The sequence below is a fragment of the Phoxinus phoxinus genome (assembly GCF_949152265.1).
Source record: "Phoxinus phoxinus genome assembly, chromosome: 16".
NCBI classification, from domain to species: Eukaryota; Metazoa; Chordata; class Actinopteri; order Cypriniformes; family Leuciscidae; genus Phoxinus; species Phoxinus phoxinus.
The window spans coordinates 12,356,837-12,501,015 of NC_136891.1; the positions used below are offsets into that span (position 1 = coordinate 12,356,837).

At 42.7% G+C, this 144,179-nt stretch overlaps 5 protein-coding genes across 12 annotated transcripts; 3 read left to right on the forward strand and 2 right to left on the reverse strand.

The window, feature by feature from the left end:
• Positions 1–44,800: 44,800 nt before the first annotated feature.
• LOC307012377 (uncharacterized protein) lies at positions 44,801–57,740 on the forward strand. Its single transcript, XM_079638941.1, has 5 exons — positions 44,801–45,065; positions 45,142–45,387; positions 45,579–45,706; positions 55,405–55,511; positions 55,628–57,740. Exons 1-5 carry the CDS (start codon positions 44,918–44,920, stop codon positions 55,797–55,799), a joined length of 801 nt encoding a protein of 266 aa, XP_079495067.1. The 5' UTR covers positions 44,801–44,917; the 3' UTR covers positions 55,800–57,740.
• A 4,321-nt stretch (positions 57,741–62,061) lies between these two features.
• Positions 62,062–74,180, forward strand: slc35a1 (solute carrier family 35 member A1). The gene is made up of 8 exons (XM_079638942.1): positions 62,062–62,233; positions 62,473–62,650; positions 62,728–62,887; positions 70,839–70,991; positions 71,926–71,992; positions 72,067–72,243; positions 72,415–72,549; positions 73,454–74,180. The coding sequence occupies exons 1-8, from the start codon at positions 62,224–62,226 to the stop codon at positions 73,585–73,587; spliced, it is 1,014 nt and encodes a 337-aa protein (XP_079495068.1). The 5' UTR covers positions 62,062–62,223; the 3' UTR covers positions 73,588–74,180.
• Positions 74,080–106,324, reverse strand: rars2 (arginyl-tRNA synthetase 2, mitochondrial). Of its 3 annotated transcripts, XM_079638937.1 has the most exons (21): positions 106,035–106,210; positions 105,877–105,950; positions 105,126–105,237; positions 104,729–104,831; positions 104,472–104,555; positions 103,439–103,536; positions 103,296–103,351; positions 103,044–103,127; positions 95,875–95,951; positions 95,634–95,792; positions 93,503–93,609; positions 92,607–92,702; positions 92,471–92,531; positions 92,315–92,391; positions 87,149–87,273; positions 81,103–81,170; positions 80,799–80,908; positions 78,701–78,796; positions 77,197–77,271; positions 76,067–76,130; positions 75,062–75,957 (listed from the first exon to the last, which is right to left on the reverse strand). In XM_079638937.1, the coding sequence occupies exons 3-21, from the start codon at positions 105,176–105,178 to the stop codon at positions 75,871–75,873; spliced, it is 1,680 nt and encodes a 559-aa protein (XP_079495063.1). In that variant the 5' UTR covers positions 105,179–105,237; positions 105,877–105,950; positions 106,035–106,210; the 3' UTR covers positions 75,062–75,870. The 3 variants fall into 3 exon arrangements, with proteins under 3 accessions (XP_079495062.1, XP_079495063.1, XP_079495064.1); XM_079638936.1 differs by lacking the exon at positions 105,126–105,237 and having other exon boundaries at positions 74,080–75,957; positions 106,035–106,324; XM_079638938.1 differs by lacking the exons at positions 75,062–75,957; positions 76,067–76,130; positions 77,197–77,271; positions 78,701–78,796; positions 105,126–105,237 and adding an exon at positions 79,586–79,790 and having other exon boundaries at positions 106,035–106,242.
• A 3,259-nt stretch (positions 106,325–109,583) lies between these two features.
• akirin2 (akirin 2) lies at positions 109,584–125,300 on the reverse strand. The gene is made up of 5 exons (XM_079638943.1): positions 124,777–125,300; positions 116,734–116,874; positions 110,834–110,983; positions 110,312–110,383; positions 109,584–110,236 (listed from the first exon to the last, which is right to left on the reverse strand). Exons 1-5 carry the CDS (start codon positions 124,952–124,954, stop codon positions 110,226–110,228), a joined length of 552 nt encoding a protein of 183 aa, XP_079495069.1. The 5' UTR covers positions 124,955–125,300; the 3' UTR covers positions 109,584–110,225.
• A 3,343-nt stretch (positions 125,301–128,643) lies between these two features.
• Positions 128,644–143,667, forward strand: syncrip (synaptotagmin binding, cytoplasmic RNA interacting protein). 6 transcript variants are annotated; one of them, XM_079638931.1, is made up of 12 exons: positions 128,644–129,008; positions 130,042–130,201; positions 133,169–133,287; positions 133,580–133,687; positions 133,763–133,876; positions 134,600–134,776; positions 135,025–135,160; positions 135,280–135,485; positions 136,366–136,515; positions 136,613–136,734; positions 140,182–140,563; positions 142,120–143,667. In XM_079638931.1, exons 2-12 carry the CDS (start codon positions 130,054–130,056, stop codon positions 142,159–142,161), a joined length of 1,704 nt encoding a protein of 567 aa, XP_079495057.1. In that variant the 5' UTR covers positions 128,644–129,008; positions 130,042–130,053; the 3' UTR covers positions 142,162–143,667. The 6 variants fall into 6 exon arrangements, with proteins under 6 accessions (XP_079495057.1, XP_079495058.1, XP_079495055.1 ...); XM_079638932.1 differs by having other exon boundaries at positions 142,123–143,667; XM_079638929.1 differs by having other exon boundaries at positions 140,182–140,720; positions 142,120–143,666.
• The last annotated feature ends 512 nt before the right edge of the window (positions 143,668–144,179 follow it).

Below are 144,179 nucleotides of genomic sequence, written 5' to 3' on the forward strand. Positions count from 1 at the left end.
GGGGTTAGGTGTCTTGCTTAAGGACACCTCGACACTTGGTCAGGTGGAACCGGGGATTGAACCACCAACCTTCCAGTTTGTAGACAATCTACATGAACCACTGAGCCACTGCCGCCCTAAATTCTCTGGCACCCATACAAGCCAAACAACACAAGTTAAAATGCGAGCGCTAGCTCAATGACAATACTCGTGCTCTTCGCCAGGCTTGCAGAAGGGCCGAAAGAAGATGGAAAAAAGAAAAGCTCCAAATCTCATATGAAATACTAAGGGACAATCTGAAACAATATTAGAATGGGGTGAGAATGGAAAAGTCTAAGTATTTCTCTGATCTGATTGAAAAATATCATCATAACTCAAGAGTACTTTTTTCCACTATTAATGCTGCTGTTAACCCTTCTGTTGGTTTTTATCCTACAGAATCTCAAAACATTTCGTGGATAAGATAAGTGATATTAGGCTGAATATCTCCACAGCATTTCATGACTCTTTTCTCCCTCCACTCTGCACTAATATTTTAAGTCACTTTGAGCCAGTTTCTTTGCTTGTTTTAAAAGATATTGTAGATGGGCTGAAACCCTCAGGATCCCCCCATGACGCTCAGTTCATTTAGATCAGTGCAGGAACTATAGAACACGTCCCAGTCTGTGCATTCAAAGCATGCTTGTAAGCTGGCAATGCTATTTTCAGTCCAGCATTTCACCGTCTTAACAATCTTCTCCTGTCGCTTGCAGTAGGTATCAGGAGAACACTATTATGGTAGGATGCACCGAAGGCAGGCCTGGGCACGGATTTAAAAGCACCGGGCACTGAGCCGAGGCACAGGTCAATGGTAGTGTTATTCTTAGTTGTTGCACAGGTGATATACTGCTCATATGTTTTCAATGTCCTGTGTATCTGGCAGTGGTTAAAATCTCCCATAACCAATTTTGGAGCATCAGGTGACAGAGCATTAAGTCTGTTGGACACTTCCGCGATTAAATGAGCAGCTGAGGAAGCGTTTGCACGCGGGTGTATGTATACCAGAGTGAAGAAATGCTGGGGAAACTCCCTTGGAAGATAAAAAGGGCGAAGAGAGATAGATAGCAGCTCGAGGTCAGGAGTACAAATTTCCTCCCGAACAGTGACGGTGTTACAGTACCTCTCATTGATGTAGAAGCAGACTCCTCCCCCGGTGGATTTGTTTGTTATTACAGGAGGTGACCTGTCCATACGCACTGGACACCCGAAGCCGCTAATGCGTAGATCCTCATTCCTGTCTGCCTCTCCCAGCCATGTCTCAGTGAAAGCCAGCAGGCATGTGTCTCTAAAATCACGCTTACACCTAGCGTAAGCCTCCAGTTCATCAATTTTGTTCCGAATGGACTGTACATTGGAGAGAAGAATAGTGGGGCGCGGAGGGAACTGCTGTCTATCAGCTAGCCCACATCTCCTTAATCGGTGTTGAACACCCCCTCTCCTTCCTCTCTTCCTCTGGTGATTTTTGGGAACTTTATATATATATATTCTCTGTTGCCGCGCCATCTTTGCTGCGAACCAGATATGGACTATTGTCACTAGCCGCAGGTGCAAGTGGACAGAGTTCGAGCAGTTGCTCTCAAGAGTAGATAATCCTGATAGCCCTGCCGCCATCGTCGCTTCCCCAGGTAAAACGATTAAGAATCGTAATCAAAAAAGTCAGATAGACACAGTTCATGGTTCTGAGATGGATAGGTCAAAAAGTTCAAAAAGTGCACGCCGACGTAGAGACACACATAGAACAACAACAATCAAGTGTCCAGCATTCACAGCATTCAGCATACAGCATTTCTGTGCTCACGGGTCGCACAGAAACTTGAGCGCCCCCTACCCCAGTCAATGGATATCAAACACTTGTCTTTCAAGACAGTGTTTCTTCTGGCTCTCGCTTCGGTAAAGCGTATAGGGGACTTGCAAGCGCTCTCAGTGAGCGTGACGTGTATGGAATTTGGGCCGGATGACTCGAAAGTCATACTCAAACCAAGGCACGGGTACGTTCCTAAATCCCTCAACACACCATTTAGGGCACAGGTGATTTCCCTGTCAGCCTTGCCGGTCTCTAATGAGGAAAAGGACGCAAGCTTCCTTTGCCCGGTCAGGGTCTCGCTTGACTGTCTTCAGACAGACAGAGCAGCTCTTTGTTTCATTCAGCGGAAGTACTAAGGGACTAGCTGTGTCGAAGCAGAGTCTATCCAGATGGATAGTTGATGCTATTGCGCTGGCTTACACCTCTAAGGGCCTGCAGTGCCCGTTAGGTGTCAGAGCGCACTCCACAAGAGGCATGGCCTCGTCGTGGGCTTGGTCTAGTGGGATTGCCTTGCAGGATATCTGTATGGCGGCAGGTAGGGATGGGAACCGAGAACCGATTCTTCTTCAGAACCGGTGCCCAGTGAATCGATTCCTTGGAACCGTTAGCATGCCTGCGTATCGATTCCGCGTATCGGTTCCGCTCGTTGCAGATGTGTCATCACTCTCTCGCGCTCACACACGCACTCTCTCGCGCTCACTCACTCACACACACACAAACGCACACATGCTCACTCACACACTATCTCGCGCTCACTCACACACACACGCGCACGCACACACTCTCGCTCACTCACTCTCGCTCACTCACTCACTAGCGCACACACTCTCGCTCACTCACTAGCGCACACACGTTTTGTTTCAGGTTGAATCCAAATGAGCACTGTTAATATTCCAAAAGGCACAAGCTCTTCCTTGACTGTTTTCAGTCTGTGTTTTTCGTTTTTATGGCACATAAATGGCAGTTGTTTTTGTTTTTGTCTGGACCAATGAATGTGAAGGCACTAAGGCACTCTTCTTGATAATCTTTCAAGGCACACACTAGCGTGCCATGGCATACTGGTTGAGAAACACTGCGGTTATAGGTCCCTGGACTTTCCTTTGAGAAGTAGCTTACCTACTTTTAGGTTTGTTCTGAGGTTGCTACACATAATTTGTGTACATGTGCTCTGTGCTGTGTCTTCTGATCAGATATTAAAGCGAGTTAATACAAACAAACAAATTTGTTCTTATTCCCTCACCCAATGAGAATCGATAAGAGAATCGATAAGGAATCGGATCGATAAGCAATATCGATAATGGAATCGGAATCGTTAAATCCTTATCAATTCCCATCCCTAGCGGCAGGCCATACAGAGGGCATGGGCCTCCCCGTCTACATTTATAAGGTTTTATAATCTAGAGGTTCCCGCCTTGCAGGCTAAGCTGCTTTCGGTCTAATAAATCAGTACTGTCTGCCTCGATTTTTCCCCTAGCGTAAGATATTACGCAGTACTCGTTCCCCCTCTAGAGAGAACCGAGGTTACGTTAGTAACCGAGTACGTTTTCTATTATATCATTTAAATTATTGGCAAATTGACGCAAATATTGGCAAATATTGGCAAATTGACCCTGCTTGCTGAGGAGGTGCCGTGCAGAGGAGCTATGTCAAGGGGGTCTCCAACACGTCGCTCGCGAGCTACCAGTAGCTCGTGGCCTGATTGGAGGTAGCTCGGCAAGGGGCCGTTCACATATCGCGTCTATTGCACGCTCGAGTTCGTTATTTCAAAGTAGGCGCACAGGAAGCGTGCTCATAACTGAAGCGAGGCGCTAATTTTTTTCCAGGGGCAGCGAGATGAAAATTTTTTAACTTTTCAGTATGGGGGTGCACCCAAACACGTGGGTGTTTTTCTCTTCTCCGTAAATACATTTTGTAGCAGAGCTCGAAGGGGGTCTCGCCCAGGGTGAAATTCAATGTAGAACCGCCACTGTCAATAAGAGCTTGTCTATGTAGATTCATGATGTCTAAAACATCCAAATGTTCAAACAAACTCTTTATTAAACATCACTGGACTACATTTACATTTTGTCATTTAGCAGACGCTTTTATCCAAAGCGACTTACAACTGAGGACTACAGCAAGCGAGTCATCGTGAAGAGGCAAAAATAACGCAAGAAGTGCTAAAAATACAAAGTTCTCTTACGAAAGTTATCTCGTACTGCGTCGAAGACGCTACGGGAAAGTTTCTTTCTCGAGATATTGAAGCCTAAAAAATTCATCCTTAATTTTGTATTAATGTAAAACGCATTTCTGCAGCATACAGCCTATTGGCTGCTCTGCCAGAAAAGCAGCAGCCTATGCGAGGCCTCAAGTGACACTTGACCCAATGAGGGCGCTTCGCGCCCTCTGCGTCACGTCCCGCCGAAACGGGCGTGGCCTAGGCTATAAATACTCGAGCGTAGCTACTCCACACTGATTTTCTTTTACTTCACGAAGCTCTCGCATTGTTGGATCTGGATAGCAAGCCACCACCGCCGTCTGAGAAAGCAACTCTGCAGGACGCGCTCTTTCCCTGAAGCAGCTGATCATCGCCGCCTTCAGTAGCCGTTCCCTGCAGCGCTATCCGGCGTGGATTATATCCTTTTCACTTTGTGTGTGTTTTGTGTGTGTGTTCGCCGCTGCGTCACACATTTTTTTTACCTCACAAAAGAGCAACGAGTGTCTTTTTAAAGATGCATCGTACATCCTGCGGATCGTGCAGAGCCCCACTCACTGACGGGGACCACCACGTGCTGTGTGCTTCCTGCTTGGGTGAGGAACACGCAGCTATCGCTCTCGGTGATGGCGGCTGCCATCATTGCGACATGATGCCTATGGCGACTCTGCGGACTCGCCTAGCATCGTTCACCGAAGCTGCTCCTCCGCCTGCTGCAGTGCCGCGCCGTAAAAAGCGTCGTGCTCAGCGGGTCCCGGAACCTCCCTCCACTGCGAGAAGCTCGCCGCCGCCGCCACTAGCTTCTCCGTGCGCTTCGTTGGAGTCGCTCACTGACGGACAACAGCCGCTGCCCGCCGCCTTGTCTGTCATGGATGACGATCAACGAGCCGCGTCTGAGGGGGAAGACGACTGCTGTTCTCTCCTCGCTTCGGGAAGCGAGGGATGGGCGAGCTCTGTGGACCTCCCCTCCCCCGCCGTTCCGGAACGTCGAGGAGGGAAAGTTAGCATCGAGGCAGAGCTGATGCTTCTGCTCTCACAGGCCGTGTCGAGCCTCGGCCTCGATTGGTCGACGCCCGAAGAGCCTGCATTCAACCGGCTGGATGGCTGCTTCCTCTCCGGATACCGCGCTTCACCGCCCTCCAGACACGCCCCATTTCTTCCTGAGCTTCACGAAGAAGTGGCGAAGTCCTGGAAAGCACCATTCTCAGTCCTACCGTCGAAAGCCTGCCGAACTTCGTCAGCTTTGAACGGCCGCGTTTACTCCGCTGCTGGACAAGCTGCATCGGCGTTGCATACCATGGCGGTGCTTCAGATCCACCAGGCTAACCTCCTCCGCAAGCTGGACGAGGAAGGCCCGGGCGCGATCAACGTGCCGGACTTACGTAGCGCCACACAGACGCGCTACAAAGTCCGCCACACACCCGCTCCTACAGCCCCAGCATTCGCGTTTGTACAAGTGTATACTGCAGCCAACAAACCGGCAGTAAAGCCCGTTTGCCTGCACACAAACGCCGTTTTCACGGCGACCCAGATAAATCCAAAAAAGAGTTTTATTTCTGGTGTTCCGGCCAAGGCTGATGGTGTAATGTGTGTAACTGTAATGCCCACCCAGTGCCCATTCGTACACACAAGCACAGCCCCGTACAACACAGGGTCTGCACACATAAAATCGATTCATGTCAATTGTGCATCACATGTAGTAAGCGTGCCCACTATCCAGTGCCCACAACCACTACACACTGCACGTCCCGCGGTTTCTGTAAAAACTAAACCAACGCACGGTCAGTCAGTTCTAATACACAGTATTCCCAGTGTTATAAATGTGCCCGCTATCACGCGCCCACATTTATTCACAAACATAACGAGCCCTACGGGGCTCGCCCCGCGCGCTCTCTCTCAACCAAGAGAGTTGAGCGCGCGCAGGATGCCCGCTCGATTAAGCGCGACCCCTAGTTACTCGTGCAGATGCATGGGGAAAACTCCCCGGGGTTTCAGAATGGGTGCTAAAAACTATAACAAGAGGCTATTCGCTACAGTTCTCTCGACGCCCTCCCCGTTACACGACGAGGGTCGAGACCACGGTAAAAACAGAAGTAGCACATCTACTTCGAGCCGAAATAGCGAAGCTTTTGGGCAAAGGGGCCATAGAGCCTTTATCTCAAGCTCAAAGCGAAGGGGGTTTGTACAGCAGATATTTCCTGGTGCCAAAGAAAGACGGGGGTCTCAGACCAATTTTAGATCTGAGGTATCTGAACAGAGCGCTTATGAAGCGAAAGGTCAGAATGCTCACGACCAGAAAAATCCTCGCGCAGATTCGCAGAGGAGACTGGTTTATGGCAATAGATCTGAAAGACGCGTATTTTCATTCTTGAGATTCGCCTTCGAGGGCCAGGCATATCAGTACACAGTCCTGCCATTCGGCCTGTCTCTAGCACCTCGTACATTTACAGTGTGCATGGACGCGGCACTGGCACCCCTGAGACTCCGTGGCGTTCGAATTCTGAATTATTTGGATGATTGGCTGATTCTAGCTCAATCATGTTCAGAACTCACTCGCCACAGAACCCTAATACTCGATCACCTCGAGTGTTTAGGTCTCAGAGTCAACTGGGAGAAGAGTTCACTAATTCCCAGTCAAAAGATCTCTTTTCTGGGAACGGAACTGAACTCGCTGTCCATGACGGCACAGCTGTCATCACAGCGCAGACTGAACATCCTGCATATGCTGAAATCCTTCCGCAGCGGTCGCATAGTCCCGCTCAGGAAGTTTCAGAGGACGCTAGGCCTTATGGCCTCAGCCTCTTCAGTACTACAGCTGGGTCTGCTGCGCATGCGCCCACTGCAGTTCTGGCTGAAAGCGCGAGTGCCGCGCCGAGCATGGGTCCACGGTCGGTATCGCCTCAAGGTCGATCAGGTGTGCATGGCAGCCCTGACACCATGAAGTGCGTCAGACTGGTACCGGTCAGGTGTAAGCCTGGGGACTTCCTCGAGCGTGAAGGTGGTGTCCACGGACGCGTCCACCTCGGGCTGGGGAGCATTGCTCGAGGGCAGACCGCTCTTTGGCCAGTGGCCAGAACGGGTCAGGTCACTACACATAAACTGCATGGAAATGTTGGCAGTGGACCCAGCGCTGAGGCGTTTTTGTCCTCGGATAAAGGGACACCACGTCCTGGTCCGTTCGTACAACATGTCGGTAGTGGCCTACATAAACCGCCAGGGGGGTGTAAAATCCCGAAACCTCTAAAGGTTGACGGAACGCCTCTTTGTCTGGGCCCGGCACAACCTGCGCTCACTGAGAGCAGTGGTCTCTACACCCACAGGCAGTACAGCTGCTGTGGAAGAGGTTCGGCAGAGCAGATATAGACCTGTTTGCGTCTCAAGAGAATGCTCACTGCCCGAAATTCTTTTCAAAGAGCACGAACGCGCTGGCCAGTGTCTGGCCCCGCTGTCCGCTCTATGCTTTTCCCCCTGTCTCACTCCTGCCTCAGGTGTTGGAGCGAATCAGAGAAAGCGGATGCTCAGTGCTACTCGTTGCCCCATACTGGACGAGCCAAGCATAGTTTCCAGTATTGATGCAGCTGACGAGCACTGCTCCATGGCCGATACCAGTGAGGAGGGACCTCCTCTCTCAGGCCAAGGGCGCGATTTTGCATCCTCGCCCAGAACTATGGTCCCTACATGTGTGGGCCATAAACGGTTACCCGCTAACCTCCCGAGGGGAGTATTAGACACGATCGAGCAGGCTAGAGCCCCATCCACTAGGCGGCTCTATACCTCTAAATGGTCTGTGTTCTCTGGTTGGTGTTCAGACCAGGGTCTGTCACCCCTGCACTGCGGGGAAACGGAGATTCTCTCTTTCTTACAAGAGCTGTTGGATAAGGGTAGGACCCCATCCACGCTTAAAGTATACGTGGTGGCCATATCAGCGTTCGTTAATCCGACGCTTGGCCGTTCACTGGGCAGAAACGACCTGGTGGTTCGTTTCCTCAAAGGAGCCAGGAGGCTGAATCCTCCCAGACCTCCTTCAGTCCCCGTCTGGGACCTTTCTACGGTACTGAATGCCATGAAGGGTGCCCCATTTGAGCCTGTACACTCAGTTGACATGAAACACTTGTCTTTCAAGACCGTGTTTCTTTTGGCTCTTGCTTCAGTGAAGCGTGTGGGGGATTTGCAGGCACTCTCAGTGAGAGCGTCATGTATGGAGTTCGGGCCTAACGACTCTAAAGTCGTATTAAAACCGAAACATGGGTACGTGCCTAAGTCCCTCAACATACCGTTCAGGGCTCATCTCTCTGTCGGCTCTGCCGGCCTCCAAGGACGGAAATAGCTCCCTTTGTCCGGTCAGGGCATTAAGAGCTTATGTGTCCCGCTCCGCTGTTTTTCGACAGACGGAGCAGCTCTTCGTTTTGTTCGGTGGGCGTTCTAAAGGGCGAGCCGCAACGAAACAAAGCCTGTCTAGATGGGTGGTGGATGCCATAGCGCTGGCCTACGCATCAGAAGGTTTAACATGCCCACTGGGCATCAGAGCACACTCTACGAGGGGCATGGCCTCTTCGTGGGCCTGGTATAGTGGAATCTTGTTGCAAGATATTTGTACGGCGGCAGGCTGGGCCTCCCCGTCTACATTTATAAGGTTCTATAACCTAGAGGTTCCCGCGTTGCAGGCTAAACTGCTCTCGGTCTAGGAGACTCAAACGGTGTCCCTGCCCCGCATCGCGGCCCAGATCACCTTATGTTTAAGCATCACTCACTGACAACTATGTCCCATGAGCATGCTATGACCCGCCATATATATCTATTTTGTTACATATATATGCTATTTTAAAGGGATGATGCTATTCTAGCCGCTCTCCTTATAAAACTCTCTGTGAGTTGTTGTGTGTAGGCACTTGCATGCCCTGGGCGCGCGCGCCCTTGGGTGTCTGTGCTGGATCCGAGCACGCACAGCGTTTTACATGGGGTTCCCGTAGCGTCTTCGACGCAGTACGAGATAACATCCGTAAGAGAACGTACTCGGTTACTAACGTAACCTCGGTTCTCTCTAGAAGAAGAACGAGTACTGCGTCTCAGTGCCGTGCATGCCTACTCTGCGTCGCTTCAGTGGCGAAAATCAGTGTGGAGCAGCTACGCTCGAGTATTTATAGCCTTGGCCACGCCCGTTTCGGCGGGATGTGACGCAGAGGGCGGGAAGCGCCCTCATTGGGTCAAGTGTCACTTGAGGCCTCGCATAGGCTGTTGCTTTTCTGGCAGAGCTGCCAATAGGCGCGCAAGCTGTCCGCCTAAGGCTGTATGCTGCAGAAATGCGTTTTACATTAATACAAAATAAAGGATGAATTTTTTAGGCTTCAATATCTCGAGAAAGAATCTTTCCCGTAGCGTCTTCGACGCAGTACTCGTTCCTCTTCTAGAGAGAACCGCGGTTACGTTAGTAACCGAGTACGTTCAGGCATTGCTCAGAGTAGCATAAGCCAAACAAGGGAGGATTAAAGGACGAGGTGTTTTTTTATTTTATTTTTTTATTTTTTTATGTCAAGTGCTCACGGAAGAGATGAGTTTTCAGTTGTCTTTTGAATGTAGTTAGGGAATCTGCATTCCGGACGAGGGTAGGGAGATCATTCCACCAGCATGGAACCGTGAATGAGAACAAGTTAACAACTACATAAAACAAGTTAGCAATACGTTTCAGTGTTCATCCAAACACTCAGTTGTAAAAACACAGGAAGTAAACTGGCAAATACACACCGATACAGTCACATATGTCACATATCTGACACGTGTAACTATAACACATTAGTGTATAAAAGGTTTCAACACTGTTTAAGAGGAATAACACATTAGCTGTGTTAAAGGTAACACAACATCCTTATAAACAAAGAGATGTGTTAAGAATCGATACAGGTTGTGTGTTAAATTTGACACAACATGTGTTGTCCCTGAGCACACACGTGTTAAAATCTACAAAACTTGTTCAAATCTACACAATATGTGTTGTCCCTGAGCACACACACTACATGTGTTAAAATCTACAAAACATGTGTTAAAATCTACACAACGTGTCATTTTTAACATCTATTTTTACAGGTTGTGTTGTTTTCACCTCATCATTTTATAAGAGATGATGCTGACGACACTCACCATCAATGTGAATGGTATGCAGTGTTTGCTATGTTCTCAAACAAACAGGCCAATGTAAATAAAAGTTATTTATATACAATATTTAGTCAGTTGCTGCATTTTAATTAAATTCAAAGTAGCCTACAAACTCGGTTAGCTGTTATCTTCATGAACTTTTGTCAAAAGCAGCATTAACAATTAGGGGTTGAAGCGTGAATAACTAATGTACAATACAGTGAGTCTGTCCAGTCATTGAGCTTGAAACATTGTCTTGTAGGCTACTTTGTGTGCACATGCATTCTGTACTCGACTATTGATTAAACAGTTAATATTTTTCATCTGCCCCTTTCGCTTTATTTTTAAAATGACACAATTTGTGTGTTAAAATGATTTATACATTTATTGTGTTAAATTTGACACAATGTGTTGTCCCTGAGCACACTCACTACATGTGTTAAAACTGACACAACGTGTTATTTTTAACACATCTCTTTTTAGAGTGTGAGCAGCAATGAGCTCCACAAGTCTGTGCACTCACTGATGGTGGTATTGCTGTAGATCGTGTGAGTTTCAGACTGTCGTAGGTCGCTAACTCATTTAGCTGGATTACTCATTTTGATTGTTGGCGATTTGGCATGATCTTGGATTGTTTGGTTCTTCGAAGCTCATCCTGGACTTGCTGTCATAGCAACAGGTCCGTAAGCTTATGTAGCACTCCTGTAAGGGAGCACGTTTATCAATTAACAGTCAGACGAGATGCTTCATATACAGAGTTTTTTACTTAGAATCAATTGTGGCAATAAATGAACAATTATTACACAACAATGCATGAGCTCTATTATTTATATAATGTTATACACAAGTGCATGAGCTCGTATGTACTTCCCCTTTAAATCAACGCATCCCAAGGTCACCGTGAATAAATGAGTGCACGAAGTAGTGCGCATCCTAAAACAGCGACACTCTCTATATTCACAAGCCTCAATCTCACATAAAACACACGTACCAACACAGATCATACATCGACCTTTAACTAAACAGGGCACGTTATATACATTCAACCGTATACATTTAATCACCCTACCGATACACACATGAACGATTTGCGCGCGAACCGCGTGCTCCCCAGCTGATAACTCTAGCGTTTTACATTGGATTCGCCCCGTATCGCACTTAACCCAACAATACAACACAATACCTAGCAAAAATAGATTTAGTAACACTAATATTCACATAGTGCAAATGTACGCTTCATATACCTGTAAGGGAGCATGTTTATCAATAAACAGTCAGACGAGATGCTTCATATACAGAGTTTTTTACTTAGAATGAAGCGTCTCGCGAGAACTCCCCAACTATTAGTAAACGCACGCGCACACACGACCAATCAGATACACTCATATCAAATTAAATTTTTAACCTCATACGAAATCACTGAAAATATGAATTAATGCAAAACATAACATTTCAACGTCCTTAACAACATTAATATTTTATAATTATTTAAAGTGATTACTGGATTAAACCTCAGGTGAACACATACAGTCAATCTTGTTCACATTTTACTCAGCATATTACACTCTCCCCCTGTTATTAAGATGTTGTCCCGACATGTAAACACTTATGAGACAATAAACACATTCAACAATCCCTTTATAGTTCCATAGATACTTATTTTGCAGTACTAAATAGTAGTGTTAATAAGTAAATACTTGGTATTCTGAATACATTGTCATTTTTTTTTCTTTTTTTTTCACATTCTCTCTCTTTTTTTTTTCTCAGTCCATATCAATGGGATGGAAAATGGCATATATAGACAAGAGTCTCAGTTACGCAACAATAGTCCATTTGAAGAGTAGGGCGGCTTAACGTGGCTGTGTTCAGAGCCCTAAAACAGTCCATGTTATTTGCTCTCGCACTAAAAAAATAGCAAAGAGACCTTAAAGGAAGAAAAAGATTCAAAAAAGTGTCAAAAAGAAAGTCTCAAAGTGATTCCAAGTGTCCACATTTTCAAGACAGCACAATATGGCAAGCCGTTTTAGCTTAAATTGTACCCAGCATTACTCGTCGTAATTGCATTTTTACTAGTAAGAATTCAATTGTAGAGCTCTCCAATTCAATTCTTACTAGTAACAATTAAAATTAGAGATCTCTCAAATTCAATTATTACTAGTAAAAATTACAATTAGAGAGCTCTACAATTAAATTCTTACTAGTAACAATTAAAATTAGAGAGCTCTCTAATTCAATTATTACTAGTAACCATTCCAATTAGAGAGCTCTACAATTAATTTATTACTAGTAACAATTCCAATTAGAGAGCTCTACAAATTATTTTTTACGAGTCATATGTCTCCATTGACTTCCATTCATTTTTAATTATGGAGCTCTACAATTGAATTGTTACTAGTAAGAATTCCAATTACAGAGCTCTACAATTGAATTATTACTAGTAACAATTACAATTAAAGAGCTCTACAATTCAATTCTTACTAGTAACAATTCAATTAGAGAGCTCTACATTTCAATTATTACTAGTAACAATTACAATTAAAGAGCTCTACAATTCAATTATTACTAGTAACAATTACAATTAGAGAGCTCTACAATTCAATTATTACTAGTAAGAATGCAATTACAGAGCTCTCTAATTGAATTTTTACTAGTAAAAAAACGAATTAAAGATATGTATAATTGCAGAGCTCTGTAATTGAATTAAAGAGCTCTGCAATTGCATTTTTACTAGTAAGAATTTAATTAGAGAGCTCTCTAATTGTAATTGTTACTAGTAATAATTGAATTGTAGAGCTCTTTAATTGTAATTGTTACTAGTAAGAATTGAATTAAAGAGCTCTGCAATTGCATTCTTACTAGTAACAATTCAATTAGAGAGCTCTCTAATTTAATTGAAGACCTCTACAATTGCATTCTTACTAGTAATAATTGAATTGTAGAGCTCTTTAATTGTAATTGATACTAGTAAGAATTGAATTCAAGAGCTCTGCAATTGCATTCTTACTAGAAACAACTCAATTGCAGAGGTCTTTAATTCAATTAGAGAGCTCTCTATTTCAATTGTTACTAGTAAGAATTACAATTAGAGAGCTCTCCAATTAAATTCTTACTAGTAACCACTCAATTGCAGAGCTTTTAAATTCAATTATTACTAGTAACAACTCAATTGCAGAGATCTTTAATTAAATTGTTACTAATTGTAAATTGTAATAATTACAATTAGAGAGCTCTCGAAATAAATTCTTACTAGTAACAATTCAGTTAGAGAGCTCTACAATAGCTATTCCTACTAGTAACAGTTGAATTAGAGAGCTCACTATTCAGTGCCATCTCATTATGATAATAGTGCCTCATGTTTATTCATCTGGCAGGTATAAATAGGCAGGCGGGAAAAATTGGCGCACAGACATTATCAAAATGGACGAAGTACAAGGTGGCGACGGAACACAGCAGGCTGCATTATCTGCATTTGATCGCGTTTTAAGCGCAGTTTCGCGTGTTCGACAAGAGTTGCAGCAGTCAGGAGGTGATGGCTGTCCGTAATAGGCTGTCAAGGAGATCACTGTATTTCTCCAAATCATCATGGCTTATTCTCTGCAACGAGTCGATCACCCTTAAATCATAAAGCGTGCAGTTCCCACGAATAAAATTTCTTTTAATAGATTAAATCTTTCTTCTGACTGCATTAATCACGGATAACGCTTCCATTTGTTCTCTGTTTAATGAAAGGGGCGCGGCACCGGATAAATGCGCGCCCTGAAACAAAAAAACAACATCAAAAGTGACCGCGCATGACTGCGTTTAACTCCAGCTTTGGATCATTTTGTTACGGATTATGAACAACCTAAGGTTGTACATGATTTGTTATATTCTGGGATTACCATGTTTGTAAAGTTGAAGCATTAAAAAAAACTACTAAGATAACTTTTTTAAACAGTTATTTCATTGTGTACACGTTTTCATTTGTGTAATTATTATTATTATTATCATTATTTTATCCAACAGCTCAACCATTTATACAGGCCTATCGAATGGTGCGTAAAACAAATACAATGAAAAAAACGAAATAACAAATCTCCATAGCGAATTCCAAGTGATTAAGTGCTGAGGCCATTACATTTCCAACCCATTCCAAGGTATCAGCCAGTAGTGGGCACTCGTGCAACACAAGCAATGACACATCCGAGAGAACAAAATGGAAGGAAGTTAAGTCATTAAAATAACCTTTATACGGTCTATGGAAAGAACACAGGTTATACCAGAAATATATGTTTTTCAATTAAAAACATGGTTGAAGATGTTGGCTCCTATCCCTCAGTCGTCGTCATAACAGTAGCCTATATGAATGCAATTTGTTATATCTAACCACGCCTAACAGGGCTTTTATTTTGAAAAGTATGAAATGGGTGCAATCTGTTTTGCATCTAATGAATACAAGTTTTTACTAGTAATAATTGCATTAAAGAGCTCTCCAATTGTAATTGTTACTAGTAAGAATTGAATTGTAGAGCTCTCTAATTCAGTTTTTACTAGTAATAATTACAATCTAATTAAATTACAGAGCTCTGCAATTGCATTATTACTAGTAACAATTCAATTAGAGAGCTCTCTAATGCAGTTATTACTAGTAAAAACTGATTTAGAGAGCTCTCTAATTAAATTCTTACTAGTAATAATGCAATTGCAGAGCTCTGTAATTTAATTAAAGAGCTCTCTAATGCAATTATTACCAGTAATAATTTAATTGTAGAGCTCTGAATTGTAATTTTTACTAGTAATAATTGAATTATAGAGCTCTCTAATTGTAATTGCTACTAGTAAGAATTGAATTGTAGAGCTCTCTAATTGAATTCTTACTAGTAAGTATGCAATTGCAGAGCTCTATAATTCAATTACAGAGCTCTGCAATTACATTATTATTAGTAGGAATTGAATTGTAGAGCTCTCTAATTGTAATTTTTACTAGTAATAATTGAATTTGAGAGATCTCTAATTTTAATTGTTACTAGTAAGAATTGAATTGGAGAGCTCTACAATTGAATTCTTACTAGTAAAAATGCAATTACGACGAGTAATGCTGGGTACAATTTAAGCTAAAACGGCTTGCCATAGCACAACAGTCCATGTCCTAAATACAGGGTAACACTCCATTGTTCATATATGTTTTCCAGGCTCTTTAGTGCATATATCAACAGTCCATATCAATTGCACTCCAAAGGCACTTGGGTAGTATAAACAGAACAGTAGATTAACTTTAATATATGGTAGTTCACAGTTAGTAGCAAAAAGGCAGGGCTTGGTGATAATAAAAGCGTATTGTTGTCCAAGTGTTTGGGACTCTGGAATCCTGACAATAGTCACCACTCATGCTTTGCACGTTGCGACATACTGGTGTCCCAAAGGTGTCGTAAGTTAACTTTTTTGGAGGTCGTCGCATTCTCGTTGTTAACTTGTTTTGTTCCCCTGAGTGCATGTTTCTCTGTTCTTGTGTCGCAGGTGCTCCTTTCTCAACTAACTCGATTTCCTCAGACTCAGCAGTTGATCCAATCTCCTGAGCTTCCTGCCTGTCTATTGCGTCGTTGACTTGTCTCTCTTCTCCAGGCTCAGTTTCCAATTCAGCTTGGGTAGACTGTGGATGTTGTTCATGAGCTAGTTCATGGATACCTACTGATGATTCAGGTAAGTCTGACTCCCTTGATAACACATCTCTATTTGTCTCATGTTGTCCATCTGTCCTTTTGTCTCTTTGTTGGCATTCCACCCTGAAGCTGTACTCATCTTCATCACTTTCACTGTTGGCCTCTGGCACATACTCTTTGTTCCTCCCAAGCTGACCCCTTTTTTTTCTCTGTTGGTTAGGTGTGGAGTCCGTTTTCTCTGCAATGGATGACGGTAAGTAATCGCATGGTAGAAGTAGATTTCTGTGTAAAACTCTTGACCTTCCTTTCCCCTGCTCAGGTTTCACCTCGTAAATCGGAACATCCTCCATGGCTTGACGGATTACAACATGAACTTCGTCCTCCCAGTAGTTCCTTAGCTTACCAGGACCCCCTCGCGGAGTAAGATTTTTCACAAGAACTCGGCTTCCAGGGTACAGGTCAGCACATCTTACTTTGTGATCGTAGTTTCGCTTGTTCCTGTCAGCAGACTTTTTTTCGTGGTCCCGTGCAATCTCGTAAGCCTCTTGCATCCCCTTTGTCCAGTGTTCTACATACTCTCGCTGATTAGTGGTGCCACGATCCTGGTCAAGTCCGAACAGCGCATCAACAGGGAGTCTTGAGGAGCGACCAAACAACAGGTAAAATGGCGAGAAGCCGGTAACCTCACATTTAGTGCAGTTGTATGCGAAGACTAGTTTGTTAAGTGCCTCCTTCCAATTGGATTTCTCTTTCTCTGTCAGAGTCTTGAGCATCTGTAGTATTGTTCGATTGAACCTTTCCACCTGGCCATTTCCTTGTGGATGGTAAGGGGTTGTCCTTGATGCTGTAATACCACTATACTTCCTTAGTTGGTCAAACAACTGGTTCTCAAATTCTCCACCTTGGTCATGGTGGATTCTTGAAGGGAATCCGAACTTAAGGGCAAAATCATTGAACAGTCTGTCAGCCACCGTTTTGCCTGATTTTGATGTGGTAGCATAGGCTTGAACAAATCGTGTAAAGTGATCGATGACGACGAGAATGTACTCATATCCTCCTTTGCACCTATCTAGATGGAGAAAATCAATCGAGACCAGCTCAAACGGGTAAGTTGTCTTGATGCTCTTTAACGGTGCTCGTATCTCCCGGCATGGTTTTTTCTGCTTAATGCACGGACATGCCCTTAGGACATAATGCTCAATATCCTTCTGCATCTGTGGCCAGAAAAAACGGTCTCTAATAAGGCTTGTTGTCCGATCCAGCCCTTGGTGGCCCATCTCATTGTGTAGTTCCCTCAGGACGATATGCTTGAACTTGGCCGGTAACACAAGCTGAGTCCGCTGTGACGTTTTACGGTACAGTATACCATGTTCATTTAGCTGTAACTTGACCCATTCTCGGATTAAACCCCTGGGTTGACTGCTCGCCACTGCTTTGAGCCTGGCCGGGACCCAGACTGTAAGTGTTCGACGATCACTTTGATGTCCTTATCGTCACTCTGTGCCTGTCGAATCTCCTCTTTTGACATTGACTTTGGTGGTCCTTCATCTGTGTCTCTCCATGCCATTACATCCTCGCATCTGATAGTCATGTTAGGACCCAGCTCGTCCTGGATTTCAACTGCTTGTATCATTGCTCCGATGCAATCTGATGGAAGCTCCTCAGTGTACGCTTTCATCACAGTCTCTACGTCCAACGGCATTCTAGACAACGTGTCTGCATCCACATTCTCTCTTCCTGGCCGGTAGCGGATTGTGAAGTGGAAGTCCGCTAACTCACCGACCCATCGACACCCGGTTGCATTGAGCTTTGCAGACGAGAGTACATAGGTCAACGGATTATTATCGCTGTACACAGTGAAAGTTGGGGCGTAGTACAAATAGTCCCTGAATTTTTCAGTCACAGCCCACTTTAGGGCGAGGAATTCCAGCTTCCCGCTGTGGAGGTGGTAGTTCTTCTCAGCCGCTGTCAATGTTCTGGACCCATAAGCAATCACCCTCAACTTTCCACCTTGCCGTTGATATAGAACAGCCCCCAGACCTTGATTTGATGCATCTGTATGCAGGATGAATGGTTCAGAGAAATCTGGAAACCCTAACACGGGTGGTCGGACCAAGCACTCAATCAGTTTCTCCAAGACTTCTTGGTGATCCGCTGTCCATTCAATCCGCTGATTTGATGGCACCCCAGAACCCTTCTTGTTCCTTTCCGTCCTTTTCTTGGCCCTTGCTGGACTTTCCCCATCATTGGCTTTGCCCTTCAAAAGGTTATACAGCGGACTGGCGATTCTTGAAAAATCCTTTATGTACCGACGATAGTAGCTGAGCAGGCCCAAAATCTTACGTAGCTCGCCTACAGTGCCTGGTCGCTTCTCCTTCAGAGCTGTTACAGCAGCCGTATCCGCTGGGTCCAGGCGACTACCCTCTGCAGACACAATTCTGCCCAGGTATCTCACTTCGTTCTTGAACATGTCACATTTCCGTGGTTTTAGTTTAATCCCATGGGCACATAGTTGCCTCAGTACTCTCCTCACTGCCTCCACTTGGTCATCAAATGACTTTGTGAAGACCAAGATGTCGTCCAGATATGGCACGCAGATCTCGTCTCTCATTCCCTCCAAACATTTCTCCATGAACCGCTGGAACGCTGCTGGAGCATTCATAAGGCCAAAGGGGATGCGAATCCATTCATATAAACCCCAGGGGGTTGTGAATGCTGTTAGTGGTCTGCTCTCTGGGGTCATGAAGCCTTGGTGATACGCCTTCCCTTGGTCGAGCAGAGAGAACCAAGAATTGCCCCCCAGGCCATCTAAGATGTCCTGTACTCGAGGAATCGGCTGTCTGTCAGGTACTGTCTTCCGATTCAGGTCCCTGTAATCAATACACAGTCTGAGGCTGCCATCCTTTTTCCGGACACACACAATTGGCGAAGAATAAGAGGAGTTGGACTTTTCTACCCACCCTTGAGCCATTAAGTCCTGTAGGTAGTCTTTCATCTCCTGATACAAGGGCTTTGGAACTGAATTGTATGTCCGAGCTACAGGTGTATTGTCGTTCAAGGAAAGACTCATTTGAAGTCCCTTTGCGCAACCAATGTCGTCGTCGGATTTTGAGAAAGCTTGGCATTCCTCCCTTAACATCTGCTTCACTTGTTGTTGTTGCCGTGCAGTTAGATGGCTCAAGTCGACCGGTGGGTCCCACAGGCTGTCTTCCTCTGTTCCCCTTGGCATTTCCTCAACCGTAACCTGAGTCACAGATCCTGTTCCCCTTGGAGAGATCATAGTCGCAGGTAAGACTGATTTAACTGGTTGCACTATGCCCAGCTCCACTCTACCTCCTAGGATAATATCGTGGTCGGTCTCATTCTGCACGCTCAGAGTGACTGACGGGCGGGCACCTTTTTTCACCTCCAGCAGAGTGTCAAACAGTTCTAGGCCCTCGGGGTGTTGAGGGTTGACGCATGGCTCAAACAGCAACACACTGTCTTGTCTCACATGTGGCATTTTAACTTTGCACTGTATTTGCATGATTGTGCGCTTTGGTATGTTCACAGATCCCTGGGCAGTACTCACTGTATACTCGCCGAGATCATCAGCTGTCACCAGATTGATGAAGGTATGGACTTTGTCTCTTTTCAGGTTGGGAAATGCGCTTACAACGGTTTGGTACAGCTGCCTGTTAGTCACTTTGTCTGAATTGTCTGTATCTTTTTGTTTCATCACTTGCTCGATTACATTAAATCCAATGATAGGTTTAGGAAGTTGCTGACCCTTTAGAACAAGCACAGGAATGACTAATTCTTTCACTCTTTCAGCAGGGGAGGCCAACTTAAACGTCACCTCAACCCATCCTCCATACGGCATGTCAGTACCATTGGCTGCCACAAGGTGTAGACGTTCAGGTGTTTCTGTGGCTTCGGAAATATCTCTCAGTCTGACTTCTGGTATGTAGCTGTCTTTCCACTGCTCATCAATAATACACACCTGGGAGCCTGTGTCCCATAAAGCCTCTGTCTCATGTCCTTGCAAATAGCAGGTCACAAGACATTGTTTGCCCACTAAAGACGTGACTGCGGAATGCTTGTTAACTTGGCAAGGGGCTGTTAAAATACTATCAAGGGACTGAAAATCTAGCTGACTATGATGGTTAATGCTACGTTTCTCATGTTTTTGGGACTTCTCTACCGCTCGGATCACACCCTGTCCCTTGGGGGCAACCCGCTCCGGTTTAACGGAGCTCCTGGCTGAGGCCTGGTGCCTTTACTCCTACAGCCAGCTGAGAAGTGCTCATTGCTGCCACAGTGGTAACAATGGGTGCAAGGTTCCTCTGCTTTACGCTGCTGGAAGTGGAAACGTTGTCTGGCTCGTGAAGGACGGGGCTGGCGGAACTGATAAGGGTGCTGTTGTGGTGACACCATATACTGCTGGGGATAATACTGTGATGCTACAAAACTCGAAGGGTGAGTTGCATAATTGATGGACATGGGATGCTGCTGAGGAGAAGGATACACATATGGCTGTCCCTGGTGAGTCTCTGGTACTGTATAACGCTGACTCGACTGGAGATAATGTTCTGGTGGAACAGAAGAGCACTGAGCTGGCTTTGCAGGTGTAAGAGGTATGTTCTGTTCCCTCACCTGTCTTTGACTTTGTGAGAACTGGTGTGGCAGCGTGTATGGACCTGCCTGTTGTGGACATGTAGCTGTATCTGGTTTCCAGTTCTGATGCTCTTGGACTGGGGTCCATCCTGATGTCTGTTTGGACATTGCTGCTGTTGGTTCTTGGTTATAGGCTGCAAAACACTGCTGAGGAACAGATACGGGTTGTTGCATTGTCTCTTTAATTTGCATGATATCATCACTCAGGCTTTTCAGTTGTGACATTAAATCGAACTTAACTGGTTTGGGCTGGAATTTTTGTTCAGGGACAGGTTCGTTTAGCTGTACAGCATGAACAGTACCACTCTTTTCATATTTTCGCTTGTTTTGTCTTTCAGATTCATTGGAACAAGCGACATTGAGTTTTTCCAGCAGCACTTCATCTGGAACAGTGGGATCTGACAAGCATTGTTGAAGGTCGCTCTGGATGCGATCATTTTGCAATCCGGTCAAGACTGTGTGCAGAAACATATTCTGGACTAAAGCAGGATCGTATTTTAAACCTGAGTCATCTTCCTGAGAAGCAAACAGAATTTTCTGTCTAAGATCAAGGGCTCGTATTAGGAAGCTTTGTGGCGGCTCTCTATTTCGGTGTGCTTCAGTGGTGAGCTGCTTATATAGTTCAGTAGCATTTTTCTCCTGATAATGAGAGCGAAGTATCCGTCTCAGCATTGGGAGTGTCAGCCCTGCCTTCCCCTCAAGATAGCTCCGCAGCTGAAGCCCTGGTGTGATAGCTCTGATGACAGAATCTATTATTTCCTGTTCTGGATAGCCCTTATTGAGTCCACTTTCTATCTGTCGGGCCAGACTGGAAAATGAGAGACGATCCTTCTGTCCTGGGTCTCCTATTAGACCAGAAATTTTAAAGTCTTTCTGCCACGCTGAGTTCACTGGTCTATGTAATGCGGGTGGAGAATAAACTGGGCCATGGTCTACATATGTCTGTCTGTTTCCTGTATTCTGTGGTACGATGGGGCTAATGTGCATGGCAGAAAACAACTCAGCTGCACTTTTTCCATTTTCTGGCATATTTCTCTGTACTGTGTTAACCTCTGCAGGTTTATCTTCCTCTCTCTGTGACCCTGGTTCAGACGCATTGACTGTAATTCCCATGAGCTGACTCAAATTGTCATTAATTGTCAAAAAGTTCGGCCATACCGCCATCTTCTAACTCATCTAGCTCAGTTCTCAGAAGATAGTTACTGAGGCAGTTCAACAGGGACAACCGAGTCACAGTTGGCTCATCCTCTCGTGTTAGGTGAAGAGAGACACTGAGTTTTGCCAGTTTTTCACATGAAAGCGCACATAACTTCTCACCAATTTCATCCTGAAGACGTTTAAGCTCCTCCATTTTGGGCTGCAGTGAAGACAGGCTGTTGAGAATGGGGTTTACCTTACTGACTTGACCTTGTGACTACTGGCAACAATTCCACGTGTGCACACTGCTCAATCAGTCTTTTCCACCACTCGTCCTGCACGCCTCACACTGCTGCTCATCCGGATTTACTAAGAAGGGGACGATGTTGCTTAATGGGCTCTACCAGTCAAGGAGTCACTCCATCGAACATCTATCCCAGCGGGGCCTCCAAATTTGTAGCACTCCTGTAAGGGAGCACGTTTATCAATAAACAGTCAGACGAGATGCTTCATATACAGAGTTTTTTACTTAGAATCAATTGTGGCAATAAATGAACAATTATTACACAACAATGCATGAGCTCTATTATTTATATAATGTTATACACAAGTGCATGAGCTCGTATGTACTTCCCCTTTAAATCAACGCATCCCAAGGTCACCGTGAATAAATGAGTGCACTAAGTAGTGCGCATCCTAAAACAGCGACACTCTCTATATTCACAAGCCTCAATCTCACATAAAACACACGTACCAACACAGATCATACATCGACCTTTAACTAAACAGGGCACGTTATATACATTCAACCGTATACATTTAATCACCCTACCGATACACACATGAACGATTTGCGCGCGAACCGCGTGCTCCCCAGCTGATAACTCTAGCGTTCTCTTACGTAGAGTTCTCTCGTACTGCGTCGAAGAACGCTACGGGAAAGATATTTCTTTGTCGAGATTGAAGCCTAAAATTAATCCTTAATTTTGTAATATTGTAAAACGCTTTTCTGAAGCATACAACCTAGGCGGAGCAATACAGCTCACCCATTGGCTGCTCTGCCAGAAAAGCACAGCCTATGCGAGGCCAGAGACGCTGACCAATGAGGACGCTTCGCGCCCTTCTGCGTCACCTCCCGCCCAAACAGGCGTGGCCTAGGCCTATAAATACGAGCATAGCTGTCTAACACGCCGATTTTCTTAAATTCAACGAAGCTGCACGCATCGCTGGATTGATTCGAGCCGCCACAGCCGTTTGGAACAAGCACCTCAGCAGGACGAGCCCTTACCTGAAGCCGCTGGTCATCGCTGCCTTCAGCCGCCGTTCCCTGCTGCGCTTCTCCGGCGTGGAATATCCTTTCAGTTTTGTGTGTGTTTTGTGTGTGTGTTCGCCTACCGCGGCACACATTTTTTCCTCACAAAAGAGCAACGAGTGTCTTTTTAAAGATGTCTCGCGTTTCCTGCGGCTCCTGCCGAGCCGCGCTCATCGACGGGGACCACCACGAACTATGTGTTTCCTGCTTGGGCGAGGAACATGCAGCTCTCGCTCTCGGTGATGGCGGCTGCCATCACTGCGACATGATGCCAATCGCGACTCTGCGGACTCGCCTTGCATCTTTCGCCGAAGCTGCTCAACCGCCCCCTGTAGCGCCGCGCCGTAAGAAGCGCCGCGCTCAGCGGGTCCCGGAACCTCCCTCCACGAGGAGCTCGCCGCCGCCACCGCCGCTAGCTCCTCTCAACGTGTCGCTTGAGTCGCTCACCGACGGACAACAGCCGCAGCACGCCGCTTTGTCCGTTATGGAGGACGACCAGCAAGCCGTATCAGAGGGGGATGACGACTGCTGTTCGCTTCTCGCTTCGGAGAGCGAGGGATGGGCGAGCTCTGTGGACCTCCCCTCCCCCGCCGTTCCGGAACGTCGAGGAGGGAAGATCAGCATCGAAGCAGAGCTGATGCGTCTGCTCACACAGGCCGTATCGAGCCTCGGCCTCGAGTGGTCGACGCCCGAACAACCTGCACTCAACCGGCTGGATGGCCGCTTCCTCTCTGGAGACCGCGCTGCGCCCCCCTCCAGACACGCACCCTTTCTTCCTGAGCTTCACGAAGAGGTAGCGAAATCGTGGAAGGCGCCTTTTTCAGCCAGAGTACGTACTTCTGCCTCGCCAGCATTCTCCGTAGTGGACGGTGCTCGAGACAGAGGCTACCACGCTCTCCCTCCGGTCGAGGAGGCTGTAGCGACTCACCTTTGCCCACCCTCTGCTGGACGGCGGGCTAAGGGAGTCCTACCATCTAAAGCTTGCCGCACATCGTCAGCTCTGAACGGCCGCGTGTATTCCGCCGCCGGACAAGCTGCATCGGCGCTGCACACCATGGCGGTGCTCCAAATCCACCAGGCTAACCTCCTCTGCAAGCTAGACGAGGAAGGCCCGGGCGCGATCAGTGTTCCGGACTTACGTAGCGCCACAGACCTAGCTCTTCGCGCTACAAAGTCCGCCGCACACGCCATCGGCAGGATTATGGCCTCAGCTACTGTTTCCGAGAGACATTTATGGCTGACTCTCTCCGAAATGGCGGAGTCGGAGCGCTCTGCGTTCCTCGACGCTCCCATTTCACCGACTGGCCTCTTCGGATCCTCCGTGAAGGACTTCGCGGACCGATTCGCCGAGGTACAGAAGACTTCGCAGGCCATGAGACATTTCCTGCCAAAGCGCTCCAGTTCCGCAACAGGCCGCCCTAAACAGCCGCCTGCCCGAACTCAGCAGCGCCCCGCGCCCGCCGCACCGGCCCAGCAGCAACAGGCCCGAGAGAGACCACGGTCTCGCTCCGCCGGACGCCGCCCGCCACCGCGTGGTCCTCGGCCCAAGATTTCACTCAAGCCCGAGGCCTCGGCGCCATCCTAGCCCTGCTAGGAAAAAGACGGTGTTCGGGTCCCGCTGCGGCCGGACTTCCACCAAAGATTTTCGCTTGTACAGCCCTAAGTTCCGTGTTTGTACCAGTGTATTTAGCAGCCAACAAACCGGCCGTAAAGCCCGTTTGCCTGCACACAAACGCCGTTTTCACGGCGACCCAGATAAATCTAAAAAAGAGTTTAATTTCTGGTGCTCCGGCCAAGGCCGATGGTGTAATGTGTGTAACTGCAATGCCCACCCAGTGCCCATTCATTCACACAAGCACAGCCCCGTTCAACACAGGGTTTGCACACATAAAATCGGCTCATGCCGGTTGTGCTTTACATGTAGTGAGCGTGCCCACTATCCAGTGCCCACAACCACTACACACTGCACGTTCCGCGGTTTCTGTAAAAACGAAACTAACGAACGGTCAGTCAGTTCACAAACACAGTGTCCCCGGTGTTATAAATGTGCCCGCTACCAAGCGCCCACGTTTATTCACAAACATAACGAGCCCCGTAGGGCTCGCCCCGCGTGCTCTCTCTCAACTCAGAGAGTCGAGCGCGCGCGGGACGCATACTGTGTTAAACATGTCCCCCGCCTCAGACGCCACGGCGTCCATGTTACAGCACACGGTTGCTCTCGTGTCGCCGCCATTTCGCGACCAGGGCCCAGATTACATTCAACCCCTAGTCACACGTGCACATGCATGGGAAAGACTTCCCGGGGTCTCAGAATGGGTGCTAGAGACTATAAAAAGAGGCTATTCGCTACAGTTTCATCGACGCCCTCCCCGTTTCACGGGAAAAGTCGAAATCACGGTAAAAACAGAAGTAGCACATCTACTTCGAGCCGAAATAGCGAAGCTATTGAGCAAAGGGGCCATAGAGCCTTTATCTCAAGCTCAGAGCGAAGGGGGTCTGTACAGCAGATATTTCCTGGTACCGAAGAAAGACGGGGGTCTCAGACCCATTTTAGATCTAAGGCGTCTGAACAAAACGCTAACAAAGCGGAAGTTCAGAATGCTCACGACCAGAAAAATCCTCGCGCAAATTCGCCGAGGAGACTGGTTTATGGCGATAGATCTGAAAGACGCGTATTTTCACATACAAATTGCGTCACGTCACAGGCGATTTTTGAGATTCGCCTTCGAGGGCCGGGCATATCAGTACACAGTCCTGCCATTCGGCCTGTCTCTAGCACCTCGTACATTTACAGTGTGCATGGACGCGGCGCTGGCACCCCTGAGACTCCGAGGCGTTCGAATTCTGAACTATTTGGACGATTGGCTGATTCTAGCTCAATCGCCGTCAGAACTCGCTCACCACAAGACACTAATACTCGATCACCTCGAGTGCTTAGGTCTGAGAGTCAATTGGGAGAAAAGTTCACTGTTTCCCAGTCAAAGGATCTCCTTTTTAGGACTGGATCTGAACTCACTGTCTATGACAGCACGCCTGTCATCACAGCGCAGGCGAAATACCCTGCAAATGGCGAAATCCTTCCGCAGCGGCCACATAGTGCCGCTCAGGAGATTTCAGAAAATGCTGGGCCTCATGGCCTCAGCCTCTACAGTGCTGCAGTTGGGCCTGCTGCGCATGCGCCCACTACAGTTCTGGTTGAGAACGCGCGTACCGCGCCGAGCATGGTTACACGGTCGTTATCGCCTCAAGGTCACTCAGGAATGCATTTCAGCCCTGACACCATGGAGAGCGTCAGACTGGTACCGGTCAGGTGTAAGCCTGGGGACTTCCTCGAGCCTGAAGGTGGTGTCCACGGACGCGTCCACCTCAGGCTGGGGAGCACTGCTCGACGGCAGACCGCTCTTTGGCCAATGGGCAGAGCGAGCCAAACAACCGCACATAAACTGCCTGGAAATGATGGCGGTGGACTTTGCGCTGAGGCGCTTCTGTCCCCGGATAAAAGGACACCACGTCCTGGTCCGCTCGGACAACATGTCGGTAGTAGCCTACATAAACCGCCAGGGTGGCCTGAGGTCCCGAAACCTATTCAGGTTAGCGGAACGCATACTGGTGTGGGCCCAGCACAACCTGCGCTCGTTAAGAGCAATACACGTGCCAGGCCATTTGAACGTAGGCCCGGACAGACTCTCACGGAACAATGTTCCTACGGGAGAGTGGTCCCTACACACACAGACAGTGCGTCTGCTGTGGAAAACGTTCGGCAGAGCGGAAATAGACCTGTTTGCAAACCAGGAAAACGCTCACTGCCCAGAATTCTTTTCGAAGAGCACGAACGCGCTGGCCAGAGTCTGGCCCCGCCGTCCGCTCTATGCTTTTCCTCCTGTCTCGCTCCTGCCTCAAGTGCTGGAGCGTATCAAGGAGAGCGGATGCTCAGTACTACTAGTTGCTCCATACTGGACGAATCATACCTGGTTCCCAGCTTTGATGCGACTGAAAAGTACTGCCCCGTGGCCGATTCCAGTGAGGAGAGACCTCCTCTCACAGGCCAAGGGCGCGATTCTGCATCCTCACCCCGAGCTTTGGTCCCTACACGTATGGGCCATAAACGGGTACCCGCTAACCTCCCAAGAGGAGTGTTAGACACGATCGAGCAAGCTAGGGCTCCGTCTACTAGACGGCTCTACGCTTCCAAATGGTCGGTGTTCTCTGGATGGTGTTCAGATCAAGGTCTGTCACCACTTCAGTGTGGAGAACCGGAGATTCTCTCCTTCTTGCAAGAGCTATTGGATAAGGGAAGAACCCCATCCACGCTCAAAGTCTATGTGGCTGCCATATCAGCGTTCGTTAATCCAACGCTTGGCCGTTCACTAGGCAGGAACGACCTGGTGGTCCGCTTCCTTAGAGGCGCCAGGAGGTTAAACCCTCCAAGGCCCCCCTCAGTCCCCGTTTGGGACCTTTCTACAGTGTTGAACGCTATGAAAGGGGCCCCTTTCGAGCCTATTCACTCAGTTGACATGAAACACCTGTCTTTCAAGACCGTGTTTCTTTTGGCTCTCGCTTCAGTGAAGCGTGTGGGAGACTTGCAAGCGCTCTCAGTGAGAGCTTCTTGTATGGAGTTCGGGCCAAACGACTCTGTAGTCGTATTGAAACCGAAGCATGGGTACGTGCCTAAGTCCCTCAACACACCGTTCAGGGCTCAGGTCATCTCCCTGTCGGCCCTGCCGGCCTCAGAGGACGGAAATAGCTCCCTTTGCCCGGTCAGGGCATTAAGAGCTTACGTGTCCCGCTCCGCTGTTTTTCGACAGACGGAGCAGCTCTTTGTTTCGTTCAGCGGACGCTCCAAGGGGCGAGCCGCGACGAAACAGAGTCTGTCTCGATGGGTAGTGGACGCCATTGCGCTAGCCTACGCATCTAGAGGTTTGGAATGCCCTTTGGGCATCAGAGCACATTCCACGAGAGGCATGGCCTCTTCATGGGCTTGGTATAGCGGAATCTCGTTACAAGATATCTGTATGGCGGCAGGCTGGGCCTCCCCGTCTACATTTATTAGGTTCTATAACCTAGAGGTTCCTGCGTTGCAGGCTAAACTGCTCTCGGTCTAGAAGACTATGTATTAGTGTCCTGCCCCGCGCTGCGGCCCAGGTCACTTCAATGTTAATATGTATAAGTGTTCCTGCCCCGCGATGCGGCCCAGGTCACTTCAATGTTTAATGTGTATAAGTGTTCCTGCCCCGCGCTGCGGCCCAGGTCACTTCAATGTTTAAGCATCACTCACTGACAATGTGTCCCATGAGCATTCTATTACCCCTCATATATATCTATATTTACATATATATGCTATTATGCCTTAAGAGGCACTACTATAAAGGGATGATGCTAATTTAGCCGCTCTCCCTATACTTCTTGGGGTAGGCACTTGTATACCAGGGCGCGCGCGCCCTTAGGTGTCTGTGTCGGTCCAAGAGCACGCACGGCGTTTTACATGGGGTTCCCGTAGCGTTCTTCGACGCAGTACGAGATAACTCTACGTAAGAGAACGTACTCGGTTACTAACGTAACCTCGGTTCTCTCTAGAAGAGGGAACGAGTACTGCGTCTCATGGCCGTGCGTGTCCGCGCTGCGTCGCTTCATTGACGAAAATCGGCGTGTTAGACAGCTATGCTCGTATTTATAGGCCTAGGCCACGCCTGTTTGGGCGGGAGGTGACGCAGAAGGGCGCGAAGCGTCCTCATTGGTCAGCGTCTCTGGCCTCGCATAGGCTGTGCTTTTCTGGCAGAGCAGCCAATGGGTGAGCTGTATTGCTCCGCCTAGGTTGTATGCTTCAGAAAAGCGTTTTACAATATTACAAAATTAAGGATTAATTTTAGGCTTCAATCTCGACAAAGAAATATCTTTCCCGTAGCGTTCTTCGACGCAGTACTCGTTCCCTCTTCTAGAGAGAACCGAGGTTACGTTAGTAACCGAGTACGTTTTACATTGGATTCGCCCCGTATCGCACTTAACCCAACAATACAACACAATACCTAGCAAAAATAGATTTAGTAACACTAATATTCACATGTGTGCAAATGTACGCTTCATATACCTGTAAGGGAGCACGTTTATCAATAAACAGTCAGACGAGATGCTTCATATACAGAGTTTTTTACTTAGAATGAAGCGTCTCGCGAGAACTCCCCAACTATTAGTAAACGCACGCGCACACACGACCAATCAGATACACTCATATCAAATTACATTTTTAACCTCATACGAAATCACTGAAAATATGAATTAATGCAAAACATAACATTTCAACGTCCTTAACAACATTAATATTTTATAATTATTTAAAGTGATTACTGGATTAAACCTCAGGTGAACACATACAGTCATCTTGTTCACATTTTACTCAGCATATTACACTTAAACCTGCTCGCGAGCAGGCTTACATGTAACAAGATTAGACATTGCGGCTTTATATGATACAGGAAGTCCTTTAGCGCAGCGCGATTTTTAAGAGATAAGGTTTTTCTCATGGCTGGTGAGAGTTTCATTTACATCCTTCATTTGTTGTAATCACATATTTAATATTTGACTCGTCGGAGTCTGGCTTTAACAACAGCACAAACTGTGTGCATTGCCCTGAGGTTCTTTGCAAGTCCCTTACGGAACAAAAATATATGGGAATATACTGCAAAATAATGCAATAAATTACATAATCCATTAAATGGGAAACTAGTGCTTATATTTTTCAATATACTGCAATATATGCATTGACCATGTATGGCTATATTAATAAAATATGTATAGGCTAAATGAATAAAAAAAATAGCATTGTAGCCTAATATTCAAAACGTGTTATCCTTTTTTGTGTAACCTACATATATTGCACATGCATGTTCCCAGATGAATGTATGTTCACACAAAGAGTTACAACGACTGTTAAAAGAGAGCAAATGTTAAAATTAAGAGTTATTTAATGCGTTTAGCTCAATATTAATATATGGGGGAGATCTTTTAGTGTTTAATATTATATTATTTTTGGAAATTAAAATGTTTTCTGGTGTGTCTGAGTTTTTGGGGTCATTGTGCAGAAGAGTAGAGCCTGTGGTTTGGTTGATGATAGGCCAAACACAATTAAGACTATAATTACTAATGGCTGAGCACTCCTCAGAACAGTGATAGTCTCTTGGCTAATACTTTAGTACATGCCGGTGTGCTTGTGCTTTTGTTAACTAGCTTGACAATATGAAACATTGATAATGTAACTAATCTAAAACTATAAAAATGTATCTCTATATTATGTGTGTTTATGCTGCATGAGTAAATATATTTGCAATATATTACACATACAGTAGGCTACTATATCTGATCACACATATATTATGAAGTGTATTACTGAATATAAAATTACATACATTATGATATATTCTCACATATTTATTTGTGTTAGAGTTTTATTTCAATTAATCTTTGTGTTTAACCCAGTGATCAAGTCATCTTTTTCCTGCAATAAGAGATATTGTTATAAGGTCAGCAACTCTGTGTGAAATTGTGTATTACTCTGAAGTTCCTTTTGAAGCAAATCTATCTCTAGTGCCAATTTTGTCTTTAAGTTGTCAAGTTCTATTTCTCCCCTTAATTAAACTATCAACACATGCCTCATGTAACAAATAAAAAGGAAAAGCACTACACTGCCCCGTTAGTTACTGCACGTTTCACCACTTTCTTGGTAACTGTCACGCCCGGCTATGCAGTGCTGGGTGTGTCTCTCCCTGGTTTGGCCAGGTGTAGGTAATCAAGCCTGTATTGCCTACTGCTGATGTTTTGTCACTTTTAGGTGGAGCTGTTGCGGTGGGTCGTGTGATGCTAATTGGTGGACTGATGAGGGAGTTGTTAAAATCACTGCCTTCCAGTTGGCTTGGTCTCGCTTCCTGCTATTTCGGCCCGACAATGAGAGGCTGGCTTCGGTCGGCGCTCCTTGCCAGTTCTTTTTTGTTTTGCTTTCCACTTACTGTGTTGTTTAAATCATTCATTAATAAACCAGCGTTTTAATTAAATATTAAGTTCAGTGTGGTCTCCCCTATGTCAACCCTACCTTGAGCCAAATGGTCTTGACATATGGGGGCTCGTCCAATAAGTTTTGATCCCGAATATTGGTACGTATTGACTACTTTGATGATCATTGTCGTCTATGGCAGCGTAGTGCGGTGTGTAGCTACGTCATCGGTGTGATTTATTTATTTATTTTTTCCGCCGAATGTTTGTTTTGGGGAGATCTACACTGATCTGTTTGGTTTTGAATTTGGATTTGAGGTAAATTGGGAAGCATTATGTTGTAGATTGGAGCATTTAGTGCAGCCACTTTGTTTGTAGTGTGTGATCGCTTTTCACGTAGTAGGGCGACTAATCTGCTGGAGCTATCGTAATCCCCGTGCTAGAGCGCTTCCGCGCTGGGATTTAGGTTGTGTTGTCACTGGAGTCTGGATCGGGGCACCGCCGTAGAGAACCGGCTGAATTGGCTTCGGTCGGGGCAGTACGTCTCTGTCGGTATTGGTGAGTAAATTATCCTGATTCTTGGACTCAGTGTGAAGATAGATTAGTATAGTGGGGGGTAAATGTTTAGGGGGAGAGCTCTGTGATTGGTTTGCTCTGCTGCTTGAACTGCTTTTCCATTTTGCAAAATTGTTTGTTTATGGTTGTTTAAGAATAATTGGAAAACCTATACTTTAGTTTGGTTGATAGGGTACGATATTATTGAATAGTCTGTAAAATGGGTGTGTTGGAGGATTTTTTTGCTGCTCTTTCGGAGAGTTTGTTAGTGGCGCTAACAAAAGAGCAATTGGTGAATGTTGCAGATTTTTATGAGATTGAACTGACACTGCAAAAAAACAGCAAAGAAAGATAAATTGATAGATTTTATTCGTGATCGTTTGAAAGAAAATCAAGTGTTGCCCGAGGGTACTCTGACAGAGCCTACCCCAGCAGCGGCATTTCCAACAGACCCGTCTGTTTTAAATCCCCCAGCTAAAAGTAACGAATTAACCTATGAACAACAAAAAATACTTTTGCAGATGCAATTGGATCAAAAGAGATTGGAATTTGAGCAAAAGAAACTTGAAATAGAACAAGATTTAGAACGCAAGAAAATGGAGTCTGTTGAAAGAGAAAAAGATCGTGTGTTTGAAAGGGAAAAACTGAAGCATTTGGAGTATGAACAGGAGCGGGCTTATGAACTTGAACGCACCCGGCTTAAGCTGATGGCTGAAGGTAAAGTCGGTGGACATTCCACTCAGAAATTGGGTGTAGCAAATATGATAAAGTTTCTTCCAAAGTTCAACGAACAGGATCCGGATATATTTTTCTCTTTGTTTGAAAATGTTGCGGCCGACCAGAATTGGAGTGATGAGGATAAGACTTTGCTTTTACAAACGGTATTACTGGGGCGTGCACAAGAGGCATTTGTGGCACTGCCTTTTGTAGAAAGAAAGAGTTACCAATTAGTAAAAGAGGCTGTGTTAAAAAGTTACGAATTGATTCCGGAGGCTTATAGACAACGTTTTCGCAATTGGAGAAAGTCAGAAAAACAAACTCATGCTGATGTGGCCAGAGAGCTTAGTAGTTTTTTTAATCGCTGGCGCACAGCGGAGGGGATTGATTCGTTTAATGATTTGTGCGATTTGGTTATTTTGGAACAGTTTAAGAACATTTTGCCCGAACAGATTGCTACATATTTAAACGAACATAAGGTGAAGACAGCTGCCGAGGCTGCTGTCCTCGCGGATGGATATGTGTTGACGCATAGAATTCATATGCGGGATTTTTCTCCGCGTTACGATAATCGTAGGGAAAATCGCCCTGTCCGCGTTAATGCAGGTTCTCCTGGAAGGTTTTACCCTGCGTCTCGTAATAAAACATGGGAAAGTGATGCCGACAGTAAGTGCCATTATTGTTTTGAATTAGGTCATTGGAAAAAGGAATGTCCAGTCTTGAGTGCCCGTAATAAGAGTAAAGTAAGCAATATCAAAGATGTTGCCTGTGCCTCGTTGATTCCTGCTGCACAGTTGAGGAATGTTAAGTTAAATGGAACTCAAACTGACCCTGAGTATTCTAAAATGTTGTGGGAGGAACCTAAAACCACAGTGTCTGATTACGCTCCTTTTATCACCGAAGGGTTTGTTTCACTAGTGGGAGATGCTCATAGAGTACCAGTTAAAATATTGCGTGACACTGGAGCTTCGGAGAGTTTCATTTGCCAATCGGTCCTGCCTTTCTCCTATTTGTCTGATATTGGGAGTTGTGTGTTAATTCGAGGAATTGGGCTTCAACCGTTTCCAGTGCCATTGCATAGAATTCAGTTGCAGTCTGGGTTTGTGAATGGAGAGGTGACTATAGCTGTACGTCCGACTCTACCAGTTGAAAATATTGACCTGATTATCGGAAATAATTTGGGAGGGGGTTGTGTGTGGCCGGAGAGGTCATGTCCGCCCCCTGTGGTTAAAACAGTGGCTACGCTATCAGTTGAGCCGGACAAATGTCTTAAAGATTTTCCAGAGGTGTTCACTGCCTGCGCGGTGACGCGAGCAATGGCTCGTGCTCAGACAAGTGAAACCATCTGATGTATCTAAGGCTAGTGCAGTTAAAGTGTTTGTACCAGATTTACCAGCACCGTTATCTCCTAGTGAGGTAATTGAGGCGCAAAAGAATGATCGTAATCTCGAGAAGTATTTTGCTTTGGCCTCGGGCGATGATAATGTTGATCATGGTTATCTGATCCAAAATGGTTTGTTGCTGCGCAGGTGGTCACCTCGGGCGGACAATGATGTGGCAGATCAGGTGTTGCAGGTGGTGGTGCCTGTGAAATACCGGGAGTTGGTGTTAAAAGCAGCGCACGGAGAAGCGTCTGGTCATTTTGGGGTGAGGAAAACCTACAATCATGTATTGCAACATTTCTATTGGCCCCGGATAAAAAGGGACATAGCGAGTTTCGTAAAAGGTTGCCATGCGTGTCAAATTGCAGGTAAACCAAATGTTTCGATTAAACCTGCACCACTACAACCCATTCGGTCCGTGGGCATTCCGTTTGAACATCTAGTTATTGATTGTGTGGGTCCTTTGCCACAGTCAAAGTCTGGCAGTGTTTATCTTTTCACTGTGATGTGCCAAGCGACACGTTATCCTGCGGCGTATGCTTTAAGGACTATAACCACAAGGTCAATTGTGAAGGCTTTGTCTCAGTTTATATCTATTTTTGGTCTACCAAAAGTAATACAAAGCGGTCGTGGGTCAAATTTTACGTCCAAGACATTTGCGGCGGCGTTAAAAGAACTGCGAGTAAAACATAATTTAAGTAGTGCATATCATGCCCAGAGCCAGGGGGTTCTGGAACGTTTTCATGCCACATTGAAATCGTTGTTACGTGCTTATTGTGTAGAACTTAAGAGAGATTGGGAAGAGGGCTTACCGTGGCTACTACTGGCGGCCCGTGCGGTAGTACAGGAGAGCACGGGGTTTAGCCCTAATGATTTAGTTTTTGGGCACAAAGTCCGTACCGTTTTATCGGTGTTGAGTGGTGATTTAGATGGTGGTGTGGAGATACCTGGGAATTTGGCCGATTATGTTCATGGCTTTCGCCGAAGGTTGTTCTTAGCTGGGAAGGTGGCTAATGAAAATCTATGTGAAGCGCAAACTAAAATGAAGCGACGATACGATCTTAAAGCAGAGGTAAGAGTATTTAGCCCTGGTGATCAAGTTGTTGCATTGTTGCCAATTCTGGGTTCGGCATTAGAGGCTAAATACACTGGTCCATATACTGTTGTGCGGAAAATATCAGATAACAACTATGTGGTGTCCACCCCTGAGCGGAGGAGGAAAACACAACGGGTTCATGTTAATTTACTTAAACCATATTATTCCTCACCATTGCAGGTGGTGGGTGATAAGACTGCTTATAGACCTGTTGGACTGGCTATTGGGGAGGGTGCATCCGACGCTTCTGAAGTGGCAGTTGGGGATGGGGTGCGGGATCCGGATGATGCGGTCCTGCAGGCTAGGCTAAACAATTCAGACAAGTTGGTTAGCTTGGACAGCCTCTTAGGGCATTTAGTTGGGGAACAACGTGATCAGTTAAAATCTTTACTTTTTGAGTTTTTGTCTTTATTTTCCGACACACCAACCTGCACCAGTCTTATTGAACATGACATTGACGTAGGGGATGCAAAACCCATTCGACAGAGATTTTACCGTGTTGCTCCGGACAAACGAAAAAGCTTGGATGCCAGTGTGAAATATCTGCTTGATAATGGTCTAGCAAAACCATCATATTCGAGCTGGGCATCACCATGCTTACTTGTTAAAAAACCTGACAGCACATTTAGGTTTTGTACAGACTATAGAAAGGTGAATGCGGTGACAAAGGCTGACTCCTTTCCTTTGCCACGTATCGAGGATTGTGTGGATCAGGTTGGTAGTGCTCGATATGTAAGTAAATTTGACTTATTAAAGGGGTATTATCAGGTACCGCTTACGCCTAGGGCGCAGGAAATTGCTACATTTATTACACCTTCGGGGTTGTATTCTTACACCCGTATGAGTTTTGGACTCCGGAACGCCCCCTGCACATTCCAACGTCTTATGAATCGTGTCATTGCGGGGTTGGATGGGTGTGCAGTTTACATAGACGATGTGGTGTGTTACGCAGACACCTGGGAAATACACCTGGCGCGTATACGTTCGCTGTTTGAGAGGTTGGTGGCAGCAACGCTCACGGTGAATCTTGCGAAATGCGAGTTTGCCCAGGCCACTGTGGTATTTTTGGGTAAGGTGGTGGGGCAGGGGCAAGTGCGGCCAATTAGGGCTAAAGTATTGGCCATTGACCGGTTTCCTTCGCCGACTACCAAAAAGGAAGTGATGCGTTTTCTAGGGATGATTGGGTTTTATCGAAATTTTTGTTGTAATTTTTCAACCGTTGTGGCCCCACTTACCGATTTGTTAAAACAATCAGTCAGGTTTGTGTGGTCCGATGATTGTAAGCGGGCATTTGAAAATGCAAAGCTTTTGTTGAGTTCTGCGCCTGTCCTGGCGGCACCAAAGTTAGATGACCCTTTTCAACTTCAAGTGGATGCAAGTCAGGTGGGGGCTGGCGCAGTGCTCATACAAAAAGATGAGCAAGAAATTGAGCGACCAGTAGGTTATTTTTCACGCAAATTTAATCGCCACCAGCTTAATTATTCGACGATTGAAAAGGAGGCTCTAGCGTTGATCTGGGCGCTCCAGCATTTCGAGGTATATGTGGGGGGTGGTTTACATCCCGTTGTGGTTTATTCAGACCACAATCCACTCACATTCCTACAGTCTTTACAAAATGCTAATCAGCGTCTCATGCGGTGGGCGCTGTTTTTGCAGCCCTACCGATTGTCTATTAGACACATTCGTGGCGCTGACAATGTGGTAGCAGATGCGCTTTCTCGGGGCCCGGATGAGTCAATGTGATGTTTTTTTTCTACCCTGTCTTTGTCTCGTCTCTCCTCCCTTAATTAGCTATCCAAGGTGCCAGGATCTTGCTGGGTGGTAAGATACAGTGGAGATTTGGGGTGAGGATGGTCAGTGTTGGTTATGGGGTGTAACAGACTTGTTCAGACAAATAAATGAGTGAATGTGCACGATTGAATGTGGGTATGGGATTCCAGTGTGATTGAGTTTGGTTTAATGTTTGTTTAGTATTTATTTGTTACTTTGGAGATTGGGAGTGTTTATCCAGAGTCCCCTTAAGGTGGGCCTCTTTTTTTTCGGGGGGAGTGATGTCACGCCCGGCTATGCAGTGCTGGGTGTGTCTCTCCCTGGTTTGGCCAGGTGTAGGTAATCAAGCCTGTATTGCCTACTGCTGATGTTTTGTCACTTTTAGGTGGAGCTGTTGCGGTGGGTCGTGTGATGCTAATTGGTGGACTGATGAGGGAGTTGTTAAAATCACTGCCTTCCAGTTGGCTTGGTCTCGCTTCCTGCTATTTCGGCCCGACAATGAGAGGCTGGCTTCGGTCGGCGCTCCTTGCCAGTTCTTTTTTGTTTTGCTTTCCACTTACTGTGTTGTTTAAATCATTCATTAATAAACCAGCGTTTTAATTAAATATTAAGTTCAGTGTGGTCTCCCCTATGTCAACCCTACCTTGAGCCAAGTGGTCTTGACAGGAACAGATAAAAGTTTGGGTGTATTATGTAAAACTGCACAAAAGAATGTCATTAATGAACTACACTGGGAAAAAATGTGATCAATAACTCATGGCAAAATATTTTTAATTGACATAAGTACAAGTCAAAGCAATTCATCACTACTCAAGATTTAACAGTTTAAACGACTGTACTAGCCATTTGGATTATAGGTCTACTTAATTTAATGCAGCCACAAATTATTTGACAGTTCAGTAAGGACATTTAAATGTGTTGCTGCTGCTGGTCCCTGGCTGCGGGTCTAAGGAAGAGCTAAACCCGGGGATGCCCTTCACAATGGGCCGGTTCACATTCAACCCAAGGTGTTTTTTTTTTTGCTCAGCCTTTTTCTTGGTCGCTGTTATAAACAGACAAACACATAATTTAACAGTGTTTTTTTTAAAGAGACAAGTACCTAGTAAAGATTACTATTTTGTAAAATACTCTTGTACTTCACTTTTATTTGTTACCATGTTCTATTGGACGGTGGCTCTGGCATTAAAAATGAACAAAATAATTAATAAATTTTTAAAATACAAAAGTATATACTGTAACTAACAAGTGTAGCTCTTGCTCTGCTGCAGAGAAAAACTGAGCGCTCTTCGACCACGCCGAGCAGCCAATAGCAGCTGTTAGGGGGTAACAGTTACAGTTTTTTTTTCAATCGCTAACAAGCGCTTACCCATACTTCAGATACTTTTTCTAAACTCTTAACACAGACTCACACCTACAAAACACAATTGGCCAAATGGATAATTTTCTTCTCAAAAACACATTTTTTTAAATATATACTAACTCTTCATTTCAAAATCGAACACATCTTTCTCTGCACACACTAACTTTACCAAAACACTGGAAATCTGACTCAATGAAATTATTCTGTCAAAGAATAACACTTGTTTTCACTTCACAAGGTACATGCAGTCAATCAAAGTACACCAGGTTTCAAAATACTGGCTATTCTTGACATTACAAAAAACTGCATAGACTTTTATGTTTCTTGGTTGGGAACTGTATGTCCACAGTAGTAATGTTCACATTCAAAAGCAAATCCTTTACTGTTTACTACAGGAGGTACAGTAGAAACACGGTATTATAGAACAGAAAAAGTTTTACAGTATTGCTTACAGTGAACAAAATATCCATGAAACACACAAGAGCATTCTGAACCAAAAAAAATAAATAAATACATTTTTAGTACTTTTTTTTTTGTAATAAAAAAGCACAAAATTACTGTATCTAATCTCTGCGATCTTCAGGGTTAGGCCACATGTTTTCATCAACATCACATCTGATATTATCCAAGGCGATGCAATCAAGAACTGTGATGTCCCTGCACCAGCATCCATGGCTTCAAGGAGGGACGTCTGGTCATGTGGCTGACCGTCCACCTCCATGCAGAAAATAACTCCATATGGGGTTGAGGAAAGGTGAATAGGGTGGAAGGAAGAGACTTACCAGTCTTGGGTGGACTTCAAACCATGTTGTTATTGCTTGAGAATGATGGAAAGCCACATTGTCCCAGGTAATTACAAAGGTCCTCATGTTTTCATGAGAAACAGGCGCTGCTCTGGAACCAGGCGCTGGTGGAGATCATTGAGAAAGGCAAGGATGCGCTCAGTATTATAGGGTCCACTGGCTCACTGCATCTCTCACTGGGCCTGCTCTTCTCCCTTCTCCTCCTTTAACTGAATAAGTGTCAATGTCATAGAAAAAAATAACCCCTGTCACTCTAAGCCAGACTGGAATCAGCTGTGGTTGGCCCAATTTACCCAACATAAATCAGCTCTGTGTCAATTATTCAATTGCTTGTTTATTATCAGCTGAGATATATTGTTGTTGAACTGATCATTGCAGAAGCAGAGGTTTTTATACTGTATCTAAGGTTTGGAATATTGTTTTTGCTATTGTGGGATGTTGTGTGTTAACATTCGTAAATACTACAAAAACAATCCATCAATTTGTTGGGAGGTATAGCTTGTCTGTTAAGAAAATGTAAGCATTATGGAAATGTGTTCACTGACTGCATATTGTTTGAAAACGACATGAAATGTGTGAATGGTATGGCCACAAAAGACCGATGCTGTGCTAATTGTGTTTAGAAAATGTGACAACTGGCTGGACAAACGCTTGTTAGTGACTGAAAAAAACTGTAAAAGACCCGAGACCAGATATGATGAAAGAAGACCAGGAGTCGTGAAGTTCAATCAAAAAGATAAAAATTTACTGAAGAATAGTTTGCAGTTTCATCGGTAGAGCGAGCGTCAAAATCTCACGAGGGAGGTCGCAAGCCAACTCTCCCTTACACAAAATCATACACCAATTATACCATTTTGCAAGGGCAAGCATAGCATCATCATACATCTGATTGGCTAAGAGAACATAAAACCCTAAACAATTGTACACATGTGAGCAGATATAGGTGCCTACCGCCATTAGTCAAGATAGTTGTCGCGGATCCTTAGATTTAGGTCTTGTGGTGACCTCGCAGGTTAGAGGAGGCGCCCTCCTATGCGTCTGTGTGTTGTTGTCCCAAATGGTCAGGACCTACGTAGAAAGTCAAACACACACACACACAGAACACCACCAAATAACATCACATCAAGGCTGAAGAGAGCTTGAGCTCCCTATTATCAATCCAGTTAGTCAAAACATAGCGATAAAACATTTACTCCTCAGGAAGAAAGGCAGAGAAATGGCATTGCTCTCTAGAGAAAATATACATGAAAGAATACATTTAATATAACATGTAAAGCACTGTATAGCTTGATCATCTGTCCAGCGAAGACAGATGATCACCCTGTCACCCTTGACCCCCAAGGCGTCGTGGTTTCCGTGAACTACGTGCAGTATGTGTTCTGCGTGCATGGTCTTAGGCCAGGATTGGAATGCAGGTATTCAGAAGAAAAATATATTTTCACAAGCACAAAACAACATAATATAGAAATGATTATGTGATAATGCATATATTTGATTATTTGATTTGTATAAAATAGGGCTGTCAAACGATTAAAATATTTAATCGCGATTAATCGCAGTAATGTCATAGTTAACTCGCGATTAATCGCACATTTTTATCTATTCTAAATGTCTCTTGATTTCTTTTTGTCCCATTATTTTTTCTCATTTTAATGCTCTTATCAACATGGAAAAGTGGATCGGCTTGCTTTGTGCAAATGTTTTTTATTGAAAACAAGATTGGCATATACTGTGTTTAATTCCACACTGACATTCTCACTTGGAGCAAATAATCTCTCACACAATGTAACAGTGTCCATCAATAAAAGTGTGAAAGAAATACTGACGAGGAAAAGTTACTGATAGTGACGAGTGTGCTGAGCTCGCATCAGCTGTGTGTGTGTGCTTGGCCATCAAGTGGTATTTCAGACTGGACGTGCTGCGATGATAGCTCAGTTCACAACGACAAAACACACAGATCACTTTGGTCTTGTCAACTAACCCATTTGGCAACTTTTTAAAAGTAAACTTTCCATTCAGAATCGTATTGGCATCCATTTCGGCGTCTCGCGCTCATCATTCATCCACTCAAAACGTAACGTTAAAGAGGGTCGCAGTCGCACACCGGACGAGAAGCGCAGCGCCGCGTATTTAAAATCTGAACACATTATTCTCTATGAGTGCACACACACCGGCGGCGCCATTCTGCGTTTTTATTGCTGGCCATAAACGGAGAAAGTGCGCGTCCGATATGCTAGACGCGCTCAGTTGTCCTAGACGCGGCTCGGCGCTGCGCTTCTCGTCCACTCTTTGGCGGCTCGCAAGCCCAAACAAGTGTGTGCGGCGTGCTGTTGTTTTGTTTTGCTTCTGGTCTAGCTAGATCCGGTGTGGCGTTGTAGTTTTAATAACGTTAGTTGCTGCAAAAGCATGTGACAAAAACAACAAAGTTTGCTAGGCGTTAATCTCGCGATAAAAAAATTGACGCCGTTAACATGGGTTTGCGTTAACGCCGTTAATAACGCGTTTAACGCACAGCCCTAGTATAAAAGTAATGTAGGCATTCAAAAGGATATATATATATATATATATATATATATATATATATATATATATATATATATATATATATGTATAACTGAAGAGACAAGGGATTTTGACCAACCCTTCAGTCCCCCGTTTTAGACCTATGTGGGGTCCAATACCGCCACGTCTGGTCTAACAAGTGAGGTCGCTACGGAAGGTGGAGTGGTGACGCATGCTCCCCTGACGGGTCACACTTGTCTCTTCGCCTCATCACGGACATGCTGGAAACTAAAAATTCCAGTCCCCATTCAAAGGCTCTCCCACCTTCCACTCACAACAGGGCATCAATGTTGTTCTTCCTCAGTTTATCGCTCAGGCGGTTCGTCAGCTTTATCAGTCTGCTTTCCTCCTCGACAGGATTCAACTTACTGCAAGAAGACCTGCAAATATATGAGAAGAAAAAACTAACACACATCCACACACAAAAACATAGAAGAGCCAACCCTTTTGCGGTTGTGTCTGTGGTGCAGTTTCTCAGTGGAAATGCCTCCACCCATCTGGAGAAAAGATCAACAATCATTAGAATGTATGTGAAACCTCCACTAGGGGGCAATGGACCTATGAAATCAATTTGGAGGTGTGTCCCTGGACCCTGAGGTCGAGGGGCATGAATTTTCAGCTTTTTCAGGGGTTATTGGTATTCCACCCATCTTACAAATCCATGAATAGGCAAACACGGATAAAAATTTGACTTTATCAGTTTCTTTTTTCTAACTGCTGTGTGATTTTCCAATCAGAATCAAAACCCTGACTGACCATTTTCTTAATGAGCTGTGCGTATTTCTTTGATTTGAGCTCATCAGAGCAGAGCTGTTTACAGCGTTCGCTCTCTTCCATTTGGTCAGGACTATTTTCTTTATCAGTCATTCTTATTGGTCACAGATGAAAAACCACCACAGAAAAAGATTTAGCAGCAAATAAATTTGGCGGAAAAATATGTTTAGCAACAATAGTGAGACTTCTACACAATGAAACCACAAAGTATGTTTCACTTCCCAAGTCACATATACTTGTCTATGCCAATTTGGGTCACATTATATATATTTATTTGTTTGGGACCGTTCCTGATGCATCCCTGGCAAACAACCCTATATTTTACTATTTTATTTTATTGATCTAACTAACATCTTGTTCCCTACCTGCCTGAATTACTAACTTTGGGGTACCACTATCTGAGATGGAAGAGATTGAGCAGGTTTTGCGGTGCCACTGGACCTAATCCAGGGACGTCCTCTGCTGGGGTGGTGTCTCACACCAGTATTGCCCAGTGGGGCCCCACAGAGTACGTTTCACTTTTGCTGTTTTAAACAAACAGTGAACCTTTATACTCTCCGTAGTATAAATAATCTTCACTCGCCTCGTCGGAGTGAAGCTCTCCCGTTCAAAATCTCTTCCAATCAGACAGCCCTAATAATTAATCAAATCTTCCTACCTTGTTTGCTGATTTGCCAGAGATGTCACCACAGAATGGTTGCCCGCCAATCCTCCACCAAAACTGTTAGGGGGTAACAGTTAAAAGACCCGAGACCAGATATGATGAAAGAAGACTAGGGGCCCTATTTTAACGATCTGAAACGCAAGTTGTCAAAGCGCAAAGCGCAAGTAACTTTGTGGGCAGATCCCGGCGCTGTTGCTATTTTCCCGGCGGGATAAACGACTCTTGCGCCTGGCGCAAATCTAAAAGGGGTTGGTATGAAGTAGGTTCATTATTCATAGGTGTGGTTTGGGTGTAACGTGAAATAAACAATCAGAGCGTCCTCTCACATTCCCTTTAAGAGCCGGCGCGCTTGTTCCACAGCGGATTGCTATTATAACGGCGGATTTGCCAGCGCACGCCAGGAGCAGTTCACAGCCGAGGAGACCGACATTCTCGTCAGGGCCGTAAAACACAGAGAAGTGACATTGGGGATGATGGGAGAAACCCACCCAAATTAGCTTCGGTTAAACAGGCGTATAATTTGGGTAGATGTGTAACCTAATCTATATATATATATTTTTTTTTTTATCTAGATAGATCTTTTTCACATCTTCACGGGCACAACAATGATTTCCCTCGTGTGTTAATATTTTTCCTTGTAATAATGTATGATTTGCAAAAATGAAAACTGCTGCTTGTGTTTATAATTATTAGAGAATCAAAGAGGATGCGCGTTAACACGCTACATTATGGCCAAGCACGCGCGCTTAAAATACCATATCACTAACGCGCAACGCGCCACTGTCTTTAGACTGTTTTTTTCCTGGTCAGTGGCGCAATTGCTTTCTAAAACTGGAAAATAGCACCAGGGGAGTTTTGCGCCGGAACACGCCTCCTCTTTGCGCTGAACCGTCCCCGGGAGCGCAAGTTCATTTCCTAATTTACCGACGTGCGTCTGTGGAGGGAAAAGTCCGCTGTGCGCAGGTGCAAAATAGGAATGATACATAAGTCGGTGTTAAAAGTCAATTGCGCTGGGTGCAAGATAGAGCCCTAGGAGTCGTGGAGTTCAATAAAAAAGATACAAATTTACTGAAGAATAGTTTGCAGTTTCATCGGTAGAGCGAGGGTCAAAATTTTTACTGGCTTATTAAGAAATATTTTTAAAATTAAATATGGGGTATTATTAGACGAATAAGAGTATTAAAGCACAGTCCATGAAAAAGTAAACAATTTAGACATTTACTGTACTGTTTAAATTTATTCTAAACAGCAAATGCTTACACAAATGCTTAGTACATTTACTACATTTGGTTGTGTGAATGTGATTTTTTTAAATCTTATTGATAGTATATCTTTTTTAACCTCCACATGGCACAGTTGACTGCCACTCGCGAAAACGAGCTGTGACGCGTCCACCTCCATAACATTTGAAAATCTATGCTGTGACCTAGTTTTCAGTTCTTTGCTATGGTTTCTCATTGATTTGGTTATGTTACACCTGTTGTTAATTTGGTTTCATTCACCTGTGTATTTAAGCCCTGTGTTTCTTTCAGTTCTACCAGAAAGACTCGGGAGAGTAAATACGGTGACAATTATCCATTTATTAACAACCCAGCAAGCAATAAAGTTCTTTGGCGTAGGCCCCGTCCGTAGCTCGCAATCTGAGGGTCCGGACTTTGCATATCCCGCCTGAAGATCAAGGCAGGGGCGCAGCCGACCCCCTGTGAGGTATGGAAGGGACCATCCTGGTGGTGGTGGGGAGGATGGAAGGGACCATCCTGGTGGTGGTGGGGAGGATGGAGGGGAGGATTCGACTTGGAGGTGGAGGGGAGGATTCGACTTGGAGGTGGTGGGGAGGATGGTGGTGAATTGGAGCGTCAGCATCTGCGAACTCAGACATGAGTAAGTGACCAATCTTTTATACCACACGTATTGGAATGTGATTGGACAGATAAAGGTACAGCGACGTAACAATTAAGTCTTCCCGGCAGAACTTATGCTAAAGCATCCATTTCGTGATTACACCGGTTGTTCGGTTTCCTTTCCATAATGTTCTGAAAATCATAAAAAATGTTACATAATAAATGCAACTATTTCTCAACTAATGTTTTCGTTATACAAAGATTATAACTGTATTGAAGGAGTACATTTATAGAAGAGCAACTATTCATAATGATCTGCAGGAAATGACTTCATGGAGAGCTATTTGCCAGCACTTTTTTTTTTTTGCAACGATTTCGATTTTACAGGATATCACATGTTCTTGACCACAGTGGTCTAAAAGAAAAAGCTCAAAAGCAGAAGTTCAGAATAGTAATGTCTACTTGAAGAAACAACTAATAATAATCTCTTAACACCAGCAGACTGAAAGTCTTATTACGGCAATATGAAAACACCCGGGAAACATGGAATGGACAGAGAAGATGAAGAAGAGATGAATATCTATGTTAATACTGATCCTATAATTAGATTTGGTGTCGGGACAGAAACAGAGAACTCGGACATCATGAGACACCAAACGCCTCAACACACAGGTACTGAGATTCATATTATCTTATCACGCACATTTGAGTAATACAAGTAATTAATATCTTCATATGTGGTGTTCAGGAAGTGTTTGTGTGAGGATCAGAAGCTCCAGAACAGTGTGTCTGGTGCTGCTGTGTGTTCTTCTGCTGACTGCAGTCCTAGTGCTGTGTGTCCACATCCATACAAAGAGCACAAACTACACAGAAGAGAGAGATGGGCTACTAAACCACATTACCAATCTCACAGAAGAGAGAGATGGGCTAATAATAAAGAACAAAAACCTGACCAATGAGAGAGACCAGCTAAGAAATCATATTCAGAGTCATGGTAAAGTTTCTTTAATCTGTGTAGTTATTTTCTAAACAGCAGACATTTTTAACGCATGATGGAGTTGGGTTGTGCTCTCAGTAACTTTCAGTAACAGTGTTATATTCTATAAGTTTACTATCTGATATAAGTTACTGACAGGTGAGTGTAAATGGGAATAAAAAGCTAACAGCTAAACTGCTTATTTACAGATGGATGGACTTACTATAAGTCCAGTTTTTACTACATGTCAACTGAGACGAAGAGCTGGACTGAGAGCAGAAGATACTGTAGAGAGAGAGGAGCAGATCTGATCATCATAAACAATACAGAGAAACAAGTTAGTTTGAGTGAGTGAGTGTGTGTGTGTGTGTGTGTGTGTGTGTGTGTGTGTGTGTGTGTGTGTGTGTGTGTGTGTGTGTGTGTGTGTGTGTGTGTGTGTGTGTGTGTGTGTGTGTGTGTGTGTCTGTGTGTCTGTGTGTGTGTGTCTGTGTGTCTGTGTGATGGGTAGGTTTAGGGGTAGGGTTAAGTCAAGTCATCTTCATTTATATAGCGCTTTTAACAATGTAGATTGTTTCAAAGCGGCTTTACAGTAATAAACTGATAAGAAACAGAGATTGTTTTGTCTTTACAGCGGTTCTTGAATAAAGATATTTTCCAGCTAAAAGTTAGTTTTGATTGATTCACTCCGTCGCAAGGATCAATACAGGGTTCTTGCAGGTTTCAGTAAGTCAAATTTAAGACCTTTTTAAGACATTTTAAGACCATAAAGATTTCAATTTAAGACCTACATGACGCATTAACCAGCAAATAACAAATACAATTAGCATCGATATGCACTTTTTGTTTACATAAACATTAAAATAATAACGTAAAAAATGATGGCTAGATTTTAAAAGAGTGTCTTGCAACATGTTATCTACTAATATGTACAAGTTCAAATAAAGTTTTGACAAAAAAGGTTTTATAAAAAGATAAACCTCACGTATTTCAACCTTTAAATAATCTTTTATAGAATGTGTCAAAAAAAAGATAAATGACTGACATGTACAATGCATATTAGCTTATCTTTTATTATTAATAGTAAGATTTGGTCCGATTTTCCCGTTGCGTCTGTCGTTGCTATGCAACCATGCACTACGCTCTCCACAACGACAAAGAAGTTTTAGTAGCTAGCTAATGGATTTCCACCACTGATAAACGCTTGCTGTAGGCAGCCATTATTTATTTACGGAGAAGAGAAAAACACCTGTAGTGTTTGGGTGCACGGTGCACCCCCATCCTTCATGTTGACTGAGCTTTCAATGTTGTTACGGAAAGGGTGAAGCGGATTGGGTGGTTCTTGTCACATGACCTAAAAGTTGAGCTTTTTTTTGTTTTTGTTTTATCCGTTTATATACTGTCTATGGTTTTATCTCGCTCCGCCTGGAAAAAACGGCCGCATTGCTTCTAATATGAGTGCGCTTGGCGCGCGCCTAAATTTGAAGTAACGAACTTGAGCGCGCAAAAGACGCAATATGTGAACGGCCTCTTGGCGAGCTACCGCCAATCAGGGCACGAGCTACTGGTAGCCCGCGAGCGACGTGTTGGAGACCCCTGCTACAGCTCCGCTTTGTAGGCTACGACTCGATACTTTTTTGCTACTTTGTAATAACTTTCTGTGGCCAGCATTTCAGGAAATGAACGAGGGTAAAACCTTTTTAAGACCTGACTAAATTAAATTTAAGACCTCGGCTGAAAATCTGGCCATTTTTAAGACGTTTTAAGGCCTTAAATTTAAAGTTCAGAATTTTAGACTTTTTAAGACTTTTTAAGAACCCACGGGAACCCTGTCAATAGTTATTAAATTAGAGGCCGCTAAGACAACACCGTTCTCTCTACAGACTTTAAACGCGAACCTGTGAGAAACGCTGATGGCGCTTACTTGCCCATTAAGAATTAATTCTATAGTTATGCGCATTTGAATATATGTGCGCAGGTTTGTAATTCCCTACAAACCAAGCCTTAAACGACTTGTCTGGCCTTAAAACTTGTCTGGCACTTCAGCACTGCGTTGTCATCGGGTCCAGACGAAGGTCCTTTGTCAGATCTGGATACGGCCTGGATCCGGCAGGCTGCGGGAAAACCTCGGATAAACAAAGACACTAAAATTAGCATAGATACCATTCTTATTATGATGTAACGAGTACATCAGGATTTATGGGAAGTGTTCCCAGTTCCTGCTGACCTAATCTATGCAGCCTAACATTGAATTATAGAAGTCTATAATGTATAATGTGAATGCTAGGTCAAAGAGATGTGTCTTTAATCTAGCTTTGAACTGACAGAGTGTGTCTGCTTCCCGACAATGGTAGGAAGACTGTTCCAAAGTTTTGGTGCTACAGAGGAAAATGATCTACCGCCAGCAGTCGATTTTGATATTCTAGGTATTATTAACTGGCCGGAAATTTGAGATCACAATAGACGTGAAGGACTATAATGCGTTAAGAGCTCGCTCAAGTACTGCGGAAGTAATCAGCAATATTTAAAAATCTATACAATGTTTAATAGGGAGCCAATGCAGTGTTGACAGAACGTTGACAGAATGGTCATACTTACTGGTTGCTGCATTTTGAACTAGCTGTAGTTTGTTTATTAAGCGTGCAGGGCAACCACCCAGTAGAGCATTACAATAATCTAGCCTTGAGGTCATGAACGCATTAACTAATTGTTCCGCATTTGTCAATGAGAGCATATGGCGTAATAGGGCCAGCGCTCCGCACACGCACATCACGCACCAAGTGATTGGGGGGGCACCAAAAAATCTGGGTCGTGAAAAATAATCACAATAGGTTACTAGTATAAATAACAAATAAAATATGTCTAAAGCATATTAATATACAAAAGAAATACAAAAGTAGTCCAAAGAGACCAAATTAGTCGAGAAAAGGGTGAATCTCCTTTGCCAGTCTCCCTCTGGTGCCCCCCCCCCCTTACCCACCTCCCAGTGGTCTGTTCGATTACGCCTCAATTAATATCAAATTTGGCAGACACCGACCTCAGACATGGCCTCGAAAAGGCACCAAGAGTCGGGGCGGAATAAAGAAAAGACAGCGGGATGATGCTCGCGCGTCGCTTGCAGGTAAGACAATGTTTTAAATAAAAATGTTAGTTTTGTAGCGCCCTTGTGTCGTGTATGCATGTCCAGGGGCGTCGCTGGTAGTGCAAAAGATCCGGGGCTTTAGCCCTGCATGTCGAGTCTTTTATTTTAACGGGGGTTTCTTCCCCGGGAAATTTTGAAACTTGGGCTGTTAAAGATGCAGTTAGTTTGTTTGAGAAGGAAAGGAAGGCCAATCGTTGGGGTCCTCATCGTCATATTTGAATGACAAATAAAGCTAATTTTCCCCCTGGGTAGGCTATTACGTTACAGATGTGTGCATTAGTGCATTAGTGCAGAACGTTCTCTATTGTAATTTCTTCGCTTCAATAAAATGTCTATCTGCCTCTCGGTAAGGTGAACTTTAGAAAAACCCTGCAACTGAACGTCATGTGATTTTGCCAAGCATTTGTGCTTAGGGCACCCAAATGGCTAGCGCCGGCCCTGCGTAATTTAGATATATTTTTAAGATGAAAAAATGCGGTTTTACAGATACTAGACACGTGACTTTCAAATGAAAGATTGGTATCAAAGAGCACACCCAGGTTCCTAACCGACGACAAAGACTTAACAGAGCGGCTGCTGTCTGTCTAACCGCATCAAGTGTTAGACAGTATTCTAGGTTATTACGTGTGGAAGTTTTTTGTCCAATAATTAGAATCTTTGTTTTTTCAGAATTGAGTAGTAGGAAATTTCTAGTCATCCAGTTTTTTATATCAGCTATGCATTTGGTTAATTTTGTGAATTGGCAGGTTTTGTTAGGTTTTGAAGAAATATACAGCTGAGTATCGTCGGCATAACAGTGAAAGCTAATTCCATGTTTCCTAATGATATCTCCTAATGGTAGCATGTACAGAGTGAACAGCAACGGTCCTAGTACTGAGCCTTGTGGTACTCCATACTGAACTTGTTATCGATAAGACATCTCTTCATTTACTGCTACAAACTGATAACGGTCAGATGAGTATGATTTAAACCATGCTAGTGCAATTCCACTAATGCCAACATAATGTTCGAGTCTATTTAAAAGAATGTTGTGGTCGATAGTGTCAAATGCAGCACGAAGATCAAGTAACACCAGATCAAGAGCTACAACCATGATCGGATGATAAGAGCTAATCATTTGTGACTCTAACGAGAGCTGTCTCGGTACTATGGTACGGTCTAAATCCGGACTGAAAATCCTCGCAGATATCATTTCTTTCTAGAAAGGAACACAGTTGTGAGGATACTGCTTTTTCTAATATCTTTGACAGAAAAGGCAGATTCGAGATTGGCCTGTAATTGACAAATTTTGTATGATCAAGTTGCGTTTTTTTAACAAGTGGTTTAATCATAGCCAGCTTGAAGGTTTTTGGTACGTATCCTAGAGACAAAGACAAATTAATGATATTAAGAAGAGATTCTGTGACATCAGGAAACATCTCTTTCAGTAGTTTAGTCGTTATAGGGTCTGATGAAGCCTGTGCTGTAGGATAACATTTAAGGCTGTGAGTCTACTTAACCAGTGTCCCCCAAAGGAAAGCTGAGACAGTCACTTTCCTTTTGTTCTATTAAAAAAAAAAAGTATTTCATCTTTGTTGTAAGTTACTGGGGAAATTAAGCACTCACAGCCCAAATGGTTAACACCTCAACAAGCTGCCCCACGAGTTTAATGACGAGGGGAGGGGCTGCTTCAGAGTAGCAAGCAGACTGAGTAGAAGCTGAGTAATATTGTTAACTTGGCTAAAGTTCTTTTTGTTTTTCCTACACTCTTTTATCTAATGTCCATGCTTACCACAGTAATAACAACTCTCTTAGGACATTTTCGTTTCTGTTGATTCTCTGTGTTGACCTTAAAGGATGGTGCTGCAATTCAGAACATCAGAGTCTCTTTCCCAAGTGGCTAACCTCTCCAAGTTGTTTTGCAGGGTTCTAGTGGACCATTTTAAGTCTAAGAAAGGCAATCCCTTTCTATGTTCTGACAAAAGACCATCAAACCATGTGCGAACTAAAGGGGCCAGTATCATCTAGCACCTTCTCTGAAGTGTCAGCTATCCCACTGTATGCTGCAGCTGACTGACAAAATCTTTCAGTGTACTCACTAACAGTTTCATCCTTCTTCTGTACACAACTAGTGATCTTTGACCAGTCCATGTGTGGTCCAACAATGTTCTTTAGAATTTTCAAAACACGTTCTCTCAAATCACCTTTACTGGCATGTAGTAGTTCAGAAGTAACAGCAGACTCAAAACGGTTGAATTCAGATTCAGTTAGAATTTGTGACATCAGCTGTGTGACTTCTGCCAACGACATGTCGTAGAGATGCATTTTGCTAATAAATGCTCTTCTAAATTCAGAAAAATGTGTGCGTGCTGAGGGTAAGCTCTGTGATAGTATCTCTATAACTTTAGGACCTAAAGTTGAATTGACTGCTTGTAACTGCAGTACGGAGGTTGCAGATGGAACTGTATCAACCCCTTTTCCCCCTACTCTGAGCCTTTTGTCTTGCTCCACACACTTCAACTGCATTCACATCTTTATTAATCAATTCAGCATCGACATTGTCCTTTATTCTATAAAAAGATTGTAAATCAGGATTGCTTTCATCTGACTGTTGGTCTTCAGAGTCACATTTGGTTAAGGCCTTGTTATGGCCCACCTTTTCTGAGACAGGACATTCGAGTGTGCAATTGTCTGTTCATTTAACTTAGCAATACACAGAGCTTGTTCTTGGGCAATGGATAAGCTAAATTCTCTGTGGCAGCAGATAATGCCTTTTATGTTTTTCTTCCTGATACATGCACCTAACACCGTCTTGCATTCTTCAATAGACCATACTTGTTCTGGGTGAACACCAAATTTCTTTGTCAAATCCAATCTGACTGACTCAGTCACTATGGAGTCCATGTGCTTTCCTAACAATGACTTGAACTCACTGTCTGACCATAAAGGGGTAGCAGCCTACGTCATTTGGGAGTCATTTGTGCAAAGCCAATCTAAGTGAAATATTCTTCTCTTGAGCTTAGGACATCTGTGGTCAGATCATTTAGGCTGCGTTTACACTTGGCATTAACATGCGATCACCATGATCCGATCAAGCAGATCGGATCATTAGCCAATCAGGACACTGTGCGTTTACATTTGTTCATATTAAGTAGCCTCTGTATCTGGATCACCGATCGGATTTCTGTTTCCTGCATAATATTTAAATTAGGTCTGTAGCACGACACCAATAAGAGTAAAGAATATACAAATTAAGGAATGTCCCAATTGCTTTCACTCACTCACTTTTCTTTCCTGTGCAATCTCCATCCTTAAATCAAATTACGTTTTTTGAATGAAGCAATATTTCCAGAGTTGATCATACAAAAATAACCATGGTTAAGTCACATCATCGATCATCGGGGTTTACGGTTATAGCATGCAATGACTATATTAACAGAAATGGGAGTTTAATAAACATGCTAAAAACAATAAAAACATTCAACATTTAAAACATAAATCAATAAAAAGTTTATTCCTATTATTCCTCTGGCAAAGCAGGGCACGCTCTTCATTAAGATCTCATGCCTCACAGTTGTCAGGCGATCGCCTCTTCAGATCATGTTGCACAATTTAAATGAAAAATGATACACACAGTATCATGTAAGTCTAAATAAACTGGTTTAAATATTGACGTTTATTGTAAGGTTCAAATAAATGTACTTTATTGACTAAACTGCGTCTGGCCATTATTTTCTGACAGCCACGTGGAAAGACTGGGCGGGGATTTATATGACGTCCACCTGTGAATGCAGACACGATGGCTGGATTGCGTTTACATTACACTGAGATCCTATCACAATGCGTCCTCGACTACCTCCGAAACTGGACACGCTGATCGGATAACATTCCGATCAGAAGCGCGTTTACACTCGTCTCTTCAATGTGTATGTGGACAACATCCAGATACAGGTCGCATGTTAATGCCAAGTGTACACGCAGCCTTAGTCAGGATCTCATCTGTGACACTTCGACTTCCATCAAAAGGCAGATCTTCCTTACAGGCCATTCCAGCTGACCCGTTTTTGTTTTCAGCAGCACTGAGCGGACGAAACCTTTCTTGTCAGGGTACGTCTGCGTAATTTTTCCCATCAGCCAGGACCCTCGTGGAGCGACAGGATCCATTATGACTACAATGTCTCCAACGTAAAAACTTCTTTTTGGTCTCATCCACTTCTGTCTCTCCTGGAGTAGCGGTAAGTATTCCCTCACCCAGTGCTACCAAAAGAGATCAGATAGAAACTGCACCTGCCTCCATCTTCTCTTCAGATACAGGTCATCCTTACAAAAGAGCCCAGGAGGCAGGTGTAGCTTTGACTTTAAGAGCGGGATGTGGTTGGATGTAAGAGCTTCGAGGTCATTCGCATCATCAGAGGCCTTTGTGATGGGATGACTATTGAGAATGGTTTCGACTTTGCAAAGAATGGTATGAAAACCTTCATCATCCAGTGTTTGGAGTCTGAGCGTGGAAGAGAGGACCTTTTCGCAAGATGAATAAGATGCTCCCAAACCCATCCTTGATGTGAAATGTGAAATGTATTCTCAGTGGAAATACAAATAATGCAAGCTTATGGCTTCCTGAAACCTAAACTGTGTTTACGTCAAGCTTCACGTTGCACTTCACAATGTGCTTACGTTTACATCAAACGTGAACTCGACTCTCATGCCCGTGCTGGTGACAGTTGGCCGGAAGCGCAAAGATGAGTAAAGTACGAGAACATTTCTTTAATTAATACATAGGGTAATACAGAATAGCAAGAAACATGGGATTCCTGATTCATTCATTAGAAATAATGAAAAAGAAGAAGAGGAACAAGAGGAGGAAGAAACCAAGCAAGATAAATAGAAAATGGGACAAAACATGCTACTTGTAATGTATAGTTTTGTTTTGGGTCTAGGCATGTTTCCTGTCCTGCCATGTGCTTCCCTATTCTCTTGTGTCATGTTGTCATTGGTTAATTGTCTTGATTGTGTTCACAGGTGTGTCTTGTTTGGTCTTGTGCATTTAAGCCCTCATGTTTGCCATGCATCTTTGGCTGCGTTTACACTTGACATTAACATGCGATCACCGTGATGCGATCAAGCGCCAATCAGGACACGGTGCATTTACACCTGTCCACATCAAGTGGCTTCTGTATCTGGATAACAGATCAGATCTCACAGGAAAAAAAAGAATGGCTTCGGTGCAAAGTCGACCTGAAGTGGTGGGTTTTCTTTTAAAAACTGTTTCCAGTCGGGGGACATTTTACAAATCCTGCAAAATGAGGAGGATGAAGAGGCTGTAAGTAGGCTACTAATAATGTGGATAGATGACGTAATGGAAACGGTTCAGAGAAATGTATGGATCCGAGAACGTTAACCAGCTGTGGTGGGAAAATGCGTGTTCTTTACAGGCAATGAATGGTTCTGCAACTTTTGGATGCGAAGGCAAACATTTCAGTATATTTGCGATGTACTTCGCACTCGAGTGTATTGCAAAACCAGACAGCTCTCAGTTCCGGAGAGAGGAGGGGGAATAACGACAGTGGTTTTGTGTGATGTCCACTTGAATGCAGACACGATGGCTGGATTGCGTTTATATTACACTGATGTAACCAGGTGGTAAATACCCTTAAAGTTTTTTTTTTTTTTCTTGCATGTTAAAATCTTTTATTTCATTGTCATTTACGGTTTAATTATAAAGACGGGAAAAAACCTATTACCTGTAGGCCTACTTCCCTGGAGTCATCAACAGGTGGCACTTTCGACTCAGTTATTTGGTGAGACGTGCATCGGGCAGTGCGAGGAGAGAGACACGCACTCTCTGGAAATTGTAGAGGATTTAAGGTAATCCATACGGAGCCCCTAAAGGGACGTGGTGGTGGAATTTTTTTAGGATGGGAGAACATTTTTTTTTTCAAATCTTTTGCGTTCCCTCGCAAAACTTTTGCGTTCCTCCGAGAAACTTTGCGTTCCCAATTAAATTGATAAACCACATTTGAAAATAATTTGTTTTTATTTTACATCATTAAATTAATAAACTTAAAGTAAATAGAAACCCCTAATGTGTTCCTGGTGGTAAAAATAAATCCCTGGTCACACTGAGATCCAATCACAATGCGTCCTCGACTACCTCCGAACCTGGAACGCTGATCGGATCACATTCCCATCAGAAGCGCGTTTACACTTGTCTTTTTAATGCGTATATGGACAACATCCGGATACAGGTCACATGTTAATGCCAAGTGGAAATGCAGCCTATGTCTAGTATTGGCCCTGTAACCACTGTGTGGTAAGTTGTTTCTGTTTATGTTAATGGTTAAGTCTTTGTGTTGTATTTTGCTCATGTTTGGATATAAATAAACTACACTTGGGTTCTTCTGCAACTCGCCTCCAGTGGACTCCATTACACTACTTTCTGTCAGGATTTTAGTATTTTAAATGAAAAGGTGATTAGAAAAATAATTTAAATGATTAAGAAGTGTTAAAATCTGTTTTGAATTAAGTTGTTTTTCAAATAATGGTTCCAAAGTCAAGTGATATCAGATTGTATGTATTTTTTTGTACTTCATGGAAGAAGAGGGTAATAAGCACCGCTTTTATTTACAGCTCGCAGATGTCACACTCAGCCTGTAACTTCATGGAACAAAAATTGGTAGTACTTATAAATATGTACAGTACAGTAGTATAGCACAGTATAAATAATGTGATAATTTTCCTGGTTGTTACCCCTTTATTCCCTAAACTTTACATATTGATCCCTTATACCTACACGTATATACTTTATAGGTACACTGTAATTACAGAAAGGTACGCCGTAAATTTGTTTTACTTTCGCAGTACTTTGCTGGCTGTAATCTAAAGCGTTACAGAAATGTGCAACTGTTTCATCTGCCCAGGATTTTGTGAAGAACATGTGTGGTTCTGCTATAGTCTGGATTGGTCTGACTGACAGTGATGAGGAGGGCAGGTGGAAATGGGTTGATAACAGCACACTGACCTCTGGGTGAGAAGTCACTAAAATGAACTGATTATTATCTAATAAATTATTCTCACATTCAGTAGCCTATCATATCACACAGAAAGCATCACTGGACATCTAATGTTGATCTGTATTTTCAGGTTCTGGGTGTCTGGTGAGCCTAATGGAGATACAGTAGAGGACTGTGCTGTGACTGCGGATCATAACAAAAAGTGGCCAACTTTATCCGGGTGGATTGATATTGCATGTAATGCAGCTTTTCAATGGATCTGTGAGAAGAGAATATCACACATCGATTTGATGCAAGTTTAACAGAACAAAACTTATGTAATAATTGATTATTATCTAAAGCAGTGTTTCTCAACCTTGTTCCTGGGGGACACTCTCAACTGCACATTTTGAATGTTTCCTTTGTCAGACACCCATTTCATGGCCTGGAGTTTCTTATAAAGAGCTGATGAGTTGAATCAGATGTGTTATTAGGTATACAGACACATATAATGTGCAAAATTGAACTTGTTATGGCAAGATTTTATATTTCATTGACTTGTTTTATGTTTCATTGCCATTTGCAGTACGGTGTGAGAACAGGGAATTGCGCTCAGATTTATGTGTTTATGTACCTGGGGAGGCAGAAGGGGGAGACATTCCAGAAAACAGACGAACAAGGACCTCTGACCTAGATGTCAGAAGGCCATTTGGTGCTGGGGGAGCTTAGTTGCCCAACTAGTGACGTAAACTAGATATGGTTCCTTTGTCTATGAAAACTACTGGAAGGAAGGCTCTGGGGGGAAGAAGACCTAGGAAGAGCTAGGATAAAAAGGTGGTTCAGTCTGTCTGGGGGTGTGTCACTCTTCTGCACAGGGTAACAACTGTGTATTAGACTGCTCCTATTCTTGCAAGAATAAATACTTCTCTTTTTATAATTTGACTCTGAGGGCCCTATTTTAACGATCTGAAACGCAAGTGTCAAAGTGCAAAGCGCAAGTAACTTTGTGGGCGGATCCCGGCGCTGTTGCTATTTTCCCGGCGGGATAAATGACTCTTGCGCCCGACGCAAATCTAAAAGGGGTTGGTCTGAAGTAGCTTCATTATTCATAGGTGTGGTTTGGGCGTAACGTGAAATAAACCAATCAGAGCGTCCTCTCACATTCCCTTTAAGAGCCGGCGCGCTTGTTCCATGGCGGATTGCTATTATAACGGCGGATTTGCCGGCGCACAGCCGAGGAAACCGACGTTCTCGTCAGGACCGTAAAACACAGAGAAGTGACATTGGGGATGATGGGAGAAACCCACCCAAATTAGCTTCGGTTAAACAGGCGTATAATTTGGGTAGTAAATGTGTAGCTCAATCTAGATTGTTTTATTTTTTTTATCTAGATAGATCTTTTTCACATCTTCACGGACACAACAATGATTTCCCTCGTGTGTTAATATTTTTCCTTGTAATAATGTATGATTTGCAAAAATGAAAACTGCTGCATCTGTTTATATTAGAGAATCAAAGTGGATGCGCGTTAACATTATGGCCAAGCACGCGCCCTTAAAATACCATATCACTAACGCGCAACCCGACACTGTCTTTAGACTGTTTTTTTCCTGGTCAATGGCGCAATTGCTGTCTAAAACTGGAAAATAGCACCATGGAAGTTTTGCGCCGGAACACGCCTCCTCTTTGCGCTGAACCGCCCCCGCGGGCGCAAGTTTATTTCCTAATTTACCGACGTGCGTCTGTGGAGGGAAAAGTCCGCTGTGCGCGGGTGCAAAATAGGAATGACACATGCGTCGGTGTTCAAAGTCAATTGCGCTGGGTGCAAGATAGGGCCCTGAGTGTCTCTTACGCAGTGATGTTTGTTTGATGAATTTTTGCCACAACAAACTCTAAAAATAACTTGCAAAGTGAACTTCACCGAGTATTCTGCCATATAAGGAAGTGAACATCTTCAGTTATTATTATCTGTACATTATTCAGTTCTACATCACCAGTCATTGCGCATCAGTCCTCTATGAAGAAAGAAGTTTCAATAAAACAAAGGCGTTAAAAAGGAGTTGAGGCTCCGGCTTGAGGCACATTATGAGATGTTTCAACTGTAATTGCTCACCATCAGCATTAACAGGTGTTTGTCCATCAAACCGGTGTGTATATTTCTAATTTATTGCAGTGCACATGCGGGAACTGTATTAACTGTATCAATAAGTGCATAGGTCAGCCAAGCACTAACATGATGTGAAGGATGTAACATTAAAATTTGCAAAAAAAATCTTGCTCCATCCTTTATCTTTACTCAAATTATTAAGAACAACAGACAATCTTCATTAATAGACACAGTTTCAGGTAATACCCAGCAAACATTTGGACGTTTAATGACCGTTGAAAAGACGTCCATCAGACACGTCCAGTCATGGTTGAAAAATAGTTCCAAAATGAAAGTTAAACGGACGTCATCTGACCGTGATTTCCACGTCTCTTCTGCGCGTCCCTGGACGTCTAAATGCGTCGTCATCTGTGTTTAAATGTGTTGCTGCATAATTTAAGTGTATATTATTATAAGCCTACATATAAAATAATCACAGACCTATTGTGTAACATCCTGAAAGGCAATCACGTGTTTAGGTTTACACATCTTAACAAAGGTTCTAAAAAGGTCCAAAATTGGTCCAGTCAGACCTGAACGTCAATAAAACGTTTTAATCACGTGTACATCACAAACAAGAACACATTATTTGTGGACATAAGCAAAAAAGAAGCATGTTCTGATTTAGCACATTTTATGGTCCTTGAACAGCTAAAATGTCTCTTTATTGTTTTCAATTTTTAGCATTTGTTAACCAAACTAAAATACCAATTACAAAATACTGAATTATAAAGGGATAGTTCAGCCAAAAATTAGAATTCTGTCATTTACTCACCCTCATGTTCCAAACCTGTATGAGTTTCTTTCTTCTGCTGAACACAAAAGAAGATATTTTGAAGAATGTTTGTAACCAAGCAAATAGAGCAACCATTGACTACCATTATTGGAGAAAAAAATATTATGGTAGTTAATGGGAAGCGACATCTGCTTGGTTACAAACATTCCTCAAAACATCTTTGTGTTTAGCATAACAGCTGTGAAGTCACCGTCTATAATTCTCTTTCATTCCGTGTCTAATATTTAGACCTCAGAATGACCTAAAAATATTCTAGTGTGTATGTCAGGTAAAAAATTTTTTTTAGATATATTAAGGTTTAGATGTCTGAGTGAAAATGTAATTATCATTTAGATTATTACTGTAACTGCCCTACAGTAGCCTAAGCTTTATAGCCATTTATGTCAAGATCATATTTTTAAAACACAGCTGAGCTGTGACGTCATATGAGTGAGACGTGCCAAAAAAGTTAAATTCAAGTATGGAGAGTTTTGAGTCTGAGGAGATCCAAAATCCCCCTCAAACCGATGGCCCACAGCTATACAATTTTTAGCCTCCCAGGCGTGAGACAGATGAGGAGCCAAACAGAAATTTAAATAACTATCGAAGAAATAAATATCTGGTGTGAAGAGAACCAGTGGAGAGTTGGTCAGGTGGAAAAAGTGGACTCTGTGATACAGTGTTTTAGCACCCAGCACAAACGCAGTAATTCCATCGTGAAAATACGCCTGCATATACCCAACTAACTACCGAACTTAAATAAATAAATAAATGTCCTAATCATTCTATCACTCATACAATTATCAACAACTCAGCTCTTACATTTTTCTCAGCGACCTGGGGAGACGTAGCCTACGTCTCCCTCTTATGACGTCAAGCGATTATTTTGGGGGGAGGAGCGGTTTTAAGTAGCCTACTGAAAATAACGAACTTTTTCATCTTATATTCTGACTTTCTTTAGGTATCGAGAAACATACAAAACAATACATCAACCTGTCAAACGTGTATTTCCCCTAACTATTTTGTGTTAATCATAATTACAAATTTAACCTGACATAACGTTACACACTTTAATATCTAAAAAACGAAACAGCACAAACGAAACTTTTAACAGCACAAACGATTGAGCCTATTTTGACGACGGTTTGCGTTGGGTGGGGGGCCAACTTCACTCAGGACCATCGTGTCCGTCACCTTTGGCTAAGCCCCGCCCCCCTTAGTTACTGTTGCTACCTCCGACAACTTCATCTGGGCTCTGGTTTGGTATCAACAATGTTTATGCTGTGACGGCTCTTCCTGCTGAAATTTTATCAAACTTTTATAAAGCAGCAAATAAAGTGTCCGATAGAAGTAGGCAAAAGGGGCTCAGTGTGCGTTCGAAGGGTATATTCAAGACATACGGGTGAAACGCAAGCAACAACAAGGCATCCAAATAGAGGCAAAAGCATAACGGTCACAGTCAAAAAATTAACCACAGCATATCCTAATCGAGACGGAGGCTGGGACTAACAATATCAGGAGAAACACTGTTCATGCAAAGCTGGGAAGGTCTCTATTCACTTCTATAATCGTTATTATTTACAAAGCAAACGGACCACGCGAGTATAAAGTTGTATTTATTAGCAGCGTGTGCTAGCGTATCAACAATTAGGGCAGAGAACCGAAATCATAACATAAACCAGCATAAAACTGTCTAACTAGTATAACTTCACACACAGTAAGGTTAAAAGGTAAATGTATCTTAGAGCAAAGGTGAGCTTGTTGATCCTTGAGGGGTTTCGCTGACTGTGAGGACGTCCACACAGTTTAATCCAAAGACGACACTTGTCAGTATTTAACTTCGGTTTTGGGAAGGGGAAAAAACGGACACCACCTCCAACCTCTCTGGGAAATGCGTTTCTGTGTTACAAATGCCCCAGGCACCACGTTTAACCTTATTTTTAATAAAACGACGACGTAATAGCCTGCCGAGACCAAAAATATGAGCCGCCTACGTTGAAGTCAATGGAGCGCTGTGAAGAAGTGTAGGACCTCTGTGGGAGCTCGTTCTTGGCTGCGCTGTGATTGGTCAATCTACATTCTAGGGCGTGGCTTAGCCAAAGGCGAAATCCAATCATCGTTTTTCAGTTTTTGGAAATACTTTAAAGGGCACCTATTATGACATTTAAAATGTTCCTAATGTTGTTTAGGGAGTCCCCAACAACAGTTTTACGTGCATGCAATGTCAAAAAACACTTTTGTTTTCGTATAATATGCATTTATTTTTACCTGATTTGCTCACCGACTCCCAAATGATTCGTTCAACGACTAATTTTTCCAAACCCCTCCTTTGCGCGACGCTAATCTGCGTTGATTGGTCAGATGACCCAGCAGTGTTTACAGAGATAATACTTATTGTTTAACACGGAGTACAATGATGCTTTTAGCAATTAAATCGTGTTATAATAATGATTATAGTCCACTGCTTTGTAGTTTGTAGTAAAAAACTAAAAATAAGATAAAGAATTTAATGTTATGTTAGCGAGCATAGCCCAGAGTTCATATTGTAAAAGCACAATCAGTCTTTGTTTGCATTAGCCCGATGCATAAACATAACGTTTTTACAAAAAAAAAAAATGCAGTTACGTTACTACGAGGTATTATTCTATTCTTTAAGACAACTCCGAAAACAACGACAAACACTTCACATATCTCAATACAATTGTCATTGAAGAGAAGCTAAACGGTGCTTACACAACAAACAAAGTAATAATTTAGCATGCTACATAAAACATAAAAGCAACAATTATTAATAACACTTACAGGTTGTGATACGGAGGAGGAAGCTGATGCAAATACACTTAGAAATTAACCTTCCTTCAATATCAGCCGGCTCGCAAATCCAAGTTTGATTGCATTTAAAAAGCAATCGTCTTCAAAATGGCGCGAACAAAGCACAAGGACTGTATAGTTATATGAATTGTAGCAACTTAGTCTTCAAATGCTCCTCCTTGGGCAGTTGAAAAAAGTTGGCTTTTGAGTCGCACTTCAGAACACAGCGTCTCGTCGCCATGATGTTTTTCCTGGCCTTGGAGCGCAATAAGTGGGCGTATCGTATTCAAATAACTTGACAAGTTGATCAAGTTATCTTGATCAGAGAAAAAGCTTCGGTCTTCTAACGATTCATAAAAATGACTCCGAGTCGACTCTTACTTTTGAAAGACAATAACTTTATATACGGTGCACTTTCATATTTCAAACTTTGCAGGATGTTTTTCTTCACTTAGATCTATGTTACACACTACATGAAAGGTACATTTCAAAATTCCATAATAGGTGCCCTTTAACGGATGCCTTTACGCGCTTGTTTTGACATACCTAGAATTTTTAAAATGGCGTTTGTTATTGTTTACGTCCTTGAAATGGTCTAACGTTATATATTAAACGGTTTAAATTAAAATGTAGCACTTGTAAAGATGGAACCAAAGCAAAAACAACTGTAAATCGGGTTAATTTGATTTCATACTGACTGTAACTTACGGGTAGCTTCACCAACACTGATAATAGGAAATTCAATAAATAATATCAATTACATTTAAATTGTATGCCAGGTTATTATTATTTTTTACAATTTGTTCACTGAGTTACAGGTGAAATATATCTGACTTTTATTTTGAAGTTTCGCCTGGCTTATGCGCGCACCCGGAAGTGCCCGTGTGATCCTTATGACGGTGGCTTGGATGTCTTCATTCGTCTTGGAAACAGAAATGCAGACAGACGTCTTGATCAGAAGATAGCTGGTCGATTATTATTATTATCATTACTGTGTAACCGACAGATATCAATCATGGCTAACGGTAAGTGAGCAGCTCTGACTCTCGCACTAACGAGCTGTCAGGTTAGTTTAAGAGACTAAATGATCATAACAACAACCTGTAACATCATGCTGCTTGTACTTTATTATATGAGGCGTTGGTTTATTATATGAGCCTTTGGTTTATTATATAAGGTGTTGGTTTATAAAGTGGCGTGTGGTTATTGGTGCTGGTGTGTGACTCGAGTCAGTGCAGTGATGCTGATGATGTTTCTGTCTCAGAGTCAGTGAGTGTGATCTTCAAGATCTACTGCCTGTCTGTCATGACCCTGATCGCTGCCACATACACGGTGGCGCTCAGATACACCCGGACCGTGTCCTCGGACCTGTACTTCTCCACCACTGCGGTCTGCGTCACTGAGGTCATCAAGCTGCTGCTGAGTCTGCTGATGCTGGCCAGGTGTGTGTGAGCCTGACACTGGCCCTGTCTCCTCATGTCATGTGTGATCTGATGTGCTGTGATGCTGTGTGTCGCAGGGAGACGGGGGACCTGGTCCGCTGCAGGACCGCTGTGGTCACACACATCTTCAGAAGCCCCAAAGAGCTGCTGAAGCTGAGCGTGCCGTCGGTGGTGTACGCCATCCAGAACAACATGGCCTTCGTGGCCTTGAGCAACCTGGACGCCGCTGTCTACCAGGTATTATGAACATCTGTAGAAATACAGATTCTTTCATCATGAACTCGCTGTTTTCCAAACCCTCTATTTGAATGGAACAGAAAAATAGACATTTTAGTAAGAACCTTCATGTAGTTCTTTGCCATCACAACAGTTTATATCAAAACAGCAGTCTGACTCTGAACGACTGTAAGTCTGCCATTACATGATATATCTGCAGGGCTTGACATTAACATTTTTGCTCACCAGCCACTGTGGCTAAGAGTTTTCCAAAGTTTTCACTGGCCACAATTTTGACATCGATACTGCCAAAAACTGGCATATAGATATTTTTATAGCATCTCATAATTTGGCAGCCAGTATATTAGGCTGCTGTCACTTTAAAGCCAGACGCACGGATCCATTATACTGTTACACATGCGTTTTCTTTCTCAACTGTTTACGTTCACTTAAAACAGAACTGACTGTGTTTTCATGAATTCTCGCTAATACTGAAGTTTTGACATTATTTTGTGTGTATTTGACTGTTTAAGTGCAAGAAGCAGCGAAAAAGAACTCAAGATGGCTTGATATACACGCACTTTGGGTTTGAGCACAAAATCTGAGGGAATGAGTAAAATTATGTGCAATACACTCAATTCCACGCCGAAATTCAAGCCCTAACACCAACAATATTCAGTGAGTAAAACGAGTAAGTGAGGAGAGGCGGGTTTATGTGTAACTCGCTGTCAGAGAGATGAGAGAGAAAGAGCAGCTGGTGTCATGTGTCTATTCTGTGGAAAATGAGTATTGGAATTGTTTAAGATATTTCAGTATCGATTCGTAATGAAAAATCAATAATTTTGACAACACTACATTTCACTTAGTTTATTATTTCAGATGCCTTTTTAAAACTACAATTGAAAAATGCATATATTATATATACAATTCAACCCGCCAAAGTGGCTAGTAGGAGAGACTGCGTTACACGCCGCTGCTGAAATACACCTGTATTTGTCAGGTGTTAATGTCAAGCCCTAGGGTCTCATTTATAACCGTTGCGTACGCCACTTCCGGCGCATAAGTTGTGATTTATAAAAACAAACTTGACAAAATATCCATCCCTTCTTAAAGCTAGAGTAGGTAATGTTGGAGAGCTAGCCAGATTTGAAAGTGGCACCTCTTCTAAGCTCCGCCCCCTCCTGTCAGTGCTCCGTCCAAAGCTACGCCCCCCCACAAACATGAACGCGCATCCACATTTGGAGTCAGCTGTATGTACCTACCAGTGATGCGCGGGTTGATCCAAAATGAGCGGGTGCCTGCGCCCGCGGTTACGAGTCATCCAAAAATATTTTTAATGATATTCGGGTCGCGGTCGGTCGGGTCGTTTACCTTTGTAATTCATATAGTACTAGACACAATGTTCTATGAAATACACAGGTCAGGTCTACACTTTATTGTCTGAATGCGCGAGGATGACGCACGAGCAGTCTGCAGATGACAGTGGGAAATCCTTATTTACCTTTTGAATGTTGAGCGCGTTATTAACTTTTGAATAAAAGCTGACGCGGGACAAAATGCCCGATTTCCCAACGCGTTGAACTGAGCAATGCCATTGTGCCATTTTAATAGGCTACTTTTAAACGCATATAGCTCAGTAATGTCAGTTTTATGTAGCCTATTTGCTGAGAGGGGGCGGGATTTTTGTTGGGAAAGTCCGGGGAGAGACGCACAAGTCGATTAGGCTGGATAAACATGCAGCATCTTAACTGTTAAGAAAATGAAACGAAATAAATGAATAAATCAAGCCTTTATTACAAAACACTAGGCTATATCATACAGCATTCTGAAAAATGCGCACCCCTAGTTCCTCCGTCTAAGCGGGCGGTTAGTTGAAAACAAAACGTCGGTCGGGTGCGGGTTGTTTATACATTGACCCGCGCATCACTGCTGTGCACGCAGTGGTGCTCGGGCACGAGACATGAAGGCATTGGTTCTGATTGGTTCTTTACATTCGCACCGAATGGCAGTGATTGGTCAGAGTTTTTAATGTCCTACAGCTGCTACAGAGGTCAGATATTTTTCATTCCTTTTTCTGAACACATAATGTATTGACTACTATCAGAATAGAAGGACCATTTCACCCAGTATAAAAAAAAATGTTTCTGAACAGGATTACCAACCCTACCTTTAAATGTCAGCGCCGGCAAGCACGTTTGGCCGTTTAGTGAAACTGACGCATATATAGCCTATCTAACGCAGATTAAGTAAAACCGTAAATCTTCATTATGTGTCATAATAATACAGTGCATGTTCAGTTCACAATAACAGTTTAACAGTTTGTCAGGTGTTAATGTCAAGCCCTGGTTATCAGTGTGAGGAACAGACTGAAATACAAGTCGTTATTCCCTGACAATCGTCCCGTCTGCTGAAACTAGTGATTGGAGAAAATAATTTTATTTTATATTTTTTATATATTACATATTATTTTTTGAAACTTTGAATCTATTGAACCTGTTGCTTCGCAAAATTATTCACTGTTTTAAAACTCAGCCGGTCAGAACGGTGTGAATGCAACGCCCAAACAAGCATAAAAACAACTTTTACAAACCAATTGCAATTGTTATAATGAAAGTGAAATCTATAAAATAACAAATCAACCAATACCTAAAATAAATTAGAGCTGCATGATTAATTGTTAAAAGATTACGATCTTATTCCTAAATGACAGCAATTCGGCTTTATGTCTGTTAAATCTTTGACAAGTATGATCACAGTGAACATTCAGATCTGATCCAGAGGGCAGTTGTCAGGTCAGTAGTCATCTACTCTCACCTAAGCTTATGCTACTCCTACATCCTACGTCAAGCGTCAGGTCAAAGGTCGTCTACACTCACCTAAACTTACGCTACTCCTACATCCTACGTCAAAGGTCGTCTACACTCACCTAAACTTACGCTACTCCTACGTCAAGCGTCATGTCAGAGGTCGTCTACACTCACCTAAACTTACGCTACTCCTACATCCTACGTCAAGCGTCAGGTCAAAGGTCGTCTACACTCACCTAAACTTACACTACTCCTACATCCTACGTCAAGCGTCAGGTCAAAGGTCGTCTACACTCACCTAAACTTACGCTACTCCTACATCCTACGTCAAGCGTCAGGTCAGAGGTCGTCTACACTCACCTAAACTTACGCTACTCCTACATCCTACGTCAAGCGTCATGTCAGAGGTCGTCTACACTCACCTAAACTTACGCTACTCCTACATCCTACGTCAAGCGTCAGGTCAAAGGTCGTCTACACTCACCTAAACTTACACTACTCCTACATCCTACGTCAAGCGTCAGGTCAAAGGTCGTCTACACTCACCTAAACTTACGCTACTCCTACATCCTACGTCAAGCGTCAGGTCAGAGGTCGTCTACACTCACCTAAACTTACGCTACTCCTACATCCTACGTCAAGCGTCATGTCAGAGGTCGTCTTCTCTCACCTAAACTTACGCTACTCCTACATCATGCGTCAGGTCAGAGGTCGTCTACTCACCTAAGCTTACGCTACTCCTACATCCTACGTCAAGCGTCAGGTCAGAGGTCGTCTACACTCACCTAAACTTACGCTACTCCTACATCCTACGTCAAGGGTCAGGTCAGAGGTCGTCTACTCTCACCTAAACTTATGCTACTCCTACATCCTACGTCAAGCGTCAGCTCAGAGGTCGTCTACTCTCACCTAAACTTACGCTACTCCTACATCCTATGTCAAGCGTCAGCTCAGAGGTCGTCTACACTCACCTAAACTTACGCTACTCCTACATCCTACGTCAAGGGTCAGCTCAGAGGTCGTCTACACTCACCTAAACTTACGCTACTCCTACATCCTACGTCAAGCGTCAGCTCAGAGGTCGTCTACTCTCACCTAAACTTACGCTACTCCTACATCCTACGCCAAGGGTCAGCTCAGAGGTCGTCTACACTCACCTAAACTTACGCTACTCCTACATCCTACGTCAAGGGTCAGGTCAGAGGTTGTCTTCTCTCACCTAAACTTACGCTACTCCTACATCCTACGTCAAGCGTCATGTCAGAGGTCGTCTTCTCTCACCTAAACTTACGCTACTCCTACATCATGCGTCAGGTCAGAGGTCGTCTACTCACCTAAGCTTACGCTACTCCTACATCCTACGTCAAGCGTCAGGTCAGAGGTCGTCTACACTCACCTAAACTTACGCTACTCCTACATCCTACGTCAAGGGTCAGGTCAGAGGTCGTCTACTCTCACCTAAACTTATGCTACTCCTACATCCTACGTCAAGCGTCAGCTCAGAGGTCGTGTACACTCACCTAAACTTACGCTACTCCTACATCCTACGTCAAGGGTCAGGTCAGAGGTCGTCTTCTCTCACCTAAACTTACGCTACTCCTACATCCTACGTCAAGCGTCAGCTCAGAGGTCGTCTTCTCTCACCTAAACTTATGCTACTCCTACATCCTACGTCAAGCGTCAGCTCAGAGGTCGTGTACACTCACCTAAACTTACGCTACTCCTACATCCTACGTCAAGGGTCAGGTCAGAGGTCGTCTTCTCTCACCTAAACTTACGCTACTCCTACATCAAGGGTCAGGTCAGAGGTCATCTTCCTCTGTCTTTCCATCCAAAGATGCAAATTTAACTTGTGCGCAAAATGGGAATATCGCATAAAACATTTGCGAATAAAGCAGCGTTTCCATCCAGTGAGTCGAAAAGAACAAAATTGTCACTTTCAGATAAACTAAGAAAAGTAGGAGAAGCCACTGTAAATAATCATTTAGTATATAATTAACTATTTGGGCCTTAAAGCGTGCAAATGAAATGCAATAAACGCGTTTCTGAGGCAGATGCCGCTGTTTGGGAACGGTGTCGTGTAAGACGGTTCTGGTAGGCGTTACAGAATGACCAAAACAGCATTACAGATCTCATGCAAAGTCACATGATTTTTTTTTTGGAGGAATTTATGCGATAAATGTGTTTCCATTCTAGTTTATGCGCATGTCTTCTTATCGAATAAAACATTTATCCGACTCAAACGAGCGCATAAGTTTTTTTTGTGCGCATTTTTAGAATTCATGTGCATCATGGCGTTTCCATCCAGCAGTTTTTAATGCAATATTCCAAAATGCACGGTAGATATAAACATAGCTATCGATTCATTAATTCATCAAAGATATTTGTTCAAAAAAACTGATTCATCCAATAATGAAACAAGTGAAGTCTTTATGAGTCATTGAATCATTCATTCAACCAAATTTAAAAAAATCGAATTAATTAAAAAATCTAATTAATAAAAAAAAAAAAAAGAATAGACTGCAGCAACTGACATTTTGTCTAGTAAATTGCATGTTACTTTGTTTAGTTGTCTGGTCAGAATCGTGGGAGAATCATGATCTCAGTTTTAAATGAGAAAACGAAAAAAATGTGATTCTCAATTTATCCAGATTCATTCAGCTCTACATTAATTAGGAAGTGTCTGTATAATCTTTATTATTTTAGTGTAGTGCTTTGGAGAGCTTGGTTTAAACTGCAACTCCTCCTATTTATTATATATATTATACAGTAATTCAAAGTCTACAAATTAATGAAACTGATGAGAAACGCTGGATCGTGTGTTCACAGAGATCAGCCTCTAGCCGTGAACCATTTAAATCTCCAAACCGTTATGATGTGACAGCCTTGTTTACTGAAATCTGGTGACTTTGCCAGTTTTATATGAGCTCAGAATCACTGATTCAAAACAAATGATTCTCAAAAGTTTGGAAGCTTTTTAAAGCTGAGTTTTGAAAGCGTCCATCACTAGCTGAAACTCACATCTAGCCTCATTTATACACACAATTCTGAAGTGTGGCATCATGTTCGGTTCTGTAGAGGAGGAGCAGGGGTGTTTTCATGGCATCAATGATGTCGATTAACTTTTTTTTTTTTTTTTTTTACAATTTTTATTATACAGACAAAAAAATTAAATAAAAAGTGTACATTAAATCATTAAAGATGCAAGCATAAAAGAGAAAAAACAATTGTCTGCACTTATCTTTTACACATTCCTTTCCAACATATAACTAAATGAGGAAAGAAAAAAGAAAAAGAACCACAGCAACAACAGAATAAGTTCTCAACCAGAGATTTATCTGGTAATTAAGGGAAACTAGGGAAGTTAGTCTTAACAAAATTGCGGAGTTGAAAATACCTGAATAAGCCTGTAGTATGCAGGTTCAATTTGGACATAAGATTGGTGAATGTAGCAAAAAAATTATCAATAAAAAGATTGAAACACAGGTCATCCCCTTATCTTTCCATCTTTTAAAAGTGTGATCAATAGCTGGTGGTAAAAACAAGTGATTGTTGCAAATAGGACTTAAGACAGAAAGTGACTGTAATTAGAGGGACGCAGAGACAAAGGAGCAAAGACAAGTGCAGGGAGAGAAGAAAGACAAGTAGCAGCTTCTAGAGTACACCAGTTGACCTCCAGCGCATTACACCACAAGAAAATCTTAGAAATATTGGCGGACCAGTAATAAAAAAGAACATTTGGCAGAGCTAGACCTCCATCACGTTTATTTCGTTGCAGGATAATTTTATTTACTTTAGGAATTTTACCAGCCCAAATAAATGAGGAGATGATTTTATCTAGACATTTAAAAAAAGATTTAGGTAGAAAAAGAGGGAGACTGGAAGATAAATAAAAGTTGCGGCAAAACATTAATTTTAATGGTCTCCACTCTCCCAACAAGTGAAAGGGGTAGGCTGCCCCATCGTTTTAAGTCTAGTTTAATTTGCTCAACCAAATTCGTAAAGTTATTCTTAAGGAGAGAACTGAAAGAGTGTGAAATGTTTACACCTAAATATCGAAACCCTGAAGGAGAAAAATGAAAAGGTAGGGTGCTTTTAGAAAAAAATGTTTTGCCACGTCATTTATGGGGAAACATTCACTTTTGGTAAAGTTTAATTTGTAACCTGAAAAAGAGCAGTGATTTTAGATGAGAAAAAACTCAACCCAACTCACGTAAACCTCCAGCTGGCAACAGTGCCCAGGTTTCTGTCTGTCAGGAAACCGGTTTAGAGCCCAGAATGGAGACTTCACTCCCCTAAACTTTATGTGGAACTAAGTGAATTGTGGTTGGTAACTTTACATGGCAATCAGACGGTCTTCTGTCGCTTTAAAAGCTCGAGCTCTTTAAAGCAGGATGGATTCTGATTGGCTGTCAGTGTTTTTATCGTTCACTAGCTGAAAAGAAAAATCGTTCTGAAAATGATTCCGACAATATGGTTTCTCTGTAAGTTATTGTTATGGTTGTGGTGTTTACTTTGCTGTTCACATTTAGAATGATCTATCTTCATTATTATCGTTACACGACCAATGTTGACAGGAAGAGACATCAGATTGACAAGTTAAGTTTCCAAACACAATTCACTTATTTCAGCATGAAGTTTAGAGTTGTGAATGATAAACTTTATGATACTGTTAATGTGTTTTTACTCTTCCTTGAGCAGCGTGAAGATTTCCTCAAAAACCACATGAAAATAACAGCGTACAGGTTTGGATCATGAGTAAATAATGGCAGACTCCACATGAGTTCAGAGTGTGTGTAGTTCTCTCAGCTCTGCTTGAAGTCAACATAAAGTCACAATGAGCTCTGCTTGTCCTGTTCTCATTGCGAACGACTGATGATCAGTGTCCAAAAAACAAACAAACCTGTCTATCTTCATAATTCTCCTTTCAGCTGATGCCATGAGTCTCTTATGTGTCGAGCGCTGTCATATGGACTCCCGTCCAACCGGTTTTTCTTGTTGAATATCATGTTTGACTCAGAATATAGGAGATCAAACACATGTTTTCATGTTGGCAAACACTTTTCCTCATGATGAACACTTGACGCCGTTTTTACCGCTAGAGTACGGGGACAGAGGTGTGTGTCTGTTCCTGAAGCTTGTGTGTGTGTGTGTGTGTGTGTCAGGTGACGTACCAGCTGAAGATCCCCTGTACAGCGCTGTGTATGGTGCTGATGCTGAGCCGCTCTCTGAGCCGTCTGCAGTGGTTCTCCGTCTTCATGCTGTGTGGAGGCGTCACGCTGGTGCAGTGGACCCCCCCGCAGTCCACCAAAGTTCAGGTACAAACACTGATGGTTCAGCAGCCTTCACCTGCCATCAGAATTACGAGTTTCCTAGTCGGAAATTGGACATGCATGCCCTCTCAATTCGTATAACTACTGGGAAATTCTGAGATAACTTTGATATCTGATTCCTGAGTTGGGCGGGCTGATTGTTCACTAGTTTTTCCACAAGAGCTACAACGCCTTGTCCTGTATTTAAAGTAGTGCATTACACTCACTCACCGGCCACTGAACTGCTCATTAACAGTTATTATGACGTAGCAAAGCCTCGTTTACTGAAATCACTAGTGGCCACATATGAGCTGATGAATTGGCCTGTATAAATTCTGTAGGATTTTGCCTGTGACTCATATAGGGCAAAAAAAAAAAATAGGGCATATAAGACTTTACCTAAAGTCCTTAAAGAGTTAGTTCACTTTAAAATGAAAATTATCCCATGATTTACCCACTCTCAAGCCGTCATAGGTATATGACTTTTGTCTTTCAGACGAACACAATCGGAGTTATATTAATAAATATCCTGTCTTTTCCCAGCTTCATAATGGGAGTGAATGGTGCCTGAGATTTTAAAGCCCAAAAAAGTGCATCAATCAATGATAAAAGTAATATGCAGATGTCCGTTACCAGAAGACAGTGATTATAGAATATAAAGTTATAAATATATTGATATTTTTCTTTATAAGGCTTTTATTAACCGCCTGGAGACGTATGGATTTACTTTTATGATGGATGGATGCACTTCAAAATCTCATCCTCCATTTACTCCCATTATAAAGCCAGGAAGAGCCAGGATATTGTTTAATATAACTCTGATTGTGTTTGTCTGAAAGAAGAAAGTCATATACACCTAGGATGGCTTGAGGATGAGTAAATCATGGGCTAATTTAAATGTTTAGGTGAACTGTCCCTTTAATGTGTGTCTGTGCTTCAGGTGGAGCAGAACCCGTTCCTGGGCTTCATGGCGATCGCCGTCGCGGTCCTCTGCTCCGGGTTTGCAGGTATTGTGTGTTCACTCGTGTTATTGATGGTTTCTCGCATTAGGGAACATGAGTGACTCTCTGTTTTGGATCAGGTGTGTACTTTGAGAAGGTCCTGAAGAGTTCGGACACCTCTCTGTGGGTGCGAAACATCCAGATGTACCTGTCAGGAATCGTGGTGACCCTCATCGGGGTCTACCTGACAGACGGCGCCCAGGTCTTGGAGAAAGGCTTCTTCTACGGATACACGCCGTGGGTCTGCTTAGTCATCTGTGAGTGACGTCAGCATGACCTTTATTTCTGAGGGCTGCAGTCATGTTACCGGTAGTTTAAAGAAGAGCAAGAACGCCCTGCCCATATATATATTTAAATAGACGCTGCATGCTCTTGAAAGCCATTGATGAAGTGGTCCGACTGGTTTCTCGTGTGTTTTCTGCCTACAGTTTTGGCGAGCGTGGGAGGAATGTACACGTCTGTGGTGGTGAAATACACCGATAACATCATGAAGGGCTTTTCTGCGGCCGCTGCGATCGTGCTGTCCACCGTGGCGTCTGTCCTTCTCTTCGGCCTGCAGATCAGTGAGTGTTCAGTCTCGTCTTCTGATCAGTAGGCCTGAAACTGACATGACTGTGATGCTCCAGTGGCGACCTGACTGCTGGTGGATTTCTGTGAGAACTGAGTCTTTACGAGACTCGTCCGCCAGTGTGTCGGTCCGTCAGGTCCTGCTTAAGCACCAAAATAAAGAGCTAATGATGGGTTTCATCTGTATTTGATGATAGGAAATCTAGTCACAAAATTGACCAGTGCATGGAAAAAATATTTGTCCCTGTCTTACCTTAAAACTAAAATACTACAGATACAACTTTTGATTTTATTAATGTATTAGTAATTGTTGAAATTAGGGTTGTCAAAGTTAAAGGAACACGCCACTGTTTTTTGAAATAGGGCTTATTCACCGTCTCCCCTACATTTAGATAGGTGGGCAAACCCATTTTTGTCTCAGTGCATGCATTGCATTGTCTTAGTCTGGCAGAGCTTAGCTTAGCATAATGAATGTAATCCTTTGTTGCCGGATAGCATGTCGTGAGTAAAAGTGATCCAAAAAAAAAGAAAAAAATTACTTCTTGTGGCCTACGTATTCACGAGTACATATAGCGATGCAGATTAAGACTAGGTGATTGACTTGGGACTATATTGGGGTGAAGCACAGGAGAGGCACTGCTACTTGGGCGCAGAGATATCACGCAACCCAAATATCTTCGATATCTCTGCGCCCAAGTAGCAGTGCTTCGCCTGTGCTTCACCCCAATATAGTCCCAAGTCAATATCTGCCTAGAAAATGAACCGGAACTAAGATTAATGAATGTTGTAGAAGTATTTTCCATCATTAGTTCATGTTAACAAACAGGCCTCTATTGTAAAGTGTGGTTTTCGAGGAGCATCGTGGTCATTCTGCGCTCATTCACTCTCTGATCTTTGCAGCGACGACGTTCATCTTAGGAGCATTGCTGGTGTGTGTGTCCATCTACATGTACGGACTGCCCTTACAAGACACCAGCAAACTGCTGAAGCCCAGCACAGACCGAGAGGACACGCAGAAACTCATCGCCGTCTGACACTGACCAACACATGACTCTCGCTGTTCACAGCTGCACATAAACTGACCAGAGCAACACTACATCAGGAGGAAGGAGAAGCGTTTCATTCGGCTGTGCTGCGGATGATGATGATGATGAAGGAGGGTGGAGGTGGGGTCTATGGGGAAGAATGTGGGGGTTTTCTATCTATATAAAATCATTTATACTATAGGACTTGATGCAGATGGTGAGACACTGCCGCAAGGAATGAACACTGATGCCAAAACCGCATACTGAACGTCGGACAGGTTTTTTTGTTCAGGATCTTTGTTTAGATTTCCAGTGTCAATTGCTGGAGGGTTCTTAAATATTTACGTAAGCTGAGCGTGAAAAGGATCCCGACAGGTCTGTATCGCCGGCTCGTTTTAATCACAGAGCAAACGTTGACAGATACGCCTTGTAATCCAGGACAATCGCTGTGTGTTTGAGGCGGCTCTGACGGACTGATGTGTTTCTGCAGACATGATATTAAACGTGTCTGAAGTCAAGCTCTCATATAGTGGGCGTTTACACGCATCAAGCCCGAATCCGTAAACTTTGCAATCCGATTCACATATTTGTTTACATGTGCATTACATTTATTTAGAACAAAACTGCATTTAGAAACAGAGAAAGTAATCATTTGCGTTTTTGCCTTGATGCATTCTGGGGGTTTTAAAAAGTCTTAATTCACCCTTTCACAAATTAAGCTCTTAAAAATGTCTTAAATTAAAGTCTTAAATGCATGAAGTTTTGAAATTAAATTAAGCATTGCAAAGACAAAGAGCATCTTTCCTGTTTTCCAATTCAAATATCTAAACCTCTTCAATACTTTTACTTGAGATGCAAATGTAAAATTAAAATGAGTTTATACTTAAATCAAGAACAGATATCTGTCAATGAGTTATGAAAACTTCCCATTGAATTAAGATGATTTTTATATATGATCTAATAAATGCATCTTGATTTAAGAATACAGTGGTACTGGAAAACAAGACAGAAATAGTAAGCAAGAGCATCACCTTTGTGCAGTGTGATCAGAAGGTACAGTCAAATATATTTATATGTTCTAGTGTTTGGAAAAAATGAATTAATAAAAGTAATCAGGATATCAGTTATTTTCAAACTCTGAAGTGTTGTTAATACAGCTCATTGTGTTTCTCTCTAGACAGTTACATTCAGAGAACATATTGAAGTATTATGTTCCCATCACTTTATTCCTTTAATATTCAGTACTTGGTCTTAAATTTACCTTCATAAACCTGCATCAATTATTTTTTTAAATGTCTGAAAAGCTTTAGAAAATATTTCATCTCCTCCAGTGAACATCACAGCACTACACAAGTTCATTTTAAATATTTTAAATACTTCTTCACATGGCTAAAATGTTCCGGTTAAACACAAGATTTAATTGTTTGGAGGAAGGGCTCAGTGTGATTGAGCCATCACCTGATTATTAACTGATTATTTGGTTGCATGTAAACGTGGGTCTTTATTTTGTCTGTGGTTTGGAGGTGAAGGTCACGTACCTGTGTTGCTGATCAGGGTTTCATACTTTTCCAGACTCAACACACCATATTTTACATACATGATTCATACAGCATTACATTTGGCATATAGAACAATCATCTGTAAATACTTATATTTTCTGTTTCATTGTTTTTTCTCGAAGTGATATACATGCGCTTACATGATGAGGAGAAACTTAAAACACTTTATAACCAGCATATATTCACCTCTGGCACATCAGTTTGATACTGTAATCATGGTTTGATGTTGCTGAAGTCTGATTTAGATTGTTTGCTCCTATATCTGTCACAGGTTTGACAGTAAATATTTCAAACGTTTAAAAGAGTTGCTTATGGTAAAGACAAAACCGTTTAGCACAATGAAAATGTGTCATGTTTGACAATTACTCAAGGACCACTTTTGGCATGAAATCACTTTGTATTTATGATACATTTTTAGAAATTCTTAATTTTATATTTTAGAAATCTAAATAGGGGCAATAGTGTGGAAACATTTTTCCATAATCGGTTTTCTTTTTTTCCATACTTATCCAGACCTGGAAATTACTCCAATAAAATTCCTTACTTTTTCAGACACTTCTGCATTTAAACAGATCCGATACTACAAAACCAGTTATGTCCTGTTCTGAGGGGCTTGTGCAGCGTCATTCCACAGTGATAATTTAATTATGGGCAATAATTGCATAAAACATGATGTTGTGTGTTAACCAAGAAATGAACAAATATTAAAGAAAAAGACTTTTATTACAGGAATTCACATTTTGTCCACTGGTGTAATACCCAGAATCCTCATCCCACTGGCCAGCACTGAGCGGACGGAGCTGAACAGACAAAGTCGGGCCTGAGGAAACACACACTTTAAGCGTCAGTCCAGCTGCTGAACAGTCTCTGATAGTAAGTGTGTGTGTGTGTGTGTGTGTGTGTGTGTGTGTGTGTGTGTGTGTGTGTACCTGGGCCGTCGCCGCTGGACTTCCCTTCACGGGCAGCTCTCGATGAGCCGACGCCACCAGGTGACTGAAAACACAGTAAAACCTCATCAGAGCAAACAATGACAGCCCATAAACCCAGTAATTCCAGCAAAAACTACAGTCCTTTCAGTCCTGGTGACTCGCTGCCCTACACATTCCGTTAAAAGCCTTGTTCAGACTGTCAGTCCAAACCTGATTTTTGTGCACATCAGATTGTAATCTGATCACATTAACAAGAGTGAACAGCAAAAGTCATGTTGTAAATAAGACAAATTAAATCTGAATTGCAAACCCCTGTATGTTGTGGTTTATGAGGTATGCCTTACAACGCAATGACATTACCATAGAAACCAACAGTTGCGATACACAAGTGTGGACATAAATAAGTTTAGATCAGATTCCAATCAGATGCACAAATAATCTGATATGGACTGATAGTGTGAACTAAGGGTGCGTTTACACGATGTACTAAAAACTGAAACTTTTTTCCTTTGTGTATTTCATGCAAGTATTGTTTTCAAAAACTTGCACTTTGAAACCCGTTTTCAAAAAGTTTTCAGGCCACCGAAACGCCCCCATCCCCCAGTGGCGACCTGACTGCTGGTGGAGTCTTTACGAGACTCGTCCGCCAGTGTGTCAGTCCGTCAGGTCCTGCTTAAGCACCAAAATAAAGAGCTAATGATGGGTTTCATCTGTATTTGATGATAGGAAATCTAGTCTCAAAATTGACCAGTGCGTGGGGGGGGGGGACTCCTTTAGTGCCTTACCTTAAACCGGTATAATAACGTTTTTTGTCCTTTTATGCATTCCTTGTTAGGCTCTTAATAGAGGTGAATGTATCACAGCTAATATGTGATAGCAAGGCATGCAGTGCAGAACCAGCCCAAGGCAAGAAGCCCAGGTTGAAAGAGAGCAGGGAGATGGAGGGAAGGCCCTACACCACACCCGATCCCCACTGCACTGATGAGGAGGAGTTGAACTGTGACCAGATGATTGACTGGGCAATTATGGTGTTGTAGTTTGTCCTACCCTTCTGCCTACCCTTCTGCTACACACTCAGAAGTATTTACTCAGCGTGGTGTCAGTAGGTGAACTGGGATGATCATGTGTACCTGAGGGTCATGAGGAAGTTGACCAGGTGTCTGGGCTGCAGGTCATTCACCGACTGAAGAAGCACTTCATCATATCTGCAAACAATCAGCCAGTCAGACATTACTGTGGTACAATTACACTTTCATACTAGAAGCGAAGTCTCCATTCACAAATTATTATTTGGAACAAATAAACTGTCAACCTCTCCTGCTTCTATTATTAAACTGACCGCTTATATCACGATTACCACATCTCAAGACATTGTTCAGATGTTTGATCAAGACATTTGTCAGAGCTTTTTAATCTTTCTATAGTGTGTAATGTTGCTGTTTGAGCATGAAAACGAGAGTTATTCTCTATATCAGAGTCAGTGTTTCTGAACTCCTGAAACGCCTCCATTGTAGTCTTGAGTTTCTTCCGGGAACGAACACGTCACAATATTCCTCATTATAATCATTAATAAGCAGAATAAAGGGGCGGGGCCTGGTTGAGTTTGTAGTGTGTTAAACTGGCGGTTATGGTAAGGGGCGGGACATTTCCCAAACACACTCGAAGCGCTCAACCAATCACAACACACTGCTCCAGCCGACCAATCAGAGCACAGTGTGTTTTTCAGGAGGGACTTCATAGAGACAGGAACTAAACAGCGTTACTGACAGACTGGGAAGAGAGGAGCTGCAACAATGGAGAATATCAAGCGTAGCGTCAGTTCTGGCAGGTCACGTTAGTCAAGCTCGCATCAGCTGATCCACGTCTACCTATACAGGAATACGACACCCATCACTGTATACATATATAAGCTCCTTCCGTATTATCAGCAGCTATGGCGTTTCTCAGGAGCGAATTACCCTCCTCCATCCCCAGCTCCTCCTCTCGTCAGTCAGGATTTGGCATTCTGATTCCCCTTGAATCAGAATAAATTCTCGAATTATGTTGTACTTTAAAATCTTGAATTAATGATATCTGCAATACATTCATGTTGGGGTTCTGTTCTGTTTACCCTAAGGGGGGTTACTCTTATCGGTGCTAGGCTGCACAGGGAGATTCAAGCAGGAAAACGTGTGTGTGTGTTCCGTGTGTGTTCCGTGTGTGTGTGTGTGTGTGTGTGTGTGTGTGTGTGTGTGTGTGTGTGTAGGTGTGTGTGTGTGTGTGTGTGTGTGTGTGTGTGTGTGTGTGTGTGTGTGTGTGTGTGTGAGAGATGTGCTTTCCATTGATGAAAAAATGTTGACAGACCTGGAACTACTTTATAGTGTGTTTCTGTTTACTGGAAAACAATTGCACAACTCATGACAGCATGTATTCCACTGTTCTTTCCTTCATTATTTCATCACTTATATGATGTGAACTGAATAGATGAGCTTTAAAAAACAACAACTCATAGTCTCCATACCGATACGATTCAACATTTATCGGGGTGGAGCGTCCCTGCCTCCTCCAGTGATGTTGTCGGACCAGCTTCACTGGCTTTAGAGCAGCGTGGTGGTGTTATGTATGTGAAGCATGTGTGATAAAAGTGACGCTCACCTGAGCAGGTGCTGGAGAACTGACACACTTCTGCTGTCCATGAGAGGAGAGACGTCACGGCAAGAGTACGTCTCACTCGCATGTCTCCTCAGCAAACTGTGAAGACAAACACAGCCACGCTACACAAACACATTCATGAGCCAGATCTGCACATCCAGCTGGTCATTACTGCAGCGCTAAATAAACAGTGCATCAGGACTGGGATAGACATCATCCGGATGTTACCAAATAAATTAATATAGATTAGAGACTAAATGACCTTAAGTGAGAAGACAGACAGTTTGGAGTGACACGAGACACATGAAACTATTACAGCACTTCACCTGACAGACACAACCATCTATTATATACAGATTAAAGCCATTAGAGACAGATGTTGTCCAATCAGCATCACTGACTCCAGAGATGCGGGTCTTAAATGTATTTAAAGTGCCCCTATTATGCTTTTTGGTAAATTCCCTTTCATGTAGTGTAGTTCAGCTGTTTGTGAATGAAAAGGTCTGCAAATTTTTTACAAATTAAAGTGCAGATACATCACAAAGAGTTGTTGTCTTCTTAAAAGAAAGAACGAATCTGAACAGCCTGAAACGAGACATCAGTAATTCCAGTCCTACATAGGTTTGATTGGCTGAACAGCATCTCCTTTGCCCCTCATACACTGTAGTTTATCTGAGACTGGAAGAGTTTGGTTTGTGTTATTCATGTCGAGAAGACGCTGTTTCATGATTGATACGGTAAAACCCACGCCATCGTTCCAATTAGAGCAAAGCAGATCAATCACAACAGACTGGACCATCTGACCAATCAGAGCAGAGTAGACCAATCAAAACAGACTGGACCATCTGACCAATCAGAGCAGAGTAGACCAATCACAACAGACTGGACCATCTGACCAATCAGAGCAGAGTAGACCAATCACAACAGACTGGACCTTCTGACCAATCAGAGCAGAGTCGGCTCTCAGAAAGGAGGGGTTTAGAGAGACTCAATCTTTGTTTGAACTGTTTCAGACACTGAGAAAAGAGCTGATGCTGCAGTAGATATTATGAGAAAATTAAAAGTGTTTTTTCGACTTTGGATGCATGTAAACCTGTTGTAGGAGAAAACAAAAGAATTAGAAGCCTTTTAAAATAGCATAATAGGGGCACTACAAGTATTTGAACATCATGAAACAAGCCGCTCCAGTCGTTTAAATAAAATGTGTACCCAGTGAGCTAAACTCTCCCAAAAACTCCTTTAGTTGTCATCCTCATTTGTAAACACAGTATAAAGGTTTTCTAATGGTATTATAGCAACTATCTGTATATAAACCAATATTCAATAGTTCATGCATTGTATGTTACGTGGATGTATATTGAACTGTTGGTGTGTTATTTTATTTTTTTATCCGAGTTCGTAGGTGGAGTCTCGAGAAGGGATTTTCCCTGTACAGCTGAAGTGAAGTGACGACATGGGAGTTCCTGCTATTTAAGCCGAGACTGTGTTGATGGCGTTCTCTCTCGCTCTCATCGCTTCTCGCCGCCCATCTCGCTCGCGCGCTTGATTGTCAGCTGTGGGTTTCTCGCCGCGTGGCGGGATTACTCATCGCCTTGTCTCTCCATGCTGGAGCAACTTTAATGATTGTTTTCTAACTTCAGTTTATTCTTTAAACCAGGTAGTGGTGTTATTTTCTTAGTTCATTTTATTATTTATTTAGTACAGCGAAGGTAAGCAGTTGCCCGGAAGATTCACCTGTTTTCTATTATTTCGGGAGTTAGGTAAGACCTCTCTCTGGAACTATAGGTGTAGATAAGGGTTCCTGTTTTCTCGTAGCTGCCCTACCCGTGTTATTAATTTGGATTAATTTATGATTATTGATTGTTCATCTCCTGAGGTGCTTGACTGTATTTCTTATTAAAACATGGCGTGATTAACGTCAGAAACGCTACCCAATCGTCTGTGATTTCTGATATGTTCGGTCCTTGTGTTTGATCTAAACGAGCTAAAATGGATTAAGGCCCGTAACAGTATACTATTAGGTGTGTGTGTGTGTGTGTGTGTGTGTGTGTGTGTGTGTGTGTGTGTGTGTGTGTGTGTGTGTGTGTGTGTGTGTGTGTACCTGCAGAGTCGGGCATGTGTGTACTGCAGAAACACACCCGTGTCTCCTTGAGCCTGCAGGACTTTGTCCCAATCAAATTTATAGTCTGACATCAGAGGCCCTTTGAAGTCCTGACAAACACATTAGATAAACATCAGCACACAAACCGATATAACCAAGGCTATAAAAAAAATGACACACACTCAGTCTGAATATGACAACAATCAATATGAAATTATGCCAGATCACACAATAAATCACACATTTCAGAAGTGAAATGCACTTAGAGGTGTGTGTGTGTGTGCGTGCGTGTGTGCGTGAGTACCTGTATGATTAAAGCGCTGATCCCAATCTTCTCGGCCGTCTGTTCTGGCTCCTCCAGCACTTTTGAAGCTACACAACATACAGAAAGAGCACCAGTTAACCAAAACCAGTTCATCATGCGATGTCAATGCGCTAGAAATCTCGGCTTTCTGTTTGACCACAACCTAAAATTTGATAAACAGATCAGTACTTTGTAAAAATCATGCTTTTTTCATCTTGGCACCGTGAAACCCTTTTTATCCCAGAGTAACTTCCAAACAGTGGTACATGCTTTCGTAACAACTCATCTAGACTATTTTAACTCACTTTATTTTGGCAACCAGTCAAATTTAGAATTTATTTTAAAATTGTATTATTGGTTTATAAAGCACTCAACAAATTGGCCCCTCAGTACCTGACCGATCTGCTCTGTCCATACACTCCCTCTAGAACTCTGAGATCCAATGATCACGGTCGACTCATTGTGCATAGATCCAGACTTAAAGGTCCCATGGCATGGATTATTTTATAATGTTTCCTGGGGTGCCCTTACAATGTTAGTATGTTTTTTTAGTTATTTTAGTTTAAATTTTAGTTTAAAATTGTCATAATTTAGAAATAAAAGTCATTTTTCCTAGCCTGATTTTAGCCTCTGATTTGAACGCGTGTCTGCTGTGAGACTTCAGTGTAAACGCCCATTTCTGTGATTGGCTGACATGCTTGCATATGAAATAGCCAGCATTACCGTTACATGTGGATCTCTCTCAAAAACTTTTACTATTACAGCTATTATACATTTTTACTAGCTATAGAGATTAACAAATCATGAGAAGTTTTTAAAGTATTTAGATCTATTCCCTTCACATAAAAGGTTGCAGTGATGGGCATTCAGCAGATCTAATGATCGCGTGAATGAAGATCGTATCATTGCAACGCAGTTTCTGCACTCTCACGAATGCTTTCACCAATGCAAATGCAGTAAGAGCTTCGTTGTGCAGTGTAACAACGTCATTGACAACGAGTTTTGGCAGGTGTCCAGATAAACTCGTGCTGTGTGATTGACAGCTTGGGCGATTGGAAAGGGATTGTTCTGTGATCGCTTCTATATATTTTAATCACAGTTTAAATAAGATAATTTTCATCCTACTAAGAGAAACGATGTAAAATTGATATTTTAGTCACTGGCTTGATTTACTGATGCATAAACAGTATTGAACGATTTTGAGAGAAAGTTTATCTGTCTGAACTTGAACAATTACACATCAGAAATTCACATTACCCACTGGTTCTTCAGAGGCTCGGATAAAGGAACTAAAAAAAATAATTTTGTGTTCATTTGTACATTCCAAACACTGAGCAACTGCCATGCTTCGCTCGTTTGCAAGCCTGATGTGTCTCGAGGAAAAAAACAATATCGCGCTCGCGTTGCTCATTTTCTCATGGGCGGGACAAATTCTCTTTGCGGTCAAAGCAGAGAAAGGGGAGGTAACCTTTCCCCGTATTACGACATATAGGGAAGATTCCAGATTGGCCCGTCTGAGCTTTCATTTTCTCAAAAGCGGAGCAGGATTGGTTTACACCCATCAAAATTTCTAGCCACTGGGGGACCATAGGCAGGCTAGGGGAACTCATATTAATGTTAAAAAACCTCATAAAGGGAAATTTTCTTGTCATGGGGCCTTTAATAAATGAGGTGATCGCGCTTTTGCGACTGCGGGCCCAAAACTTTGGAACAGTGAACCTCTCTACATCAGATTAGCTCCCTCCGTTTCCTCCTTCAAATCTTCTTTAAAGTCTTCATTATTCTCTTTGGCTTTTACTACTCCTTGATTTAGGTACGATTATTGTTTATCTATCGTTGTGTGTTCCTTTATTGGTTGTTTTATGTTTTATTTTATTCTGTCCTGTACAGCACTTTGGTCGTTTTTAAATGTGCTTTATAAATAAACATTGTATTGTACTATTGTATGAACTTCATTGATCCACTTCAAATGTTGACTACTCTATATATAGTATATAGTTACCACTGCTGTGAGTGTTTCTAACACAACAGCATATTTCAACACAAGGCAACATTGATGGCATATTTGACATATTTCTCAATCAATCTCACAAAAAAAAAAATCTTTTGTCTAATAGGTTTTTTTATTTTGCTACTGGTAATGAGAACGCTTGTATTATTTGTTATACTATGACGACTTCTGCTTCTGAGAACCCCTCAAATATGCAAAGGGTCACAAATAAAATCACAAATTAATTCACAGTATCTCCCACTAAAAACCCAGCCGTCATCGGATTGTTGCAGAGCACGTGTGCAAACTATGAAGGAGAGTAGATCTAGAATGAGGGCGTGACACAGGTCATCAGTGCTCGTGATCTGGTGGAGTGTAGCTCTAGAATGAGGGTGTGACGCAAGTCATCGGTGGTCGTGATCTAGTGGAGTGTAGCTCTAGAATGAGGGTGTGATGCAGGTCATCAGTGCTCGTGATCTGATGGAGTGTAGCTCTAGAATGAGGGCGTGACACAGGTCATCAGTGCTCGTGATCTGGTGGAGTGTAGCTCTAGAATGAGGGCGTGACGCAGGTCATCAGTGCTCGTGATCTGATGGAGTGTAGCTCTAGAATGAGGGCGTGACGCAAGTCATCGGTGCGCGTGGTCTGGTGGAGTGTAGCTCTAGAATGAGGGCATGACGCTGGTCATCAGTGCTCGTGATCTGGTGGAGTGTAGAGCTCTAGAATGAGGGCGTGACGCAGGTCATCAGTGCTTGTGATCTCGTGGAGTGTAGCTCTAGAATGAGGGCGTGACGCAGGCCATCAGTGCTCGTGATCTGGTGGAGTGTAGCTCTAGAATGAGGGCGTGACGCAGGTCATCAGTGCTCGTGGTCTGGTGGAGTGTAGCTCTAGAATGAGGGCGTGACGCAGGTCATCAGTGCTCGTGATCTGATGGAGTGTAGCTCTAGAATGAGGGCGTGACGCAGGTCATCAGTGCTCGTGATCTGATGGAGTGTAGCTCTAGAATGAGGGCATGACGCAGGTCATCAGTGCTCGTGATCTGGTGGAGTGTAGTTCTAGAATGAGGGTGGGACGCAGGTCATCAGTGCTTGTGATCTGGTGGAGTGTAGCTCTAGAATGAGGGCGTGACGCAGGTCATCAGTGCTCGTGGTCTGGTGGAGAGTAGCTCTAGAATGAGGGCGTGACGCAGGTCATCAGTGCTCGTGATCTGATGGAGTGTAGCTCTAGAATGAGGGCGTGACGCAGGTCATCAGTGCTCGTGGTCTGGTGGAGAGTAGCTCTAGAATGAGGGCGTGACGCAGGTCATCAGTGCTCGTGATCTGGAGGAGTGTAGCTCTAGAATGAGGGCGTGACGCAGGTCATCAGTGCTCGTGATCTGGAGGAGTGTAGCTCTAGAATGAGGGCGTGACGCAGGTCATCAGTGCTCGTGGTCTGGTGGAGAGTAGCTATAGAATGAGGGCGTGACGCAGGTCATCAGTGCTCATGGTCTGGTGGAGTGTAGCTCTAGAATGAGGGCGTGACGCAGGTCATCAGTGCTCGTGGTCTGGTGGAGAGTAGCTCTAGAATAAGGGCGTGACGCAGGTCATCAGTGCTCGTGATCTGATGGAGTGTAGCTCTAGAATGAGGGCGTGACGCAAGTCATCGGTGCGCGTGGTCTGGTGGAGTGTAGCTCTAGAATGAGGGCATGACGCTGGTCATCAGTGCTCGTGATCTGGTGGAGTGTAGAGCTCTAGAATGAGGGCGTGACGCAGGTCATCAGTGCTTGTGATCTCGTGGAGTGTAGCTCTAGAATGAGGGCGTGACGCAGGCCATCAGTGCTCGTGATCTGGTGGAGTGTAGCTCTAGAATGAGGGCGTGACGCAGGTCATCAGTGCTCGTGGTCTGGTGGAGTGTAGCTCTAGAATGAGGGCGTGACGCAGGTCATCAGTGCTCGTGATCTGATGGAGTGTAGCTCTAGAATGAGGGCGTGACGCAGGTCATCAGTGCTCGTGATCTGATGGAGTGTAGCTCTAGAATGAGGGCATGACGCAGGTCATCAGTGCTCGTGCTCTGGTGGAGTGTAGTTCTAGAATGAGGGTGGGACGCAGGTCATCAGTGCTTGTGATCTGGTGGAGTGTAGCTCTAGAATGAGGGCGTGACGCAGGTCATCAGTGCTCGTGGTCTGGTGGAGAGTAGCTCTAGAATGAGGGCGTGACGCAGGTCATCAGTGCTCGTGATCTGATGGAGTGTAGCTCTAGAATGAGGGCGTGACGCAGGTCATCAGTGCTCGTGGTCTGGTGGAGAGTAGCTCTAGAATGAGGGCGTGACGCAGGTCATCAGTGCTCGTGATCTGGAGGAGTGTAGCTCTAGAATGAGGGCGTGACGCAGGTCATCAGTGCTCGTGATCTGGAGGAGTGTAGCTCTAGAATGAGGGCGTGACGCAGGTCATCAGTGCTCGTGGTCTGGTGGAGAGTAGCTATAGAATGAGGGCGTGACGCAGGTCATCAGTGCTCATGGTCTGGTGGAGTGTAGCTCTAGAATGAGGGCGTGACGCAGGTCATCAGTGCTCGTGGTCTGGTGGAGAGTAGCTCTAGAATAAGGGCGTGACGCAGGTCATCAGTGCTCATGGTCTGGTGGAGTGTAGCTCTAGAATGAGGGCGTGATGCAGGTCATCAGTGCTCGTGATCTGGAGGAGTGTAGCTCTAGAATGAGGGCGTGACAGGTATCAGTGCTCGTGATCTGGTGGAGTGTAGCTCTAGAATGAGGGCGTGACGCAGGTCATCAGTGCTCGTGGTCTGGTGGAGTATAGCTCTAGAATGAGGGCGTGACGCAGGTCATCAGTGCTCATGGTCTGGTGGAGTATAGCTCTAAAATGAGGGCGTGACGCAGATCATCAGTGCTTGTGATCTGGTGGAGTGTAGCTCTAGAATGAGGGCGTGACGCAGGTCATCAGTGCTTGTGATCTCGTGGAGTGTAGTTCTAGAATGAGGGTGGGACGCAGATCATCAGTGCTTGTGATCTGGTGGAGTGTAGCTCTAGAATGAGGGTGGGACGCAGATCATCAGTGCTTGTGATCCGGTGGAGTGTAGCTCTAGAATGAGGGCGTGACGCAGGTCATCAGTGCTTGTGATCCGGTGGAGTGTAGCTCTAGAATGAGGGCGTGACGCAGGTCATCAGTGCTTGTGATCTGGTGGAGTGTAGCTCTAGAATGAGGGCGTGACGCAGGTCATCAGTGCTTGTGATCTGGTGGAGTGTAGCTCTAGAATGAGGGCGTGACGCAGGTCATCAGTGCTTGTGATCTGGTGGAGTGTAGCTCTAGAATGAGGGCGTGACGCAGGTCATCAGTGCTCGTGATCTGGTGGAGTGTAGCTCTAGAATGAGGGTGTGACGCAGGTCATCAGTGCTTGTGATCTGGTGGAGTGTAGCTCTAGAATGAGGGCGTGACGCAGGTCATCAGTGCTCGTGATCTGGAGGAGTGTAGCTCTAGAATGAGTGCGTGACGCAGGCCATCAGTGCTTGTGATCTGGTGGAGTGTAGCTCTAGAATGAGGGCGTGACGCAGGTCATCAGTGCTCGTGATCTGGTGGAGTGTAGCTCTAGAATGAGGGCGTGACGCAGGTCATCAGTGCTTGTGATCTGGAGGAGTGTAGCTCTAGAATGAGGGCGTGACACAGGCCATCAGTGCTCGTGATCTGGTGGAGTGTAGCTCTAGAATGAGGGTGGGACGCAGGTCATCAGTGCTTGTGATCTGGTGGAGTGTAGCTCTATAATGAGGGTGTGACGCAGGTCATCAGTGCTCGTGATATGATGGAGGGTAGCTCTAGAATGAGGGCGTGACGCAGGTCATCAGTGCTTGTGATCTGATGGACTGTAGCTCTAGAATGAGGGTGGGACGCAGGTCATCAGTGCTTGTGATCTGGTGGAGTGTAGCTCTATATTGAGGGTGTGACGCAGGTCATCAGTGCTCGTGATATGATGGAGTGTAGCTCTAGAATGAGGGGGTGACGCAGGTCATGAGGTGACGCAGCTCGTGATCTGGTGGAGTGTAGCTCTAGAATGAGGGCGTGGTCAGACTCACTTCTGGACTGCCTCATGTTGTTGATCATGCGGCTCCGCGCCTCCTCCAGCACGTCCTCCAGGAACACCACCTCCCCGCGGCGCGTGCTCATTCCCTGCACCAGACCGAATGCCACATGACGACACCTGTCGCACACACACACACACACACTCAGTCAGATACCAAAGTCCCTTTAAGGCAAGTCATTTCTCTCGGCGGCCATCTTTGAAATGCCTATGGAACCAATTTTTTGTAAGGAAGCTGGGGTTTCTTTATTGTACATTTATTTGCATGTATGGTTTGCGCTGCGCTGTTTGATCAGTGCAGCGCTGGTGAGGATTGTTCGCGCCGCGCTGCCCATTGGTTGTCGCTAGGAAACACGTCCGCGCTGCGCTGACGAGTCGGCCGCGCGGCTCGGACCATTGAACCGCGCAGATGACATGTCAGCGCGGCGCGAGCTCTGTAAACCCCCGCTGTCTCGTCCCACTTTTGGTTTGTTTGGCTTCCCATACAGTAGCGGTCGATAGGGTGTCTATCTATATGATGTCTATGTCTCAACCAACTGACAGACAGAACTCCACCGCGCCCGCGCCACATGCATATCGCGCTGTGTGAACGCATTCACGTGATTGGCTTATGAGTAAACAATCCCCCACGCGGGGTGCGTTCTTGTGATTGGCTAAACCAAGGGAGATATCTGATTGGTTGCTGATCATTCCTGGTTTAAAAAAACACATTTGTGTGTCAAGCCAAGTCAAGGGAGTCTCAAAATTCACACACAAATGCAGTGAAGTTCACAGACCGCAAGCAGTTTGTAAATCAATATATATTTGTGTTTGCATCAGAAATACACGTCTGAATCTTGCCCTGTGCATTTCTGAATCTTGAGTGCATTTGTAAATTGTGTCTGTATTTCTGAATTGTGTGTGTATTTATGAATTTTGTGTGAATTTGTGAATTTTGTATGCATTTGTGAATCTTCTGTGCTTTTTAAATTTTGTGTGTGCATTTGTGAATTTTGTGCGCATTTGTGTATCCTGTGTGTGTATTTATGAATCATGTGTGTGCATGTATAAATCCTGTGTGTGCATATGTGAATGTAGTGTGTGCATTTATCTTTGAGACTCTTTTAGCTCCATAAAGAGCATATGTTATCTTCCACGAACCAAAGGAAGAAATGTTTATAATCACCTTCGACGTGGTCAAGTTTACTGGTGTTGTGCCAAATTATCACCCCCCTCGTTGAAGTCAGTACCTGATTGCCTAATCCTAACTCCACCCCTAATCCTAAATCTACCAATGCTAGGGTAATAATTTGGCGGGGGTTGAAATTCGGCACAACACCGGCACAGCCCTAGCCCTCAGTCACAGGTCACCTTTCGGATAAACCTTCGCTCACTCTCACCTGTCTTCTCTGCTCTCATCCACACTTCCCCTGCTTCTATTGTTCTCCTCATTTGTATGTCGCATTGGATAAATTATTTGTCTGGTAAATGATTAAATGTAAATGTTAATTATGAGATGGAAACTTGTCATATTCTAATTTAATTTTTGATATTTAGATGAACAAAGGTTAATAAATGCTTAAAAAAACATGCTTGCTCATTGTTAGTTCTTTTTAGTTAATGAGTTAACTAACCTTAACAAATGAAACCTTAGAAAGGATCTAATGATCTGTTTCAGTAGCAACCATGTGAAAATATATTGATCTTTATTGTCTTTTAGTGTCGGATCTAAAAGCTGGTAACCAGAGTGTTTCTTGTTCTTTTAAAAAAGCAACATCTGACACACATAATACTGCGAGGTATTTAGTCAGTAGGTGTGTCAAACGAGAGAATTACTACTTTTTACAGCCATTATGTTTGATGAAGGTATATTTTGAGAAGGTGTGTGAAGGGGAAGGTTATCCACTGATCTGTGTTTGAGAAGCAATAATGATGTTTAGTCAGTCAGCTGACGGAAACTGAAGCCGCGGGCCATTAATGAATGCCATGAGCCACGATATACTATTTTAAAGCATTAAGTAAAGACACCACGTGTGAATAAGATAAACACTTTAACTAATAGATATCATCATACTTGCTGTTCACTGATTACATTAAGAAATGCTAAAAAAAACATTGTATTACAAGTTCAAGTATTACAAGTTCTGAAATATAATTATGCAAATGAGGCATGATCTAATTAAATATGCTCTAATTGGCATATGTTTCCAAAGAAATCTAGAAGAAATCTGGACATTGGATAAACCCAAGATCAATATTATTATTTGATTTTGTTTACATATTAGAGTTAAAGGTTTTTTGATCACAAGCAGCACAAAATAAAAAATAAGATAATTAATTGCAAAAATCAATGACAGTTTTAAAAGAAGCTTAAGACACCATTTTCTCTTTGCGCTACACTTTTCTGTGTTTCACTTTATGGTTTTGACATGGGGGTGGAGTCAAGGAACTGGGGCATGTTCAGCGGGCCTGGCCACGCCACCCTCAAAGTGACATCATTGACTGGAGGCAAAGATCCCAACATATCAAGACACCAAGGATGAGCGGAGGCATGCGGGTGTAGCCTATTCTTCGTTTCCCTTCATTCATGAGCATTAAAATGCGCATGGTTTCGTTTTGTTAACTAAATGTGTATTTGCAGCATTTGCTTAAAGGAGAACTCCAGCGCAAAATGAACCTTTGGTCTAATTACACATTGTTACCTAGTCAACCGTTATCTGAGATTTGTTTTCATGATTATCGAATGTAAATAGTTTTATCTCTAAAAACAGTTTAGCCTATAACGCTAGTATAACGCTAGTATATGGGGCGTAGAGTAATGACAAATAAAAATCGCTTGTTAATACCACTAACAAGGCTCAAAATAGCCCCACACTAACACGGTAGCATAATGAGGGTCCCTACCTTCAAACCGAAGCATTGAGAACTTTGACAGTGTCCAGACAGTTTAATAAGAAGATATTTTATACATACAGTCAACTTCACATATACAAGCAGAAGCCATCTTAGAAAAACAGACTCGATCAGTCGATCAACGAAACGCCGATCCAAATGCGCTGAACTGTGTAGAATCTCATATGGTCCAGCGCATTTAGATCGGCGTTTCGTTGATCGACTGATCGAGTCTGTTTTTCTAAGATGGCTTCTGCTTGTATATGTGAAGTTGACTGTATGTATAAAATATCTTCTTATTAAACTGTCTGGACACTGTCAAAGTTCTCAATGCTTCGGTTTGAAGGTAGGGACCCTCATTATGCTACCGTGTTAGTGTGGGGCTATTTTGAGCCTTGTTAGTGGTATTAACAAGCGATTTTTATTTGTCATTACTCTACGCCCCATATACTAGCGTTATAGGCTAAACTGTTTTTAGAGATAAAACTATTTACATTCGATAATCATGAAAACAAATCTCAGATAACGGTTGACTAGGTAACAATGTGTAATTAGACCAAAGGTTCATTTTGAGCTGGAGTTCTCCTTTAAGTTAAAGTACAACATGTACGAATTTATAATAAATTATCCAAAAATCACTTGCACAGTGTGATATATTTCCTGTAGTTGAAGATTTTTAATTTCAGAGAAATTCGAATTTTAAATAATGGCTCGTCCATGTTCACTTGTCGCCTGTCAATGACGTAATATCCACGTTATCCCTGGTTTCCGCTTGTACTGCCATAGTAACCATGGCGACAGACGTGGATAACTGCGTTACGCTCACGCTGTTGTTGTTTCGTAAAAAAATTATGGACTATCATGGCCTGCAGACTTCATGACAAAAGGAGAACGAAAACGAGGATCAATATCGGCGTGGCGTTTTCGAGATGCCGAGAACTCCACGTCTGTGACAAACTTCGACTTGACAGAGCACTCTTGCATGTACTCTTGCATGTACTTTATTAGACAGGTGAGCAAATGTACATAAAACTAATCAATGTTATATACCTCTCAACATGATGAAATGTTAGAATATGATCTGTATGTTATTCTACTGTTGATCTAGCTGACTGCTAGTCTCATACAGACAAACTAACACACATAATAACATTATAACTTTCACCACACTCAAATACAGTTTAGTGTGATAGTGTAGAGCGAGTGAAACAGCGCTGCGTTACCTCACAAGTTTAATTCGTCTAATAAACTGACCTGTGTCCAGCACTTGCGGGTACGTTAGTTCGAAAGAATGAAATGTCCTTCCTTAATATCCGCGGGACTAGCGTGTGGCGCTGATATCTGTCTCTCATTAGCAATCGCGCCCTGCTTCATACCACATTCATGTTAAAAACATCAATGCATTCACTCATCCATAAACATTATTAGATCCATCGGCTTGACGACAAGTTCCATCATTCCGCTTATGCGTCATCAACCTACGCCTTTGTTATTGTAAGAGGTTAGCGACCCCTAGCGGCGAAAAAATTACATATTGTAGCTTTAAAGAAGTTCAGAAGTTAAAGAAGATCAGATAAAGTAGTCGTATTTATTATTAGCCATAGGCAACTCGCTAATGTGAACTGTCTAAAATACCCAGCATCTGGTAGGTTTAGGGGTAGGGTTAGGGTTAGTGTAAGGGGACAGAATATACAGTTTGTACTAGGGATGTCCCGATCAGGTTTTTTTGCCCTCGAGTCCGAGTCCGAGTCATTTTTGAGTATACCGATACCGAGTCCCGATCCGATACTTCTATAATACGTACATAAAAAAAGAATAAAGAAGAGCGAAAAAACAGATCCAGGATGTTCCTTATTTTTTATTTAATTCACCTTATTTTAACATTCAACAACTCTGTTAACAAACAGAGCACTTCTGTGAGGTAGCTTAAACAATCAAGTAATAAATAACATAAATTCTTCACTTTTGGTGATGTCAACAAAGTGATGTCATGCCGCACGCGTTGCTGTTTCTGTGTGGAGTCAAAAGGGTCTAACTCTGTGCCATCGCATAACTATAGATGTGTTAAAAAATAATGAGAATATATATACATTACATATATATCCGAGTCCTGATCGGGAGGTAACGTCCGATTCCGATCGAGTCTGAAACCACGTGATCGGGCCCGATTTCCGATCACGTGATCGGATCTGGACATCCCTAGTTTGTACAGTATAAAAACCATTACGCCTATGGAGAGTCCCCACAAAGATAGTGAACCAGACGTGCGTGCATGTGTGCGTGTGTGTACCTCTCAGCCCACTGGTGTCCCATGGCTGCCAGGATGTGAAAGAGCTGCTGGAAGTGGACGGTCTGACTCTTATCTGTCTGAAAGAGGGAACGAAGACTGAGCAGATGCAGACGCTGGATGGGTCACATGACTCAGCAGATTCATGACCGTTCTTACCACATAGATCATCTCATCAAAGCCAAATCTCTGCTTCCTGTCCAGCGCTGCCGCCACGTCTCTGAAAGCACACAGAAGGGAGATCCGTCACGAGACGCCGCATTAAACTCAATGCGCGTGCGTGTGAGACACACACCTGGTGAGGTACAGGGACGTCCCATCACTGCGCACTAATGTGGCATAAGACGACATGTCGCCCGTCCCAGACAGATCCACCACACCCGTGCCCTTCCTGTGCAACAACCAATCACAGTCAGCCACCGCAGACAATCACACACATTTAACAAACAGTTTAACTAAATATTAGCTTTATTTATTAACTAAATGTAAGATATATGTACCGGTAATTGCATATAAAATATCCATCCATTTAGATTATGGATTTAACATAAATTATTATAAATTGCATATTCATGGTTCTGTGCATACTAAATGAAGCAAGAGTGTAGAGTTAATAGTCAAACTATTTTAAGGCATGAAGAAATTATTTTCACAGGAAAAAAAACTTTAAATGTGTCATTTCGATAATCAAAGATTAGTTTTAAGGGATGAAGTTATTGATGCAGAGGGACTTTAAATACACAATAACCAGATTTCTATATTTATTATCAGTAAATCCAATTAGTTTCAATCTCAATTTTATCTAACTGAATATTGACCGTTTCAAAGTCATAGTCATTTTAACCATAATTATTCTTTTTAACTTAATGAATGCAATTGTTTTCAAAATGAAAATATGTAAGCTTATTCTAAGCAGTTTGAATAAATGCAATTTGAATATATGACTTAAATAAAATCAATCAAATGCAAATAGTTAATAATAAACTATGCAATGATGCAATAATCTAACCCGTTTCACTTGTGCATTAGATTAAGTTTATTAGTTTATGTTGAAACTGTAATCAGACGGATAGATGTTGAGTGTATGCAGGAGTGCAGGACAGCATGTCATCAGATGGATGCATGCGATTGAAACACACAGATGTTGCATGAGTGCAGGAAAGCATGTGTTGTGTTCAGAAGGAGCTGTACTCTGAGGTCTTCAGCAGGCGTTGGGTCGTCAGCTCATCCAGCACACTCTGAGTCTGACCGTCATGAAGAGACTCTCCAGAGTAATGGTCAAAGTCAACTCCTAAACGCTGAGAGAGGACACACACCCTTGGTTTAATCACTTAACAGAAACATCTTTTTTCCAATGCCACTTACAAATAAGGAGAACAATAGAAGCGGGTAAAGCAACAATATGTTAGTGCTGAGACTAGCACACTGGTGGAAAGAAAAGAAAAAAAACTTTTTTTTTGTTTATCTCTGCACAAGTCTAGCATATGCTATACTACTGGCTCTGCACAAATCCTCCTCTAGATTTCGCTCTATTTACTCCACAGAAAACTTTCAGTGCTCAACACATTAAATTCAAACAACATATGAGGTTTTCATTGAGCGTGACAGATCACTCAGTTCATTTCATTTTTTTTTCTCTTAATTATTTAAAGGAACACTCCACTTTTTTGGAAATAGGCTCATTTTCCAACTGCTCTAGAGTTAAACAGTTGAGTTTTACCGTTTTTGAATCCATTCAGCCGATCTCTGGGTCTGGCTGTAGCACTTTTAGCATAGCTTAGCATATATCATTGAATCTGTTCCTTAATTATTACGCAGGAATGAGAGTATAGTTCCTAGTCATATCGGCCTAGAAAATCACAACTTTTAATTTTCTGTCGGTCTTAGTACACAATGTAACAACAGAAGAGTCAAGTTTTAAATAGGAAAAATATCGAAACTCTTTGGGCATTTTTTTGAGAGAGATGCTAACGGTCTAATCAGATTCAATGATCTATGCTAATCTATGCTAAAAGTGCTACCGCCAGACCCAGAGATCGGCTGAAAATGGTAAAACTCAACTGTTTAACTCTAGGGGAGTTGGAAAATTAGCCTATTTACAAAAAAAGTGTTCCTTTAATGTATAAATACATATGTTAATAAAAGATAAATTAAATGTTTTTTTTGGTAGACACAGTTAACTTTTTTTTTCCCCAAAAACAAATGAGAGTAGAAACAATTATATCACTGAAAGTGTGTTTCTGGATCAGAGCAAGGTCACATTTCTTTTTCTGTTAGTTTGTTATGGTGAATTATGTTCAGTATTTTAAAGTGTGTATGTCAGGTTAAATTTTTTTTTAGATATATTAAATAAGGTTTAGATGTCTGAGTGAAAATGTAATTATCATTAAAATTATTACTATAAAACTGCCCTACAATAAGCTTTATAGCCATTTCTGTCAAGATCATATTTTTAAAACACAGCTGAGCTGTGACGTCATATGAGGGAGACGTGCCAACACAGTTCTAATCAAGTATGGAGAGTTTTGAGTCTGAGGAGATCCTAAATCCCCCTCAAACCCTCGATGGCCCACAGCCATACAATTTTGAGCCTCCCAGGCGGGAGACAGACGAGGAGCCAAACAGAAATGTAAATAATTCCTATCGAAGAAACATAAATATCTGGTGTGAAGAGAACCAGTGGAGAGTTGGTCAGGTGTCTTGTAAGTATAGGCATAACTTAGTGGAACGGTACATGTATTCGTATTGAACCGAAACGGTACGGGCGTCACGGTTCGGTGCATGAATATACACGGAGAATACACGGTATAAAAATAAATAAAACTTGTGTGCAAATTAATTAATGCGGAACTACTGTTATACGCGGGTTATTTAGGGACACCTAATCTGTAGCTCCGCCTTAGCTCTACAGCTCCGTGGCTATAATGAACAGGCTGCGGTGTCAAGATTGCAATGCTGGAATATGTTGGTTTGTGTGTGTGTGTGTGTGTGTGTGTGTATGTGTGTGTGTGTGTGTGTGTGTGTGTGTGTGTGTGTGTGTGTGTGTGTGTGGGAGAGAGAGAGGGGCGCGGGCGCGATCGACTGCTTCTACTACAGTAGCATACACCGTAGGCACCGCATCAGCTACCAGTCTCACTCGGGTTTTAAATCCCATTTTATAACTCATGAGATCTCCAACCGCATAGTCCTTCTTAGTGAAACGGGCGCTGCAAATGACCGAAGTCTTGGATACCGAAGCAGCACTGAAGTCAGTGCACTTGGTCCGAACAAAGTTGACCCAGGCACGGAACACAGTTAGACACGCATGTTATGATGAAGTTACCTGATAGATGCGTTTGTACTCGAGCACAGTGATCTCCCGAAACTGTGTCCACAGGGCCAGAGCCTGATCCTCCCGCTGCACCAGACGCCTGTAAAACCCAGCGGCCGCCGAACGCACGCTCTCGTCACACTCGGCCTCGCGGTTCACCTGCACGTACACCTGCAGCAACGAGGGAACACAGATGAGTCTTCCAGCACGTCCCGCCAGGACCAGGGCACATGAACACACACACGCCTCTGACCTCAAACAGATGCTCCAGCGGCTGCGTCTTCAGCTTCTCCTGAGAGCCGAAGCGCTCAAAGCCTGCGCCCAGCAGACCTGCACACACCATCAACATCACATCATCAGCATCAACATCACACCATCAGCATCACACCATCAACATCACAGCATCACACCATCAGCATCAACCCATCAGCATCACACCTTCAGCATCACACCATCAACATCACACAGTCAACATCACACCATCAGCATCACCCCCAATAACACCAGCAGACCTGCACACACCATCAGCATCACACCATCAACATACCACCATCAGCATCACCCCCAGTAGACCTGCAGACACCATCAGCATTCACTGCACACACCATCAGCATCACCCCCAATAACACTAGCAGACCTGCACACACCATCAGCATCACTGCACACAACATCAGCATCACCCCCAATAACACTAGCAGACCTGCACACACCATCAGCATCACTGCACACACCATCAGCATCACCCCCAATAACACTAGCAGACCTGCACACACCATCAGCATCACTGCACACACCATCAGCATCACTGCACACAACATCAGCATCACCCCCAATAACACTAGCAGACCTGCACACACCATCAGCATCACTGCACACAACATCAGCATCACCCCCAATAACACTAGCAGACCTGCACACACCATCAGCATCACTGCACACACCATCAGCATCACCCCCAATAACACTAGCAGACCTGCACACACCATCAGCATCACTGCACACACCATCAGCATCACTGCACACAACATCAGCATCACCCCCAATAACACTAGCAGACCTGCACACACCATCAGCATCACTGCACACAACATCAGCATCACCCCCAATAACACTAGCAGACCTGCACACACCATCAGCATCACTGCACACACCATCAGCATCACCCCCAATAACACTAGCAGACCTGCACACACCATCAACATCACACCATCAACATCACACTCAATAACACCAGCACACCTGCACACACCATCGACATCACACCATCAGCATCACACTCAATAACACCAGCACACCTGCACACACCATCGACATCACACCATCAGCATCACCCCTAATAACACCAGCAGACCTGCACACACCATCAGCATCACACCATCACACTCAATAACACCAGCAGACCTGCATATGTACTACTGTACACCCAAAGCGCTTTACAATCATATCGGGTTCTCTCCTCAACCACCACCAGCGTGCAGCATCTACTTGGATGATGCGACGGCAGCCACAGTACAACGGCTCCAGTGCACTCACCACACACCAGTGGAGAAAGGAGAGAGAGTGATAGAGCCAATTCAATGGAATGTGGCCAGGGCACCGGGGTTACACCCCTACTCTTTACGAGAAGTGCCATCAGGATCTCGGTTTTACGTCTCATCCAAAGGACGGTGCTCTTTGACAGTATAGTGTTTCCCCGTCACTATACTGGGGCGTTAGGACCCACACAGACCACAGGGTGAGCGCCCCCTGCTGGGCTCACTAACACCTCTTCCAGCAGCAACCTGGTTTTCCCAGGAGTCTCCCATCCAGGTACAAACCAGGCTCAGCCCTGCTTAGCTTCAGTGGGCAACCAGTCTTGGGCTACAGGGTGATATGGCTGCTAAATGTTTGGACTCAGGATTTTCTACACGTTGAGAACACCATGCCATCTATGCAAAGTAAGAACCGATTCCTTTCCGTTTTGGATATGTTTCTGAACTGGACAGGAGTGTCCTGATCATTTGGATTGCTTGCCTGTCGCGGAGCTTGGAAGTCATAATTTAAACACTTGTAAGTCCTCACTCAGACCGCAAACACGGAAAGCTGGTGGGTACGCTTTCATATATTTCTGCTGATGGAATTGGAAAAAGGTGGACTCTCAAAATTGAAATGAAAGACTGTTTCAGTGTTGTTGCTTCGTAAAATTGAAAGTGCTGTGTTGTGCGTGCTGTTGGTTGCCTCTGCATAAGTAAAGTTAATTGTGCTGTTTTCATTGAGCGCTTTGAACATGACGCGCTTAATGCATAAAAATGAGGACAGAGGAAGAAACTTTGCTCGATAGAGCCAAAATTGCTTCTGTGGCTACAGACGAAAATTATATTTCTAATATGTCTAGTGTTGCTGTTGATGACTCGGGGAAACGCATAAGAAAATGAATGTTGTTCGAAAATATGCAAAAAAGTCTAGTTAATAAAGCTAATAAAATTAAGCAGAGGATTAATGAGGTTCTTTCTGGGAAAAGGACATCTCAAACTGTGTTTGATGTGAAGAAATGTCTATTAAGTACTCAATTAAGTATGCTGCTTTCATTAGAGCTGTTGAGCAAGCGATTGAAAGGAAAACTACAGATAAACAAGAATGTCTTTATTACCTTGAGCAACGGAGGAGTTGAATGTGCCATCCAATCTACGCCTGATAATGATGAAGTTGCCATATAAACTGAGGGGAAAATGGAGGTCTGTCGCCTGGGAGCTACAGGAGCACCGTGGTTACAGAGCTATATTCCCAGACTTTGTAGCCTTCATTGACTGTCAGGTAAAGATTCTGTCTGATCCTCTCTTTGGTGACCTACAGGGTACACCACCAGACCCTTTCTCTAAACCAAAGAGTAGACATACCGGAAGAGGCCAAGCTACTGTTGCTGCCATCAATACTGACTCAGGATCAACCACATCAGCAGCTTGGCACCAACAGCGCAGAGGGCCAGTTTCACAAAAGAATGACGAAGAGTCATGCTGTGTGTGAAAGAGCCAGCATTTAGTGGAGAAGTGTTCACAGCTTGATGAGATTACACACAGGGAGAAATTGGAGGCTTTGAAAGTAGGCAGAATGTGTTTCAGCTGTGTGAGGAGAGGTGAATATGAGCAGGGAATGTGACAAGCCTTTGACATGTGATATATGTAAACATAAACATATTCAACTGTCCTACACATCAAATCTAAAACACAGGAAGTGTCAGTCAATAATGCATCTGTGTCATTGGAGACATGTGGCCATACTGGGGCCAGAAGTGATGAATGTGTTCTCTCTATTGTGCCTGTACAGGTGAAGGCCAAGTCCGGGAGCACAATTATGAACACCTATGCCTTTCTAGACCCTAGGAGTTCAGCTTCTTTCTGTACCCAACATCTCATGAGAAAACTGAATCTTTCAGGAGTCAAGACTAGCATTCTTCTTCGTTCTCTTGGCCATGAGAGGTCTGTAGACACATTCTTGCTTAGTGGTCTCGAGGTTTCTGGCTTGAATGAAGAAAACTTCCTGGACTTAAGTCTACACTCAGAGGACCATGCCTGTGAGCAGAAATAATATTCTCACTCAACAGGCATTACAGTTCCCAGTTTTGAGGCAGAGGTGAAATTGCTGATAGGCACCAATGCGCCGAAGCTCATGGAACCATGGGAAATAATAAATAGCCAAGGCATAGGACCATATGCTGTCAGGACTCTACTGGGGTGGGTCGTGAATGGTCTGGTGAGAGGTGGTGAGACATGTAAAGGCAAGATGGGCCGTCCTGCTGTCACTGCCAATAGGATCTCAGTCGCCAAGCTACAAGACTTATTGGTTGCCCAATACAATCGGGATTTCAATGAAAAATCTGACGATATTTGCATTTCCAGAAATCCTGCCTTTTAAGGCTGAAATCGTCTTGCCAAATAACCACAGCATCGCAGAGCAGCGTTTTAAGTCTTCACAGGAAGTTCAAGAACAACAAAGATTATCATCAAGAGTACACAGCTTTCCTCTCCGAAGTCATTGAAAAGGGTTATGCTGAGCTTGTACCACATCAGCAGTTGAAGCGAGCTGACGGCAAGGTGTGGTATATTCCCTATCATGGGGTATACCATCCGAAAAAGAAAACCCTTAGAGTTGTCTTTGACTGTGCTGCTATGGTTAAAGGAATTTCATTGAATTCACAGCTGTTGCAGGGGCCTTACCTCACAAGCACCTTCCTTGGCATACTTACCAGGTTTAGACAGGAACGTGTAGCGCTGATGGCAGACATTCAAGCAATGTTCCATCAGGTGAGGGTAAGACTGGAGCACACAGACTTTTTACGCTTCTTGTGGTATCCTGATGGCGATACAAGACAAGCTTCCATGCAATACAGGATGAGAGTTCACCTCTTTGGGGCCCGGTCTTCGCTCAGTTGTGCGAATTATGCACTGCGGAGAATTGTGTGAGACTACAAAGACAACTTTGAACCCAGTGTTCTGAACACAATACTCCAAAATTTCTACATGGGTGATTTGTTTAAAATCTGTGTCATCGGAGGCTAAAACCATACAAATGGTGCATGAATTGACTGAAGCCTGTGCGAAGGGAGGATTCCGCCTGTTGATGTGAACAAGCAACAGCAGTGAAGTCGTGGCTAGTATTCCTGAGTCATAGTGCTCCAAGACCACCAAGGGGCTTAACCTGGATCAAAAGGGAATTCCTGTCGAAACAGCTCTTGGTCTTCATTGGTGCATGCAGACGTTCTGACCTTTAGGATAGCTATAGAGGAGCGCCCACATACAATACGTGGCATATTGTCTGTGGTGTCGTCTATCTATGACCCTTTGGATTTTCTTGCATCATTTACTTTGCCTGTTGAAAGGCTGCAGGAGATGAGTAGACTGAACATCGGCTGGGATGCCAGCATGCCTCATGTCTTCTCTGAGCAGTGGTCCAAATGGTTGGCTAATCTCCATAACATCACTGAGCTCACAGTGGACCGGTGCATCAAGCCAAAGGACTTTGGAACACCTACTCACCTGCAGTTGCATCACTTATCTGATGCCAGCGAGTATGGCTACGGAACTGCATCATATCTCAGGATGGAGAGTAAGAGAAATCATGTCAGTATTTAAAGCAAACAACAATTCCTCGTCTTGAGCTGACTGCTGCTGTCCTGGCTGTCCGGGTGGACAAGATGCTGAAGAGGGAGTTGCAGCTGGATCTATACCCATCAGTATTCTGGACAGACAGCACAACTGTTTTAAAGTATATTGGAAACGAGATAAGGAGGTTTCATACGTTTGTGAGCAATAGAGTGTTTCACAGTGGAGACACATTGGCACAAGACTTAATCCAGCAGATGAGGCATCCAGGGGTCTAAGTGCTGAAGAATTCCTTGCATGCGAGCGGTGGCTGAAGGGACCAGAATTTCTCTTGAGGGGGAAGTGGAATGGCCTAAGACCATCATGGAACAACCTCCGATCCCTGTGGATGACCAGGTGAAGAAAGACCCACTGGTGAATGCCTTTGTCTCCCACCGTCCACTGAATGCAACAAAAGTGTTTTTAAGCTACTTTTCAGATTTTAAGAAGCTAAGAACGTATGTGGCATGGATGTTCAGACCCAGAGACGTGCTCTTAACCTTGTCCCAAAGGAGAAAGGTTCTTGAAGCCTTCAAAAGCATTGGCCACAATAATGGAGGCCGAAGAAACGACTACCTTTATGCCGAAATGCAAAGGGAAAAATTGGTACTTCGTGGACAGTCACTGACAGCAGGTGACCTTGAGAGGGCAGAAGTTGCCATCATCTGTTTTTCCCAGCAAGATAGGATTTCCGATGAGATTGCTGTTTTGAAAGACGGAGGATCTGTCAATCGAATCCGTGACCTCTACAAGCTGGACCCAGTGTTGGAAGAAGGATTGCTGCGTGTGGGAGGAAGGCTTAGTAGGGCTGCCATGCCTGAAGTTGAAAAACAACATCCTGTCATTCTTTCTAAAAAGCAACATGAGTCCAAACTCATCTTAAAGCATATCCATCAAAAGCTGAGTCACGCAGGTAGAAATCACATGCTCTCTTCTCTAAGGAAGCAATACTGGATTAATCATGCCAATTCAAGCCATTGCTGAGTTAGACCACCAGAAGATTCAGCATGCCTTACTGCTGAGTGGTCTGACATGGTCCTTTAACCCTCCAGCCGGGTCTCACCATGGAGGGGTTTGGGAGCGTCTTATTCGTCTTGCGAAAAGGGTCCTCTTCCACGCTCAGACTCCAAACACTGGATGATGAAGGGTTTCATACCATTCTTTGTGAAGTCGAAGCCATTCTCAATAGTCATCCCATCACAAAGGCCTCTGATGATGCGAATTACCTCGAAGCACTTACACCCAACCACATCCTGCTCTTAAAGTCAAAGCTACACCTGCCTCATGGGCTCTTTTGTAAGGATGACCTGTATCTGAAGAGAAGATGGAGGCGGGTGCAGTTCGTACCCTGACAAGACGTACCCTGACAAGAAAGGCTTCATCCGCTCAGTGCTGCTGAACACAAAAACAGGTCAGCTGGAATGGCCTGTAAGGAAGATCTGCCTTTTGATGGAAGTCGAAGTGTCACAGATGAGGTCCTGACTAAATGATCTGACCACAGATGTCCTAAGCTCAAGAGAAGAAGATTTCACTTAGATTAGCATTGCACAAATGACTCCTTTAGTTTAAATTAGGTAATTTGGGTAATTGTGGTTAAATTAAATATTCACAATTATGGGCCGGGGTGTAGGAGCATTTATACATTCACCTTTTCTGGATAGGTTAATATTGTTATTACTTATTCTAGCCACTTGGTGTGAGTGTTGCACTGGGTGTGACACGTCACTGGGAGTTAGGTATATTTACAGGTGTGGCAATCAGTTAGGAAAAGGTGTGGATGGCGGGGAACACACGGTTCTTACCGTAGCCGTGAGTACCCACTTTACCAACAGCACAACAGCACTTTATTACTTAGCACTGGGTGAAGTACCATTTTATGTAAATTATCCCTTTTACCTTTATAATAAGCGAGAACACCACCCAAAGAGAGCTAATGTTTGGACTCAGGATTTTCAACGAGTTGAGAACACCATGCCATCTATGCCAAGGCTTATAGGATAGCCTCTTCCAGCATCACACCATCAGCATCGGACCATCAGCATCACAACATGAGCATCACACCATCAGCATCACACCATCAACATCACACCATCAACATCACACCATCAACATCACACCATCAAAAGGCTTGTTCGACTTTAACCGGCACTGCACAGACCGATCGGTTTATGACATCAAAGTACCTTTTACATTGACAAACAGCTGTATTACACACATGAAAGGTCATAACCCAAAAAGCATAATAGGGGCACTTTAAACTTTTTTCATTTTATTGAACTTCTCTAGGTTAATAATGTTAACTCACCAAACTGCATTCCCCAGTCACCCAAATAATTGACTCGAATAACCTCTTTCCCCAAGGCTTTCTTTAGGTTGGCAATGAAGTTTCCTACAAAAAACAAATCATTTTAAGTTTTGTTCTATTAAAACCACTGGTTCAGTACAAATACCCTAAATAATCAACCGAAGCGTATTTTGTATACAAGCACTCCATCTACTGGTAACAGAGAGAACTAGTTTAACATTTGCAAAACTAATTTAAGAGTAATGACCTCACCAATTATAGTAGAGCGAAGATGTCCGGCATGAAATTTCTTAGCGATGTTTGGAGAACTGTAAGCAAAGAGAGTTGAGAGGGTGACGCCTCTGAGCCACATGCTAAATCGATGCATGCTGTAAGCTAACGGTTCCTGTATTAACCTGAACTCCACCAGCGTCCTGCCGCCCTGAAGATGCCGCAGAAGTTCACTCTTCACGCCGAACCCGTCAGGCTCTGATTGCAGCTGCTCTAAGAGTTTCTGTGTAATAAAAAATAATAAGTGTCGATGCAAATTTTAATATTGCAATTCAAAAAAAAATTTTCTCACAATTGCGAGAAATCCACAATTGCATGAAAATGTAAGAAAATGTTGCAATTACCTGTGGTGGTGAGTAAAGCAAGCTTCCATAATAATATGCATTTAGAAAATAGATGGGATGAGTTTTCATTTCATGCTGACTTTAAAATCAATTATTATTATTATTATGCCATATCCTGTCACAATCAAGAATTTTGTGCTCATACAAATAATTGTGTTTAATTTAGTTTTTTTACGTCAATTACAGTGTACGTCTAATGTTTTTTTTGGGAGGGAATCACATATAAAATAAAAATTATAATAGAATAGGCCCATATGAATCACCCTAATGCTTTGAAACTTAACATTTATAATATAATATAATGCTTATAATATAAAATAATATAATAATACAGTCTGATCAAACCCACAACCCTTAATTTCGTATAAAGGAAGACCTTTGAATCACCCTAATGCTTTGAAACTTAACATTTATAATATAATATAATGCTTATAATATAAAATAATATAATAATACAGTCTGATCAAACCCACAAACCTTAATTTCGTATAAACCTTTGACTACATTTATGTACTCTACAACAGTGTTTTTTATATTCTTTGACAAAATATGATTGAAATTGAACCTGCACAATTATTGCAGTTCTCTCAAATAACTGCGTTTAGAACGAATATCAGGCGATTAATCAGACAGGTTAGCGACAGGGCCTACATGTAGCATTGACTTCATTCAAGCTGACAAAACACAGAAAGAAACTGATTACGGTAGATGTCTTCCCTGCATAAGCCATTATGCACATTAAGAATGTAATTCAATGGAGAGTTGTGTGTATCATTGTTGTGAGCAGCGGTGTGAAGGCAGAGCATGCGTTCACCTGCGCCAGGATCAGTTTGTTTAATCTGAAGTGAATCTCTCCTCGACCAGCGATGACGTCCTCCACGACAGAGTCCCGTCTGATCTAGAGCAGAACACAAGAACACATTCTTTAATCGCAGAGCGCATGGACATCCAAAAAAAGTCCTGAAAATCAGATGCACATACATGCAAACATGCATGATAGAAAAACAAAGCAAAAGAGTCTTCACACTGTACCCAAGTCTGCAGATCAATGGTTCGGGAAGGTCTGCTCACCTGATTGGCCAGCGCTTGTGTTTTAGTGTGCAGGTCTCCATCAGGAACAGCAGCTCCGCTCCGCAGCAGACAGCTGACCGACACACGCAGATCAGCGGACGCCCTGACGTCACAAACACCACACACACAACCTCTGAAGTCAATACTGGTGGACTTCAATGGTCCAACGGTTGAAGGTCCAAATGTGAGTTTCAGTGCAGCTTCAAAGTCTCGACACGATCCTAGTGATTACCTAATGTGTGGCGCATCACAGCTAGTGCAAGACGAGCATTTGTGGTTAAAAAGTATATAAATGTTTATTTCTTTATACAATATCCGCTGGTTTGTCTAGATAAGACTCTTATTCCTCGGCTGGGATCGTGTCGAGACTTTGAAGCGAAGCTGCACTGAAACTCACATTTGGACCTTCGACCCGTTGGACCCCATTGAAGTCACTATATGGAGAAACATCCTGGAATGTTTTCCTCAAAAACCTTCTTTTTTCAAAACATCTTGGATGACGTGGGAGACTGGGAGTGAATAAATTATCAGGAAATATTAATTCTGAAGTGAACTAATCCTTTATGCTCATGATAATACAGGGTCATCATCACATGCTGCTGTATAACTGTGTCAGTGTAGGGGATCCAACGGAGAAAATCTATTAAAACTCCATCCTGAACAACATTAAGTGCAGAAACCCAACAAACTCTGCATTGAAATTGAAAGTTCTTTTCACATCAAATAATTTACCCTCTAGATTTATGGAAATTGGAAAAGAACGCTCCCTTTGTAGTAATTGAGGATGGAATCTGTTTTCTTATAATCAAAAAGTACAGATATACTTTGAATGTTAATTATCTGTGATTATGAGTATGAAGTAAAAAGTTGAGTTTTGCAAACTTTATAATTCTGAAAGGCAAATTCTTTATTCATAAAACGCAGAATGTGGAAAACTCATTTCTAAAAAACGATGATGAAGTCACTGTAAAAGGTATATTATTAACTTACATCTATTGTAAAATATTATGAATCTGGATGGCGTCTTGTGATGTGAATGTCTGTTTTCTTTGGATTTACTGACTTTGGCCTGTTTTTAATGTCATGTTGTTTGCTAGTTCTTTAATGATAATGAAGGCGAGTATATGGTTTATGTTTGGATGTCTTACTGTTTCTTTGACACTGGCACTGCGGATATCAAGGGTATTAAAGCATCCTCAGACACTCCGCACACCTTCGCGAGCTGCAAAACAAGTACAGCGTCCAGATGAGATGTTAATAATCTGTATTAATGTCACAGTGCGTCAGAGACGTGCGCTTGGTGTACCTGCAGCGCGACGCTCCGCCTGAAGAAGCACGCCATGTGCGCGCGCGGAGTTCAGCAGATATTCACATCAAACTACATCAGGAATGAGCATGAAGTGTCATTGATCAGTCTCCGCGCGTGCTCTACTGTGAGGACAAGAGTTTGAGCATCCTGAAGTCAGCTACTGTCATTTCTGTGCCTATTTTCAAAATAAAAGTCATCAGGCTCCTCGGCTCCTCCGATCGATCACGTGTTTCTCCGAACTTTAATGCCACACTTCGTGTTACTGATTATTGGAGGAGTGACCTGTCCCTGCTAGGGCTAGCTGTCCCATTATAATTTCCACCAGATTATTGTTTTTAATTGCATTTTGTTGTGATGAAATTAAATTAAACGTTAAACATGCAATACAAAATGAATAAAACAAAACTCCTTTGTATTGCTATTTATCTAAAATATATCAATAATTGCATGATGTCTGAGTTGTGCAGCTATGAAGTTGTGAAGCTCAGTGACAGTGGATCATGCTTTACCGGCGTCCTGCTGTGAAAGGTCGAGTCTATAACTATGTATTGCGAAGATGGTTGAATCCGGCAGAAATCCCAGGCCTGATGAAGCCTCTTCTCAGTCTGGTGTTACTGGGGATGAGGATGTCCACTGGAGTGCATGGAATAAATGATGGCTGGAAGGAGCCACTGAACTGAGCTTAAAGCTGAAGACCATCGGATGTGAACACTGGGATGAGTGCGATCATTTGCTGTTGGCTCATCGAAGCTGGAAAGCAAGATAAAGGAAAGGCAGAAGCCAGTGAAGAGACGAGATGGAGAGAGACGAGACGGAGTAAGGCGAGAAGGATTGAGACGAGATGGAGAGAGACGAGATGGAGAAAGACGAGACGGAGAGAGACGAGACGGAGAGAGACGAGATTGAGAGACGAGACGGAGAGAGACGAGATGGAGAGAGATGAGACGGAGAGAGACGAGACGGAGAGAGAAGAGATTGAGAGACGAGACGGAGAGAGACGAGATGGAGAGAGATGAGACGGAGAGAGACGAGATGGAGAGAGATGAGACGGAGTGAGACGAGATGGATTGAGACGAGATGGAGAGACGAGATGGAGTGAGACGAGACGGAGTGAGACGAGACGGAGTGAGACGAGACGGATTGAGACGAGATGGAGAGAGATGAGATGGATTGAGACGAGATGGAGAGAGACAAGAACGATTGAGACGAGATGGATTTAGACGAAATAGATTGAGACGAGATGGAGTGAGATGAGATGGAGAGAGACAAGACGGAGTGAGACGAGAGGGATTGAGACGAGATGGAGAGAGACAAGACGGAGAGAGACGAGATGGATTGAGACAAGATGGAGAGAGACGAGATGGATTGAGACAAGATGGAGACGAGACGGAGAGAGACGAGACGGAGAGAGACGAGATTGAGAGACGAGACGGAGAGAGACGAGATGGAGAGAGATGAGACGGAGAGAGACGAGACGGAGAGAGAAGAGATTGAGAGACGAGACGGAGAGAGACGAGATGGAGAGAGATGAGACGGAGAGAGACGAGATGGAGAGAGATGAGACGGAGTGAGACGAGATGGATTGAGACGAGATGGAGTGAGACGAGACGGAGTGAGACGAGACGGAGTGAGACGAGACGGATTGAGATGAGATGGAGTGAGACGAGATAGATTGAAACGAGATGGAGAGAGACAAGAACGATTGAGACGAGATGGATTTAGACGAAATAGATTGAGACGAGATGGAGTGAGATGAGATGGAGAGAGACAAGACGGAGTGAGACGAGAGGGATTGAGACGAGATGGAGAGAGACAAGACGGAGAGAGACGAGATGGATTGAGACAAGATGGAGAGAGACGAGATGGATTGAGACAAGATGGAGACGAGACGGAGTGAGACAAGATGGATTGAGACGAGACGGAGTGAGACAAGATGAAATGAGACGAGACGGAGTGAGACGAGATGGAGAGAGACGAGACGGATTGAGACGAGACGGAGAGAGACGAGACGGAGTGAGACGAGATGGAGAGAGATGAGACGGATTGAGACGAGATGGAGAGAGACGAGGTGGATTGAGACAAGACGGATTGAGACGAGATGGAGAGAGATGAGATGGATTGAGACGAGATGGAGTGACGAGATCTTGTGTCTGCTGCAGTTTTGTCCTCTGTCAGAGTCGCTTTAAATGCTCAAGCTTTTTAAAGCAGGATGGATTCTGATTGCCTGTCAATGTTTTTATCGTTCATCAGCTGGAAAATCTTTTAGAACTTTATTTCGCACATCATTCTAAAGAATAATACCACATGTCAGAGATATTGTGCAACCAACCACATTGTTTAAAAGGGTAGGTTAAGGGTAGGTATGGACGTAAATAAAGCCTCAAACCACATGAATATGATACTGGTAGTACAAATCATCATGGGAAATATAGAATACACTACAGACTGAACATAGGTGAACATAAAAGCTAATTCATTCAATTCAAGTTTATTTGTACAGCAAAGCAGCTTTACAGAAAATGCTTTAATGGTCAATCTAAGAAGTATTCTGTTATCAGTCAGAGATGAGTGTGTCGAGATAATAATGTCCATTAGGCAGTTATAAACAGCTATTATATGTCATGTGTCTAATAAATGTCATGTAGACTTGTAGATATGAATTACATAAGACCAACTAAAAATGTACACTAAAATCACCTGTAACTGCATCACTTGGTACATTTTTCAGATCAATATCACATGATACACAGATAAGGACTTATTTTTTCTGGGATGAATTTCATTTAATTTATCTCAGGTGTTCAGCGTATTTCTATATGATAGTTTAATTATGGGACAGGCTCTTTAAAAAAAAAAAAACCTTGGTAAACCCCAATGGTAAACACGTGGCATTTGAAAAGTAGCAAAACATTTATGGTAAAAATAACAGAATTGTATTGTAGCGTAAACAATTAGAATATTTCCTTTTTTCTTTCTTTTTTAGTGCACAAATTTTCTCTATTATGTCGAAAACAGCATTTCTTGTCAGACTTTAATGACCGTAATTGTTTTCTTGTGCTAATTTAAGAAGGTGCACTGCCTCTGCTGTGATAGAAAAAAGACAGAGCTGTCTGTCAATCATTTTGCCGACATGCCTCCACAGCAAAGGGGACGGGGCTTAGTTTAAGTTAGCAAGAGCTGCAATCATTAGAGAACTGTTCATTTTAGTTTGTTTACAAGTAAAAACAAAACCTGTGTTGATTCTGGGGCAGGTGTGTGAGATCTGTGAGCGATTATCACTTCAAACATGATGAAACATCCAATAGTGTCAACAGTCAATTAGTCTCAGTTGACAGTGTTTTAAATTGAGCCGAGCACAATGTGGATGTAGGAATCTCGTACAGGAACCCTGGCTTGCAAGAAAGAACACTAGTTATGTAAACAGTTTATTTGTGTATACTTTTCCCAACATAAAGTCATTTGAACTACAGGAGCAGTAAAACTATAATGCAGAAGAAAGGGGCAAAAACAAAACAGGAAATAAAAAATTAAAATAAATACAAAGCATGAAAAAAAAGATTTAATCAAAATAAATGCAGTATGGGATTTGTACAGGAAAACTCCAGATGAGCGTCAGGCTGTATTTACACAAAGCTATGAACAGCAGTCTCCAAGACACAGCAGTCTCCAAGACACACCGTCCCAAAGTTTCTCACACACTCTCACATTTATCATCATTTGCAGTGAATAAAAGGCATTTTACAGAACCAAACAAAAAAAGGTTGAGGATGAAATGACAGGTGACTGTATAAAAGGCCTGATCAAAGCCTAATAAATATCCAGGGTTCAGATGGAGAGACACAGCCACTGATTGCGAAGGTCCATATATGGGCGTTGAGGAGAGGGCAGGAAGCACGCACTCCGAGCTGAGAGAGAGAGAGTGAGAGAGAGAGAGAGAGAGAGATAGATAGAGAGATATAGAGAGAGAGAGAGAGAGAGAGAGAGATAGAGATAGAGATAGAGATAGAGATAGAGAGAGAGATTACGCACTGACAGAAGCCCAGCGGGGGAAAGATGCGATTGGCACTGCTGGAGATCCAGCCGTCAGGAGCGTCAGGAGCGTCAGGAGCTCACGCAGGCACAGATCCACTGGACACGGCACCAACCACAGGACACGAGCACCAGCACGCCCCCCACAGCACGGCCCGCTCAGGACACATCTGCACACAACAGCAGCAGCATCAGCACACGAGTGCACACACACAGATATGTGAGCAGAGAGAGAAGACACGTACAGCTGGCAGGCTGCTCTCCAAACCGCCTCATCAGCTGGTCATGGGTGAACTTCACGAAAGCATCGTACTGTTCTGGAAGACAAGACGACAACTCCATCAATGATCGGATTAGCCCACAAACACACGCCTGCACTGGAGAACGCCTTTGGGTTTTGTAATGGCCATCAATGCGAGCGATGCATGTTTTACACAATATATGTGTGTGTAGTGTATAATTATTTTGTATACGCATGTATGTATATATATATATATTAAAAAAATACACACACATGCATGTATATATTTGAGAAATATTTGCATTTACATACTGCATATAACTATTTTTATATGATTTATATTATATATATATATAAATAGAACTATTTTATATATAAATAACACATTTAAATATATACATGCATGTGTGTGTATTTATATATACAAAATAATTATACACAATACACACACATATATTATGTAAACCCAAACTTTTATTTTGGATTCGATTAATCGCGATTAATCGTTTACAGCCCTAGCGGATACCTGCAAGTTTGGTAGTGAGGATCTCGTCGTACTCTTCCCGGACCTTCTCCTCGCGCTCCTTCAGCAGCCGCTCGCAGATCATGCCCACCTGCTTCAGCGTGAACAGCGGCTGCTCGCGCCGGGACGGGGACACGGACCCGGAGGACACGCCTGCAGGAGACAGAGAGCGCCCGCGTCAGTCCTGCGTTACAGCGCATAATCCTGCGGTCAACCATCATCATCATCATCATCAGCCACTCACGGCGCACTGGATACAACATTCACCACAGCTTTTAAGCATTAAAATAACATTAGCCTTAAATTGGAAAAATCAGACAAATAGAAATTCCAAGCATTTTAATTTGTTCTTCCTGTATTGAATACATTTTTCAATTAGGGGTGGGACACCGGTAGGATTTTTGTTTTGGTCAATACCAAAATAGTTTTTTTTGTAATAGCCCTAATATCAAAAGCCAGTTTACTTCTTGACATCCGTCTCCAGGAAATGACATTCGACCACCGAAGCGTCCACAACACAACGAAAGCAATCTGGAAGTGGTGGAAAGTGGACAATCTAAAACCATTTTAGAGCCTGTTTACACGTAAAGTGTCGTCCACTTGTAATCCGACCGACAAAAACGCTTCTTAATACCAGGTGTAAACAGGGCCGTAAAGACTTCACTTGTTTCATTACTGGATGATTCAGTGTTTTTGAACGAATCTCTTGAATGATTCAATGACAAACACATTTTTAACAGTCTCTTGTCTCCACCTACTGGTGTAATGATGTAACTGATACAATCTTTATTGAAGGATCAAGTATCTATCAAAGGGTGATTTGCTCTATTCTGATCACCACCGTAAACATCAGTGTTTATATCTGAACTATAAACTTTTATCCAGTACTTATGTGATAGTGTGAGTTACTGTAAGACAAAAATTATACTGTGATGTTGAAAAGACTGTCAGTGAAGCGGTTTCATATCTATACATGACAACGGCTCTCTCTGGATCAGATCTGAAGAAATTACCTTTGCGCTAATTTTGAGTGGCTCAATAGCGCGATATGCGGTATAATCGCCATTTATCTGGATTTATTTGTATTTATTTGTTGCTATATAAATAAGTGTTACGATGTGGTCAGCATGCAAAAAAAACGAGGACATACAGTTGATAATCAGAATAATACTTTTACCGGCGCCATTCCCGCGGCGGTAAAATTGGGATGTGTAGTTGCTGCCTTTTACCGCTAAGTGGCGCTACAATTATAGACTTTGAAAAGTGTCTGTTTATTCTCTCTATTGCGTAATCTGCCGCGGTTTGTTGAGAACTGGTAGCAAATAAATTCAAGTGAATCAGTTAAACTAATTCATTATCCCCAATACTAAAATTACAGCACAAATTTAGAACTAAAACAAATAGCCTAGGCTTCTATTATTGCAGCAAATTTAAGCAAAGTAGGCTAAACGCATTGTGTCCAAAAAGTGGGCATTGTGTGCCCAGTTTTTCTAAAACTAATTAATAATTCAGAAAGGCTATGCATGTCAAGGTTATGCGTCATAGCCCTACTTTGTGTTATTTTAATAGGCCTATATTTATGAACTGAAACATAACAGTAAAATAAATTAAACTAATTGATCGTAAACTTAAAACATTGTCAGGACTTGCTAACCGGTGTTAGTCGGCAGCATTTGTGTTTTAGCATTAATTCATATTTAAATAGGTGTACAGGTTGTTATGCATCATTTTCTTTAATAAATAAAGAAAACATTTCAACAGAAAAATGTCACATCAATGAGGCTTTGCGTAAGCATAAGAGGTTAAGCTCAAGCACGTAAAACAGAGTTCAGACGATAGCTGTGTGGTCAACGCTTCAACATGTGCGTCGCGGAGCTTCAAGTGATCAGGAGTTCGAATCTCAGCTCTATCCACATCATTTTGTTTGTAGTTTAAAAGGATATTTGTCAAAAATAAAAACTTCTAAAAATGTTCATTTAATGATTCGAAACACTTTTCGGAGCTTTGTTATTCATTGTCTGTTATTTTTATTAATAGGCGTTTAGGCGATAACATTGAAGCCTATGGGCACATGCGGTTAAACGATGTTGGCTGACAGCATTTATGTTTTACCGTTCTTAATGCTTAAATAGGTAACAGATTATTAAAGTCGTTTTGTTTAATTAATAATGGGACATTAGGATACAACATAAATTTGCTACATTCCAGAAGAGTTTGCCAACGCTGTACAGACGACAAAACCCGAAGGTGCTGTTGAAGGAGATCAGCCGGTCGCACCAGAAAGCGAAGAAGATTAAGCTTGATGCTAAATTATTGTTTTGTGAATTATTCACAAAATTGAGATGACTGACAGTGATACCTGGCCATAGCAACGAAAGAACATTTTCCAAACAGATCCATACATTGAACAAATCAGAATTTGAAATTACTAATTAGTATTGCTTTCAATATAAAAACCAGTGAAAATTTAAAACACAAAAATTAATTTAGTTTAAAACCCCATCGCACATTTCAAGGTTTAAATGATCGGGACAGTTTATTTATTTAAAACAAGTCGAGTTCAGCTTTTCCATATGCGATGCAAAATGAGAAATACAGAATCTTATTCTTGCGATAGGCTATTTTTAATATTGCCAAAGAAATTGCAGCTTTGCTGTCTACAATTAAAGGGATCATGACATGAGAAACTCAATTTGCCTTGATCTTTTGGTATATAAGAGGTCTTTGTACCATTAAAACGTCCTGCAAGTTTCATAGCTTAAGACGTCCTCCCCATTATAAACGAATCATTTATTTAATCAAGCTCTAAATACAGCTCGTTCTGGATCCATGGTAAGAAGCGACATCACGGTACGAAGTGACGTACCAGCGTTTGCATATAGACCGCCTCCAGCACAAGACAACTACGCTTAAAGCGCAAGACAACTACGCTCATTTCGTATCATTGTCGCGCCCGCGCGCCTCACAAGTGTTCAGTCGACGGACAGCGAGTGGGTCTGTGTACAGGGAAATTACGATGCCACACAGATGTGCTGTTCCTGGCTGTGGACAAACAACATCTTTGAATACGCTGCGAAAGATCCAGTCGTCAGGGAAAAATGGATGCACTGTATTTTTTGCGGACGTCTCAGTCACGGCAGTGTTAGTTTAAGCGTTTGTTCTATACATTTGAAGGATGACTGTTTTGAGAACAAATCCCAAAATGATGCTGGCTTTGCCAGAAAACTGTTGCTCAAAGATAAGTCCGTGCCGACTATTCTGGGCTCAACAACGACGACGCAAACTGTAAGTAATGTATTTAAAACTTTAAACTACTTTTTAAATACGCTGAATCCGCAAATGTTCTGGCTGGGGGCGTTAATAATTTATGCATAGGCACTGACGTTAGCCAATCATAACAGTGGGCGTTAACACTGAACTCTTAAAGGGGAAACACCCCCAAAACAGACTGTTTGAACCAGAGGATGAGAAACAGGGTGGGAAAAGGTCATAAATCACTACATTTGAAAAGTTTTTTGTAAAAAAAAACTATAGTAATACTATAATTGCACCTAAGGGAACATAATAATAAAATAAAATAAACCATGCCATGACCCCTTTAAAACATTAGGCTACTAAATGAAAATAGTACAAAGCTAAATTAAATTAAGAACAGGCGTTTGTCTTTGCCTCTCTCTCGCGGACGTGCTATAGGCTCTCTTTTTAGCAAGTTTCTTTTGTCTCCCTCACTGCGCGCGCCAGGTCTCTATTTGAATTAAATGTTTCAGGGTAGAAACACATCACACAGCTGATAATACTGTAGGCCTATATGTCACTGCGTGTCATCCAATAACAAACAACAAATGTAACTAATTATTTAGCCTTTGTTTCTTCAAAGAAAAAGAATGCCTTGTTAAATAATAAGCTACATGCCTCGGTTTACTTTCTTTGCCATTGACATCCGACTGAACTACAAACTTTCCACTGACGTCTGATGCGCTCGACCAGCTTGCGCGTCTGTGCCGGGGCGCGCTCAATCCATTGCGCTTTTTCCTCTTATCAGCTCGCGCACCACAGCTATATAGGCGTTACTATATTCTGTGTAATATTTCAATAATAAGATACATTTACTTCATAAACAGCCTTCTTTTTTATCCCATTATCATTTCTGTTGTCAGTGTTTCTTTGTCTGGACACAAACACACGCTGCCTGGTATCGGGGCATTTTTACGAGCACATGAGCTCAGTATCGGTGCATACCTACTCTACATATATCACAGTCCTGCAAAGATGACAGAAAATTCACTTGCTTTTGCTGTCTTGCGGCGAAACATGAGAGCAGTTTTAGCATTTTAGAACAAACATATAGCCTAATGGAGACAGATTTGTTATTTATTTTTCCGTCTGTATCATCTCCGTGAGCTTTTGTAAGGTTTTACGCATGCGCACTAAAGGTGAATTTAGTGTTTTCAGGCGTTTCCCAAAAGTTTCTCATCCACACTAAAACGTAGGAAACCGGGGAGCATTTTTAAACGGCGTTTTGAAATGTATGTGTATGAAAGTGCTGTCCTGCAGTACCTGTGAATTAGTCTGCTAACAGACATGGGAAGAGAGCGAGCAGTACCTGTGAATTAGTCTGCTAACACAGGGGTTCCCAAACTTTTTAGCCCGCGACCCCCATGATAAATGCGCTGCTGCCCCGCGACCCCCCACCTCCCCCGCCCCACCTCAACAACCCCTCCTGTCGCGTGAAATGTACAGCAAATCGATTTTATGCCCAGTCTCAAAGCACACAAAGTTATATTTTATTGTTCTACGCGCAAAATCAGTGTTACAATTCTGCATGAGCCGCTCGATATCCACCTGTTCTCTCTCGGAGAGTTAAGTTGTTTCCACAGTTGATAGGGAAATACAAGTGTTCGCGCCCGCGCCTCCGTGCCATGTAGTGCGCGCTCACACTCCGCACGAACCCTTGGATATGCGTCAAAATCTTGTCTTTATTTGTGATAATCAAATAAAACCCTGTATAACCCGTATTATGACAGACATTTGACTAATTGCTGTGTTCCTTTTTTGGATACAAGTGTCTTCTAAATACGTAGCCTTGTAGGCTGATAATAATAATGATAGGCTAATTATTATTATTATTTGCGTTTATAACTATAGAGTTCACTTAAGTCATTAATGTTTATCATAAAATAATTTATGAATTTTTTATTTTTAAGCAAAAATTATGAAAACATTTTTTAGCCCTATTTTATCCAAAACTGTAAAATATAGCCTATAAAAATAAAGCATTGATACATATCTTTTGCCCTCGTAACTCTCCCTCTTTTCTGCGGAAAAACTCGATAGGTTTAGCAGCGAGATTGGGATGTTTAGTGTTCAGATGTCTTGCATTTTTACTGGCTTAAGACTCTCGTGAGCAAGGACTTCAGAGCACACTACGCACTGGGGATGTTGTTCTCAGTTTACGACCTGACACACAAATCCATACTTAATAAATTCCTCTCTGTATTTTCTTGATTTGGAGTAAGCCGGATCCGAGTGATGGGCTTGGCGGGCTCCACCCTTAGCAGAAGTGGAGGGCATTTCGTGCGGCTCACCCTCACTGACCTCCGCTTGCTGCGCGTGATGTACTTGACTTGACAACTTGATTGTGATTGGCGCTGACGTAATCTCATAATGCTGGGACAAAATTACTAATTTAATTAAAATATATACCGGTAGCCTATATTATGTATATTTTTTTTATCAGACTTTTCTGCAAACACTATTTAACAAGTATTGAATTAAATTAATTGCAACAAAAATATATTGGGCCTTTATATTTTTTCCACTTTTTTTTTTTTATAGAAATCATCTCGCGACCCCCACTTTGGGAACCACTGTGCTAACAGACCTGAGAAGAGAGCGAGCAGTACCTGTGAGTGTGGCCGAGCCAGAGGAGGCGTGCGGCTGGGACTCGAGACCGCACACTGACTCGCTCTGCTGGAAGCTGCTTTCCAGGTGTCTCCTCTTCTGCATGCGCTTGTACTCCTGCTTGATGTTGCTCAGGATTTGCTCTGGAAGAGGGAAGCAAAGCATTCACAAATTATACAGTGACTCCAGAACATGATCACATGGGAAGTACACCAGTTCACAAATCTCAACCTCTGGGCCCCAGACTAGGGATGCTCATTTCGGTTAATTTTCCCAACCGACAACCGCCGCTCGTTGTCCGATTATTAACCGTTAACTGATAAGATTCTAATATTGAATTGGGATTAAATAAAAATAACGAGTGTATGTGACCCGTAAAAAAAAAAAAAAAAATTATCACGGGTTTATTTTAACGTGCAAACAGCAGCATGCAGAACAGATCAACAACAGAACCTGGATCCACATCAAATGATCACGCACCTGCAGCATTTCTGACAGTGACAGATTTTTAACTTAAATAATTAACAAATTAAGATGACAAGAAGAAAACAGAAAACTGAATCAGTTTGAAGTAGGGGTGGGAGATATTGACAAATTAATATCTCAATATTTTTTTTTCAATATCTCGATATCGATATTCAGAAATGTGTGCAAACTGGCAAAGAAGGTCCAGTTGGTCTTTTGACTTGCTGCATTTGACCTATTATTGTATAGAATTATTACTAGTATATAAAGATATGAGAGACATTCTTGATTTAAACATGAACCAAGTTACTGTACGAAATATTTATTGTAATACAACAGTGCTTTTTCAGTACAATATAGCCTATGTACGTAATAAATTAACTTTGTGCTTTGCAAACAGCAGTACTCTAGTAATAGACTAACAACAATGTGACTACCTCTTTAAAAAAAAAGTTGTTTTACAAAATGTACAAATTACAACAACACAATATAAAATTTTTGCACATTATATGAATAAAAAAAGATGAGGATAAAAAAGAAGACAAAAGGAACTAAATAAATAACAGACACTGCTCTGCAGGTAAAATGTGCAATAAAGCAAACTTTTTTTTTTTGCTTTTGAAATTACAAAACACTTCTTTGGTAAACACCAGTGTAAACTGTAAGTGTAAACATGCAGTAACAGTAACAAGTAAATTTACTTAAGTAGATCTCTCATATGGCGTTTTCTTTGTGAATGTTTCTGCCAAAGTCTGTTGTTGTGTTGTGTCTGTTTTTTTTTTTGTACCGTGTTTGTAGCAGCAGCACGAAGCCTTTCATACTCGTCAAACTGTGTTTTGTGCGTGGTACGGAGATGATGGAAGAGGTTGGTTGTGGCGCTATGCTTTACGGCGATCTGCTTGCGACAAATTCTACTATGGGCAACGTTTGTCGCTCGTCTTTTTTGTCAAAGCCAAACTAGAGCCCTGCATTTCAGCCCGAGCCCGACGGGCCCCGACTTATTTACGCCCCTAGGGCCGGACTTCGGGCCAATTTTCACGTCATAGTTCACACGCGGGCCGGGCCTCGGGCCTGTTTTAGGCTTATCCTTCTTTTTATAGCCTATTTCAGACATGTATTCAAATTAAATATGAGAAGTTGACGATGGAAAAACAAACATAGAAAGACGTTTTAAACCTATCACACTGACATATGACTGACACATGACAGTCTGCTCGCGCTCGCGCACACACACACGCACGCACACAGGTTTCCCGGCGGCACGACCCAAGATTCGAGCGACCGGCTCGCTCTGTTTTTAGTGTCCCCGCCAGCAGCAGAAGTATAGCGAGCGTGACTTCAGCGCAGCTGGAATAGTTCAAGAAAAAAGCACGACTGAATTAAAACCTTCCACTGTGGATGCTGTGATTTTTCTTCACGATGCTCTGTAAGAAACTGTTCTTAGCCATGTTAGGGGGCTGTCTTGTTGGTTTTCGTTTGAAAACGACTTTATTTTCATCAGTCTGTTGGAAACTATTGGAAATAAGAATGGCCATGTTCTGTAGTGAAGACTTGATTTTTGAGGTAAGATAATCTGCATGTTTGTTTTTAATTTAATGCCATTTATTTGATTTGTTTAGATTGTAGGCTATAGCTCATTTCGTTTGCGAGCGCTGTTGCGACTGAGCAGCAGAGCAGTTTGCCTCAGCTTTAAAAAAATGATAAACGTTTAAACTATAACTGTCTATGTGTGATATGCTTAAGGTGTTTTATGGATTTTATTGTAGCCAAGTAAAGTGTTGATTTGAGAGGCTAAATGGATCAAACATGTTTAACTCGCTGTCAGCTGCTTGGTCGTCAATAAAAAAACAAAAAGAAACCGAACATTTGTCTAAATTAACTTAATAAAGAAATGAAAATAAACATAACTAACAAAACGGACCTATTTTAATGTCTGCAAATAGCTAGTTTGCCCTAGGCCAGGCTACAGTGTATATATTTAAAAAAAAAAAAAAAAAAAACGGGCTCGGGTCGGACTCGGGCTGATAATTCTGATGAGCTGTCGGACACGGGCCGGGCTAGGGCCTGAGCGTCTCAGGCCAGGGCCGGGCTAGGGCCTAGATTTGAGGCCCGTGCAGGGCTCTAAGCCAAACCATCTCCAGGCTAAAGAAGCTGACCCACGTCTCACTGTTAGTTCGTCTGGCACTGGTTCTGAGGATGACCGTGTATTTTCACTTTCTTCGCTCATTTTTGTGTTGTTGCGCTCAAAGCTAGATAAGTGATTGAGCACGGCACGCTGTAATGACGTAAGACGTCAGGGAAACCGAGGCATTATGGGCAGTTCCCCGTATTAATAAAAATGTTTTAGTTTGTACTAAAAAAAGTTTTTTCTAGAAGTTAAAAGAAGCCCTTTTCGGAGGCTATTCCGGTGGATCTCTTGGGAAAATGCATTCCATCTTTTGGACTCATCATTATACAACGCAATTTTCGAATGATGCAATCACAAAGCTCGCCACTTGAGGACACCACACTGCCACAGACATCTAAGAAAAACTTTTCAACTTCAGACTTCAGTTTTCCACAAACAACGCATATTTTGCCTTTTCTAACAGCTATTTTATTAATCGTACATAGGCTTTACTCTTTACGTTTTTGGATTTTGTTGCTTCAACCTAAGAAACGTTTGACTATTTCTGTCACAATACCATAGTTATGGTTTGAGTTACTACATTAGCCTAAATAAATGGTGATATTTGGACTGAAAGCCTTATATAAGCGTTTCTCCTGGTTTCCACATCAGCGCTGTTTGATCTGATATCTATGGTCTCCATAGTAACTGGATCTCCTAGTAACTATGTCGCGTGATCAAGATCGGCAAGTTCATGGCACTGCGCTCATGGCTGTGCTGTCAATAAACGGTCCGTGAAGCATAAATGAGTAGCACATTTTCGTTCCGCTTTCATTTTGTTTGCATTCGCAGCTCGGCAACGTTGTGGTCGCGCCAACGCGACCTAAATAAATATTTGGTTGCACCGGTAGGAAAAATGGTCGCAGTTGGAGCTCTGAACCTGCTGAATTTTTCCTGAAACATTCATAGCAGTTTGAACAAAGGCAACGTGACATCATTAGTTTCTGCTATAAAGCAGCTCTCCAGTGTGCTCATGTTTTCACTCGCGGACGCCTGACCTCGACAGACCGAACAGAAGAAATAAACTGGAGATCTACAGCTGATACTGGTGACAAATCTCAGTTTCAGTAGTCTATACCCATATCAGTCACACTTCACCTCATCAAACATTAATATTACATAAATTTAACTGTTTTAAAATTGTAAAATTTTAAAACTACATGCACAATGCTAATTTTACATATGGCACACAGTGAAAATGACATGAATAAGACTTAATATGGAGCAGGATAGCTTGAAATTAAGGGTTCACAGTAGGGCTGGGCGATAAGGCCCAAAAAAATTATCACGATAATTGTTTTTATATCAGTCGATATCGATAATTATCACGATAAATGTCAAATCTTTATTTCTTTCAAGTTTAAAGCCACATTTTTTACTTAGGAGACTACACACACATCATGACAAACACTTGCCAAACAGGGGAACATTCACAAATCTGAGGTAGAACATTCAAACATTTGTCATTTTTCCTTAACAAAATAAATATCTTAATAGAAAAAACTATTTCTTAGTTTCTGCAAGTGCTAATTTTTATTTGGTATAATGTAATATTCTGACTGTTTCTGAGTTTTATTAAAATTAACAATTGGTCATCCAGTATCATGCATTTAGATCATGATAACCACAGATAAAACCAGGCATGGCCTGCCCTACAGCACCTCACTATCATGGCAAAATGTTACTGTATGGTTTCTATGGTATTTATGAAAACCAGTAGCCTAAATGCATTATTAAATACTGTAATTATATTCCATTAGTCCTTTAATACATTGTCTACATTAATAATACAATTCAATATGTATATCCCACATTTCATAGTGCAGTTAATATTACTAGGCTAACGTTACAGTAAGTCCGTGGTAAATGATGGGACTTTGTAGACGGAAAAGCCTTCTGACTGCACACAGTGTTTCTCCTGTTCGTCAGCGCCGTTTCATCTGCCTTTAAACTGGTTTAAATCACTGGGACATTTGTGTTCTTCGCTGAATTCAAGCGCTTCTCACTGGATCTCGTGACCGAGGCCGATCAGAGTAAACGCATCTGCTCTAGTGAGCTTGCGCTACGCTGAAGGTTGGACTTTGAGCCGAGCTGATAAACGGTCCGTGTGGCGCGCGCGGTTCAAATGAGTTAAGTTCCGCTTTTGGCGCATAAACATTATCGAACATTTATCGAACTCTTGATATCGTTTTATCGAGAAAAAATATATTGCGATAATTATCGTTATCGTTTTATCGCCCAGCCCTAGTTCACAGTCTTTCGATCAAGTGGCTCCCGAGTGTGTGTGCGTGTGTGTGTGTGTGTGAGAGAGAGCATATGAGACAGAACTGTTAAACAGAGACAGTAAACTAACAGAGAATGTTGTAATAGCTGTGTGATCAGGTGCTGGCGTTCTCAGAGCCGGCAAAACAAAGTCCCGCTTCAGACACATCAGTCAAACATACTGGCAGATGCTGATGTAAAAAAAAAAAGAGACGTGTTGTTTGGATCATGATTAAAAAGCAACCAATAGCAAAACACAAACATCCAACCAATTCCCCACGGAATAAATCAAGCCCTGTCCCACATTTGTTCTTGTTCCTGAAGCGGTTGTGTCACAACAAATCGGGTCCTCCCTCGAAATCAGGTCTCTATCAACTATCAGTTGTTAATAATTACATACGAACGATATCAAAACTTAAAATATGTATAGGTTACTATTAGGGGTGTAACGATATTCAAACCGAACAGAAAAAACTCGATACACCACTTACGGTTCGAATCGCGAAACTCTCATTTCGAACCGAACGCGCCCCGCCCCCCTACTGCCCCGCCCAGCTCTCACTTCACCTTATGTCACAAAACTAGTTTTTCTGACATTTGATTAAATAGTAATTAGTAGCCTACACTTGTAACAACTAATGAAAGCTGTATTTTTACTAAATATACACTAACTTTTGATTTCCAAGTGCATGTCACGTTATGGTGATCGATCACGCTTGGCAGTTAGTCATTCGTGGGCGATGCGCCACAGAAACACCGTCCGCTACATATTACGTTTTTTGGCGGCCGCCAAAGTGATTTTTTATCCCACCAAAGCATTATTTGATCGGTGAGTGATGTAGATGACAGACTGCTGCGCTTGTGACCGGTTACTGAGAGAACGAGCAGAGAGAGAGAGCCCACTCTCACCGTCTTAACTGTCTTGCTCTACCTCCCTCGCGCATATTAGGCTAATCAAAATCTTGAATTGACAAGATGGTAAAAGGTCGGAAGACCGAAGCTTCACGTGAAGCATTGGAAGATTTTTTTTCCTGAATTACCGGTGTGTATTGTGCAAAAAAAAAAAACGTTGCCGTACCTTCTCTGAAAAGCGTTCCACACATTCAGCTGAGACAAACCACACGTTCAATAAACCTAAAAACCTTTCCTATTAAATGTTTTCTGTGTTGACAAATCTTGTGCAATGTCCTAAACTGACGGGATAATCACACAACGCGTACACGTCCGCTAATGACACCTCCGATTCGCGCACTAATGACTCCTTTAAACCGATTTCATATGAATGGTTAAAACAACTGATCTATCCAACAACTCACCAGACGTCTAAATCGGTAGTGTTCTTTATTCTTGCTGGTGCCCTGCCAGGAACCTTGCCCCCTCAGCAAACCGAACCAAACCGAGGCTCCAAAACCGTGATATGAACCGAACCATGGCATTGGTGTAATCGTTACACCCCTAGTTACTATATAGTAGGGATGGGCATGATTAATCGACGATCGATTATTGATCATTAAGAACATCGTCGATCACGTTAATTTGTTATCGATTAAACTAATGCAGGTTGCGTTACGTAGTGGGAGTCTTGAAGCAATGAAATTAATTTCACTGTGTGGCAGCAATTAAACATTTTACCACCCGGGGGCCAATATTTGACGCCATACTCAGTTACCTGTGAGTTTCCGTTTTGATTTCAAAAGAAGAATCAGGAAGAGGTCACGGCCCGGGCTGGCCAAGTTAGCGCGGAGGTAACTGTGCATCCCGGCAACGTCAGTCCCCTCAGAGCGGGTGTTTTCGCCAGCTGGACTGACGGTCACAGGTTGCGGTTGCGTCTGACCCCAGATCATGTTAATAACAAACGAAGGTCTCTCTGTTTAAGAGATCTTCTTGTAATAAAAATCTCAGAGGAAAAACAAGCTGTATTTTTCATTTATAAAAAGTTAAATAAATAATTTTAATATAACATGTTAATTCTCCAGAATTTTATCAAATGCCCATCCCTACTATATAGTGCACAATAAAACAAATTCAACGTTTCTTTCACTTGATAAACTGTTTATTAATCGATTAATAGCCTAGTAAGTGAATTGAACATCATTCATATTATTTTTAAAACTGAAATATTTGGACATTTAACACACAATTACATTAAAGATGATTGTACTATGTAGGGTAAGAACAAATAAAACTAAGCTATCAGGCTAATTGAGTAACTGTATGCTATGCTACAACATAAGCCAAGTAATAGACATTAAAGGTCATTATAACGTAGTTCAAACTGAATTTATTATACGATTTTGCAGGAACTGTAATCAGGCGCTAAAGAGAGTAGTCTGAGCCAATGGGATCGCTTGGGGTCCTAATGGAGACCCGATTTCGAGGAGGACCTGATCTGTCACCACACAGTTTCACTCGGATAACCGTCACAATACTAGATAAAAAAAAAGACTAGCGCAACTTCCCTTTCATGCCTACTTAAGACTTAAGAAACCAACTGTTGCACTATTCTGCTATTTACTAAGGCGAGCACTAGCTGTGACACACACTGATGTGATTCCTCGCCTGCTGCACCGTGGACATTAGTCAGCTAGCGCTATGTGCTTCTCAAAAACAAAACAAAGAAATGTCATCCTGTCATTACCAGATCCACCAGCAGGAAAAGCCAAACCACTGAGGTCGACATCACTTCCGGTCCATGACGGAACACACAGGACGCCAAAACCCCCTGATCAACATCACAAACAATAATGCTGCTAATACACCGATAATAACCTTTTAAAAATAACCTAGTTTAACTTATTTGGTAAACAAGGTCAGTAATCGTGGCAAACAGCAAAAGCAGTGCGCCATCTGAAGCCTGAGAGTTATTACACATCTGTCTGTCTGTACAGTTAGCAGCATTCCTGGCCCATGTCGATCTGGGAAAAACTCTGGCTGCGGTTTGATTATCTAGTTGTACAGTGTAACGTTAAATAGAGAGTATATGCAATAAAGAGGGTTAATTGCGTTTAGTCTAGTGTTTTGATGATGTCGCCAGATAGCAGGAGTAACGTCACCTCTGTCCAGCGAGTTTTAGCATGATTTCACCCGTTCACACACACATAGTCTCGAGTGTCTGATGAAGTGAGGGCTGAAGACATACACACACACTGACCTGTGGTGAGGGCTGAGGACACCCTGCCGAAGGGCGAGGGCTCCATGCGCAGGTACTTCTGCGGGGACGCGCTCGAGCTGGACGGAGACAGGGGCGCGCATCTCCTCCTCTTCGGGGACGCCTGGTTCATCAGAGGGTCGAAATCCAGAGTCCTTTTCAGAGTGGCTCCACACGCCATCTTAGCGAGAGACTGGTTTTTTATTTTAAAAAATAACGTGTCGAGAAGAAATAATCCGCTCGAACAGCGAGAGCCCCCTGCTACGATCTCAAGGGAACACGACCCAATCGCTTCGTTTTTATTCAAATTCTGCGTTGACTTTCGGGCCAAAACGTTGACTAAGCAAACACAGACGCGTATATGCACGAAGAAATGTTGTTATGGAGTCGATACTCCTCATGAAAGCACCGATGATTTCGGATTGTGCCGAGCTCACGTCCGACGCCTCTGGAGCGAGCGCTAGCCGGCTAACAAATATGGCGTGGAAACAAAACATTTTGACGACGCCGCTTCTCTGCGCATGCGCGGAGGCTTTCAGCCGAAGCCGGTACTTGTAGTTTTATGCAAGATTCTTCCTCACGCTCGTTTCCTGTCAAGAGCTGATATTAAAACTACATAACCCACAGCGCCCTGCTCGCTTTTCTCTCCGAGTGAAGTCGCCCATTGGTGGTTTCGGATTGTTTGTGGATTTGAAAAAAGACCCTAAAACAACGCGTCCATTAATACGTCAAACTCCTGTTTACTTTTAAACTTTTAACATGCTATAACGTTTAATTGAAATTAAACTAATGAAGCTGAGTGAAGATTGTAAATTCAAACACCCAATGTTAATTATAAAACATAAAATAACAGATGTAAACAAGATTTCAAAAGAGGGTTATCTACAGCCTTCCTTTCATTGACTGGGCCGTTCCTAATTCAGTATGTTTCCATGTTCCCATCTGTAATAATCCTTTTTTTTTCAAGTATGATCATACACATATTAGTTTTCTTTCATCACACTTAAAAGGTTATCCCAAAATTTTTTATTCTGTCATCTTTTACTTCTGTTGCTCCAAAATTCTATGACTTTCCTTTTTCTGTGGAACATAAAAAAGGTTTTTTTAACAATGCTGGTAACCAAACAGTTTTTGTGACCATTGACTTCCATTGTATAGACGGAAAAAACACTCCTCACAATGTGTTCTTCGTGTTCAATAGAAAAAAGAAAGTAATAGAGGTTTGAACGACATGAGTTATAAATTATGACAGAATGATCATCTATGATCCCTTTAACCCCAGACATTATTTTAAGCTTACATAAATCTAAAAAGCTGTACACATTCCTGAGTGAACCACCTGTGTTTAAAAGCTCTGCTCATTACATAGGCTACAGAGAGCTTTAAATGGTTCAGTCCCTCATTACTGACACGCTATAATCCATCACGTTCACTATAAAATCACAGCATGATGACTTGTTGGTATATTATCAGAAAACACAACAGGAGGCAGATGCTTTGGCTTAGCACTGTTCAGGACTCACTCAGCTTATGCCGTGACTAAAGACTTAATTTTCAGTCAACCACACGGCTAATTAGTTCATTCATACCAGGGTTATGCTGTTATTCAGGTCCGCTGGAAAAGAAGACACCTCTCATACAACTCTGCTTTTAATCAACTGAATGGCATCTTTGCTAATATTAGTCTCTTTGCATTGGGATGCTTATCCTGAGAGTAAATGAATCTGCGAAATCCAGACTTTTTGGATTCTTTCTCCCATGGAGACTTTCTCCCATTCATTCTCAATTCTGGTGTCGCTGTAGAACAGTGTTACTTTAGAAAAAAGTTATTTGCACACTTTTTACTGTCACATTTTGTAATATTTGAGTGTTTTGAGGAGGCACTGCTTTGGTTCAGCTTTGCATTTTAGGGCTGCTTGTGTGCTTGTCCGGGACAAGTGTTTATTTTTTATTTTTTTATAAGGGTTAAGTGAAAGAGAATTTTACTTGCCTGACTGGAAAAGTAGCTTCAAACGTTAATGATAAAGAATAACTAGGGAAGTATCGAAACGCAAGAATGATTCTGACTTTATTACATTCATTGTGAACTCGCGCCTTGAGCTGCCTGTCTCTTTGTGAGAGACTTTAGTGGAGAAATCAAAACAAATGAGCATAACAGCACACATAAAGAAACTCACAGAAGAAACAAACTGAGGTAAAATTTTAAATATTGAGTTTTTTTGTTTATAACATATGGTATAGTTCAACATAACACTACCAAGGGTGCTGTTTTGCTGAATATTATCACGATTGCAAATATGTTACATTCATTTTCTTGTTCAATAAACAAGTAGTTAATATTAAGTTACTAACATTTTAGACACATTATAGACTGTTTATGGTATGTTCTATTTCACTGTTAAAATGTAAAGTATCACTACAAAACAGTGTTTTGTAACTGAATGAGTCGTATGAACGAATTGTTTGAATAAATGACTCAATGGCTGAATCAGAAATCGCCCCCTATACCCTCAAATAGGGCATTATTTGAAGGGACAGACATTTGTAGTGGTGTCCAAAACCACAGTGGACGTTATTGAGTGCATTTATTCAATCCCACAATGCACTGCAATAACAAATGTACAGCCAATGTACGTTCAACGGCAGTCCGAATTCGTTGACTCATTTTCATTCACTCCTTCAAGTGAACTGTATTAGTGGACTAATGTATAGGGAATACTAGTGAATGAGGGTTTAGGGTGGCGATTTCGGATATAGCCAATGACTCACAATTTCTCACCTCTTCCCCCCTCTGGGTGTCAGATCAGTATAAGGAGGACTAAACCACACAAGCCTGCCTTAGTTAGACTTGAGGACCACAACATCAAACAGCACAATTCTTAATTAAGAATCCAGCTAAAGATATACTCAAGTTTCCCACATCTCAGAAATAGTGTTTTTTTTGTCTTAGATTTTATAATGAATTCAAGCAAGCTCAGTGTCGTCTCATTTTCTGCCTCTTTTTATTAGAGTGTGAGCAAAGGATTGCGCCTGATTGGAGGACACAAAGGATACGCCTGATGCATTCTTCAAAATACGCAGAGTGAGGCCACGAAACACCAATCTTTGTGTATATTTGTCTTTGTGTCTGGCTACAAAATAAATAAACAATTAGCCAATGGTGATTCAATTGCCAGTGTGTCCATAAGGTGTTGTATTCGTGTGTATGCTGTACACCACCAGTGTGACGATATTATATTAATTATTAATTGATAGTAATGATATTAAGGAGAGAAAAAAGATCAGATGAACTTTTCCCCTTGATAAAAATATAGAGATTAAGGACAGTATGCCCAGTGCTGAGTCTGGATATGAGGATTAATGCATTGCCATTCAACTCAATGGCAGCTGGTCAACTGGAGCATGAAGGCAATTCGAGGTCGGCCATCTTTGCTCCTGGACACTTATGTGGCCTTCAAGCAGTGGAGTCTGAATTGAAATATAATCATTATGAGTTCAGAGCACAAGAATGACTGAGCAAAGTCATAGCCTATAGTGAGAAACTCTTAATTCTAGATTGCATGAGTTGTGATGTTGGAACGGCATCTTGATTGGAAACATGGCTGAAACACTGGTCTATTCTATAATAATCTATAGATCAGTGTGTGGAAAGCAAGTCTGTAGAGAATTACAATTAATCATTTTGCCAATTATTTTAATTTTACATGTTGTATGCCAGTAGGCAGGACAGCTGATAGACAACCGCACATTTAGTTTTGATAACCTACAAATAGGCTAAAAAATATAAATTAATAATTGTAATCGTTTTGAATTCAGGTGTAGGTATTTGGGTCACTTGTTTTGTCTAGGCTCCATCCGTGAATGCATCACGTGTCATAATAATAAACGCCCGACTGGTGGACACAAGCAGGGTCCATTTCACAAAGTTCTCATTAAAAATAATAATACATTTATGATGCTGCTCACGTTTACAAACTATATCGTTTATTTCCTATTGTTTCACAGAGTTGGTTCTCCTGTATAGTTGCGCTTTTATTGGTGTGTTGTGTGAAAGGCCCGTGATCGGGTGCGTCGGAAACCCCATCGATGCGCGCGGCCGTGAGTGCGCGCGCGCGTGAGCAGTGCCGCCCGCCATTTTACATTATTGGGAATCCAGCGGAGCTCCGCCGGGGAGTCACTTACCCGCCACATATTCAGCACTCACACACCCGAGCAGACCAGCAGATCATCGCCAGGTAAGCGTGCGGCAGCGCTGTGCGAGCTTTCGTGGCGTTTCTCGCGGCGCTGGCGTTTATTTAACCGGTGTTTGGAAACAATGTGCTGGGGGGGCGCGCGCGCGCGGGGGGAGGGGTTTTACCGGACACGCTAAACACGCGCTAGCCGTGTGAAAGTAGGCCTTTAAAACACATTAAACGCGTAAATGTGTAGCCAGGTGTGTATTTGTATAAGTAATTACAGTATGTGGTTGCACACTAGATTCGCTCATGTTGTGTGCGTGTGTATAGCACTATGAGTCACGCTGCTGGGTTAGTATGCTAATGCAGCTAACGTTACATTGACTGAAGACGCGCGGCGGAATCAGATTTAACACACTAAATTGGTTTTATCTTGAAACTGTGCAAGGATTTTTTTGTGGAAAATGTATTAATGGTACGTTTTGCGCAACTCGTTGTCGTCTTGCAGCTGTTTTAATGGTGATTTTGTTGGTGTGTGTAGTTGTGCAGGGCCCGAGACCCAGTGCTGCACGCGCGCCAACAGATAGAGCCGACGCGCGCACGTGTGTTTTTAGCAGAACGCTTTCTTAATGTGTGCACACGCACGTATAGCGGTCGTAGGTGCTGTTTATAATCAGATTTAGTCTTTCTGGAGTTTAGAGTGAATGAGCTCGGGTTCATTATAATGAAGGAAGATGGTTGAGTGAGGGGCTGAAATATCACACACATGAGCACATGGACAGCACTTGTTTTCTGTGGTTGCAAACTTTGTAAGTTAGATAAGTGTCCGGGCTGATGGTTTGTGGAGTGAGGAAGATTTACCCTGTCTGTGTTAGGGGTTTGGGTGGGTCTTTCGCTGGGATGATTTATGCGTAATTGTGTAAGTAAATATGAAACGCTATATTTAGCATTGCATGCAGGTTAAAGCAACCTGGGTGATTTTGAGATTGCAATACTGACTTTATGGAACCCTACTCATAAAATAGAGTACCCACGTAATTTGTGTAATTGTCTACCCAAACCTGCAATAATTTGGCTCATTGCATTTGAACAGATTTCTGGAGACATGGCCACAGAACATATTAATGGGAATGGTACAGAAGAACCAATGGACTCGACTGCTGCAGTTACCCATTCTGACCACTTCAACACTTTATTAGAAGCTGGTTTACCACAAAAAGTTGCTGAAAAGCTAGATGAAATTTACCTAGCAGGTAAGCCAAAACTCGGACCCTTCCAAATTGACTCCTCATCCTTTTTTGTATCACATTCAATGCATGTTGAACTGTACGTGTCATGTTTTCTTGCATAGGGAATTGGCAGGTAATTAGCAACTTTGTGTGGTTTCACCGCAAAATGGGTACTGCAGCGCTACATGATGCTGAGTCGCAATGACACGCCGGGCCGCAGAAATAAAGGCTGGATTGAGCGTGTCCTGAGAGGGGATTAGCTCGTTGTTAGCGGGGGTGGGGGTGTCCCGGGGGACGCGGGCCAGCTGGGCGTGTGCTGGGACAATAGAGGCAGCTGTCTGGAGCGGGACAGGTGATGCGCCCCTATGGCTTATCACTGACAGATGCTGAGGGGGGTGAGAGGACTGCCCGGACAATCGTTCATATTCATATCACTATATTAATAGGGAGAACTGTTAATGCTAGCGGGTGAAGTGTTAGAGACTGCGATTTCCATCAATGCTATCCCAGTAGTCGTGTTTTGATTGCCAGTATCTTAGCCCATTTACTCCTAAAACGCCTGCTAAAAACGCCTATAAAAACCTATGTTATTCTAGGATAAATGTCCTTATCTCCTGAGGGTTTTCTGAAAAAATACTACGAATTGTCTACGTCTACCAAAACCTGAATATCTAAGCCTCTGTAGCACTTAGAAACATGAAATAAAATACATTTTGAAGGTAAGAATCACAGGTTTGATTAAAACATGCTCCCTTAGCACTAACATAACAACACATTTTTCAAAAAATTCTCAAAATCATATGGGGAAGAAATTTTTTTTTTTTTATATATAAATCAATTATATAAAATATAACAAATAACATTTTAAACATGCCAACACACTGAACAAGGCATCTTGTTATCAGAGAGAGGTGGGGAAAGTCCTGAGGAGGAACTGGGAAGAGTATCAGTCTCTGAGCTCCATGGCTCAAATCTCTCCTCTTTGGCTTTATCAGCATTATCCTCGCACAGATAGACGCGCACGCACACACACACGCACGCACGCACGCACGCACACATACATACACGCACACACACGCGCACACACACACACGCACACACACACACACACACACACACACACACACACAGAGAGAGAGAGAGAGACAGACAAGAGTCAGATCAAATCATTTGTGACGAACGACGTGGTACATTTGGTACATGAAGCACTCGCGGTGCAGAGGAAGGTGCAAAACTTCTCACTAAACTCCTCACTATCTTCCAAACTCCTCACTATCTTCCAAGTCAATGTCACTGCCCTCGCTGTCAAAATCCTCTTCTGTCGTTGCCATTTTCGCACTCGCGTCTTCAAAAATCCAAAACAAATGCGCGTGTATGTCTGATTGATTGACGTGATTTTCAGCGAACCACAGTACATTTGGGTGGTCACGTGGTCTTTGAAAACTCAACAAGACCCACCTCGTGTGTATTTGAACCTATGACAGTGCGTTATATGCTGCACGTGTCATTAAAAGTATGACGAATACAAAATGCTGCGCTACGCAGCAGCCGGCAGGAGGTTCAGAGTTGCGCAACGCAGTAACCGGCGGTAGATATAATGTTTCGGCGCGCAGCATCCGGCACAAATGGGTTAGAGAACACTGTGGCCGTTGTAAAGCCAGTAGGCTGTGTGTGAGATCAGACTACCTGGTTTAGAGATAAATAACACCTGCATAACAATTGCTTCAATAAATATATTTTTTTTAACTTTTTTTAAATTAGGAAAATATATCAATGTGCAATTTTTTTTTGTCAGATGAGTTTAAAGCAGTATGTGATATAAAGTTTTACATTGATGTAAAATAATGGTCTAAAATAAACAACAGCTGTACGCTTATTTAAATGTAATTAATTTTTTATTATTATTAATTATTCATGATGCCAGGGTTGGAAGCATCCTTAAAATAGGGTACAGGTTATTTAGGTATGCATGTGTATAAATATGCTGCATAATCAATGACTAGTAATTTTTTTATTGATTTATTTATTTTTGTTTTAGAAAAGCCTTCCTAGGGACCCGAGATGCAAATTAGCATATGCTATACTCTCGATATGCAATACATATTTTCCAGCTTTCGACTGGAATCATGTTTTTTTTTTGTTCTGTCTCTATTCAAATAAACGTTTAAATAAATAAAATATTTTTTTATTTTACAGATTTACTTTAGATAGTAATTTCTTGATTCTGTAATCCTTGTGTTTTTTATAAATGTTCAGAAATATGGTATGTTAGTATACATTGGGAGGCATTTTCTCAAACGAGACCAGATAGTGCTAATTTTACATGCTTCGTTTGAAATGTCCGCATCAGTTCACATGGATGTAACATCACGGAGAAGAGTACTTTAGTTTTTATGCAGGCTACACATGTACACTGCAGAAGACATGCGTGTTGAGGCTTGTGATATGTTTCAGATGTTCAAAGACTTGTTTTAATTCACAGAAATGCATATTTACTGAATGTTGAGAGTATTTGAAGGTATTAAAGCATTTTCCTTTCTCCTACTAATAGAAAAGTAAAAACTATATTACTTTGCTAGAGTTCACTTTCTTTAAACCGGTCTAATAATCAGACAGAACTGTTAGACTAACCTAATGAAGATGGAGGATGTGAGCTAAGGGTCTCAGTGCCGGGACTTATTTTTAATGCTACCACCTGTCAAAATGTTGCCTCCAACACTTAACGGCTAAACAGAAACGCTTATCAGCCAATGCCGATAAAATAACTTTAAAAGTGTTTATCCCGTATTCTCAAGTGACCGCAGAAGTCATTAGCAGTGCTTCCATTCCTGAAGTCTGTACTGAAGCCCAGTCCACATGATGATACACACGAACTCTCTCTCAGAGAACCCCTGATGAATATTGAATGCTCTGACTGGACGGGCCGCAGGGCGTCCTGTGGTTGGTGAGGTCACGTGTCAGCGCTGAGGTTTCGCTGGTTTTCTCCCGCAGGCCTGGTGGCGCACAGTGACCTGGACGAGAGGGCCATCGAAGCACTGAAGGAGTTCAATGAGGAAGGGGCACTGCATGTTCTGCTCCAGTTCAAGGAGAGCGACCTATCCCATGTGCAGGTGAGGCCACTCGCTGGGCTGTGGGAGAGGCTCGGGTTAAGTTAACCACTTTATTAATCCCACAAGGGGCAATTATATTAGGGCAGTGGCATCACATTCACAAACTAAAAATAACTTGCATTAAAAACAATCATTCCATATACTCGTATCTACATGTTACAACATTCCAATGCACTGTGCTTTAAAATAAAATTCACACAAGAAGCAAAAAAAAAAAGCAAACACCAAGAATCATTAATAAAAAAAAAAATTCACATTAATTCTGAAAGGTTTTTCTCTCTCTGTAACCCAGAACAAAAGTGCCTTTCTCTGTGGAGTGATGAAGACCTACAGGCAGAGAGAGAAACAGGGGACCAAAGTTCTAGATTCCACTAAAGGACCAGATGAGGCAAAAATTAAGGTGCGTTTTGGCCTTTTAACAGTTAATTTCCACTAAAAGCGTGCCTGTTGATTCATTGGTTTGCTCTTGTTTCAGACTTTGCTTGATAGAACCGGCTACACCCTTGATGTCACCACAGGTCAGCGCAAGTACGGTGGGCCTCCGCCAGAGTCCGTCTACACAGGAGCCCAGCCCTCGATCGGGACAGAGGTAATCAAACTCGTGAGACCGTGAAGCGCTAGATCGGGTGCTTCAAAGGCTGTGTAAATGATGACTTATGTACACTGTGCTGGAGTAACTTTGTTACGATGACAGTTACCGCTAAGATCTGACTCGACAGCCTCTCCACGTTAGAGTGCCGTCTGTCTGCTGTACACCAAAGGCCCTGATATGCTCTCGGCAAAGAGCTTTTTGTGTTATTCGCTTAGTTGTAAACAGTATGAAACCCTTTGCTGTCCAGTCATCCATCATGTTTGTTTACTCTAAAGTCACGTTTAATGCGAGAGATTTTGCAAGATTTCCGGTGTTCACAGGCTCTGGTTGTTTGTGAATGGGATCTGTTAGTGTGTATTGTGCTTTCCTGGCCACATCATAACACTCCACTCACTAGAGGAACAAAACGGTTAAATCTATGATTTCTTATCATTGTAGTCTCACAAAATATAGTTGTTGTTTTTTGTACATGAACTAAATGAAAATGAAATGTTGCCTTGGAAACTAGCTGAAATAAAATTAGTTTACATTTTAATTTAATGTTCAATCAATTGTAATTTTATTTCAGGCAATTCATTAATGAATCACTATTTTTCAGTGCATCAGTTTGCTGATACATTGAAGATAAAGTTCATGAACTCATATTGCTTGGTGGGTGTTTATACGAGCTCTGATCCGTCAGACCGGCTCATTAACGTCTCTATTCTCTCCGTGCTGCAGATCTTCGTTGGGAAGATTCCGAGGGACTTGTTTGAAGATGAGCTCGTGCCTCTGTTTGAGAAGGCCGGGCCAATCTGGGACCTCCGCCTAATGATGGACCCTCTGAGCGGCCTGAACAGGGGCTATGCCTTCCTCACTTTCTGCACTAAAGAGGCTGCACAGGAGGCTGTCAAGCTAGTAAGACATGCTAATCCGTACAGGTCCATTCATGACCATATACCTGCTGCTTCTGTCTTCAAGTGTAAATGCATGGCTAAAAGAACTGGACTCAATCAAACTTTAGAAAACCTAATTATGGTGTTTGTGGGGGGTCCCATATCCTCCAGAAATATGCAGTTGGCTAGTGATAGACATGGGTGTAGCTTTGCAAGTGAGGCTTTACTAATGCAACAGTTCAAGTATTCAATCTGTTTTTCTTCTCCCAGTGTAACAATCATGAAATTCGCCCGGGCAAACATATTGGTGTGTGTATATCAGTGGCCAACAACAGACTCTTTGTGGGCTCCATTCCCAAGAGCAAGACAAAAGAACAGATTGTTGAAGAGTTTTCCAAAGTCACGGGTGAGTTTTGCCTTGAACATGAGGGCGCGTTCCTGCGCATCTGCGTTTTCTTCACGTGCTTCGTTCACTTAGATTCTTTAAAGATACATTTAATGTTTCTTTCTTTTGTTTTTTGGTAGAGGGTCTTACTGACGTAATCCTTTACCATCAGCCGGATGATAAGAAAAAGAACAGGGGCTTCTGTTTTTTGGAGTACGAGGACCACAAAACAGCAGCGCAGGCTCGACGGAGGCTCATGAGCGGGAAGGTGAAGGTGTGGGGCAACGTGGTCACCGTCGAGTGGGCCGACCCTATCGAGGATCCCGACCCGGAGGTCATGGCGAAGGTCAGAACATGATCACTGACAGGGCAAAACCAGGGGTTTATGCGGATCACTTTCTCATGGGACTGCTGACGATGGGTTGTGTACGCCGTTCTGAAGCACTAGCGTTTCATGCTAACTTGACGTCCTCCAAGACTGCACATGTTGGTTAGCTCTGCACTCCAGCCTGATGCTGAGTTATCCACTGGGGCCTGTTTACACCTGGTCACTTCATGCGTCTTTACTGATCGGATAGCTATCCGATTAATTTACTCCTGGTCACAGAAATGAGTTTCCAAAAATACAATCATTGATTCCTGCGCTATATGCACATTTGAGTTCACGTCAATGAATGCAACCGATATGAGCTGCATTTTATTGATAATCCGCTAATTTCAAGATTAAAGTCTGCAATATGAGGGAGTGCAGCATCATCAGTGGTAAGACCATTTAGTCTCACTGCTTCTAATGAAGATTATTGTTTTGAGTGTCTGCAACTGACTTTGTTTCATTTGTGGTAGTTTGTGCGTTGGTTTGCTGAAGAGATACAGATTCATCTGCGGTGATGCGTGTTGGAGTAGCACCGTAACATCTGGCTACAATACTTCATATAGCCTATAACATGCTCTGACAATTTCTTTTATATATATTTGGGAGATGGTGTGCTTTCAACAACCAGATGCATTTACACTTGTCCAGTTTCATCAGGAATGCGGCCCAGACCTCCTGAAGTGGTTTTGAGAGATTGGATTTAAATGTGTTTCAGAGGGCATTTGCACCTGGTGAGATCAGAGAAAGCGCATGAAATGACCGGTTGAAAACACCAAGGGCCAGTTTACACCTGATCTAAACGCTAATATTTAGGATCTGTCAGAGCTCACGTTGTCATGTCATCTGCTTCTAGGTGAAAGTGTTGTTTGTCAGGAACCTGGCAAACAGCGTCACAGAGGAAATACTTGAAAAAGCATTCGGCCAGTTTGGCAAACTGGAGCGAGTAAAGAAACTGAAAGACTACGCCTTCATTCACTTCGACGAGAGGGATGGAGCAGTCAAGGTGAGAACCGCTTTGAATGGCACTTAATGAGGTACGAAAGTGTTTTTTTGTTTTTTTAATGGTTATTACAGTTGTGTGATGTCGTGGATGTTCACAGGCGCTGGCAGAAATGAACGGCAAAGATTTAGAGGGAGAACACATTGACATCGTGTTCGCCAAACCACCCGACCAGAAGCGTAAAGAGAGGAAGGCGCAGCGTCAAGCAGCCAAGACGCAAATGTGAGTTTCACAGGTGTACTGCCCTGCTCCTGCAGATTTCTGCTCCGAAACGCTGGTTCTCACGGCATCTTGAAGACTCTAGTGTGTTTGATAAGGTTTGGAGTAGGGCTGCACGATGTATCATTTTGGCATTGATATCGCGATGTGCGCATCCCACCATAGTCACATCGCAGGATGTGCGATGTCATGTATAGGGATCGTAGTTGATCCGTGATCCGCACGGAGCAGCTGCTCCCGTTTCAGAACGCATGTGATGCGTCTGTGATTTGTTTTTATAATTTTCAATGCAGATTTACTCCTTTACAAAATCTCCCCAATTATTCTAGAATGAGTCATTATTTTCAAGTAGAGCTATATTGAAATAATCTGGTGAAATTGTTTTTATATCGCATATAAATATATTAGAGAAAAACAAAATACCGCAACGTACTTTTTTTTTTTTTTTTTTTCAATATCGTGCAGTAGGGGTGGGCGATATGAGCAAAAATACATATCACAATATTTTCCGATGTCCGGACGATATCGATATTATATTGCGATATGAGAAAAAAAATTTGGAATCACATTTCCACCTTAGTTAAATGACAGGCAAAATATGCATTTAAACCCTATATAACTAGAAAAAGGTGAGGGATTACATTGGACATAGAAATGAAAAATATTTTACAATTTTTTATGGGGTACAATGTTTATATACCTACAATTTATGGTAAGCTATGGTTTTGTATTATTGCTTGACACAAATTTCACGAATTCAATTCTTGTGATTTGATATTAGTGACTCATTTGGATATATTAGGTACACAAGATGGGTGTTCATTTTCTCAAGAAAAAAACCCCTCACCTAATGCTGTAAACACAGAGAGCCTATATCAGCTGGTAGTAGCCTAAAATTGAAGGTTAAAAATAACTCAAATTAAATATAATGCGTTTATTATAAAAACTTTATTTAATGACGTAAAAAATATATATAATAAAAATGTAATATAGTGCACATATTTAGCAAAATACTCTATATAGCTCTTTTTTCTAGCCAACTAACGTTCTATATGGTCATTAAATGGCTTTCCTGAGGTAAATGTTATGACATAATTGTTCTCCAGCTGTTATTGACCTCTTTTCGCAGTTGAAAAAACACTGATTGATCGATATTATGTATGAGTATGAGGAATATACATTTCGGTAAGTTGTATGTATCTCTCAACATTGTTCCTTCGTGTTTATTTACTAGTAGCCTAGAGATGATCGGTTCACGTGCCGCTTGAACTGATGCGCTATAGCAGGGGTCACCAAACTCGGTCCTGGAGGGCCGCTGTCCTGCAGAGTTTAGCTCCAACCAAGTTCAACACACCTGCCTGAAAGTTTCTAGTATGCCTAGTGAGACCTTGATTAGCTGGTTCAGGTGTGTTTATTTGGGGTTGGAGCTAAACTCTGCAGGACAGCGGCCCTCCAGGACCGAGTTTGGTGAACCCTGCGCTATAGGATAGCCTATGTCACGTCACATTTACAAGCGGGAAAAAATATTGTTTGAATTTCGTAATAAAATTGACAGAATCTGAGAGCTGAGACTTTTTATATCATAAGTAACGTAACCTGCTCGGTCTTGTCTGTCGGTCTCCGTGTCCTCTTTGCTTCGCGATTTTTCTGTGCGTGAGAAAATGGATGTGTGGCATGTGAAAGTGTAGTGGTGCGTTCACACCGGACGCGAATAGCGCGTCAGGCGCGAGTGATTTCAATGTTAAGTCAATGCAAAGACGCGTTATGTGCGTAAAAAAAATTCCTGCGGCGCGAGGAATGCGTTGGCAGCTCTGTTAAATCTCACGCATTTGCAAATATGCCCGCTTTCTTGCTGTTGTGTTTACGGAGGCGGGTTTGTGCTCTATTAACTTGGACTGTTACCATGCTCTCTGTGTTTGATTATTAATGCCTGTGCATCCCGCGAGTTGGACACAGTAGAGGAGAAGGTTAAACGTTCAGTACAGCCTCGATTCTGTGTCATCATTAGTAGTGTTAAAAGTTGTAAAAGAGCACCAAATTGAACAAAACAATATAACTACAAATTTTTAATTTATGAATATCAACCGGTATTCTCGGTATCGCAAAATCCATATCATGGCACAACATAATACCGGTTGTCACGTTCATACCGGTATAGCGCCCACCCCTATCGTGCAGCCCTAGTTTAGAGCTGAACTCTGCAGGACCGGACACCCTCGATTAGGGCTCGGACAATAAATCGATGCATCGTGAATTAAGAAATGTTTCCGGATCGATCCCAAGTTTTTTCAAATGCATAGTTTCTCGCTCAAATCGATTCTGAGCTTAGTTTTTAACAGCAGATGATGCTGCGTGCTTTAGAAACGGCCGTAATCTGCTGGCTTCTAATGCCTTACACACCACTTGAACCTTCATTAAAATAATCATTCATAAAGGTCAAAAAGGTTGAAGCGGATTACAAGTGTTAACAGTGGGCTGTTTACATTAATCTCGCGTCATAAAAGCATTCTGAGGAGCAAGTACATTCTCAGACTCGACCGAACACCCGACCGCTGCTCTTTGTGAGCATTTGAGCATGCGGTTAAAAACGAGCCCAGAGCGCCATCTGCGGTTAAAAACGAGCCCAGAGCGCCATCTGCGGTTAAAAACGAGCCCAGGGCGCCATCTGCGGTTAAAAACGAGCCCAGGGCGCCATCTGCGGTTTAAAACGAGCCCAGGGCGCCATCTGCGGTTAAAAACGAGCCCAGGGCGCCATCTGCGGTTAAAAACGAGCCCAGGGCGCCATCTGCGGTTAAAAACGAGCCCAGGGCGCCATCTGCGGTTAAAAACGAGCCCAGGGCGCCATCTGCGGTTAAAAACGAGCCCAGGGCGCCATCTGCGGTTTAAAACGAGCCCAGGGCGCCATCTGCGGTTAAAAACGAGCCCAGGGCGCCATCTGCGGTTAAAAACGAGCCCAGGGCGCCATCTGCGGTTAAAAACGAGCCCAGAGCGCCATCTGCGGTTAAAAACGAGCCCAGGGCGCCATCTGCGGTTAAAAACGAGCCCAGGGCGCCATCTGCGGTTAAAAACGAGCCCAGAGCGCCATCTGCGGTTAAAAACGAGCCCAGAGCGCCATCTGCGGTTAAAAACGAGCCCAGAGCGCCATCTGCGGTTAAAAACGAGCCCAGGGCGCCATCTGCGGTTAAAAACGAGCCCAGAGCGCCATCTGCGGTTAAAAACGAGCCCAGGGCGCCATCTGCGGTTAAAAACGAGCCCAGGGCGCCATCTGCGGTTAAAAACGAGCCCAGGGCGCCATCTGCGGTTAAAAACGAGCCCAGAGCCGATTCAAGAGAGAATCGCGATGCATTGATTTATTGTCCCAGCCCTTCCCTCAATTGACATCATGAATGCGAACCGCTCTGTGTGGCCGATCTTATACCTAAACATGCCTTTGCTCTCTCTCTGTCACAGGTATGACGATTACTACTACTACGGCCCTCCTCAAATGCCGCCTCCTGCCAGGGGCCGGGGCAGGGGAGCCAGTCGGGTGGGCTACTCCTACCCGCCCGACTATTACGGCTACGAAGATTACTACGATTACTATGGTTACGATTACCATAACTACAGGGGTGGCTATGACGACCCGTATTTCGGCTACGATGACTTCCAGGCGCCGGCCCGGGGCCGAGGGGGACGCGGAGGCGGGGCGAGAGGCGGGGCGTCTCCGGTGCGGGGCCGAGGGGCCAGCGCTCCACGGGGCAGGGCGGGCTTCCCCCAGCGCGGAGGCGGGCCGGGGGCCAGCCGGGGCCCGCGCGGAGGAGCCAGAGGCGGGGTGCTGCCGAGAGGCCGCGGGGTACGTGGTGCTCGGGGTGGACGCGGTGGAAATGTAGGAGGCAAGCGAAAAGCTGATGGCTACAACCAGCCAGATTCCAAACGGCGCCAGACCATTAATCAGAACTGGGGCTCGCAACCCATTGCACAGCAACCCTTGCAAGGTGGCGATCATTCTGGTAACTATGGTTACAAATCTGACAACCAGGAGTTTTATCAGGATTCTTTTGGGCAACAGTGGAAGTAGAGAATGTAGGGCTCTTTTTCTTTTTCTTTCCAATAAAAAAAAAACTTTTTATAGAGACTTGATTGGCCCTCAAATCCATTAACGGTTGCCTCTCTCCTCCTCCTGGCGTTTTTTTTTTTGTACATATTTTAAGAATCCGCTTGGACTCGATCAGTAGTCACTCCCACCTGCTTCTGCCGAACTGTTTTTGTTTTATGTTTTGTTTTGGAAGTCGTTTCCTACTTTTTAAAAATCGGGATTTGAAATTTTTAAATTTGCAATTTTGTGCTCAATCTGTCTTATTTGGCTCTATAGTACCATGTATGTTCATAGGAATTTTGCTCTTCATGTCTTAAGTAGGTAACAGCAGCAACAACAACAAAAAAAGACGAAAAATGAAAGAAAAAAAAATCACTGTCTCTTTAACTTGTATTTAACAAAGTAAAAAGAAGAAAAAAAAAGAAATTGCTATTTGTATGTTACAAAAGATAATGCTAGTCAAATAGCTTGTCTTGTTTTTGGGGAAACCGATAAAAAAAAAAAAAAGGACTTTGTTCCTTATTTTTGGCTTTACATTTTGGCTTGTATTCTTTGCTGTTTGTCTGCTTGAATAAACATACACGCACCAGTGTACAAAAACTCAAATTGTGTTTCAAATTCATGTTTCGGCAAACTCTCTCTTCAAATTGCCTACAAATTTATGGCTCCTTGTGGAAGAAAAGGACTAAAGGTTTGCTTGTAGACATGTGCTGCTACCTCACTCTGCATGCCTTCAAATTCAGCTCTCGAGTCTCAGTCCGCATCTCTCTCTCCACTCAAGCTTTGTGTAAACACACACTCCCCAGTCCACACGAGAGACTTTTCTTTACTCGACTCAGTTTTTGGGCACCTCCTCCCCCGAGGTCCCCGTGTGTTTTGGCTCCGGTGGGATTTTGTTAGAGAAACTCCACGAGGACAGAGGCTAAACTCGATGAAAGCCACAGAAAGCACAATTTGCTGCGGCGCGTTTCCGGACGAGGCGTCTGTCGCTGGAAGCTCTAACTCTTTGCCCTTGCACGATTATCCCAAATTTGAGCAACAGTGGGAAACTGCCATGCATGTGTTTTTCCTCCTTTCGTATGTGTTTCTGCTCACGACCCTCCTGATCTCCCTGATCCCTGTGCTCGCTTCTCTGCATGCCTGAACACGTAGAGCGTCGCTAGTCTCTAGTGAATGCTTTTGCTTTCTCTCTCAATCTCTCTCTCTCTCTTTCTTTGACATTCTTCCGTCGTTTGTGTGAATTTTCTTTTTCCTTTGTGTTGTATTCATTGTTAACGCTCCTCTAATTTGTGTTCCTTTTGTTACCTGGCTAGCAGGGAAAAGGGGTCGAGGCTGGTCCTGACATGTCCCAGTGAAGATTGACTAGCTCAGTGGGGTCACGCCAGCGGATGATGATGATGGTAAGGTCCGTGCCACGGTCCGACTCAGTTCCTGCCTTACGGAAGCATATCTTCTCCCGTCTGCCTCCAAGATTGCCATCAACAACGCAGAGCCACCATTAGACATGTTTGGACTCTTCTCTGTGTATTGGTTTCTTTTGTTTTTGTTTTTGTATTTAAATTTTTTTTTTTTTTTTGTAAAGTTTATAAGAATGTCCCAGAACCCTTGTGTCATGAAAGAAAATGCTATTTTGCAGTTACTTCTGGAGGTCAAGTAGCCCAAAGGAGTTTTATCCTTAACGTTACATGTATTTTGCACTTTGTAGATGTTTGAAGTGGTTTGGAGGAGCTTGATGCTGTTGTATATTTTTGTGCATTTTAACTGCGGCTTATCATGAGGATGAACATGTTAAGCTTGTATATGAGTCTTGCGTTTTTTTTTTTTTTTTTTTTTTTTTTCTTCTCCTCAGTTGTTACAACCTGGCGTGATTGACCAGGCATTCCAGGTTAAATGGTTCTTTTGCTGAACCCTTTTTTTTTTTTTTGGAAAGGGTTGGTTAACTACCTCATCCTGGAGGCTGAAACTGCCCTATCTGTACTGTACATACTGAGACCTAATGCAAGCAGGGCTTTTTATATTCAACTTATGCACAAGGGCAACATCAGAGCCAATGTACCTAGTGTATCATAGTCCTTTTGTAATGATGCTGAACAGTCAGACTGGGCATGTGAACGACACTCATGTGATGAGTCTAAAGAAGCGTCAGTCTGAGCTCTGAGGATGTAGTTACAGGTTGAAGACAGGTCACTTGTTTGTAAAGACTTGAACTTGAGGAAAAAGCTACTTTGAGAAGCTTTAGCTGTTTCTCAGACCCCCGCCCCAAATGAATTGCATTTCAAAGCTTTATTTTGAGATCAAGTGGTCCACGTTGATGGATGCTAGATCAGTTTTGAAACCAACACCATCCCTTTTGTGTACTGTGCCACCTGGATGTGCACAGGTCACATGTTTTTAAAGGTAAGTTGAGCCAGGATCGGCTCAGATCTGCCGGTTCTTCCTCTGGATGGAGCCGTTGGGCTGCGGTCGAGCTCTGCTCCGTCTCCATCGCTGGTGCTGATGCGGAGTCAGACCGGCTCAGTAACGAGAGGATGATGTCACTGAACTGGGCACACCATAGCTGCCTTTTTAATCACATTTAATGTGATTGGTTATTAAGATATGCATCATTTTTTTGGGCATGTTATTGGTAACTTCAATTCTCTCGTGTGCTCGTACAGGGTTTATACGTTTTTAAAAGGGATTCTGTTGATGTTTCGGTTTATTTTTGTTTTGCCTCTTTAAAAGTATTGACTGGATTTTTTGAATATGACTGACTCCACAATTATTTCTGTATCACCATCAGACCATTTTTTATAAAAAATGGTGTTTTAAAAGTACTGCTGCATAACAAGTGTTTTGCATTCCTGCAAATAAATTTTGTAAAATGAAAAGGTGTCTCTTGCTTGATGCTGTTTTGTCTCTAGAATGATTTAATCTCTGTGGCTTTGGCGTTCACTTGTTATGACTAAAAAGCCTTTAATTTCAACTTCTGTATCTGCTATATTGTGCTTCTGTTCAGTTTTCACAATTTTTTTTAATGTCCACTTTTTGTCAAACTCTCAAGTACGGTCTTCAAGGCTCTGCATTTTCACATTTTTCATTTATTACTATAAATACAGTGGTTCTTTTAGTTACTGAAATCAGGCTAGTTTACAAACTGTTCCCCAAAATTACTTTCCATTAGCTTTTTTTATCTGCAGTGACATGGTTGTTGTTCAGTGACAATATTTCACAACATCAAATTATTCCTATATTGTTAATTCAAGAACTGATGCTCTTTGTGTAAGTTGTTCTGGGAAAAATGCATTAAGTTGGTTGACATTAAAAGTAATAATATCCTTAGTAAATTATTTACCGGACTGTTGAAATGTGAGTGGTAAAGCTCAGTTGGTCA

Bases quoted from the DNA above. Each gene is read 5' to 3' on its own strand.
- LOC307012377 (XM_079638941.1), top strand. From the start codon at position 44,918: ATGAAAACACCCGGGAAACATGGAATGGACAGAGAAGATGAAGAAGAG. The intron at 45,066-45,141 runs GTACTGAGATTC...TGTGGTGTTCAG, and splicing joins CCAAACGCCTCAACACACAG to GAAGTGTTTGTGTGAGGATC. The intron at 55,512-55,627 runs GTGAGAAGTCAC...CTGTATTTTCAG, and splicing joins AACAGCACACTGACCTCTGG to GTTCTGGGTGTCTGGTGAGC.
- slc35a1 (XM_079638942.1), top strand. The intron at 62,651-62,727 runs GTGTGTGTGAGC...TGTGTGTCGCAG, and splicing joins AGTCTGCTGATGCTGGCCAG to GGAGACGGGGGACCTGGTCC. The intron at 70,992-71,925 runs GTACAAACACTG...TCTGTGCTTCAG, and splicing joins CGCAGTCCACCAAAGTTCAG to GTGGAGCAGAACCCGTTCCT.
- rars2 (XM_079638936.1), bottom strand. From the start codon at position 106,070: ATGGCGTGCTTCTTCAGGCGGAGCGTCGCGCTGCAG. The intron at 103,128-103,295 runs GTGAGGTCATTA...TGTTTTTTGTAG, and splicing joins TCTTCGCTCTACTATAATTG to GAAACTTCATTGCCAACCTA. The intron at 81,171-87,148 runs GTGAGTCTGACC...TATGTTGTGTAG, and splicing joins CAACATGAGGCAGTCCAGAA to CTTCAAAAGTGCTGGAGGAG.
- akirin2 (XM_079638943.1), bottom strand. From the start codon at position 124,954: ATGGCGTGTGGAGCCACTCTGAAAAGGACTCTGGATTTCGACCCTCTG. The intron at 116,875-124,776 runs GTCAGTGTGTGT...TCCCTCTTCCAG, and splicing joins GTCCTCAGCCCTCACCACAG to AGCAAATCCTGAGCAACATC. The intron at 110,384-110,833 runs GTATCCGCTAGG...CTTGTCTTCCAG, and splicing joins CCTCACTACCAAACTTGCAG to AACAGTACGATGCTTTCGTG.
- syncrip (XM_079638928.1), top strand. From the start codon at position 130,054: ATGGCCACAGAACATATTAATGGGAATGGTACAGAAGAACCAATGGAC. The intron at 133,688-133,762 runs GTGCGTTTTGGC...CTCTTGTTTCAG, and splicing joins CAGATGAGGCAAAAATTAAG to ACTTTGCTTGATAGAACCGG. The intron at 136,516-136,612 runs GTGAGAACCGCT...GGATGTTCACAG, and splicing joins AGAGGGATGGAGCAGTCAAG to GCGCTGGCAGAAATGAACGG.